The 144,179-nt window shown below is 40.3% G+C and overlaps 5 protein-coding genes across 12 annotated transcripts; 3 read left to right on the top strand and 2 right to left on the bottom strand.

The window, feature by feature from the left end:
- Positions 1–31,344: 31,344 nt before the first annotated feature.
- Positions 31,345–49,367, bottom strand: copz2 (COPI coat complex subunit zeta 2). 4 transcript variants are annotated; one of them, XM_037089788.1, is made up of 11 exons: positions 49,228–49,305; positions 43,829–43,897; positions 43,122–43,159; positions 42,681–42,765; positions 41,792–41,883; positions 40,421–40,476; positions 38,427–38,504; positions 38,078–38,129; positions 37,117–37,155; positions 34,695–34,727; positions 31,345–31,893 (listed from the first exon to the last, which is right to left on the bottom strand). In XM_037089788.1, exons 3-11 carry the CDS (start codon positions 43,146–43,148, stop codon positions 31,846–31,848), a joined length of 510 nt encoding a protein of 169 aa, XP_036945683.1. In that variant the 5' UTR covers positions 43,149–43,159; positions 43,829–43,897; positions 49,228–49,305; the 3' UTR covers positions 31,345–31,845. The 4 variants fall into 4 exon arrangements, 3 of the variants coding, with proteins under 3 accessions (XP_036945683.1, XP_036945681.1, XP_036945682.1); XR_005072990.1 differs by lacking the exons at positions 34,695–34,727; positions 43,122–43,159 and adding an exon at positions 37,704–37,817 and having other exon boundaries at positions 49,228–49,367; XM_037089786.1 differs by lacking the exon at positions 43,122–43,159 and having other exon boundaries at positions 49,228–49,366.
- Positions 49,368–53,556: 4,189 nt separating this feature from the next.
- praf2 (PRA1 domain family, member 2) lies at positions 53,557–58,835 on the top strand. Its single transcript, XM_037090244.1, has 3 exons — positions 53,557–53,858; positions 55,104–55,321; positions 56,768–58,835. The coding sequence occupies exons 1-3, from the start codon at positions 53,680–53,682 to the stop codon at positions 56,905–56,907; spliced, it is 537 nt and encodes a 178-aa protein (XP_036946139.1). The 5' UTR covers positions 53,557–53,679; the 3' UTR covers positions 56,908–58,835.
- A 6,787-nt stretch (positions 58,836–65,622) lies between these two features.
- nfe2l1a (nuclear factor, erythroid 2-like 1a) lies at positions 65,623–83,059 on the top strand. The gene is made up of 9 exons (XM_037089425.1): positions 65,623–65,706; positions 68,364–68,828; positions 69,141–69,341; positions 75,541–75,732; positions 78,440–78,508; positions 78,911–79,060; positions 79,150–79,300; positions 79,551–80,207; positions 80,325–83,059. The coding sequence occupies exons 2-9, from the start codon at positions 68,547–68,549 to the stop codon at positions 81,305–81,307; spliced, it is 2,685 nt and encodes an 894-aa protein (XP_036945320.1). The 5' UTR covers positions 65,623–65,706; positions 68,364–68,546; the 3' UTR covers positions 81,308–83,059.
- A 3,519-nt stretch (positions 83,060–86,578) lies between these two features.
- cbx1a (chromobox homolog 1a (HP1 beta homolog Drosophila)) lies at positions 86,579–99,001 on the bottom strand. Its single transcript, XM_037088610.1, has 6 exons — positions 98,943–99,001; positions 97,087–97,226; positions 92,736–93,009; positions 91,264–91,435; positions 90,994–91,088; positions 86,579–90,340 (listed from the first exon to the last, which is right to left on the bottom strand). Exons 1-6 carry the CDS (start codon positions 98,999–99,001, stop codon positions 90,190–90,192), a joined length of 891 nt encoding a protein of 296 aa, XP_036944505.1. The 3' UTR covers positions 86,579–90,189.
- Positions 99,002–99,096: 95 nt separating this feature from the next.
- Positions 99,097–124,007, top strand: LOC119013661 (NACHT, LRR and PYD domains-containing protein 12-like). Of its 5 annotated transcripts, XM_037088398.1 has the most exons (12): positions 99,205–99,257; positions 99,375–99,514; positions 112,231–112,512; positions 112,722–112,829; positions 113,230–115,081; positions 115,511–115,684; positions 116,220–116,330; positions 116,601–116,759; positions 116,874–117,041; positions 117,145–117,318; positions 118,884–118,930; positions 120,154–124,007. In XM_037088398.1, coding segments are annotated over exons 2-12 (3,609 nt in total). In that variant the 5' UTR covers positions 99,205–99,257; positions 99,375–99,513; the 3' UTR covers positions 120,687–124,007. The 5 variants fall into 5 exon arrangements, with proteins under 5 accessions (XP_036944292.1, XP_036944293.1, XP_036944294.1 ...); XM_037088397.1 differs by having other exon boundaries at positions 99,097–99,514; XM_037088399.1 differs by lacking the exons at positions 99,205–99,257; positions 99,375–99,514 and adding an exon at positions 108,911–109,102.
- The last annotated feature ends 20,172 nt before the right edge of the window (positions 124,008–144,179 follow it).

Here is a 144,179-nt window from a genome sequence, read left to right as displayed (position 1 = left end):
AAGAAAAGGAAAAAAAAAGAAGTTTATAATTTTGGTATTACTTGTATCACAGGTGCCCATCTTTCAGTAAACCTGGGTTAAACCATGTGTGAAATCCATTATCAATCCCCATCCTCTCCAGCACAGTTGAGATGTGTTACTTTATTTTGAGGTAAAGAATGGAATGTTGAAGTACCGCATCTTCGCCTTCCAGTCAAATTCCCTCCACAATGGGCTGTTTGTTAGTTTATGTGGAGCTTTAAAGGTTTCCTCCTAGTATTCATCTGATATTTTTATATTTGTTTGCAATTCCCATTTTTCTGCTGGGGGGCCACTGACAACAGGCAGTGTTGTTGTGATGAGGGGGTGTACTTTGTCCACAACAGTGTTTGGGTGGGTGGTGCGTGTCAAGTGGCATTCACATGAATTCCAGCACCCAAGGTTTCCCAGCAGAACATTGCATTGTGATGCGGTGATCAATGTTATTCACGTCACCTGTCAGTGGTTGTAATGTTGTGGCTGAGCAGTGTAAATTTAGATTTACAGTGAACCCTTTTTTTGAGACTTTTTACCAGTCTGGTTATTGGTCAGTGATTCCAGGGGCAGTGCTCCATATTATTAATTTATATCAATAATTTGTATAATACATTGTGTTAATTGCTCTTAGTAATTATTATTTACTAGTAACCAAACCTGTCCTACATTAGTGCCTTGACACTATTGGCTACCTTTTATCTTTCCATGGAGAAGGTCACCAGTCTCGGGACAGACAAAAAGAAACACTGTGGAATGCTTTATACAACACATTCTTAACTATTTGGGCCTACTTCATTTGGCGAATGTTATACATGAAGATATTTTTTTTCTTAAAAACAGACCTGTATCAGCTTGTTCCAGTGGCATAGGTGTATATTTGCATATAGAACAGGAAAGTGAGATCCGATCAACAGAGGTTAGTTCTTCTCTTGTTCTGGCTTCGCTGTCCCTCTTAAAATATAATGGACATCAAGATGTAGCCTAACTGCTGAAGACTCATATTTCTCATCCTATTCTGACATTGCACTGAAATATTAAGTTCTTCAAAGCAAAGTCTTACCTGATTGAAATGTAGATGCTACAAATACTACCATGCAACTGCTGCTAAGACCACAACTGCGACTTTTATTACTCATTCACAGCATTTTTTGTCTATAAACCTATAGGTTAAATAGGACTTCCACAGCTACACTACAGCTTCCTCCTTTTACTACTGCGATTGCTGCTTCAACCCCAACTACGACAGGGCAACTGACACTACTTCCCACCACTGCCCATATCTCGTGAAAAGGAAAGTTGGTTTAGCTCTGGGTTCAGTTTCTCAGACATTCTTCAGCCTGGTTTCCATCCAGGCCTCACTGCTTACAGGTCGTGTGGTAATGTGATATTTCTCATTAACCAGGCAAAATAAGTCAAACAGACAGCTCTACACAATGTAGGCTCTGTGTGAGTGTGTGTATGAGTGTGTGTGTTTGTGCTGTGCTGGATGAGTGGGTGTGTTCCAACAAGACAGGATATTTATTAATTTAGGAATAATTGATTATTGGCTTGTAACTTTTATTACTTGGTTTAAGGAGGTGTGTGTGTGTGTGTGTGTGTGTGTGTGCCTGTGTGTGTGTGTGTGTGTGATTTCTACAAAGCCTTGCAATGTAAGAAAGTTCCTTTATTTATTGATTGTACCTGTGAGACCCCTGATGATTGTAGCGCACACAATTTCTTCCATTTGCTTTCATGCTTCAGTGACCTATGACCTCCTATGATTGTTTTCTTGGAATATTGGTGATTGATCCATTTCTCATGTTGACCTCAGTGGCAGTCTCTGTGGGTGAGTGAGAAATTATGAGAATGTAAAGTGTGAAATTTCCATCAAGAGGCCCTGCAGTGTCTTAAGGAAAAGAAAACACAGCAATGCAATAAAGAATGTGGGAAAGAAATACTTCAGCACTCAGTTGGACACCCCTAAAGCATGAAAAAACAGTGCTTGGAGTTTGAAAATATCTTTTATGCGTCATTGAGAGGATGGATGCTGTTTTCAAATGACCCCACCTTTAAACAGTCTCACACATTTACAGCTAGCAGTTTCCCAGCAAAACTAGCCACTGCCACACATACCGTGTTCATACCTGAGAACACAAGGAAGATTCAATCAAAGTGCTTCACAACACATTTTCTTTTAAACACATATATGCATCTTTACTGGGCAGATCACACATTCTGGTTGGAATGTGTCTTGGTTTTCCCAGATGACACACAAATCAGTGTAAGCATAGCTCCAGTCCAGTCCAGATGGTGCTGGTAATGCACCTCAAGTTGTTTGGTGACTGCCCAAAACACCTGGAAAATAAGACGTGCATTTTAGCAGTTCAGTTACGACAATTAGCACTCAGTGATAACAGTCTGTTGTCAATAAACAAACACAACCACAACCACATCTTTGGACTACGAGCAAAACAGAAGTTTAATGGTGTTAATGAGCTCACACACTGCTCCCTCCCTCCTCCCTCACACACACACACACACACACACACACACACACACACACACACACACACACACACACACACACACACACACACACACACACACACAATTAATGGTCAATCAGATCAGGGATCTCACAGACTGGTGTGCCAGCTGTATAATTGCCTTTATTTTTTTAAATACAACTTATATCTGTGCAATTCAGTGCATTGCAGCTGCGTCTATCCTCAGACTACTAACTGCCAAAGTGGCAACTAATCTTGTGGGAATACCATTTCACCTTTTAAATCTGGCTTGGATGCATCTTAAACATCCTTCTGATCTGGTTTGAGAAATCAAATTTCAAATGATTTTTAATGTTTGTTAGATAGGTGGGATAGTGGTGTTTGCTGAGCATTTTCTTTTTTAACAGCTTAACGTTTGTCTGAATGTGAACATGTGCAGGGTTTGAATTCTTTCTCTCAAGCTCTTCTTTTTCAGCCACTTCTGTTACTTTCCATGTGTCTATGCCAGGCACAACCCCACCCCACACTGCATACATTTCAAATTTGGACGAAATCTTATTTCGTATTTTAAGCAGAATGATGAATGAATTGGTGTGGGGCAATTTGTTAATCCTAATATATAATGGGACCATACCATTACAGTCACAGTCAGTGCTGCCTGCTTATTCAGCTCCACAGTGGTGGATAGTCCAACAACTGATGAAGAGGGTGGTGGCCTGTCATAAACTTAAACTGTTGCTTCAGATAGATTTAAGTGACGTCACATATGTTATACACCTTATCTTATTTCTTGTATATAGTTAAAACACTGATGACACGGCTAACAACGTGTGCATTAATGACATGAGTGGTTAGCACATTCATTATATTTTTACATAAATATATCATTACAGTTTTAGATGTGGAGCACAGGGTGTGTATCTGATGCAATTTCTTTTCTTACTTTTCTTCTTCATTTATTGTCTTTGTCATTGTTAAGTTGATGGAAATGTATGCAATTTGACTTTTAGCTCTTTGAACACCGGATGAGTGTGCACACAGGTTTCTTGCTGGTAGGATTCAAGTAGCTGCTGATTTTCAACATGTTTGTTGGACCAGGACACTTAGTCACCCCCTTGTCGCCCCCCTGCTCAACCCCTGCTCTCCAGACAGACCTAGTGCTCCAAAAAACATTTCCTCCACAACACCAACTAAATCCTGGCATTTGGAGTGTGTAACTGTTTGTATGTTACTGTATCTGCTCAGATTTGTATGTTTGTGTATGTTTAAAAAATTTAAAAAGAGAGAGAGAGAGAGAGAGAGAGAGAGAGAGAGAGAGAGAGAGAGAGAGCAGAGTAAGAGAGTAAGGGAGACAGGCAGCATGGCGCCACCACTACGAGATCCCCGTGATCAGTGAGGCCCCGCTGCTGCATGTGTTCCTGCTCTAACTTAATAAGGACAGCCCATTGGGAGCTGTGTGTGTGTGTGTGTGTGTGTGTGTGTGTGTGTGTGTGTGTGTGTGTGTGTGTGTGCAGTGTCTGCTCCAAAACAAGTCAAGTACAGAACACAAATGGTTATTCAATAGATAAAAACTCTCAAGAGATATTTCAACAGGTTAAATTTGGAATATTTACAAAATTATTGCAATTCTGATTCTTCATTCATACAAAATGCTTGTAATCCTTTAAAATGATCATCATTAGAAAATGGGATATGTATATTTAGGCCAAATCAAACATCAGTTAATAGTTAATTCACTGGTAAGAAATAATAAAATGCTCTATAAAGCATTTATAAAACAATTGTAAAGGATTATAAACATCCCTTGATGTCCAGATAATGTTTATGAACTATATTTTAATAATTACACAGTATTTCTTAACCACCCGTTGTAATTTTATTCATATTAATAAGACAATTTATTCAGAAATTGTTTCCAAAACTTTTCATTGTTAACAGTCATTACCGTAAGTTAAGTTCTGTTAACCATACATTTGCCATTTATTAATAACAATCATTAGAACATTTTGCGAAAAAGCTCATCATTTAACAAGCCAGTACTGCAGGTCCTCTCCACTCACTTTACAGAGGTCAAAATCAATCAAACACAGAAGCAGGAGTATGGAATAGTTTAAAAGCAAAAGTCAATAAAAAAAAAAAAATAAAGTCACTTCTCTGAAATCTCTGACTAGCTTAACCTATATACAACCATTTATGTTTATAGAGACTGACACAAATTGTGTTAACTAATAACAATCACATACATATAAATTCAAAATAATTACCACTATTTTATTATGCAATCTTGAATTTACATCTTATTAGTTTTGAGAGCTAGAACATATCCCATCTTTTACTGTCAGATGTGGTTGTTAGCCTCTAGTCAACCATCATTTACCTTCTGGTTGTGCGACAGTGACGTCTTTAATCAACCAGGGGCCTTTTTTTCCCCCTTTTTTTCCTTGTGATGACTGTGATCCTAGTTCCCTATAATGCTGGTAATATTGGAAGTGAAGCAGTTTTATTCATTGTAATTCACATTAAACAAAGGCAGATCACTTAAGTGGTTATCTGTTATAATTTTTACTATTTGTTTGATTTGGATTTTTGTCTCAAGTAAACAATGAAACACTAAAGTATGGGTTAAATTACCAATGACTATTTATTTTGCACATGACTTCATAATTTTAAGAGTTAAATGCTTCTGACATAATCTTTTTAATATCCATCCGTAGTTTGACAAACAAAATGTACTAATGGTCCACCTACATGGTTTTCACAGAAGTGTTCCTCATTTTACAGCAATTCAACTACTCTGGGAAACATTTGGTATGCACCAACAGTCGCATTTTCCAGACAACAGTATTTTTTTTTCTAAAATGCGGAATGAACTTTCATACTCATGTAATTAAGTGGCACAATTAATTTGAAATGAATTGTTAATTTGAAAAAATATTGTGTTAGTTAGTTTACTAGTCAATTTTACATAGGGTCTGTGACATAACTGCCTAATTACTTTGATGAGAGAAAATATGTATCATATATTCATGCCATAATATGGGAACTTCTTAATTTGTTAAATGATGAAATGGTAAATCACCATCTGTTTTCTGTAATTAATGAACTGCTGTGTGTATACTGTTAAATCAGTCTATATTTATTAAAGCACCGTTAATTTAAATCCAATTCCAGTAATTAACTCCCTGTTCACTATATGCCTTTTAGAACTGATGTATATATTGACTCATTTCACAAGTCATTTATTTTTTGTTATGATGATTGGTAATTCAGTTTACATGAGTCAAACGTGTACTTTAAATTTTGATGGAATTCATTTTCAGGTTTCGCAGGTTGGCTTCAGTAGGGATCAAACGTGTGTCAGAGTCAAGACAGCTTTATAACCACAACAGCAGTGTTGTTACTTAATCATCATGTGTGTGTGTGTGTGTGTGTGTGTGTGTGTGTGTGTGTGTGTGTGTGTGTGTGTGTGTGTGTGTGTGTGTGTGTGTGTGTGTGTGCGTGAAACATATGATGCACTCCCACTATTCAAATATCTATTCTCTTGTTCTTACATGTATACACACACACACACACACACACACACACACACACACACACACACACACACACACACACACACAATGAAACAGAGAGAGTTACTGATGTTGGATTGACATATGCGACTGAAAAACCTGACAAGCTCAATAACAAAAGAATCCCCCCCCAAACCTCCCTCGGTCTCTTTGTGCCTCAGAGGTCGATCAAACTCCACCCACCCTCTTGCTCGATCATTCGTCTTCACTGCCATTGGTTAATCAACCCCTTTTCTGCAACTTTATTGGTTAGCTCTCTCTCTCTCTCTCTCTCTCTCTCTCTCTCTCTCTCTCTCTCTCTCTCTCTCTCTCCACCCCTTTCTCTCTTGCTCTCTCTCTATGTTTCTGTCCAATCATTGTCTTGGCTATCAATCAGCTCTGACAGAATGTGGGGCCCACATGAAAAGAAGAGAGAGAGAGGGAGAGAGCATCAAAAGCTGTTAACCTCTCTCTCTCTCTCTCTGTCTCTCTCTCTCTCTCTGTCTCTCTCTCTCTCACCCCCCCCCCCCCACTTTCCCTCTCTTTGTGTTTTTTTTTCCTCTTCAGAGAGAAGCTGGAGTGATGGCGGGGTGGGCATTAATCAAACTCTCCCTCTGGAACAGCCTCACCCCCGACACACACACGCACACACGCACAGATACACATATACACACTTGCATAATCACATGCACATTGGACTGTAGGACGGTCCTATATATAAAGGTGACCACAAGCACAATAACACACACATACAGACAGAAACAGACAGTTTGCCATTCACAGGCAGATGCTCTCTCTCTCTCTCTCTCTCTCTCTCTCTCTCTCTCTCTCTCTCTCTCTCTCTCTCTCCCTCCCTCGCTCTGAGCTCAGCTGGTGGTCGAGGTGTATTCAATTCCCTGTAGAGAGGAGGGCAGCTGGCAGAGCTCTGTTCGTGTGATGTGTGTGTGTTTCTGTGTGTGCGTGTCTGTGTCAGGGGACATGGACCCATTGGGGTCTGGTCTGGCTAGGTACCACCTGACACACACACATGCACAGATAGATAAACGTGACACTAAAATGACGCGTGAAGCCGTGAAAGTGATGCACTGCAGGGGCCATGTTTTCCCGCTGCGCATGGCATTGTGGGATGGGGAAAAAAAAGAGACAGAGAAAGAAACTGGAGACAAGTGAAATTAAACATCTGAATCGACACAGTGAAGGATATTATAAATATGTCTTCTTCTTACTGTCACAGGTTGGCTGGCGTTTGACATCTGGCACCCGCTTGTGGAGGCCTTCTGATTAACAATAGCTGCAAGTAGTTGATTGTTGGCCTCAAATGCAACTCATTACTGTGTTTTCATACAAATTTCAGTGTGCAGTATGTTTCATCGTGTTCAAACTAATGAAGACATTGTTGCTAATCAACTGATAATAAAAAAAAAATGACTCTGTAAAGATGTGTTCAGTCTAAATATCAAGAAATGTTTGACCACTGGACCATTAAAAACCAATGTGCCAAGTATGCAGGCATTGGCAAACATAAATACTGACTGTGTGTGTGTTTGCGTGTGTGTATGCGGTGTCTGCAGTGTGTTTACATCAAATACTCTGTCTGACTCTGACGCTCCCTTTTCCTCTTGTTTTGTCATTTATAAAGTACAAAGCCTCCTCAACTGCTCACAGACTCATCGGAGCCGCCCCGATAATATCAAACATGTTTGATGTTTACGATGTAGGAGCTGGGTGATAACGTCAGTATTTACTCCAAGCTGGTGCACAGCAAGCAATGAGAGAGGCATCCCGGAGCAGCTGCTGTTGCTGCCAACCTTAAGGCTAAGGTTAGCTGCTTTTCACAGGAACTTAATATCTCACCTCCAGGTCTTGCTGAAGAATAGAAATACTGTTTTGACAGTGTAGCCCCACTCACCCACACTCATTTCACCTTCTGCTTCTGCTTCTGTTTTTTTTTTTTCCCTGCCGCAGTAAGTAGTTCCACCACGCTAATCTCCATTTTGTTTACCTCTGTTTCCCTCTCACATGATCTCTTGGGGATCCCAGCTTCAATCTGCACAACCATGGTGCCAGAGTGCTCAAGCCACACCACCGCTGCTGCTGCACAGAGTGGTGTTTCACTGTTAATTCAAATGCATTAATATTGAACATGTCACATAATCAAATTGGGACAAATTGGACACTATACTTGCTTGGTTCCTCAGGAACAAACCTGCCATATGAGAAGTAGATCGGATGAACGGTTCTAGAGATATGCAAACAACAGACATGTGTTGACAGACATGCGTCAGTGTTTCTTGCACAATAGTTGATGCTGAAATATGTAACCAGTGTTGTATTTGTGCATTTTGGATGTTAGAATTGTGTGACGCTGGAAAAGGAACTCAGTATAGAGACCTGTGATTAAAAACACTGTAATGCCGACGTCCTGAATTTTCATGGCAGCAGCAATCTGCTAGTGGTCACTGCAGAAAAACAGGAAACGTACATAAACACACAAGGGCCATATCAGTTCGCAGGATGTGAGGAGATAATTATTGCCAACCTGGTGGTCTCTAACACACACACACACACACACACATACAGATATATCAGCCCTGATAGTGACATGTTAATGGATTAGCTTCATGTAACGCTGACAATGATTGGGTGGCGTGGGTGTGTATTTGACAGACTGTGTGTGTGTGTGTGTGTGTGTGTGTGTGTGTGTGTGTGTGTGTGAGAGAGAGATAAGCAGATTCAAAGGACATATTGATTCTTTACTACCACACAATTGCCCTAGTATCCATTTGAGCCTTGTGTTCATCTGTGTGTCCCTCAAAATGAGGAATCGATGTATTTTGTAAAGGAGCATGAAACATCTGCCTTTTACTTTCTCTGGTGGCTTGGAAGATAGTCGTTGCTGCAGCACGCAAAGACGGAGGAACAGTTTTGGTTCCTAAAACTAACCAGCCCGCAACTGTTTCACAACATTAACAGTCCAAAACTCTAAATATTTGAAATAGTTTTCAGCAAGCTTTACTTTGAAAGGGTAACTGGACTATTTGAAGAGTTGGTTGTGAGATTACAATGGCACCCAATCTGTAGGCCTACTTTACAACACAGTAACATATAGACCTTAAGGCCCAGACTAACCAAACCGACATGACAGAACAAGACGGAGGACAAGCGTTGGGTCACCTCACATCAAATGTGTCTCAGCTTAAAACCTGCACATGAATTACCACAAAAAACAAAGCTGACATCCAACTCGCTCAAGTGTTCTGCACCTCCTTGGTGTAGTGATGACATACAGTGCATATAAAAACAATTCATCCCCTAGGATGTTTTCCCCTTTTATTGCTTTTATAAATGGAATTATGGTCAAGTTGTGTTTTTTGACAAAAGATTTACAAAAACACAAGTTTTTTTTTTTTTACAAAAAATGAAAAACTTACAAGTGACTGCAGTAGTATGCAGAAGTATTCACACCCTTCAAGTCTGTATTTAGTAGATGCACCTTTGGCCTCAATCAGTCTTGCACATCTGGACACTGCAACTTTACTCCATTCTTCTTTGCTCAAGCCCTGTCAGGTGGCACAGTGATCAGGTGAGAACAGCCCTTTTCAAGTCCAGCCACAAATTCTCTCCTGGATTGAAGTCTAGGCTTTGATTCAGCTCTCCAGAACATTCACCTTGCTGGCTTTAAACCATTTCTGCAAAGCTTTCACTGTATGCTTTGGCTCATTGTCTTACTGGAAAATAAATCTTCTCCCAACTTGTTGTTCTCTTGCTGACTGAATCAGGTCGTCCTCCAGGATTTCCCTATATCTTGCTGCATGGATTTTACCCTCTACCTTTACATGCCTTCCAGGGCCTGCTGTTGAGAAGAATCCCCACAGCTATTTCTATGTGCTCAGTTGTCCCAAAAGCTGCTGACAAGGGCCAACATATCTACATTCTCTCTCTTTTACATGTTTGTTGTGCTACACTGCACAGAGATCACCTGACCATCAAACATTATGGGTGGTACTTTTTCCGTCTCACTCGTAGCTCTGTAAATGTTTATGTCTCTGTAAGTGGCACTCCTTCCTGTTTCTGTTTTGCCATGAAGGCCATCACTGCTCATTATCATTTTTGTTGATGAACTGGCATTTTTTTTCTCATGAAAACGAAATACCGCAGAACTTCAATCTAGAAGACTGACAATCTTAATGGGCATCAATTATTTAGAATCTCTCCCTCTTTTCTTGTTTTCAACTCAATCAGTGTGTGATATAACTATTTGAGTTAAACTTCAGATTTTGCCATAACATCCATGAGCCAGTCACCTTGTTGATGTGGAAGTTTAAAACTGTTCCTCTTGTCTGCTGCTGCTATGTGTCATTTCAGTCAGATTAACAGCCACCAAGTCACGTTCAGTCATCACACCATTCAGTACCCAGTGGTCCTCGCCCTGAGCTCATCACAAGTCCTGCTGCACATCACATCCATTTACCCAGCTAGCAGGAACTGTTCCCACAGCACTGGCTACAACTTCTGACAATGCTTTAAAGAAACTTTTTTATCTAAGAACATTTTAAGGATGTTTATCATTTCAAAGATTGTTCAAAAATGTTGAATGTTAACAACGGAAGAATGGTTTAGGTGCAACATTCTGAAGATGTTTTGGTGATGATGTTGAGGTAACAGATTATAAAATGTTCTTCTATAAAACATTCCCACAATGCTGCATAATAACAAAGGAAGAACATTCTCACAGCAACTTCACGGTACTGTTTTAGAGTATCAGGAAATCCACTGACCAATTGCATGCATGTTAACCCATCCCATGTGATGCTACTCAGCCAATCAAATCTGTGTATTCCAGGCAATAAACATCACGGTGTAAAGCGAGTAATAGACGGAAAGACGAGTGAGTAATACAGGGAGAGAAGACAGAGAGACGGTGAGCCGGACTAACTACACATGTTGTCTATAAAAGCAAATAAATGTTCCATAGAGTCGCTTGGATTTTTGGTCAGTACAAAAGGCCATTTACTGATGGAGGGGTTGTCTAAGAGTGCACAAGTGCAGTATCTGAAACCTCATATGAGGGGAAACAGAAACAGAAATGTTATTTTTCAAAAACAGTACTTTATTAAAAAAGAACATTTTTAAAAAAAGCTTTAATTGTATTTATTTTCACTATTTTATTTCAGATGCAACCCTTGTTGTCCTTCAAAAGAGAAGAAAAAATGACATATCTACAGTATTATATATCTTTATAATTACATTTTAAGTGACTATAAATATTGTCAAAATGTTTTTGAAATGTTTTTTTTAATTTGATTTGACAGTCAGTTGTTGATTCATGTAGCTGTTACAACTAGGCTACTTCAACATATATCAGACTGATTGAAATGTGGAGACTACTTGGTATCGGCAAGTACACAAATGAAAATACCCGTACTCGTAAATGGTATCAGTGCACCCCTACTTACTAGGTGATACTATTACTAGATATTACATCTATTACTTGGTTAAATCCAGTGATTAATGTGTAATTAATGGCCTGTAATTTAAAGGCTTACCAAAAATACTTCTGATGAATCAGAAACGATTCTGATTTTAAATATGATCTTTGTTATAAATCTTTTTTTTTTTTTTTTTTTTTACATATTAGATAAATTAAACAAGTGACATAAATGAATGAATGAATGAATGATTCAATTCATTTGTGTCAATAATTGTCAAGCACAGATGACTCTGCGGTGGTGGGAGGGGGGCCCCAAATTAAATTCTTCCCCAAAAGGCTTGGGTCGGCACTGACAAACACTGTACAGATAAAGCCTGACTTTAACTCTAAATTGGTTGGCCCTGGCTGATTTTAGAATTTGGCAAAATTTCCGTATGCGTTGTCACTTGACATACAGTTTGAGGAGGGTCATGCTTGGCAGCTCAGAAATGGCTGACTGGCTGTCTTGCTGTTGGAACAGTCCTGTGTGACCTGCTGTGAGCTTGTTTTAGTATCATTGCAGAAGTAATGTGCATATTGTGATACAAACCTGAACTGCAGAATAGAAACCACATTATCTGCATCTTTCTGACATCCAGCCTTTCTCTCTTTGTCATCATTGTTGAGGATGCAGCCATCTTGTCTGAATAGACTTTGCTGGAATTGTCAGTGGACAATGTTACAATCTGTCCAAGCTTCAAGTGGAGAAGTGATCCACATAGTGTGAGCAAAACAGTTACAGGTTCTTGGGGGGGCTGAAAATCAAATTAAAATGTGTAGTCTGAATATGCACAGTGTCTGTCCAACTTAGCCTTAGCCTGGCAACACAAAAGCATCAGTGAGGCCAACACACAATCTCACTCCCACCTCATCAAACAAGGCAGCTTGATCATTGGCCTGAAGTCTCAAACTATGATGCTCTACTTAGCATCTGGTTTGCTTGTGCAGGCTCTTTGTGAGGTTTAGGAAAAGACCATACTTTGGGTGAAATGAGCTACGTTAAGTTCAGTCACATCCAATACATAACTTACCTTGTGTTATTTACATAAGTCATTTGACTTACAAAAAGTACCTGTAAAATAATGTCCTAAACACTTGGCCACACACCAACCTGTGGGTTAACAAAAAGGAGCTTGTTTATGTCGTCACATGTTTATGTTTGTTGTTAAGCGACGACCTCTAGTAGTAATAAATACATCTGGAGAAGCGGGGGAAAAAGTCTCTACAGGGAGGAGGTAAGGGGATTGAAGTTCAGGTTCAACAACATTCAGGGGACTGCTGTTTGTGTCCAGTGTGGAACCAGAAATCATCGTCAAGTTCAGAATTAGAATGGTTTTATTGTCAAGTTAGTTGTCAAGTCACAAAAGAGGAATTTGCTTTTGCATGTAGGTGCAAAACAACAAACAATACTAAAAATGATTTACATTTATAATATGAAAATATAGATATGAATGTAAATATAGATGAAAAATAGAAAAATATAGAATAGACAATAACTTGAAACAAAATATAAACATATAAAAAACGTGTGTAAGGTAAGTTAAATAGGTAACATTTTCCTAAACCTAACCAAACGCTGAATATCTCTCTATAGAAAGAAGTTTCTTGATAGGGTGCCTTTACCATCCTTATCTGAGGAACAAATAAATAAATATTAAATACAGTATTTTCTGAGGAAAATGCAGCCCTGGGTGGCTGCTCAAATTGCCCATATGAGGAACCACCCCTGCCTGGCCCTATGTTCAGTCGGTAGGAGAAAATACCCGAGGTACAGTTAATCTGCTGTTCAGGCCTCCCCACAACCTCAGACCTTGGCAAGACTAGATCTTCACTAGTGTTTCCTGCGTGCATGAAGTCAAAGTGCTGATGTCTCACTCAAAGTGAGATTTGGAAGCTTAACTGAACTGACTGAGCCGTGGCCACCCCTGGAAAATCGCTGGCTGCCACACTGGCCCCCCCCAGTGCTCCCACCAATTTCCCTGACTGACTGAGGCGCTGGCTCAATAGGGAACTGAAATTTAAATCTCCACCTGTGGGGGTGCTGATGTGCTGAAAGGCGTGCAGTCTGACGGGAACTGATGTGTTGGATGCATATTGTCTTTTTGATGAAAAAGAGTCAAGGGGAATGCAATACACAGCCACAGACTGGAGCTGAATCTGAGTTGCCACAAGAAGGACCATTTTGGTGTGCCACCCTTAGATTTTCACTGGCCCCATCTGGCCCCTCCTATGAAAATGTTCTGGGGGCGCCACTGGGCAAAAGGGCGAGACAGAAAATGACAATACACGCAGTTGCCGGCTGAAATGGGAGGTGTGGCCCTTTCAAATATATTTTATTACTGGTCATGTCATGCTCACTAGTATTTCTATTGGAATGGTTATGTGCTCGTGTTCAATCAAGACCCTGTATAGATTCCTGGTCCTCTCTTTATTATGGAGCTTGGTCATTAGTGATGGAGAAAAGTTACCTTGTGAAAACAAGAATAATCCAACTGTATACGGCAAAATAAGAGAGTGGCAAGAAATCTGTAAATATCTGGTTAGAGGAAGTTGTATGTCTCTCCTGACCTCCCTCATGAGGAATCAGGATTTTCCCCCAGGTCTCCCTCTGAATACTTCTGACCTTTAGCACAATAATGAAAAGCAATGACAGGTTTTTTACTGAAATGTGTCTCCTCTGCTTGACAATTTGCCAGGGGAACTGACTCTGTTAGCGCCGAGGGGCCAATGCTTCTTACAATGGCCACATTCAATCAGAATTTGTCTCTCTCTCTTTCATCAGTTTGCTTTTTATTGCAATTATTGCATGTTTAAGAGTCTTAACTCAACTTCATGTAGCACTAAGTTGACGTGACCATTATATGCAGCCATACTCATGAATTCTCTGCTGGGAATGGATGGATGGTGCTCTTATTTTTTACTGTTCTATTTTGTTTATATTTCAAAATGTTAAATGTTATGTTGAAATGTGAAACATTTTCTCTTATAAAAAAATCAATAAAAATCTGTATATAAAAAAAGAATTTAATCAACTCTGAGGCGATTTGCTCACAAATGACAAATACTGTAAGTACTCATCAGTTACACCAATTTAAGTCTGAACTTGTCTGAAATGGTGAAAAAATGCAGTGAAAGTCTTTGCTGAAAACTAGGACTGTTTTGGAAACTTTTACGGTTTCCAACAAGATAGAACTTTTTAGAGACAGGTAGACAGAACACCCCTGTCCTTTTTTTTTTTTTTTTTTTTTTTTTTTGAACACACATTCATGTTCATACCAGAATTAAGACACACACACACACACACACACACACACACACACACACACACACACACACACACACACACACACACACCGTTTTCACATGACTTTTAATAATGGTGTCAACAGAAGCCATGGTGACAGTGATGGATGGGGGTGGGACCTATGGAGGCCAATGGAATGACCTCTCCACCAATGGGAAGCCAGCCAAGTGACCTTTGGACCAATCACAGCACTTCCAGGTCAAATGTGACCAGAGGGCGAGGACCAGGACAATCAGTCCATCTGGGAATGAATGGATGGAGAAGAAAATAGACAGACAGACAGCCAGCCAGCCAGACAGACAGAGACAGAGAGAGCTCCTCCTCCTTCGCAGGAATTAATGATGTAATCGTGAAAATAAAGCTGTGTAACATGTGTTGATACTGATCATTATTTATGTATTTGTCTACAAAACATAGTGGTGCCATTGCTGAGGCTATAGACTGACTTTACTGGTAACACAAATTTAACTGAATCTGTTCTGAATGTCTTAATGTGAACATAAACTGTATCTACTTTTTCAGTACATGATCAAAACTAAAATATTTAAGCTTTTGGATGTTAACTAGCTGGCTGGCTCTAAAGACTGGCCAGCTGTCCTTGCAAAGAAGTACAAAATTATGATTAATTCAGCCCTTTTTTCTCAATAAATCTTTATATAATCTTGAGATGCTGTTCAAAGACCAATTTAACCTGAATGTCTCAATAATAGCTTTTTAAACACATATTGAAGCTCTGATTCTGTCAAAAGATCAAGTTAAGCTTCCCTGCTCAACAAACACAAACTTTTACAAACTGTGTGGCTGCTATGGCTTTACAGACTAATATCTTCTCTACTTACTTTGTCAAGAAATAAGACATGCACCACAGACATTTGGAAACACCTCTCCTCATAAATTAACTTTAGTAACCAAATAGTCATAGGAACAAAGCACCCAGAGGACCTACAATCAGTATCTGAACAACTTCGGCATTGTGATTTGTGCTTCACCTCTCTAGCCACACTGATCAGGAAAAACAAGACCCATAAACAGAAGAGTTTGTTTGAGACACAAGTAAAATAGTAGCTAATCTGTCTAATCTGTTACATCTTGTGTTTCTTTTCCCACTTCACTTTTGGACTAACAGATCTTCTTATGCTGTCGCTTCTTGTGAGGAAGTCTAACTACAGGAGCAGGACATTTTATATGGGCTGACTGAAATGTTTGCAGTTTTTCACAATTCAAGTTGAATTCTCTATGCATATGCATGGGAGGGTATTTACATTTAATGTTATAGAGACTCACGCATTTAAATGGGAAACCGCAGGTTTGAAGACTGCTTGTAACTGATGACTCATTGAGTCATGCTAACTGTTAAGGCTTAATACCCCCGAGCAAGGCACTTCAACTCTAAACTGCTCACCAGCGACGAGTTGCGGATGGCTACTTAAAACGAACATATCTGCATGTCTGTGTTGGTGAGAAAATGAGCTTCAGCACACAGCCATGTGTTAAACATTACAACCAATCAGAGGGGGTAATACGCACACACATACAGATTAAGTAGGCAAATCACGGCACGTGAACTGCAGCACAGTCAAAGTGATGGATAGATGCTGGCCAGGACTACTTTCCTGCTTTCCATTCCACATCGGGCATATGGAAACCACACAAACGCACACACGCACACACACGCATGCGTGCAAACACACACACACACACGTCTGTTTATTTATGGCTAGTGTCAAGTGTCTGAGATTGATTATAAATGAACACTGGCTCATGATTAGCTTGAACATGATGGTTTGTGTGGTGTGTGTGGTGTGTGTGTGTGTGTGTGTGTGTGTGTGATATATGCCCCTCAAAGAGTTGTAGGTTCATGATTGACTCTAGCACTATGTTTATGTCAGGAATAACGTTCCCGACTGTATATGTGTGTGTGTGTGTGTGTGTGTGTGTGTGTGTGTGTGTGTGTGCAAGTGAGTGTAATATGACATAAGAAGAGATGCAGACCTCAGCCTTTAACAGTGGTTGCAATTAGCTGCATTTTGGTCATAAATTTCACAAACAAACGCACACACACAAGTGCACACATGGCAGAAGTCAATCATCTTGTCCTATCACATATGTGAACATATGCACAGATTTTTCACTTACACCATCAAGAGCCACCATCATCGCTATCATCATCATCATTATCATCATCATCATCATCATTTGAACCTGCTCAGGTTACTGTTTGTGTTTCTCTGTAGTTAGTTTATAATATTCTTATGTATCAAAAGAAGTTATTAATTTAAACTCTGTAACTTTGTTGGTCTGATGTGAATATAATTATTATTGTTCATTGGACATCATCATCATCATCATCGTGCTTTAATTCTATTAAGATTAAATGTTGCATATGTGAATACAGATGAGTGAGGTGTGTAGCTCTGCACAGCAGAATCCACAGTGTGAGGTCAGACATCATAGCATGTAGCTAAGACAACAAATAACAACAAATTAGCAGCTATTGTCATTAAAGAAATAATTTAAGATTTGGGGAGAAACACTCACAATTGTTATCAGTCTGTGTGCTAAAGAGCTGTAATATTCTAGATTTTTTGTCTTATCAACTTGGTCTCTGTAATCTATTTGGTTTAGGTCCTATGTACACCTTCTTGAAGTTGTGAGCTCACTCAAGCGCCAAACAAATGCACAATTTCCCCTCTGTTTGACAAATTTACAGTGGCAAGCTGTTTTTGGAAGAATTTGGGAGTTAACCCTAAACCTGATTGTCTTTTAAAAAAATCATAAATCATAAACCATGATCCGCTTTTAAGGCAATGCATCTGCATACATAAATGACTGAATAGGCTGATTCATTGGTAGTAATTCTTGAAATTACATATATCACTGTTCTCAGTAAAACTGCTGCAGCATAACAATGGGTATGTTCACTTGACCACAATAATCCAGTAACTGGGAATTACATGATTCAGTCTATTAGCTGGATTTATTTCCAAGTACATGCATAAAACTGTTTTTTTCTTTTTTAATTAAACATCCTGTCAACATGACGTTGCTTATCATGGCATCTCTGTTAGTCAGGGCTGTCCTTATATGGCATTTGTTAGGTTTGCAAAACATGCAAAATAATGTTTTCCTCCTCCACCTGCTCACATTGTAACAACATCCAGCTGCTTCTACATTTCTACACATGCACAGATGTAAAAGAACAAAAGAAACTGGATTGACGGAATACATGCCCTGAATAAAATGGAACACTGGGCAAAAACCTTGGTGTGTTCATCGGATTTCTCATAATCCATACAGCATATCATATTATGGTGAATAAACTTTTGTAAGTTTATAAGTTAGTGTGCATGATAACATGCTCATTGACAGGCGCCATGTTATTTCTGTAACCCCAGTTATGTACATGATGTTACCATAAATAGCTCAAAATGTACTAATGGATTCACACTGGACATGAACAGCAGTCACTTGATGAAAATCTTGCACTTGATTGGCCCAGCCATCCATCCTTGACATCCCCCCTCAACAGCCTTTTTTAATGCTTATACTACTTCACCTGACTTCCTCACACAGGAGATTTACTCAGCCACTGGAGGTTACCACCTAACAAGAAATGTCAGTATGGATTGTAATAAGCTGCTTTCACAGTTGACCTGTATGGCTGTTTTTGAGAGGGACCCAATGAGCTTCGGGCTGATAGTCACAGACAGACTAACACATTTTTGATTAGGTGACTTAAGTGGGATTTGTTGACAGTAAGAAAAGAAAATATGTCTTATCCTTCAAGTCCAGATCCTTATGGATCCCACTGCTTTTCTTGCTAAGACCCACCCTTCTTTGCTTGTGGTGGCTTACCCTGATAGTCTTACCCTAACCCTAGCCAATCTTACCCCATGTGCCTAAACGTGATCAACCCAGCCAACAAAGGCAACCAATCAGTGGCTAAGTAGGGTGGATCTTACGGCAAGTGAAGCAGTGGGGTCCATAATGTCCCTTCGGTAACACAGATGGAGTCAGGAATGATCAGCTTATTTTAGGATTAAGGACAGTTATATGTTGTATCTAAATTCGTTTCACTTACTTCACTTACGTCTCCATATTTTTTTCCCCTCACACTGAGACAAATGTTATTTCTGTTGCTAATTGTGATGGCATGTTTTAGTTGCAAAACTGTGTGTCATTCAAAAGCGTCTATATGTGGTTTCAGAGCATTCATTTTCAACAGTTTTGTCCCTGATACTGACGATCGTTCACCAAGAAATAATGCCGGCTAGTAACTTTCCGAAAACCCTTTTTTAAAATTATTATTTCTTTTATGTGTATGTATAAAGCAAATAAGAATATATTACAAAGAAAAGGCTCAAATTTTAATGGCAGTTTAATTTTAGAGGTTGTAGTTAAAGAGGTGGTGAAAATACTGAAAATTGAAAGAAAAAAATGAAAATCAGTGTAAGTGTAAGAGCTGTAGGGGAAATGTATGCAAAGCTGTAAATAACTGAATGAGTTGAACAGCACTGAATTATCAGCTAAACTGTCACTTGAAGTGGGAATTTTGAAAAAAGCAGAATCCATTTAGGTATGTACACTGATGGACACCAACAGTTTAAGTGTCGGTTGAAGTGTTGGCAGTTAAAGTAATGTGTGTATGAAAGTTTGGAAGAGCTGAGTATCTTTTGCTGACCAGGGGTTATGCCCCTGAGAAAAGTGTGACATTCATTTCACAATAACTAGATGAATGCGGTTGAAATGTCTTTTGGTGAGAAAGTCAGGTAAACAGAAGTACTTCAAAAGACTGAACCGCACACTGTGGGCAGCTGAAGTATAAAATTCAAGTGTCAATTTACATCAGCTTGAAGCAGCTGGAAGTCTTAATTTTTGTTACCTTGTCCAGTCTGTGCTGCTCGGCAACAACAGTGCATACACACATGGAGACACACACCAGACTCAACTGTGAGGTGGTGGAGGCGACTCCCACACACTCCACCCAGCTGCCATCACATTGTCAGTCAAAGTCTGCCATGACCAATCAGAGAGGCCTGTCACTCCCTCTTTGTCCTGGACAGCCTTTGGTCATTTTAGACAGACAGCCATTCACATTTGTGTGTGTATGTGTGTGTATGTGTGTGTGTGCATGTGTGTGTGTGTGTCTGAATGTGTGTGAAAAAAATTTATGTGTGTGAATGCCACTGTGAACTACTGTGTGTTTGTCTCTGTGTGTGTGTGTGTGTGTGTGTGTGTCTGACAGAGATTGGTCAACATTTGATCAAAGCTGGCGCCACCGTTGTCTCAACAACACATAGCAACATCATAGTAACAACATTGCAATGATGAATTTGTCCAATTTTCCATAAACCACTCCCCCTCTGTTAACACACACACACACACACACACACACACACACACACACACACACACACACACACACACACACACACACACACACTTATTATATATTATACTGGTCTGGTCAGTTTTACTTCTGTACTTGCATCCGGACAGTTTCATGTGAGCTGCCATTACATTGCTGGGCAGAATGAGGAAGAGCTTCAAAACTGTAACAGTCTTCTGCAACTGCACTGAGAATTCTCTTTTTTTTTGTTTAGGTGAACAATTCCAGTAAAAGATTATCCACATAGTAGGAGGGTTATTTTGTTAAACTTTAGAAGAGTCACTGACAGCAATGTTATGACATTATGCAGCATTTTAGTACTGGGTAGTGCTCTGTGTATGTCCCATGTAGTCAAATGAAGTTCTTTAATATTACAGTTGATTTGTCAGGTCCAATGCAGGTTGTCCAACAGTAAAAAAAAAAAAAAAAGAAAAAAAGAAAGAGCATCCTTTACATGGGCCAGAGTAAGCCCATGAATATTATATGGCAATATCTGATATTACTTCCTGGCCAGCTTTTAAAAAGGCATATTTTTTCTGTATACTGTACAACAAAATAAAGCTGTAAAGAGTCACATTTAGCTGATTTGATCTGACCATTCGTTGACAGTCTCTTCAATATTTCAAAATACATTATTCATTTAATTTACATTATACAACATAAGATTGTATGATCAAACTCCATTTTAGTTCCAAATGCCACTCACAAAAAACAAAAATTATCCAAACAAATTAATAAATAATCAAATCACACAAAATGAAACTTTCCCGGTGACCTGTTAAGGAATAATGAGTAAGTCTCACAGCCTGAGGAATGAATGTGCTCTGTAGTGTGGTGGTATGGCAGCAGATACTTCTCTATCTGTTATCTGTATCTGTCCCTGGTCCAGACACTAGTGGATGAAAACGTTTTAGGAAGCAAATTCTAAATGAATTGATTACTGAGCCCAGGGCAGTTGGGCCTGTGCAATGCCATTTTTTTAGCTGTGTGTACCGGACACACAGTCACACAAAATGCTATAAACTATTCTGGACTCTATTGTTAAGACACACACTGAAGCGACATTGTTGTCCCTAGATGTAGACTGGCTTTTTGCATCACCTAGTGGTTAACAGCAGAAAGTGCATGAATTAAAAAAAAACAAACAAACTGTTATTTCCACAAGCAAATGTGTAAATCAGTAGTAAAAATATTGGAATTTGTATATTGACTACATACATTAATTACATTATGTTAATTTTGTTTACTTTAACTGTGCAAATTACAAAATGTGGCATTAAAAAACTGCGATTTCATTTGCAAGGAAACACAAATCTTATTTTCAGTTTTGATGCTTTGAATATGAATGAGCTATAAGCAACAGAGAAAAGAGAAATGACCTCAGAATCCATTTCCACACAGAAAATAGAATCTGAAAAATCCGAAATTTGGACTCAGACAATGGGCTTCATGACTGTAGTTTTCTGCTTATGTTAGTGCTAAAAGTTCATTTTGAAAAACATGGAAAAACAGGAAAAACATCAGTATAAATTGAAGAGATTTGGTTTGTACGACATAAGAAGTCAGAGTTCATCTCAAGCACTGCTGTGCTTTCAGGCTTTAACACCAGCCTCCCCTCTCTCTCCTCTATTTTCACTAACTTGTCTATATATGTTTACCCGCACACTGAAATAAATGGTTTTTCTGTTGCTAATTGCGGTGGCGTGTTTTTCTGTTGGCTGGTTTTGGGTTTCTCCAATCAGAGCTCTGAGATCCTGTAAGGAACCCGTTTGTTTTTTCAAGTACAGGGGCATCATTTATAGTGTGTGTGTGTGTGTGTGTGTGTGTGTGTGTGTGTGTGTGTGTGTGTGTGTGACCCATTTTTGCTGTCCCATGGGTCTAAAATGTCCCACCAAGTACAACACATTCTATTCATAATTATGACAATTTTCTAGACCCTGTAATTAAGTTAGAACTACACTTAAATTTTGACTTAAAGGGGCACTATGTAGTTTTAGAAAATACATTCAAAAACGCCCCTATTTGATTATTACAATGTTAACGAGGTAGTAATACAAACTCAAAGCTTTGTATTTCTTCAGTCAGTGAATAAACAAGCTGTTCTCAGAGGAAAATAATGTCCCAGAACACTAGAAAGGTGGCAGGGTCTGTAAAACAGTATTAAATTGCATTGTCCTTTAAGGCCAGTTTGTTTATTTAGTCATGAAAACAAAGAGAGTTTGATTATTTCATTTGTTTAGGCAGAAAAATAAAGTTTAAGTTTCACAGTGTAGAATTATGCGCAGTATTAGGTTTTCGTAGTATGGTGCATAAGCTGACTGAAGCCAAGGAGTGTCATGTGTATGCACATGGGAAGGTGTTGTAATACGGAGTGATTCAACACAGAGGATTTTCCACAAGATGGTGGCATGAGAGGCCCATTGGGTGACCCCAGCGAGGACCAGATTATATGTTATAGCTTATTTCAAAAATAGGGGTGCAGCCCAGCAGGATAAAGGCCATGTGTTGTTCTACTGAAGGACGAATGATGGGAGTGTGGTGGTGAGGCCCAACTGTGGGCCGCTTGGGCCCACCGGCAGGGTTGGATCACTAATATCTACACTGCTTTAGAAAATGAAGGGAACACTTTAAACACACATCAGATGAACAAATTGTTCAAGTTGGAAATCTTTATTGCTGTTCACATAGTTTGGATCCCAGCACATTGAGAATACTTCAGCCCCAAATGTAGAACTATTCATGGTCTGTCAGATGCTACCTAAAACAAATTCAAGCAAGAAATTCTGTTTGGCCCAAGCATTTCACAAATTATGGACTATTTCTCATCTTCCTTTAACTACTGATGTCACTTAGCTTCTGAAGCCAGCACTGGTTTCTAGGGGACACTGGAGTTTAAGGTTAGCATCAAAATAGATTGCCAGATTTGCTTAAGTTTCTGATGTTTGAAGAGGTTTGGAGATTCTTTTAGAGAGAAAAGTTGGAAAACTCTGGATATGCACTTGTTTGCTTTATTGCTAATCAGGAGTTTCTCGATTAAAAGAAAAGGTCAGTTTGACCTTTTCACCCAAAAAGGTTACTTAAAGGAGGTGTTCAGTGGGTACTTCTGGGAATCCGTAGGGGTTTACTGGGATTCTTTGGGGATCACTGGAGTTTTCTGAAGGCCATGGCTGTCGGCTGTTGTAGTGACTCTACTGCTGTCTACTGCTGTCACTTGACTCCTTATGGTGTTGGAGGCTTGGCATTTTAAAGGGGCTAATTAATTTTTACAGCCAGGCCTCCAGCTGGAGCTTGCTATAGAAAAATAACTTAATTACATTTCCACGTCAAATTAAAGGTGACGGCTTGCAGGCAGAACATTTGGCCATACAGAGACAAGCCTAATGGAAAGCTGAAACATCTCAGCAATGACACTGTAATGTTACACCTTGCTTTAGGAATAAAGCTTATGTCATGCTACACGACATAACAGTATTACACCAACAGAGACAGAACAATCACTCACAAGAGTTCATAAAGCACTTAGTCAGCCCCGACACCAAACTGTTGTCTAATGTTACCTTGACTCACTGCCTCTTAATGGCCAGAACATGTAGTCATGCAGAAAAAGGCCAAATGAAAAACTGAAAAGGTGATCTAAATACATTGTGACAGTGGATGAAGGAATATTTTCACTGTAACACTGAGATATATGTAAACTACAATGTATAACTATAAGCTAAACTAGTGGCAACACTGCCCCCTAGGTTTTCCATTGGTACTGCTACATTTCTAGCCACAAATCTAAAATTGAGCATAAGTGTGCCTTTACAATAGTACCAGGATAGTACAATAATAAACGTGTCAGAGGCATGATTTCAGTGTCTGGCCTACAGGGAGTATTTGAGTTATTTTTCACCATTTTTCACCTAAAATCATACAAACAGCAAGCGGCCAGTATTGTAATCCAACCACTTTATTTATGCTCCACCAAATAAATGACTGTCTTTCTTCAAAAGCTGTAGATTGTCAGTAACACACACACACACACACACACACACACACACACACACACACACACACACACACACATTGCCTCTCTCTCTCTCTCTCTCTCTCTCTCTCTCTCTCTCTGTCTGCTTAGTGTCTCTTTATCATTTTTCATCCCTCCCACTTTCTCTCTCTCTTTCACATTCTCTATGCCACTCTCTCCTCCATGTTCCTGTTTTTTCTCTCTCTCTCTCTCTCCTCTCATCCAACCCACACTCAGTGACATCACAACTCAATTACCCAATCACCAGTTGTCCAATCTGTCACTGTCAAAGTCCTGGCCAATCTGCCGCTGTATTATAATTCTTCCCAGCCAATGGCAGTGAGTGTGGCTCTGCTTGCACAGTATATAAACCAGGCAAACACTATAAACCAGGCGTTTTAACACACATGATGACAGAGGGAATATATGCTGATAACTTTATGCCATGCATACATAAAAGGAAAGCACTGGCTCTATCCTGCTGCAGTGAAAACAAACTCAAAGCTTATCAACGGTAAGTGCAAGTACATGTGAAAGAGCAAGAGACACACCTGAGACCCACCCATGACATTTGATTAACAGGTGGTCTCTGGGAAAGAAAGAGGAAGAGAAGGATGAAGTGAAGGCACAAAAAGAGTGAATAGCATCCTTTTCTCCTCTGTGATAATGACCCCTCACACACACACACACACACACACACACACACACACACACACACACACACACACCCCGCGCACACCTCCCTCTCTCTCTCTCTCTCTCTCTCTCTCTCTCTCTCTCTCTCTCTCTCTCTTCAGCACTTGATGCCAAATCAAACAGGGTGAGTCATTTTCAACATGACATGCCAGCTGACCTATGAAAAGCAAAGTTCACCATCTGTATACCTTCACCTGCTCTGATGGAAACCAGAGCAACTGAGACAGATGCTGGTGATTATGATGATGATGAGCTATTTCTTTCTGTTGAGTCAGCACCGAGGCAAGAGCCAATCATTACACCACAGTCCACACAACCCTTCCAATTTTCTCTCTGAGTGTGTATTTTCCATTTCACCGTATTCCTGCAGGACTCTGTCTGTCATCATAGTGTTGGTAGTTACAAGATGTGCTCTGCAGAGCCAGGGTACAATGAGAGGATCCCCAGTGATCACATTTAGACATTTATATATCATCTATACATGTTTTTAATTATTCTTGTTTGATTGTTTTAGAAAGCAGACTCTAAAATGAATGTAATGTTGTTTTTATGACACCAATCGAGAGAGCAGTCGTTTATATGTCAAAGTGGGAAAAGGTCTCTACAAAGTGATGCAAACTGCTTTTATATATGAAATACAAAATGAATATTTGCAAGAGTAATTAGACACAACCATCAGCCCTAACTGTTAAGCCATATGATCAGTTCAGTAAGGATCACCTGAGTGTAGTTCAAAGGTTCATGATAATTCTAGTGTAACTGTAGTTGTATCTGTACAACAAATACAGCTGTGTCTGTAGTGTGAATACAGCTGTCTCTGTAGTATAAAAACAACTGTATCTTTGGTATAAATACAACTGTATCTGTGGTATAAACTCAACTGTATCCATGGTATAAGCACAACTGTATCTGTAGTATAAGTGCACTGAAGGAGTTCCAAGCTTCACAATCCAACAGCTGCATGGGTGCTTCATCAGTGCTTGCTATGACAGCTTTTCAACACCAGAGGGAGACATGAAAACCTCCTTCCTCATTTTTTTTTAGATTTAGATAGATGGTATTTATCTCACAATAAGGAAATTAACTTGTTACAACAGCTCAAGATGCAAGTACAGGAAAAAGAATCAGACAATTATGCATAATGTTGAATAGAAAAAAAAAACTAAAAACAAACAAGTGAGTGGAAAAGTGATTGATCGTGCATGGCTTGAGTTATCTATCTATCTTATTACTCGTAGCATTACCTTCCCAGTGCTTTGATTCTGGACTCACTGTCCTAAAGTCAATAGGACAGTGTTGTCTGGTGGTCAACTACATCTCCCACAATGCTTTCTGTGGTATTTATTTAATATTGCACTTTGGAGAATACGACATGTACAATATCAAGCAAACAAAAACTCACAAGTTTGCTTGTTTCAAAAAAATGGAGAAAATAAAACGTGTTCAGTACAAGAGCTTGTTTCCCTGCAGCCTACACACTAATATCAAGCTGCCCTGCAGCTTATGTTTATGAATAATACTTCTATAAAATATGTAGTCTCTTTTAAAAGCGGTTCTTGGTTGTTGAATGCAGAATTATTCAGTTATTGGAGAGAGATTTATATTTTGAAAGGTTTTGAAACAAGAGGCTACCGGAGGGGTGGACCGTTATACTTTTTGGGATACCCCGTCCAAATGGGTAGGTATAAATTGGCCACCCTCCGAGCTCCACCTTCCAGCCAACTCCTTTGAACTACAGGAGAAGAGTGAAGCAGCTGCCAGGAGAATGGAATACACAATAGGTAGGTAAGTGTGAATAATAAATAGGCAACATGAAAAATATGTATTTATGTGGACAATTTGAGAACTGCAAGTGTCCATCGTGTAAAAAAACTGTCATCAAAAATGAATGGAGACACAACTACTACTACTACACTACACTGAAAGGTTAAGGGTTTAAAGTGGACATAATTTTCTGCCTGACGACAACACCCTAGATAACCTGGACTATCAAGGCTGCTTCTCAAATTGTCAGGAATTGCCTTCATCCAATGAACATATGAAGCATATGTTGCCTGACAAATGTTTATTCAATGTTGGGAATTATTTTTAAGATGCAATATATCAAATATTACTAGTTACCTTAACTTTAAAGTAATGTGTTATGTTACAATAGTACTGTCTGCGTAGGGTAATGTATCACTTATCATACTACTTTTTAGTTACTTATATAGAGGTTATTTGGGCAATTTATCATAACAGTGAAATAGCAGAGATATTTTTAAATAAAGGAATGCCCTTGGACACAGTGATGAGCTGGCAGACAGAGGATCACAGTCTGATATTTTGTGTGACGGGAATGAATATAAATATTTAATTGTAGGCTCAGTCATATGAAACACAACAGATATATTATACCTTCTATAATGTAGGGAGGATAAACTGGCATCACGTATCGAGGGCGTGTCGGTCTGATAACTACACAGATCCTCCAATCAGCTAAATAAAGAGAAATGTCCCACAAAGCAACATTACATAACCAAACAAAAGTATAGTAGTAATTGTAACTGTCTCTGGCAATTTACTGTCCCCTCAAAATAACACAAACATTGGCCATGGAATTCACCAGAGCTTCACAGGTTACCACTGGAATCCTCTTCCACTCCTCCATGACGACATCACGGAGCTGATGGATGTTAGAGACCTTGCGCTCCTCCACCTTCCAGTTGATGTTCAATAGGGTTTGGGTCTCTAGACATGCTTGGTCAGTCCATCACATTTACTCTCAGCTTCTTTAGCAAGACAGTGGTCATCTTGGAGGTGTGTTTGGAGTCGTCATCATGTTGGAATACTGCCCTGCAGCCCAGTTTTCGAAGGGAGGGGATTGTGCTCTGTTCAGTATGTCGCAGTACATGTTGGCATTCATAGTTCCTTCAGTGAAATGTAGCCCCCCAGTGCTGGCAGCAATCATGCGGCCCCAGATCATGACACTCCCACCACCATGCTTGATTGTAGGCAAGACACACTTATTTTTGTGCTCCTCACCTGGTTGCTGACACACACGCTTGACACCACCCAAACCTAATAAGTTTATCTTGGCCTCATCAGACCACAGGTCATGGCTCCAGTGATCCATGTCCTTAGTCTGCTTGTCTTCAGCAAACTGTTTGCAGGCTTTCTTGTGCATCATCTTTAGAAGAGGCTTCCTTCTGGGACGACAGCCATGCAGACCAATTTGTTGCAGGCTGATCCCCCATCCCTTCAACCTCCACAGCAATGCTGGCAGCACTCATACTCTATTTTACACAGACCACCTCTGGATCAGAGCAGAGAGTTCTTTGCCATGAGGTGCCATGTCGAACTTCCAGTGACCAGCATGAGAGACTGTGAGAGTGACACCTGCTTCCCATTCACACCTGAGACCTTGTAACACTAATGAGTCACATGACATGGCTGATTGGGCCCAATTTGGACATTTTCACTTAGGGATGTACTTACTTTTGTTGCCAGCAGTTCAGACATTAATGGCTGTGTGTTGAGTTTTTGAGCAGACAGTAAATTTACACTGTTATACAAGCTGTACACTGACGTTACATTGTAGCAAAGTGTCATTTCTTCAATGTTGAAAAAGATATTTGATATGATATGAAAAAGATATCCAATGAAAAGATATGATAAAATATTTACAAAAACGTGAGGGATGTACTTGCTTTTGTGAGATGCTGCAGGTGGAGAGGCGTCTGTCCTCCTGCCCGTCCTACCGACTCTTCGTCACATTACAGCCTAAAAACAGCATCTGTCACCGGCAAACAACTTTAACTCACCAAGTGTTTGTGTGGAAAAAAATCACCACGAAGGTCAGCCCTCCTGACTGAGACTTCAGTGAAGTTTCCCCCAGCAACAGTCCTGCCAGGGAGTCAGCATCTAGTTTACTGATGGTGATTTTGTAATTATGTAATTTAGAGCAAAAAACATAAGTTTGTCACTTTCCAGGATGTTTGGTGGATCAGGATCTCAATAACCACACATTATAACACCATCCAAATGACTATAAACCACTGTCAACAGGTATTCTGAATTACACAGGGTTCTTCTTTAAGGTGGAGATGCTTCACTCTGTGTGAACGACCAGCTTCAGGTGTTGAAGGTGTGTCAGTCATATAGTCTGATAACTGCACAGGTCCTTCACTCACCTAGATACAGTGAAATGTCCCCCAAAGCAACGTTACATGACCAAACAAAAGTAAGGTAGTGACTATAACTGTCTTTGGCAACTTACATGAGGAAATAGGAAACGCAGCTGTGCGTGGAGAAGCGTCTGTCCTCCTGTCTGTCATCCCGCCCATCCTACTGACTCTTTGTCACATTTCTGCCCAAAAAATGTCTGTCACTGGCAAAACATGTAAACTCACCCAGTGTTTTTGATGAAAATAAATCACTGTGACGGCCAGCCCTCCAAACCGAGACTACAGTGAACTTTCCCCTGAAAACAGCCTCCGTCCTTGTCAGTGAGGGACAGTGGCAGTTCTAGACCCATTTTAATAGAGGCGCCAGGTTGGGGCCGGCTTTTTTGTGGGGGGGCAAATACAACCTGGGAAAAAAGACGAATCCCTCATTCAGACAAGGGATAAAAGAGACTTAAAACAGTATTTACAATTTTAACAACTTTGATTCATTTCCACCTTTCCCTTCAGAACAAAATCAAGTTATGGGGCATTGGCCCCTGTTGCCCCCCCCAGAACCGCCCCTGGGGGAGTCAGACAGCGTCCAGGATGTTTGGTGGGTCAGGATCTCAGTCACTACAAATCATAAGATTACAAACAGTCAGCGGGTTTAGACAGGAGAACAAACACCTTGCAAACACGCCGACGTCATCATCATGACGTGTACCATCACCACCATCACATTCTGTGTGAATTACACAATGGTTCGTCTTTAAGGCGGAGATGCTTCGCTCTCTGTGAATATATTAATATGTTCATGTTGGTGTGGATGGGTTCTTATAGCAACAACAATAAACGCTTCACTTTACGTGACATAACTGTAATAATATGTAACTGATATATTACTAGTAACGCCTCACATTTCCCCCTCAACGCTGACGCACGTGTGTGCCTGCATATGTTTATATGTAGACGTCAGCAATAGATACTTATAGATACTGTGTATATATTAACTTAACTTAAATATGTACTTTTTCTTTCTGATCATAATTATATAAAGGTTGATTTAAAAGTTGTAATGATAAGGAAGCTGAAGCCTCTGCTGTTTAAAATCGCTTCTCTCTCATCTGATTTCATGACTTGTGAGAGCATGAGGAAGCTAACCAATCACATTACTCGGAAATAGAACCAGAACGAATCATTGGCTGGGCCCTACAGGCACATGGGTCATGACGTCGCTTGTTTTCTACCAATAGCATCCCTCACCACACCCATGGCTCCAGGTTTCATTTATGGCGCTCATTAATATTCATTGGGGTCGTCGATTTGAATCCTGATTGGATGGTAGACGCACGGAAGGCAAGTGAATTCCACTGCTGACAGCATTTCTCTGTTTTATCCAGTTTGACCAAAAACTAAATCCACTTGTTTTGTCTGAGAATAGAATGAAAAAATGAACAGAAAACTGATGAATAAATCCAGGAATAAGACATTTTGTTTCCAGGACAAATAGACAGTTTTATTATCAGTCTCACACATGGACAAAGAAAATGCCCAATATCAGACAAAATGGCAGTTTGTTTCAACCTCCAAATGTTAACAAAATAAGTAGTTTGTCTTTGGCTTGTTTCATCGATTCAACTAAGAAAATATTTCATTTCTATTAACATATGTAACTCTCAGAAAATAGGCTTTATTCTTTTTAACTATGGCCTCAAAATCACGAGCTGTGTTTCATATCGTCTAAGGTCCATTTGATTCTAAAGAGAAAGTTTATGTGCAGATATTAATTTTCCTTCATCTGGAAATTCCATTTTAAGGTTACATGTGATTTGCTGACAGTGAAACAGTAACAAATGTCCTCTGACACACAGTGCTAACATTTGCTGAGAGTCACACAGCTTCATTGCATTCTTTTACAGGTTTTTCACAAGCTTTACAAAACAAATGCATGTCGTCTAAGGAGCACAAAACAACAAACTTGATCAAACTGAACTGTTCAGTGCACAAATGATGCCAGAGCCTTGTTAAGTGACATTGTTAAACACATTTATCTAAGTGATACTCTTTTCTATGCTTTTGACTGTGAGTTTGCAGGTATCTGCTAGAGTAGTGTTAATGCGTGTGTCTGTTCTTATTTTCCAGATCATCCTATGATAGACGTGACTGTTAAGGTGAAATACCATCCCTGCTCACTCACACACATTTAACAGGACACACCATCGAAAAAGATGTTTCTAGAATTATTAGCCTGTGTAACATTTTGGGAGAAAAGGTCTTCATGTATAAAACATTATCTTTTTAATATTGTCCACACCAACAATTAGCAAAAAAGAACAACAGTAAATCCTACTCCGCTTTGAGTGAGTGAGTAGAAGATCCTGCTCCACCAAAATAAAACCAACAGATCAGTGATTGCTAATCAGGTTTCCAGTATTTTCATTGATCCGTTCAGTACCTTTCCAGTCTCATACAAAAGAGACTGGAGTCTCACTTTTCCTTTCATTTTCTGTTGTCACTTAGCCTCTTGAATGATATATCTATATGAAAATGGACAACCTTCACTCTCAAAGCAAATAAATTAATTACATGTCAAATATAATGTAACAAAATGCCATCACACATAGAAACTAAATCCTATTACTGGCAAATTAATTGCTGTATAAAGCAGCCCATTTCTCAATAGGCATGTGCCGCCCTTCCCTTTAGTGTGTTACTATAAAAAATAGCTTTGGGACTAGAAACAACTCTCTCTTGAGAATTCTAAATTCATCTGGTCTGAGTCATTTCAGTATGGACCATTTGATCTGCTCCTTGGCCGACTGCAGAACCTGCAAAACATAAAGGAAGAGCACAAAAACATATATAGATTATCATGTGGAATATGATGCAGTTTGATGTAATGAAATAGAGACAAGAAATCACAAATAAGTCACAACATTGAAAATTACACAAACCCAACAAATATGAAAAATAAGTTGACCATAATCTAAAGATGCGTTTCTTGAAGACATTGCATGTGATTGCTGTGCATGTTAATGCTGATTTTCATCACTGACATTAATCTGACTGCTGAGTAGTGGATGTAAAGGCAGTAAATGAAACATTTTGTATGGTGTGTATTAACAGCATACAGCTAAATAAGGTCTATAGTGCATGATTAACTGTAAAATAGTCTGAACCTTATGGGACTGAACAGGCCTACTCCATAGGTTTTAATGCCTCACATAGCTCATAATAACTCAGGAACAGTGCATGTCGGTCATCATAATGACCTTATGTACTGTACAATCAGTAGGTGTGTAATGGAGTTTCTGCTGTATCCAGGTACTGTGTTATATACAAGGTCTTGATGGATTTAAACAGAAAATAACTTCAATGACTCCAAACATTTAGTTGTACAGTCAAAATTAATATTACAGAAACAAAACACATATTTCAGTTTTTCCATCAACTGAACTGAGCATGAAATTATACATATTTATATAAGTTAACTGTATAACGTACATAGTCTAATAGTGATGACATGTGATTCTGAGTACTAATATGTACACACACACACACACACACACACACACACACACACACACACACACACACACACACACACACACACACACTCCATAGGTTACATAGGTTACATGTACATGTATACACATACATGTTCTGTCAAATATATACACAATTTCATGTTTTGTTTTTTATGTTACATTAAATTAGACGACAATCAGACGACACTAGTCAACTAAATGTGTGGAGTCACTAAAGTCATTTTCTGTTTAAATCCATCAAGAACTTGTACATGGATGCAATACCAATTTTCAACCACTAGAGTTCAGACTGAGCACATGAACAGGAAACAGGGCCACTGTGTGGCGCTTTATGCCACCATGTTGAATGAATTTACCAAAAGAAGTCACCAGAATAAATGTTTGCAGTGTGCATTTCTTGATTTTATGTTGTGACAAGGCTGTGCTTATCCTCTGGTTAGGGTTTAAGCACAAAAACCACTTGGTTAGAGTTTAGACAACACCATGTTTTGCATTAAAAACACCTGGTTTTGTCATCACTAACAGCTGAAAAATGCCCCAAGGTCTCCTTACAAAATCAGTGGTTACACTGGCTTGGCAGCCTTCTTCTCTGCCTCAAATTCCACCACCACCCCCTTTATCTCCCAACATAAAAACCAGGTCATAATCATGTAATGTGAGCATGATCTGAACGTTCTGTATAGGCATGTGTAGGCATGGCATACAAATGTGAACCTCTCAGTGGTTTGCAGATACGTTAACTGCCAACATTTAGTGCTGGTGACTAGGCTGAGCTCCGCAGTGATAAGAACCATCATATCCATCACTGGTTGTTCCATTATCCAACAAAGAAAATATTTCACTTCTGTAAAATAGCATAAAACACAGGTCTGCATCTACTGTAAGTAATTACTATTGAGATACAACATATTTTCTTGGGGTAGGACCTCTCTCTTGCTCCTCTTCCTGGTCTTTCTGTGATCAATACTAAGTATACACACTTTGTCTATCCCTCAGTCCCTCAAACTCAATCGAGACTTCGTGCCAGCACCAAGGGTGTGGTTCCCCATTTAATCAGCAGGGGGCACATGGAGCTCAAGTAATATTCACTGAAGCAGAGGGATCCTAGGAAATGCAGTCATATCAGGCCTATACAGAGCTTGACTGATGCTTTTATGTTTGAATTTATTAAGTATTGGGCAGAGTAATGTCATACTACTGTAAAGTGTAATTTACACTGCAGAATCAGACCTGTAAACGCTGCGAGCCATTTAGTTTGAAAGTAAATGTTTGCTCTTTCTCAAAATAAGAGACCTTGGGCTTGAACTCTTAATTCATGCTAAGGTACGAGTGGCTATGTACGATTGATCAACATCAGGGCACCAGTGGTGTGTTGTAGATTTACTTGTACTTTCTTTGAGTATGATTTATTTTATCCTACCTTCTACGTCTCCCCCGCTACAATAAAGGAAAAAGTGTACTTGTAGTTGTTTTATACATTAAAGGGGGCACTATGTCGTTTTGGAGATGAAATTCAAACTCAGAATTTTTATTGAAAAACAAAATGCATGGAGTGCTGCTTGGGTGTGGAAAAAAAAAATGTGTCCTTCTGGTGCTCTTCAGTTTAGGGATCCAAGTAGAACTTATAGGAGAAGATCTGAGACACTAGAGAGGGTAATGATTTAAAAAAAACCAACCCTTTATTAGTACATGGCTAGTCTAATAAAAACATGCCAACGCGTTTGCCCTTGCCCTGACGAAGGCCTTTTAGGCTGAAACGCGTTGGTTATTACATGTAATAATAAAGGCTTTTTAAATCATTACCCTCTCGAGTGCCTCAGATCTTCTCCCATACGTGCAGAATTTTAATATTTACAATTTTAATGCGGTATTATTACCTCATTAATATTACAAATATAACAAAGTCAGAAACATTTATTTTTTTCCATAAGTGAATAAACAAGCTGTTCTAAGAGGAAAAAAAAACAACAATATGATTCACTTCAAACATATCATGTAGCGTCGAAACACTGTGTGTGGTGCCACAGTGTAGTGGGCTTTGTAGTGCAGTGTAGGGCTGTTAGAAGTTAGTAGAGACTTACGTTAGTGGTGAGAGCCAGTTTCTCTGTTATGTGCTGTCAGGGTTAAAGCAACAGAAAGGAACAGCTTAGAGAGAGAGAGATGAGTACACACACACACACACACACACACACACACACACACACACACACACACACACACACACACACACAGACATGTCCATGCACATGTTCATTCCTGCACACCATCAGGAAGACATAAGAGCAGCTAAAGACAGAAGAAAGCATATCAGGAAAAAAAACTCAATAAAGGAAATGACTGCTGTAAAAAAACTCCAAAATAATAAACCATAAACGCTGTTTTTAGAGACGGAATGCTCCTACATAGACCTGATCAGCTAATCCAACTATCCATTTATATATCCATCAATCCCTTCATTCACAGTTGAACTTATTAGTGCTGTGTGGTGCTTTCGAAATAAAGTCAAGCTAGCCGCTACCCTAGCATGCACTGTGAGCTAATTCGTTAGCATGCAGGTTTGTGAATTTGCAGATAGATGTCAAACTGTTACTGTTATCATTCTCTCAGAGAACAATCAGCTTTTCATGAGGTCGTTGTGTTTGATTAAAGATAGCATGCAGGAGTTCAACTCGGCTACACTTGAAGCTAATGGTATCAGAGAGAAACAGCTGAAAGACACACATTTTAATAACAGTGTAGAACTAAGGTAAAAATGCAGCGCAAGCAGCCAGCATTGTGTCTAAATATGTCTTTGTGTAATTTGTACACATAACTGTGAATTGCATTTTCTAATGCAGTACTTCCACTTAGTTTGTTTCATTTCTGCTTTCTTTTGAACTTCTAGGGGTACAACACTTTTTTTTTTTTTTTGCTGAGAGAAAGATGAGAAGATTGTTACCACTCTCAGGTTCGCATACAGTAACAATAAAGCTGTAGCTAATAGCTAGTTAGCTTAGCTCAGCACAAAAACTGGAAACAGGGGGAAACTATTAGCCTGGCTTTGTCCAAAAGTTTGAGCTCACTAAATTGGACAAAACCCCCTTCTGCTTGTGAAGCAATGGATTGTTGTTTTATCATTAACTGTTTAAAATATAGACACCACTTCCAGGTCTAAAAAGTAAAGCCAGGACGGCCATGAACCTTAATTTCTTTCTAAGAGCCAGCAAGTGGCGACACCACTGGTTTTATAAATAAGTCCAAGTGAGCTTAATCCTCACTTGATTTATTACCTCCATAACCATGTTGCTATTGAGTTTATGGTCTCAGCTGCTAGTTTCTTTGGTACAGCATGATTCTCATTTAGAAACTTATGATTGCATTTGCAGTAAAATAGATGATGAAGCACAGTATGCTTCAGGGAGGGGCAATGTTGTGACCAAACTCTTGTCCAAATATGATAATAATCAATAATATCAGAAAACAAAGATGGCCCGACTGTAATGCTACGAAAACAGCAGTCCGCAATCTGATGCGTGATGTCACCGCAGGTTTTCATTTGTGTTTCACACCTCTGCTCTTGTACAACTTAAAGAAACGAGGTACAATGTAAGCTATAAAAGGCAAGTGGGTGGAATTTGTTACCCTGGAAAGAATAAATCTTGGCAAGAGTGAGCTGTTTCACCCCGATGTATCCAGTCTTAGTGCTAAGCTAAGCTAACCAGGTGCTGGCTGCAGCACACAGCAGAGTGGTGGTACCTTTTTATTCAAGAAGATCTGAACTGGTGTTGTACAGGAGCACTGATCTAGTTATTGATTAAGGTTGGAGATTGCAGTGTGTTTACAGGCGTTGGGGAGTTCTGCTGCATGTGTGAAAACAGTAGTATACTGCCAGAAGTACATGTCATGATGTCTCTCTGTGGCCATGTTGCATTGTGGGTAGTGTAGGCTCCAGGTTTTGAACAGGAAGTATGTTAAAACTGTCAGTAGTGAGTCCAGCGGTGTTAGAGGACCATCATGTTAGACCATTTGCAGAACCTGGAGCCTACAATACCTATAATGCAACTTAGCCACTGACATCATTAGCGGGATGTTCATTAGATTACATGCAGCTGTTTCTACCTCTTTCACACATGCAGTTGTACTCCCCTCAACTTATAAATACACTTTGTTTGGTACAGTTACCCTTTCAAGAATGTCTCTTCTACTCTCAGCTCTATGAGTTTTGAACACTGTGTGTTATTTTGTTACATCTTTTTGGACCCAATTCTGCTGACATGCCTGTGCAAGGTGATTACAAATTGTCTAACAATGTAACACATTCCCCACTTTTGGCACAGGCAAGTTAAACGACAAAACACTGCAGCTCAAGTTGTTTCTGGGAAACATATTGCGCATTAGTCACTCTTCTATGATATGTGTGGCCCAAATTGTGTGCGTGCATTTTTGTATCTTCATGCATGTAGACTGAGAATTTTGATGCATATATGTACACCTTTATCAGTATTGTGTGTATGGGTGTGTTACCTGGGCCACGCTCTGCTCAGATAATGGGTTTTCATCCACCTGTAAAGTAAAAATGACATTATTGTGGGTACGAGACGTAAAATGCATCACCCGTGCAACACACTTCATACACACTCACACACATTACAAAAGCAGTACACTGCAAACACCATTAGATCTGTAGGAATATCATAAGATATTGTGGACCAGTGGCATTCAAAGCGTGTTGGTTAACAGCTCAGCCAATTACACCCCATATTAGACTTTATAGCCATGCTTGTGGTGGGTTCTATGGTCACTGGTCTGTCAGTCACTCCACCACTTTTATCCAGACTGCGACATCTCAGCAGCTATCTGAGGAATATTCAAGATATTTCACATTTTGACTGCGGTGATCCTCTGACCTTTCCCCAAGTGACACTAGCAGATTGAAGCTTTAAAATGTAAAAAGAAAATTGCAAGCCTTATTCTCACTCACTCTGTTAGTCAGCATGCTCTCTCACCATGGATTACCTCATCCCTCCTTCATCCCCTCACTGTCCTTAGCTCTCTCTCGCTCATTCGTTCATTCTGTCCCTCAGTTATCTTTCTCCTCCTCTCTGCCTCACCCTCTTGTCTGTCTGTCTTGTTGTCTACAGCGGCTGGCTCCTGTCTGTTTGTCCCTCTAGGTTACCAGTGATGTAATCAAACAGGACGAAGCCATAGGCTGGCTCTGACATTAGCTGACGCCAATCAGAAGAAGAGAGACAGGAAGAGGGGGAGAAAGAAAGGTAAAGCAGGTAAGACTAGGCAAGAAGCTGATGAGGAAAGCTGTGGGAGACGACAGTCTGAGTATCAATGTTGTCTCTATTAACAGGCCAAACAGCTGATCTGATATATTCAGATTGTAACATATTTTTTTAACTTTGGATTTTCCAATGATTCAAATCAAGTAAATAAATTGATAGGATTGGCATTTGGGTATGGTAGACAGTCATCTTACCTTGTAGTTGACCTTCTGTAGCACCTGCTGGGGGTCACTCTCCAGAATCACCCTGGCAACAGGATAAAGCAACCAGTCAGGGCTCCAGCACAGACACCGCTGGGAGTATGTATGACATTATTCTCAGACCTATCATAGACTGAACATTTATTTTAAGAATGTAATAAATATATAAATCAACATTAAGATGAATGGTCAGCTAGCTCATCTGTCAGCTAGTTTGAATCTACAGTACGTTAATGCAAGGTTTTGTTATGTTATGTCATGTTTCTTGTTTTGATTTACGATCCTTTGAATAGAAAAATGTATCTCAACCTCCAAGTAGCTGCAAACTCTATTTCTCTCTTACCCTCCATCGATGATTTCATCCACAATCAGGAACACTCCCTCCATGTTGTCCAGTAAACATCTACGCTCCACATTTTTCCTGCAGAAAGAACACGAAAATTAGCCTCATCAATCCAAAACAGCATAAACTGTATGCTTTCAAAATGTTTGATTATTCTCCCCAAAAGCACAATTTCCAGCCTGTCCTCGAAAAAATACACAGGTTTACTGTTAAAGCAGCTTATTACAACCTATAGTTACATTTGTTGCTGTTTGGGCTGCAGTAATTATTAGGAGGAAGTCAGGTGAAGCAGAGTGAAGAGCGACAGGTCTGTATAGGGAGGAGCAAGGGGTGGATGGCTGGGTGAAATAAGCACTGAACCTGTATCCAGGGGACAGCTGTTAGTGTCCAGTGTCAGACCAAATGTTAACTCAGAGTTATTGTCACATACTAACTGTCACTTAAACCTGCAATAGACAACTCTTTTGTTTTAACTTCATTCTAAAGTAAATACCGGTGTCACAGTTTGATATCTGTCTGTAGGGAAATGACATTATCTGCTTGTAGATTAGTTTCTTATAAACCTCACTCTCACCTTGCTATTCGGTCTGCCACCAGGCTAATTTTTCCTCAGAAAAAGTGAGGCCAAATAACGGCGCAAATAAGTGCATCTGCCATTGCTCAACCAAAACAGGAAGAGCTGTTCAGCTTTATGTTAGGTACATAATGTACAGACATTTGTAACTTAAGTTATTTACTTTAAACCGAACCAAATTACAACCATGCAATGAATGTCCGTTATGCCAATCACTGGTACGCTGCAGCTGTCATGTTGTTTTGGGAACAGTGATGTATGTTGTTCTGAGAGTCATTGGCAATTATTTAGTGGAACACTGGTACATTTTGAGCATTAGTTAGTTAGTTAGTTATTAGCTTTCTTGTCCTGAAGCAGATGACAGGAGCCAGGAGATGGTTAGCTCAGCCTGACATAAAGACTTGAAGGAGAGGCAAAAAGCCCGGCCAGCCATACGCAACAGAGAGACATGATAGTGCTTTAAATCTATTCTGTCACACTCTCAGACAGAAAAGGGCGAATTTCTAAAATGTCGAACTGTCTCTTTAATATCACAGTCCATTCATCATGTCCTCCATGGATTATCAGGTTTAGATCTGCTCAATTTAGAATTTAGAATGTGCTACGATATGACTTTTGTTGTAAATTGGCCCTATACAAATCCAGACTGATTGATTTATTGATACATGTCGAACATTTATTATCAAAGTCAACTGGAGATTATATAGGAGATTATTCAACAGCTGCAACTTCACACTGTAAAACTGAAATCTGGACATTTACATACTGCACTGTGCAAACCTAATATCTTCCATAATGTCTAATAATATAATCTCTCTATGTCTCTGTCACTCACACTCTGCATTACTACTGCATCGGTTCCCATAGCAACCACATCAGCTGCTGTTTGGCTCCTGGTGTGCGACACACACATACACTCAGATGGCGATGCAAACTAAGCTTGGTGCTTTTCTAAAATGTCAAAAAATATCTAAAAATGAGGACGAGGTGTCACCGTGTCGAGATTCAGCCGCCTTGTTTGTCCAACATAATTTCTCTAATTATATCATGATTGCGTTCCAGGTAGAACGTACACACTGCTGTTGAAATGTGCATCACATTCAGCACAGGAACTCATTATCTCCCTAAGAGGTTCTGGTGGAAGGACGGCAGTGTGAGTGTGGAGACTAACACTGATGGTGCTGAGGCTACATTCATGAGAATGCTTTAATATCATGATAGTCTGTGCATGGTGAACTTTCCATTGTTACTCCAGCACAATACTGAAGCTGTCAGACACCAGAGAGCATTTCTCATCTAGAAGCACTATCCTATTTTTTTGTCCTTTGTTGTATTTTTTTGGTGCAAAATATCAGGAATGTGTCAGTCAATTAGTGTAATCACTCATCACTCATTGTTAGAACTCGATGAAAGCACATACCTGAGGATCTGACTGAGGGACTCAAACAGGCAGTTCAGCACTGACATCAGCATCAGCTAGAGAGAAACAGAAACAATTTTGAGTGAACAGCACCTGATTTTAAAGGTGTAACAGTCAGTTTATTTATGGCCATGTGGTTCCTATCAACACATCCAGACCCACCCAGCAAAACATCTGCATTTATTAGGAGCCATATTAGTCTCCCCTTTCAGCTCTACTTTGGTCTCCATCAACTCCAGCTACATTCAAAAGTTTGCTGATGGTGAAGCCGCTAAGTAATGTTTTTGCATCAAGTGTAGAGAAGATCAAGCACTTTTTTCTACTTAAAGTCACATTTTCAATCCCCTTAATCTCAGGCAGGAAGAACTCGATCTCTTAAGGCTTACACTGGGGAAATCTGGAATAATGACCCCTTTAAGATTCTCAGGCAGCTTGTTAATTGCCTTTGGGTGTATTAATGCTACCTGTACAGGTAGAAACAAGCTCTCTTAATTAATCTTTAATTTACCCTGAAAACACACAAAGCACCTTTATCTAAATCAAAGAGTCTTCCATGCTAAACCAGATTTGAAAAAGATGACATCCAAACAACAGGAAAACTGAATTAAAAAGGGGTTCATTACTTTGCGCCTAATTTAGACATTAATCTAAAATGCTTATACATTTGTGTTATTAAGGTTGTAACTTTACAGTAGGTTATTCCAAGGCATTCTTATTCTGTGTTCAGGTTTTCTGCCTGGATCATGGATTTTCTTTTTCAAATATTAAAACATTTGATTTGAGGTACACCTTCTTTTGGACCTTAGTTCACCCAGTCCACCCAAAACTGATAACCCAGTCATTATCTCCTCCCCCCCCTGTGGTGATGGAAAGTTGCTTCACAGACAAACAGTGTTGCAGCATTCTCCTAAACAACTGCAGTAGCTGGAGACTTATTTTAAAATCTTAAACGATGAAAAAACAAAACAAAAAGAAAACATTTATTGGCTCCATACAGCTCGCTGCAGTATCACTGTGTCCAGAAGCCAAGAGATCCAAAATGGAATAATTCAGCATTTAAAAGGGTGTATATAAGGTTTTTTTTCACAAATCAATTTGGGATCTTACAGGTTCCGGAAACTCAGTGGTTTTAACCATGTGGATTTCTGCCCACTGTGACATCACATCTGTAGTCTCTATTGAGCGATTCAAGTTATCAGGTGAACGTTTCTCTATCACAATATAATTGCAGAAAACCATCTGTTTTAGGAAATTACTGAGCCTTCTGTAAATATTCTCCAGATGGACATGATGTACAACCTCCCTCCAACACTTGTGAAAGTCATTTTAATTTTATTTTTTCAATTTAAAAAATATTTAAATCCAGCCAACCTCGTTCTCCTGAGCACTTCCCACCACGTAGAAGAAGAGGTCTATACTGCTCTTATAGACAATGGTCATGCCCTCCAGAAAAGCTATCTCATCTGCAGAGAAAGGAAGGGGAGAGAGGGGTGAGCTGCAGGTATTGAGCTTTTCTACAACAGAATCCAAAAGCATATTTTTACAACGGCCGATAAAATAATGTTGATGGAGAGAAGAAAAACAAACAGGAAGATGGAAACTTGACAGAGAGAATGAAGGAGATGAGAGAAGAGCAGAACAAAGAAACCGGGGAGAAGTTGTAAAATGAGTGAGAGAAAATGAGGGAGCGAGGGGATTCTTTAAGGAAGAGAATAACGTTACAAAGGGAGGATGAGGTGAGCGGCACGGAGGGAGGGAGAGGGGATATAGCATGACATAGAAGAAGAAAGAGAAGAAAGACAGGGAGAAAAGGAGGAATGAAGGAGGAGTTTTGAACAAAAGGAGGAATACACTGGGTGGGTGGTACACAGAACGGGGGCAGAGACTCAGGTGTCAGCTGCCTGCAACTTCTGCCTCTACTTAACACTACATTCATTCCGCAGCGCCACAAAAAGTGTTCAGAATGTTCCTCTGACCCGAGAAGAAAGAAGAAGAAGAAGAGAATGGAAGGAACTGCTGGTTTAAAAGTTATCTGCAAATCCAAAAGTCACACTAACACATGATTTGGCTCCATCAAAGAAACCAGGCGGGTGTAAAAAAAAAAACAAAAAACAAAAAAAACGCATTAGGCTGGTATCACATACCAGTAGACAGTGAATGTGTACCAGATGACATTGGAGAAGTGATGGGTACAATACACAGGGAGGGTCACATCCAGCAGACACAAGAATAGAAGAAAAAAAAACACAGAGGAACTTACTGTCTGCTTTGTGTGTCTTGTTGAAGACATTCTTCTCAAAGTTCTTCTGCTCCTTCATGGAGGGGTAAAGCTCAGGGTCATAGTACTAGAACAGACACAGACAGTGCATCTGCTGATTATTTTTCCTTGATTCTTTGACAAGTTGTTTGGTCTATTAAAAGCCAGAAAAATTTAGAAAAATGTCACTCATTGTTTCCCTAAACCCAAGACGACGTACTCAAATGTCTTGTTTTGTCCATGACTCAAAGATATCCGTCATAGAGGAGGAATGAAACCAGGAGATATTCAGATTTAACAAGCTGAATGTGAGAGAATTTTGAGGTTTCCTTAAAAAGGTTACTCAAACAGATTAATTGATAGTTGGTGATTAATTTAATAGGTGAATAATTGAATAGATTGATTAATTATTGCAGGAATCGGTGAAAGACATTTTGCACAAACCTCGCTTGGTACATGGTTTCTCTTCATTTCTGTCTATTCTGTTAACATAAAACACCAATGTCAGTGTCACTAGCCCTGTTCAGACACAGCGACATCAAAGGCTCGCCTCTACACCTCCTTAGTTTGATTACACTGGACCAAGCAGCCGCAGCATTAAGCTGCTCCAGTGTGTCATTTCATACAGTATACCAGATCTACAGAACCAAAAGAGTCGTGCCGGTACACATCATAATGTTGAGGTCTGTAGGTTTTTTTAAAAAAAATGTGTTTCCACCCACTGTTTATAATCATTTGGATGCTGTTATATTGTGTCGTGATTTATATCCTGACCCACCATGCATCGTGGAAGGTAAACGTTTTTTACTCTGAAAGCTCGAAAAGCAGTAGACTTACCATTAGTTACATAAAGCACCTGCATTGCCAACCAAACTGTCACCTGCTGCGTTGCATCGTGGGTAATGTATGCGGCAGGTTTTAAAAAGGAAACAGGAGCCATGGAATAAACAAAATATTATATCTCTGGTTCTGCTGTATCAGTGTTGATCCTTTTTTTTAAAACACTGTCCATAATGACTGCAACAACTTTTTCAAAGTACAATAATGTGTGTTGTATACTTTGGATGGTCCACAGCATGAGCATTAAGACAAAGGTTAGTTGAAGCTAATGGGCTATATGGAACATCACTGGTATGGTCCTTTCACCTTACCTTGGACAGCAGTCTGTTGCCATCGTTGTCAAGTATGAAAACAGCTTTCACTGTGTAGAGGGAAGGTTCCTGCAACAATTGACAGAAAGACTTGCTTAAATCTTTTAGCTTTGCTGAATCACTTTTAGGGAAACTATATAATACCACAGCTAGAATAAAAGACATCCATCCCTCGTCTGTCCAGTGTGTTGTATCAACCTTTCTTGTCCAAATAATCCGTGCGTTTCCATTAACCCCCTGCTTTACATACGCTCTGTTGCACACATTCACACACATCCAGTCTAAACAGTGTATACACTTGACCCCAGGGTGCATTCAACCCTGCAGATATTTATTCTGTTTTATTCAGGCTGGTGGAGAATGACCAAAAACACTGTCCATCCTCCTGCACAGACATCACTTATTCTTCCATCCATCAATTCTTTTGTCCCAGCGAAGAGTTTTCAGACCCGGGACAAAGTTCTGTTATGCACTGACTAGCATAGATTCACAGTCAGAGTGTATCACAGAACTTAGACCAGGAACTCAGAACATCCAGTGTCCAATACCAGGAGGAAGAAGGAAGTGTACTTGGATCAACCATTGATTGCTCTCTGGCAAGATACTGGTCTGGTATCGGCTAAACCACCATGTATGAAAAAAAAAGTCAAAAAACATTTTGAAATTTTGAAAAAAATATTTTTTCATCACTAGAAAGCTGGGTATGTACTGATATATTTTATGAATTGCCTCAAACTTTTGTTAACCACAGACTTTACTCTCCAGGTTACAGGACTCATTTCTGCAACATTCTATACATGCTGAGCCAATGTTTCTATTAATAATATTCTTTTATTTATACTACTACTACTACTACTACTACTACTACTACTACTACTACTACTACTACTAATAATAATAATAATAATAATAATAATAATAATACTAATGACCTATACTGCCAGTGAAGTATATGATTTCAGTGCACTGATTTTTTCCTGCACATTCTGACCTGCACTTTTTACGTGGGCCCCTTGTTTGTTTGCTCTCCAGCACACACAAGGACACACATGCTCGCAAGTGAGCATTTTATAAATGTTGTGTGATGAAAGAAATGCACTCCACAAGTTTGTCAGAGCTTTAAACAATGCGTTTTTGCGAACAACACTGAATGTAAATTTAACTTATTCATTTATAGCTGTTTGTGAATGAAAAAACTCCACAGAGCCCCTTTAAGTAAGACACTTAGTGACGTACCTCAGAGAGAGGCCTGCATCCTACACACTCTTCAAATATTACATTTACATGATCATGCATTTCAATCAAGTCTCAGGTCCAATATGTTGACCATATTCCATATATCCAGTTTTACCTTGCTCTCTAAATAGTGTGTAGAATAGCATGTTGTTTTTCTTAGTTGGGACAGTTGTGCAACAGTTAGTGGTTTTTAAACTGCGTGACTTTGTAAACACTCCCTGGATGCTAACAGCTGGTGCAAGCGGCTGCTGATCCCTGGCTCTGCCCTGTCTTTAGGGAAGCAGCTCTTTACATAACATGACTGATGACGACGGACACACCTAGCCATGGAAGTCACTCAGTTGAGATCGACAGCTTAATGGCTTTTATATAAATTCAAAACCATATTCTAAACATCAGATAATTGAGAGGGCAGTGTCTACTGGTAGAAGGTGTGTGCCCTCTACAGAGTGAAATGGCTGAGAATCATTTAGTCAAACAGAATGTAGTGCACATGTCCAACAACAGCCTCAGTTTCAATTAAAGTCCCTCTGGATCAGCATGAAAGCTAGATGCATAAAATGAAAAAAAAATGGCTGTTAGGCTGAAACATAATGATTTTTTTCTGGCGTGCTTGTTTAGAAGTAGGTCATGGAGTCAGACAAAACCAGAAGACCAATTTAGAAGTCTGTAGACGGTTTGCTAAAAACATCATCAAAGCCTCTTACAGTCTGAATGACTTTACGATTTTTACCACATTGTGAGACAATACACCAAGTGTACATTTAGTTGATGCTGTGATAGTGACAAACAGAAGCTTGGACCTGTTTCAGTTTTTCTAACAGGGACAGTTGAAAATATCACACATTGCAAAAAAACATAAATTTCTACTAAAGTAGTCTATTTGGATGTAAAATACAAGGACTAAATAAATGTGATTCGGTCTATGACTCAATAGTTTGAGTGATTGGTCCTCCTGGATGGATAATGAAAAACATGCAAATAAAAACAGTGTTTTGTACCAGATGACTGGGAAGACACAGATTGCTGGTTTTCCCACCAGCACATGAATGCAGCATTATTGGTACTACTCAACATGAAAAACAAGAGAATCCTCACATCTGGATCAAATCCAAATCTAGTCGGTGGATAAATATGTTGCTCATTACGCTGCACACCACATGTGACAAGAGTTATACATTTTGAATAACCGCTGTTATTTGAATCTCACTTTCAATTATCTTGCTTCTGGATTGTTTGCAGATGACCAGCTGCAGGTCTGGTGGGACATCACTTTCTTTGTAATATATTTTTCATCTCATTTTTGTGTGATCTTTTTTTGTTGGAGGGAAGGGTTGTTTTTCATTGTTTATTACTTTGTAACTTGATTGTTGTCACTTACAGATAATGATTACTTTATTGATCAAACAGCTGCCTTTAGCCAGTGGCCTTTAAGAGTGGACATCTGTTGCTTGATGTCATCACTTTGAGAGCTGCATATAGTGAGATGCTTATGGAAATGTTCTGTCCCTGAATACAAACCATTTTATTTATAATCCACCGACAACGGCATTGATCTGAAGTGTGCGAAAAATAACCCCTTATGATGTCAAGAGGATTATCTTGGCTTGAACTGGAAAATAAAAATTACAAAAGAAATCCTGCATAATGAAATCAAATCCATGTTTTCCACTTCAAGAAACAAATAAAGCATCTGAGTTGTCATTATTGAAAATGTAGTATTCTGCACTTCACGCAGATGATTTTATACTTGTAATGGTATATACTCTATGCGATCCAGAAACCATCACGGATTATTTTCTCTTCTGATGTAAATGACACCTGTAGAGAAAAGGAAGAGTGGGAGGGAGAGAGGAGAAAGACGATAGGCAGATAGAAGTGAGGTGAGAGGTGAGAGTAGCAAAGCAGAAAGAGAGAATTTGAGACACATCCGGCTGAACGTGAAAGGAGAAGCAAGAGACGGAGAGAGAGCAGGGGTGGAAGAAGAACGCAAATGTTTTACTTTATCAAAAGTGCCATTTCAAGGATGTCAAAATACCCTGCAACAAATAAAAGTGCAGTAGTGTTGGCTAGTTGTATCACGTATCAAAAGTAGTAGCACTTGCTAGTGTGCAGCTAACAGGCCTGTAGTGTTTCATCTGATTTGACTGTCATTAACACATACACTGTATGTCTGAGGAGAGTTTGACTGCTGTAGGCAGATGTGGAGTTTCAACTCATGTTGCGAGCGTTGGGAATTTCAATCTATAATCATGTATCATATTTATAAGATGGTCATAAGGTTTGTATGCAGAAAAAAATAATGTTTGTTAAGTAAGAAGTTACAACAGTTTTCAGATGAACCAGGCAGCAATTCTCCCAGGACTGAGTGGGTGCTATCTTTGGATTCATGATCTGGTTCTTCTATTCAAATCTATGACTTAAACATCCTACAAGGAACTTTTAACTGGTTGTGAAACAGTCTTAGTTAAGTGCTGATGCCTCTGTATGACCAACAAGCAAACAAGATAATCAATGAGATGACTGTCTGTTTCTCTATAATTAGTATAGTTCTTCTTAATGCCTGTCCGTGAGTAGGGAAGAGACTTATCTGGGTTAGATAAGTCATGAAATCGAAAAGTCTCACAGCCTGAGGAGAGATGCTGCTCTTTAGTCCGGCGGTACGGCACTAAAACAAAGTTTGCACAGTTTTTACAGTCTGCGCATTGTGCACTGAAGTTAGCATGCAAACCACCAATGCTCATCCACCTCCAAAGGTGCTGCGCTAGCCGTGTAAATACCAACACTGCTCTGGCTCCCAAGTCTGCTAGTTAGCTGCACAGCTAACACAACTAACTAGCTAACACTGCCCCCTGTTTGTCTTGAGTAGGAATTTGACAGGTGGCCAAACTGTACTGTACTTGAGTAAAATCACATACTAATGTTACTTTCCATCATTAATGCTGGGTAGTTTCATTATCTATGACAAAGTGACACATGGTATGGGCTGACCATGTGTCATCATGTCAAGTAATAATAATAATAATAATAATAATAATAATAATAATAATAATAATATGCTGTACACAGTAAATTCATGTAGTGTACAGAGCGCAATATATCCCACCTGTGGAGGTACTCAAGTAAAGTACTTAAAGTACATGCATTTAGTTACTTTCTAGCACTGAGAAAGTGTGTGATGGAAAGAGTGTGTGTGTGTGTGTGTGTGAGAGAGAGAGAGAGAGAGAGAGAGAGAGAGAGCGAGAGAGAGAGAGAGAGAGAGAGAGAGAGATGTGAGGAAATAAAGAAGAGATTAAAGAGTGAAGGAGAAGGAGAGACTGAATGAACGGTGAGCAAGGCGAGAGAAAGAGACAGAGAGCGAGAGAGCGTGTGTGTGTTAGTGAGTGAGTGAGAGAGGGGGAGAGAGAGACCGAGAGAGAGAGAGAGAGAGAGAGAGAGAGAGAGTGAGAGAGAGTGAGAGAGAGAGAGAGTGAGAGAGAGAGAGAGAGAGAACGGTGGACGTGGCACTACTCTGCTCCACACGTCAACCGATCCGCGCACATATGCTCAACACAAGCAGACATTTAAACACACGGACGCAGTTTTGGTTTCAGCACACACTCACACACTAACGTGTGATCCAGACAGGATTGTGTCTCTACAAGTGATCCGTGCAGGACCTGAAGCTTTACCACACACACAAACTACTGTCCTGTTGCGCTCTGCGCCGGACTCACTGTGGATAAGTGGATAACAGCTGTGGCTCAGCCGGTCTATTGTAATGGAGTTAACTTAACACCCTGATAAGTTGTCGCTCTGAAACCTGCACACACAGTGTGCACTATTTTTACACGCTTAGAAGGAAAAAAAACCCACAAAACTGTGGCTTTTAAACGCGCAATCGATGAGACCCTGAGCTCAGATCGGGCCTGCGCGTCCACACTCGTGATGGCCACAGTCAGGATCACACTCACACTCACGAATTGAAGAAGAAATACAGCCCGTTTCACATTTATGAACGATCCGCAGCCAGGCCCCCCTCCCTCCCTGCCCCCTCCACCACCGAAACTGCCATAATGCAACAAATGTCCCGCACTGATAACAAACACTACATAAACTGTCGCGCACACAACACCACACGGACCGTGTCGTTCCACGAGCCGCTGAGCGGCAGAGAGGCTTACCAGAGACGTGGAGTCCATCGCTGCTGCTGCCGCCGCCGCCGCCGTGCTCGCTCGGTGTGTTGACGTGGACAGCTCTGAGCTGTCACACCGAGATCACTGCTGCTTTTTTTTTTTTTTTTTTTTACGGAGCCGCCCGGGCGCGCTCCCGCTCCGCAGCATTCAAGTGGAGAGCCATAGGAGTCTACAGCAGAGCGCGCTCCCGACACCCCTCCTCCTCAGCTTCTCTGCCCTTTCACAATAAAAGTCTTTGTGCTCTTCAGAGGCCAGGATTTACAGTTTACCAAGGGGCTGGTGCTGTATACAGTGCAGTCTCAGACAGCTAGTCCAAATATTTCATTTCTTTCCCAATCTAAGCCGAATATTTTTTTATTACAGATAATAATGTCATCTTAAGGAAACATAATGTAACTTTGTGACCTCATAATATGAGCTTTGGAGTCATTTTGATGGTACAGTGTGGTGTAACAGGCTGAATTGTGTCTCTGTCTCTTGGGTGGAGGATCACAGCGTCACATACATGTTCACTTCAACATACATAAGTTTTCAACACATCACATCGTTCTGATGTCATGAGTTTATTTTTTAGTCAGCACCTACATTACATCTGATACTCTTTTTCCGCTGGTCAAAAATTCACTTAAATTCATTCCCACAAAACATTAAGATCTGGCTTTTGTGTACAGTGGGAATGTGTAAACTCTGTATTTACACCCGGGTCAACTGACTCTAGAGCAGCCACAGGTTTTTATCACCTTGGCCCGCTGATCTAGACACAAGACCCAGGTGAACACACTAAATTCCACATCATCAACATCCAGTGGTGGCACATGAATAAGGAAGGAATTTGGGACGCGGACGATTCAAAGATGTTTTATTACTGCACACAGTGTTGGAAGTGGAGCTCCGCTCATTCCTGTGAAAGCTGCTCAGTGGTGTTTTTGAAGCCAAAAAAGCTCAACTTCCTGGTTATGAAAATACCTGGACTTCTGACCAAGCCGGCAAAAGTGCAGTTTAGTGTCCGGCTAACCCCAATGGGGGTAAAACAATTCAATCATACTGCTCTTCTAGACTTTCCAAAGGTTACTGGACCAAATGGATCTAATTTTGATTTGTTTCACAGTGGTGAAACTGAAGCAGTTGGTGGCGCAACATCACACAAAATTTGAATTTCTATCTTATGTTGCTTTAACAGTTTTATTAGTTTTTAAAGTTGAATCTTGCTGAAAAGTTGAAAATGTCCATGAATTCATAACATTTTAGTATTTACGTATGTCCCACTTTTGTTTTAATGAGAGCAATGACTGAGCTGGCATAACTCCACACGTTTGAACAAAATCAGATGACTCATGTTAAGTAGACATGGTCCAATATGCCTTAACACATGGCCTCTGTGGGCTTTAAAATGTACACATCTATTCTATAACATGAAGTGCTGATGATGAGTTCAGGAGTCTCACAGCCTGGGGAGAGAAGCTGCTCTGGAGTCTGGTGGTATGACAGCAGACACTCCTGTATCCTGTGTCAGACGGCAGCAGGCTGAGCAGACTGTGTCTGGGTGGGTGTTGCCTTGCCTTAGAGCTCTGTGCTGCTGGAAAACTGGTTCTTGGCATTCATGTGGAAACCACTTGACACAAACCACTCACCAAAACACAGATCATGTAGACCTACAGTGTCTCAGAGGATGAGGAGAAGTTTCTAAACCACTCTAAACCCCTGCACAGAACTGACTCCACCCTCCACCAGTAGCTGAGAAGCGCCACTCCAATCTTCAGAGACATGCTCCACCCTCTGGTTTGATCTTTGTGGAGAGGGATTCTCTGTTCTGTGAGACTACATAGCAGGCGGTTGAATATGTAATACCATGTCTACACATGTGCTCCATCAAATAAGCCTCATGATGGCTAAAGAGGCATCCACGTTTTACTTGTTGTACAGACGCAATAAGGAGATTGCGCACCTCAGCTCTACATGGCCGCTTCAGAACCCCTCAGAAAAACTTGTTGAGCTTAACACCATGGTGCACCCTTGGAGCAGAACTAAAAAAAGCGGTGCAGCTCCGTGTTTTGTACTGAAAAAAACCCCCACATACACCTGCCTTAAATTCTTTCTTTTACATATTAATCCGCCACTGAAAATAGTCCACAACAAATGGCAGTATTTGCTATAAACTACAGTGACCACCCGTTTAAGGAAATCCTAGAGTCATTTTTATGAAACAAACTGTACATCCGTGAGGCGTTTTTAAAGGCTCATGCCACCGACATTGCAGGGCAGTCAGGGGTACTGAGAGACGGAGAAACACTTGTTGGGGATGGTCGTGTCCTGGAATTTGTTGAAACCAAGAAGATTATAGACTAACGTAACATAGCAATAACATCAGCCATATCCTTTCAATAAAATATGAGGCTAGTAGCATGTGCTCTGGTGTACTGGGGGACACCTCTACCATGGGTTCAGATTGTGTTTAGATTTATGACAGTGCTTGTACTGCAATTAAGAAAGTTCAAGGTCACAACAGAGTGGCATTTAAGCAGACTAGAGGCAATTTTTTGCCAACTGAGCAACCTTTTGCGAAATGGGCAAAAGGCTTGTTTGAGGACACTATAGAGCAACTAAGAAACATTCAATCCTGCTTACAGGGATTTTTCTGCAATTCATTGCTCTCCCATAACTTTGGAGGACTTGCACGACATGAATGATCAGCTGATTCGGATGTCCTGACATCAACAGGCACTGTCAATGCTCTCACACCTCTCGTTTTGGTTCGTTTGGTTGCAACCAAGGATAGAAAAGATACAGATGCAGTGTTTGCTTGCTGTTCGGCCCGGCTTGTGGCGTTGACACTGACATTTAACAATCGAACTAAGAGGAGTAAACATGAGGTTATCCAGACTGACGTGTAACTCATTGACTGGACAGCTTTCACACCAGCCTCAATGCACTGAACCTGACACAAAGATCTACGGTCTGTTGGTTAGGAGTCACTTGGTTAGGGGTTAGGAAAAGATTGTGTTTTTGCTTAAAAACCACAAACACAACTTGAGGTCATAAACTTGTAATGTCAATGTTATATAATACATTTTTGAAATGCTTCTATGGCACGGAGCCGATGATAAACACGTACAGCGTATGAGTGGTTTGTAGAAACGTTATGTGCCAGCATTTTATCCTGACCACAGAGCTGTCCTGCACACACATCTGTCAGACCTCACACCACCTGACTTTGATAGATGCTTTCTGTTGAAATATTTAAACCAAATCCGAGATAACTCTGATGACAGATAACCCCAGTCTAACGGTGGCTACAGGCGTGGTTCCTGTGTGTGCTGCAACTTGTCATGGTTGTTCGACATTGTATTGAGCTGTACTCCTGCCCTCCTATGATTAACTCGTGATCATGAGTAAACAAGGCTCAAGGCTGTAGATTTTGGAAATACTGAGGTCCTGGATTTAAGTCAACCATCTCTCAGAAAAATGTAACCAGAAACCATATGTTAAAGGACAACTTTGGTCGATTTAAACATGCAGCTTCATCGCTCAAGCTACCCTTGACTTGCCAATACCGAACACGCGAACACATTTGGTCCAAACATTGCAGGGCTCCGTGAATGGAGTGTTAGCATTGACAGCTAACAGCAGTCTGGTCTAGCTACCGGAAGACACGAATGTCAACAAACCGGTATTCAGCTCCTTGCACAAACACACTTTTTTAACTACTTTTTAATTCATACTGAGTCATACACGCTACAGTGCTGTGTTGTAAGCTGTCTGCTGATGTTGCATAACTTTTGGGGTGAGATGTGGAGCATGTTAAGATGCTTAAAACACAGTGTAAAATTCTGACCCCATGCTGTTAGCTGTCAATGCTAACTCTCCATTCACGGAGCCCTGTATTCTCTGTACATTTTATTTGTCACCATGTCTCCTGCAAAACAAAAAAACTATTTCCCTGACAATAACCATACATAATCTGAGAAAAAACTGTTTACTGTCTACATGGATTAATTTAGACAAAGACATATGAGAATTTCCCCAACTGTAAACACTGATCAGTCCTTTATTAATTGAGCTAAAACTGGTCGAACTGTGTCTTCAAGAAATCAGACTACAAAGCCCACTGTTGCCTTTATAATAGCATTCCAAATGAAACCGCATGGAAAAACACAAGAATGGACTTGATGACGTTCCCTTCAGCAGCGTTACCGTCAGGAAAGGAACATCTAATTGAATTCAAACGAATGAAAGCCTCCACAGTACCCAGCTGAGTAGCATCCAGACTGAATGCTACACACTGCTCGGTGATATTTCTCCACCGAGAGCGCGTTCTCGGTGCCAGGGCACGCGCCTCGACACGACTTGAACGAGCGACGGACACACCTCCCCGGCGCCTCCTCCCCTCCGTCATCCCGCGTTGCATGCTGGGACGCCAAGTTTATCATCGTTCGGGAAAAGATGGCAGACGTGCAGCCGCCACCCCTCCGGAGCCTGGACGATTTTCTCCTGAGCTCGGCCCGCTTCGCCGTGCCCGACGTGCGCGACCTGGACCGCTGGAACAACCGCATCATCAACAACCTGCTGTACTACCAGAGCAATTATTTCCTGTCCGCGCTGGGCCTCCTGCTCATAGTGGGGTAAGTTTCATTATTCTGACGTGGCCCCCCCCCCAAGAAAAATCCTCCCTCCCACAGCGGACATACTGAACTTGTGTTTGGCTTCAGGACTTCAGCTCGGTGTCTTTGCAGCAGACACAGAGTCTCCATCCTGACACACACACACACACACACACACACGGTCACACACTGGTTTGGATGAACTGGTGGAGGTGACGTCTCCACACCTGTCTGCCTGCCTCCCCCTTCTGCTTTCTCTCAGATGAGAAGAAACTGCTGCTCTTCATCGTCTGCCACCCTGACGGGAGGCTGTCAGTTACAGAGAGTGCCCAGAAATCATTTCACAGCCTCTACTTCAGATCAGAGGATGTAAAGTTCTACCTCTAGTGTATTCTTTTAAAAAACATGTTATTTCTTTACAGACACATACACATACAGTCCCTACACAGATGCAGTGCTCAGACACCTCTCTGTATAGATTGGTCCCAGCAGGTCTTGAACCGGCAACCCTCCGGTCCCTATTGAGCTACTACAATCTACAGTCACCTGAAGGTCCAGTGTGAAGGATTTAGGAGGTTCTATTGGCAGAAATGGAAGCTCATTGTTGTAATTATGTGTTTAGAATTGGGCCCTTTATATCTACAGAGGGAGCAGGTCCTCATCTACAGTCCACCATGTTGCACCGCCATGTTTCTACAGTAGCCCAGAACAGCGCTAGATGACGCTAAAATCTACACACTGGACAGTGAGGGTTTGCTCTACATAGTCAACCTGACAATTAAAGATGTTTCACCGAGTGTGAGGAATGTTACATCCTAATTCAGTTTGGTGGCAGAAGCAATAGCCAGCCTTTGTTGCGGTTTCACAGGAATCAAGCAGCCACACTTTGGGATGAAACTAGCTTTATTCTGTATTTCTTTCTTTGCCAGTGTCCAAAATCACTTCCTGTTTCCAAAACACTCACACTGAAAAAAGTGATGGTGGAGCAGGTGGGGGCAGGGTTTCATGGAGAACCGGTGCAATTTAACAACACTTTTCCCCCTCGAGCTAAGGTGTGCTCTGGAAATGTAAATACACACGTAATGCAATTATTTGAATTCTTACTCAGTAAAAATCAACCAATGGAAACTTTGTTTGAAATTCATGAGAACAAGCAACTATATGTAGTGTGAAGTTTGAGCTTGCAGATTGTCATTGAAGTGTCTGCCGCTGTAGTTTTACGTCACCAAGTGTTCCCAACACTTCCTGTTGTCTGTTTTCTCTCAGGTATTTCCAGCCCTTCCAGCTGTTTGTCGGGGCGACTGTGGTCACCTTGTTGTTCGTGGGCTTTGTCTGGGCTGCCGAGAATCAAGCTCCCATTCGACGTTTCCGCAGAAACCACCCAGCAATCGCCTTGTTGGCCATTCTTTTGGCCAGTTACCTCTTCATATCTGTGCTGGGAGGCGTGGCTGTGTTCCTGTTTGGGATAGCTTTCCCTATACTGAGTGAGACACACACACACACACACACACACACACACACACACACACACACACACACACACACACACACACAATCAATCAAGCATAAAATTAAGCCTACATACTTGCCTTTAAGACACTAGTTTTGGGCATTAGTCCAGGGAGGCTCAACATTTTGTGCATGAAATACAAACCAGAGACGGTGGAAGTACGTAAAAATTCTGCGAAGATTCTTGCATTTATCGGCACGAAATGCAATTTTCCCATGGTTAGGGTCGGGGTTAGGGATTTTGTTACAATTTGTACATGACAAGCAATTTTATTTTGAAAAAAGAACGTAATATTGTGAATCCTTGACAGAATTTGACATGCTGCAAGCTGCTTTTGCATTCTCTGACAAAAAAAATGCATAAGTTTTTGTGTAGACTTGAAATGCAGTATTAGCCAGAGTTTTGCTTCTGCTCTGCTGTGTTCACAGACATGTATTTGCATGCACAATGTTTGCATTAATGTCAAATTAAAACTGGAGCAGGTCAAATAACAGGGGGCGTCTTACTAAAATATAATGTAAAACAGTGCTTAAAAAGATTAAGGGAACACTTCATCATCAAAGCATAGCACCAAGTCAGTTAAACTTCTTGGATATCAGTCTGTCCATTTAGGACACAAGTGATTGTAATTCATTTTCACCTGCTTAGGTGCAAAAGAAAGTGACAGCATGTGCAATGGAGGTCCCTATTGAGCTACAGCTGCACGCACCATTGCCAGTGACTCTCCCTCTCGTTTCCCTGACCTAAATCCAATTAAGCTCCAATGGGACGTCAAGTATTGGTGCATCCGATGCCACCAGGTATGGCCACAGACTGTCCAGGAGCTCACTGATGCCCTGATGCAGGTCAGGGCATGGTTGTTCGGGAGATCCCCCAGGGCACCATTTGCCAACTCATCAGAAGCATGCACAGACGTTGTCTGGAGTGCATACAGGCATGCAAGTGCCATACACACTACTGAGTCACAATATGAGTTGCTCTGATAAAATTCACTCAAGCTGGAATCAGCCTGTGATATCAGTTTTGTTACTTTGATTTTGGGTGTGATTTTGAATGCAGTCGTCAGTGGGTTCATGATTTTGGTTTTCATTGAATGTTGTTACATGATTTTGTTCTAAACAAATTATACAGTGTACATCAATGAAGATTTTCGATTGAATAATTTGTTCATCAAGATCCATTGTGTGATAAAGTGGTTCGTTAATATTTTTGAGCTGTGTATATTAAATAAAGGCCTCCCTTTAATGTAAACTTTTTTTTTTTTAAGATGGCTTCTCTGCAGTTGTAATGAATCACAGCCTGGACAGTATTTGAGTATTAATAATTTAACTTGGTAATTTGAGACTGAATGTGTGCAGTAAACCTGAATGAATTGTTAGGACTCAGCATTTTATTCCTTCCTCCTCCTGTGTCTTCACAGTGGTTCTGGTCCATGCATCGGTGAGGCTGCGCAGCCTGAAGAACAAACTAGAGAACAAACTGGAGAGTATTGGTCTGAAGAGGACACCCATGGGGCTGTTTTTAGAGGCCTTGGGACAGGAACAGGAGGCTGGATCCTAGAAAGAAAAAGGAAGATGAGGTGTGCAGGGTGGGGAAGGTTTGGGTACCATCTGATGAAATTGCAATAAAAAATGAATGTAAGGTAGGTGTGAAAATTGGTGGAGAGAAGAAACACAGGAGAAGCAGAGAATTACTGCAGGGCAAGAGGAAGGAGAAAAACAAATCTGAAGAACAAAATGAAGGGTTTAGTTTGTTGTAGAAAGAGCTAATTGGAAGTCTACAGGGAAGGAAGGGTCTCATTCTGTGTTCCACTAGAAACAGAACAGATGCCATATTTAGGGATTCATCATAATCCACAAAGGATCAGAGCATTCCTGGTCTGTTTGCCAAACTTTGCACTTTAAGCTCACTGTTTTGTTTGATTGATTTTGACATGATGCAATTCTGTCTTTGCACTACATTCTATATGTATGCAGTGTCATAGCTAAATGGGCATATTCACATTGACCCATGAGGTGATAAATAATGAAAGGTTCTGCACCTTAAGCCATTGTCTATGTACACACTGACTAGGTTTTTGTGTGTACTCTGCCTACATCCATTATATTAACATTGATCTGTGTTGCGTCTTAACGTCACAAATATGAAATTGAAAGTCATAACATTAAAAAAAAGGTTTAATATTTTGAGAATAAAGTTGTAATTTTACAAGAAAAAGTGACGTGTTCTGTGCTACAGATGATCGTTCAAAACGGTCCAGGTATGGACTCGCACTTCCTGTAACTGGTTTCTATCAGTATTCTTTCCATCAGCACTTTGACGATGAAGCTGTTATTCAGAGAAGAACCTACATTCAGGATATCCTTATCTCTTGACATGTTAAAACTGACTGTCTTTATTGTAAAGATATTTACTTTTTGATAAAATTACAACTTCATACAACCTTAATTTGACAGCTTTTTCTTGTAAAATTACAACTGTGTTTTTGAAATGATCAACTTTTTTGCAGTTAAGACGCTACTCTCAAAACTTTTTCTCACCTTAGAGTGGTTCTTATTCTTCATCATCCAGAGCCATGTGATTTATTTTCTTCCTGCTAAATGACAACTTCAGGGTCTCGGTCTACAATAATGGATGACCAAAGTTTTGATGCTGTGCTCTAGAGTTGGTTAAAATGAAGCAAAATCCTGTTCCACTGACTAGCTCGGATGGATGTATTTAGCTGAGCAGACGGTTGTTACCTTACAGGCAGGACCAAAATCATAACACTCCTGTAATGTTGAAGTCGGGTGACCCGCATTAACTGACTTCAGATGAATTCCCTTTTATTTTAATGTTTATAATGTGTCATGTCGTGTTGAAAAGTGACTTAAATGCTTAAATTAGATGATGATAGAAGGTAAGAGGAGGGTTTATATGAAGTTTATAACAAATCTGATTAGCCGCTTCAATCTAAGACTCTGTGTTGAGCGTGTTCTAGATGAAGGAACAGCGAGAGCGGAAGTGGCATGTGAAGGAAACAAATCCTCTGCTTTAAACAAATCATTTTAGAAACCACATTTCTAAGCCTGTATTTACCCAGAATAGAAGGCTTCACTCACAGAGCTGCCCATTACAGTGCTCCACTGCTGGTCAGTGGGAGTTGCCCAGTTTCCCAGTGCTGGCAAGTGGGAGAAGCCCAACTGGAGCAAATGAATTACTTTGAATTTACCCATAATTCTTTTATAACTTTGTTACCACGAATAACCACTAGCCAATAAAGTGTTTGTCTCTCTGCCAACACTTGTGGTAACTGTAGTTTCCAAGTCTCTCCTTGTAAATTGCTCGTTCTAGCCATGCTAGGTTCAGGGACACGAGAGTCGGCTGGTCATTCAGTCTCCTTGGTCCAGACTAAAATACACTTTTTGGATGGACTGCAAGTTCTATAGAGGCCTATGAGAACATGTCTATATTGACTGTAGTGATCCTGGAGAGACTCTGAGTATTTTACCACTATACCTAACATGTCCTGTAGCGCCACCATCAGGTCAAAGTTGTCAATCATCCGAACCAGATCTCTCAACATCCAATAGAGGAAGTGGGACAACATTTCTAGCATGATCATTTCCACACAAATCTCTTTCTGTCCAATATTTTGGTTTATTTTGGAGTAGAAGTCTAGGTTTTCTACTACAGCTTCTCTAACTCAGCAATTCTCAGCTCAGCAACACAAGTCGGGTGAAGTTTTGTGGTCCACTAAACATTTCTGGGGCTTCACAACAAAACACCATTACAACAAGTTAAGTTTTGTCAAGATGATCACATTCAACCCAACAGTGTATGATTTATGGGAAATGTTGTTCTCTAAAGGCCTCTTAAAGGGATATTCCGGTGTAAATTTAATCCACTGTCTAACACACCGTGACACCGCGTAAGACCCCCCCTCGAGAGAACAAGTTTGCAGACCACTAGTTTACATAGTTTTAGCAACCTCAGAAATGGCCGCACGATAACAATGCATTGCAGTATACGTCTCCACCAAGAAACCGCCATCAAAAAGCCACAAATAATGCTCAGAACAGCACCAAACTTCAGCAACAGTACAAATAGGGTCTCAGCACGTAGTTCGAGGTATCAAACCTCCGCAGCTTAGCTGGATCACTATTATAAAGTGAACACAGCTCACGACTCTCCTGCGGCAGCTTGCTGTTGTGGGGAAGCCCTGCAAGTCAGTTACCGAGTGCAGTAGAGTTCCGTAGCTCAAGGATGAAAATGTATGATTACTACTTGATGGAAATGCATTCAAAGTTCATATGTGTCTTGCCTACCAGTTTATAACAGTTATTATCGAGAGCAGACAGGGAAAAGAACGGAATTGAGCATTTCTAACCTCACTCAGTCATCGATTCGCAGGGCTTCCCCACAACAGGAAGCTGCTGCAGGAGAGTGGTGAGTCATGTTCACTTTACAGTAGCAATCTGGCTAAGCTAGCAGACATGTGATGCGTTGAACTATGTGCTGAGACCCTATTTGTACTGTTGGTGAAGATTGGTGCTGTTCTCAGCATCATTTGTGGCTTTTGATGGCGGTTTCTTGTTGGAGGCGTATACTGCAATGTATTGTTATCATGCGGTCATTTCTGAGGTTGCTAAAACTACGTGAGCTAGCCGTCTGCAAACTTGTTCTCTTGAGGGGGGGTCTTACTCAGTGTCACAGTGTGTTAGACCATGGATTAAATTTATGCCGGAATATCCCTTTAAACTGGAGTATTAATGAGATTAAAAGATTTACTTAAATAACTGCCTGACATATTAAGTGACTCATATGACATATTTTGAAGGATGTTTTTTAACTTCTGGGTCAGAATCCAGAAGTTCCAGTCTCACTTTGGCTTAACAGGGTTTCCTTCAAAACTAATAACTTTTTCATCAAGTGTCATCTGTTCTTTGTGTAGCAAATGTTTGCCTCCTAACATGCTTAACCAAGATGACGAACATGCTGATTACAAGTTGCTAAAGATCAGTATGTCAGCATCCTGACATTAGCATTCAGCTTATGGTGTTGCTGTTGCTGGAGAATGACACGCCCTGATCACACAGAGACTCGTCACTTTGAAAAACGCCCTGCTGAAGCTCTGGGCAAAGCTGTGTGATGTGCCTGTGGAGCCGGGGGGGGATGCAACTCTGCGCCTTGCATATATATTTCAACTTTTAAAAACCGCTAGAAAAATGCTAATGTGCGGCGCAAGAGAGGACCACCCACCATACCACAGGAAAACAATGGTTTCACAGGCAGCCAGCTCTAGCTACATGTCTCGGTATGATCTGCCTATTTGGCAGTTACTATTCACTAAAAGAGTGACTGAAAAGTCTACATTTGCCGCCAATTAAACCAGTATTGTTAATAGGATTTTAAACCCTCAAATCCGTTCCATAAACCTGAACACGTTAGGCCACTTTAATGTTCACAGAAGACAGGTTGTCCAGTATTATATTTTATGGCCTATTGTTAATTTCCTTATTCAAGCTTTTGTAGGACAGCTGTTCTTTGAAGAATGATAAAAAGACAGTCCTGCATGGTTCTTGATGGGTAAGGACATCTTGAAAACAGTACTATGAAGGAAGAGGTTTTCAGCTGTTTTAAAGCAAATCGTTTTGTACAAGGAAATCTGTGTAAAAGTATTTGACAAACTGAAAGCTATTTTATTGTCTACTAGCTGCCTATTGTGGTTACTGCATTGTATTTCTTCATTGAAGCTGTTTATAAAAACATGAGGAACCTGTTCTAAACATCTGTAGGTGATAACCAACATCTACATCCTGTATTTAAGAAACTGAGTTTCCTGTTGAATGAGATTAAGTTCTTTGATTGTTTTATGTACTCCTTTTTTTTATTTATTTATTTTTTTTACCTTAGACTAAAACATGCCTATCTGTCTGAAGTGTTTGTTAAGATGCAGAGGATGCTTTTGTTTTCATATGTGAATTTCTTTTATTAATCATATTGTTGTGCCATTTCATGTGGCTGTGCTGTTATAGGTCCAGCTGCAAGTGCAGTATGCTGCATGAGTGGTTTGTGTCAGCAGTGTGTGTTGGCAAACACATGTCAGGAAAAAACTCTTAAATCTGAGCAGGAAGAATGGACTTTTGGTCTCCTTTATAACTCTTGGCATTTGCTGAATTATAAAAATGATGATGAAATGATCCCTCTGTATGTTGCCTTTCATTCAGCTAAATGTTTGCATTTTGATTCACCACCAACATGTCTTGATTGTTTTGCCAAAAGCTTTTAATTACATTTATTTAAAACATTTTTTTTTCTAAATAAAAAGAATGCTATACTTCAGTGTGTATGGACGATTCCATCTAGATAGGCTATTAGCCTTGCAGCTGACTCAACATATATACTCCAAATCCTCCTTTTTGTCTCTCCTACTTTCCAGTATGTTGTATACTCATTATTTAATATCATGAAAAATAACATGTGAGTATTTTGCCTTTTTTTTTTTTTTTAGAGATCTGATGCAGTGTGCCATGTAATTGTGAGCCCAATACATGGCTGGCAAGGCAAGTTTATCTATGACACCATTCAGACAAGGCAATTTAGTGCTCTATAGGAGCATGGAAATACATGGCAAATATAACATAAGACATTTTTTTAATTATTTGATTTATTACACAATAAACCCCAAAGCAAAAATGACTACAAAAAATTGTGATCAGGTACTATTTGTAAGAATAGCCAATCGGTCAAAAACTGATACTTCAACCCATCCTACAATCCCAGAGCATCACTTTTTGATGAGTTGGGAATAAGACTCAAAAATCTACTTTTCTGACAAATAGCACCTTTAAGGGACAATGAAGAAAACATGTAACAGTTTTAGCAGACCTCAGGGTCAGACCTCTTCACATTAGACATTTTGACTTGTCTAAGCAGGAAAAGCACAGGTTGAATTGATAATGTTAATAATGGCTACAATCCATTTGGCGCTTGTATTGTGCGTGGTCATTCATTGACATGGCTCACTAGAAGACTTAATAGAATGGAGCTCTTGTTTACATTTTTGTTCGTACCTATGCTTTTCCCTCTTTGACAAGTTAAAATGTCTGCTGTGAACAGGGTCTTCAGGAAGCTTGTTCCACAGCTGGGGAGCAGACAAACTAAAAGCTGCACACCTTGCCTGGTTTTGATCCTGAGAACTCTGAGAAATCTTTCACAGATGACCTGCACGGTCTGAATTATTTGTATTGTATGAGTAAACCTTGGGTCTTGCCATCCATGTGGATGTTATTTGACATGTACCACCTACCTCAGCATTGTTGCAGACCATGTACACCCTTTTGTGGCCTCGTTCGGCAGGATAATGCGCTGTGCCACAGAGCAAAAATGGTTCACGAATGGTTTGAGGGGCGCAACAACCAGTTTGAGGTGTTGACTTGGCCTCCAGATTTACCAGATCTCAGTCCAGTCGAACATCTGTGAGATGTGCTGGACAAACAAGTCCGATCCATGGAGTCCATGCCTCGACAGGTCAGGGCTGTTTTGGCAGCACAACGGGGACCAACACAATATTCGGCAGGTGGTCATAATGTTATGCCTGATTAGTGTAAGTGGTGGTTGGAGTTCAGGTTGAGGTCACACAGGTCCCATGATGACACCTGAGCCAGTTCTTCTCATTGCTTGCTGAGAGCACACTGAGAGTTTACTGCCTCAACAGCAGGTGGTGCTCTCTCTCAGGCTGTTACTGCATTTGTGTTATTTCTTCTTTTACAGCAGCAACTCCTAATGGGATCATAAGCTGATTAGACTCTGACTTTTGACTTTTGTCACAATTAAGTGCCATGCATTCAAAATATTATTACTACAGTACTAAGTCAAAATTAAGAGATGCAGTATGTCAAAACTATGAAACAGTAAGTCTCAACTCAAAAATTCAGCCTTCCAGATCTCTGAAAATGTTGTTCAGCTGAGTCAGGTACTCTGTTGTGATACTCTGCTAGGAAGGAAATGTTGATACCCTTTAACATATGTCAGGAGTGGCTGAGATTGATAATCGAATGCACAGGAGATATGTATGCAATGTGGACTGTGTGGATGCTGAGTAAGGACTCAAGGCATAGAATGTCTGCAGTCAAGCACTGGAATACACATACTTTCTGATTACTGTAGTAATGTGTCTGTAAACCCTCACTCTCAAATAAATAAATAAATAAATAAATAAACTGAAATCCTGCTTTTATTGTAATCACCAAACTTCTATCCTTAATTATTCCCACTGTTGCTCCCATGAGTGATGAAATAGGAACTCATATAATAAAGACAGAAACACGTTAATTTACAATAACAAGTCACCAGGTTAACTTTTTTAAAGATGAAAGTGGTTAATTCAAGTCTGTATAACTCAACCAAACCATGACCCTTGGGTACATGAGTTGTGCGAGCTGTGCCTCGGCCAATAAGCTGCCCTTAATCACGCAGCGAGGCCCACAGCTGATGACCAGCTAGCTCATATGTCCCTGTGTGAGGGGTAATAACTCTCCATGCAATCACATTGTTTGTATTTGTTATTCAAAAAGGGGAACTAATCAGTGTTCTTGACAGCACTCTTACTAGCATGGCCACCTCTTATCTAGAATATGTTTGATAAAAAGGAGCATATGGCTCTGAAGAGACAAAGAGGAAAAACAAGGAAACACTGCACTAAATGGGTGGAATCCCGGAAACTACAGCGGCAGGCTCACGGGGCTTTCCTTTTCTTTTTACACTTTACAGTTATTACACTTGTACACTCGTGATTCCCTTAGCGGAAGAGCCAGTCAGGGTGATTACTGTCACCAAAAGTCAGCCAGACAAACCCTGACAAGGACCCATTAGTGTCAGTGGTACAGGACACGCCACAACAGCTATAGGCAGCAGTTTCTCACTGACGGCGTTGACACTGATGTACTGTGTGTCAGGGCCTTCAGATGTAAAGCACACTCTACTGCTGCAGTACTGTTCATTGGAACGTCCTGTTGTATGTTGTTGATCAACAGGATCTTCAGGTCACAAACTTTTTGTTTATTTGATTGAGAGAGAGGGAAAGGTATTCTGTTGCTGAATATTGGAGTTGCTAGTATAAATTATACACAATTTCATAAAAAGTCCCTGAAACCATCTCTTAAATAACGTGCTAAATGGTGTTGATGTTTGCTCTCTATGGACAAATCCTGGCACTGGCAGCCCTCTTGAATGCAGGTTTATTTTAAAGTACAAAGAAATGATACAGGCAAAGTTGAATTGTTATAAGACTTCACATTTAGTATATTTCATTGTTCGTTTTTGTGTATGTAGGGGAGAGAGGTAGACCTTATACCATGTTTAGATTTTTACTTCTCATGTTAATATAGAGTTATAGTTGGTACTATTAATAGATATACCACAAATGATAGTTTTAGTACAGGGCTTTGCATCAGGTATCAAAATGCACCATTTCTGGGGCACCCATTAGCTCAGCTGGTAGAGCGGGTGTCCCATGTACAGAGGCTTTGTCCTCCTGCAGCGACCCCTTTGCTGCATGTCAAAGGTTCTGTTGCATTTCACTTTATAAGTTCATTTTTTGTTTTGGTTGTTTGTTTGTTTTTTTTTACCTAAAAAATACACACAAAACAAATAAAATATAATGCACTTTTAAATATCAAACCATTTTAACCTGTGCCCCTTACAAAAACCTGTGCTAACATGCTGATGTATCCATATACACAACATGATTATGTCCCATTTTTCACAGCAGACATTTTCCTAGAGAGCCACTTCATTCACTTCTGATATTTAAACTATATAAGGTTGATAACAGTTATTCACTTTTACTTTGAGGAATCCATCTCCTCCCCCCATGCTGATGATGGGAAGTCTGATGCAACTCCAGGAATGTGTAGTGGACTAAAAAAAACCTCTCCTGACTGTTCCTTTAGGTCATATTGCGAGCAAATTGATTTTCCGTGTAATGAAGTATCTGTTGTATTGGTACTTTATGTCAGCAACACTTCCACAACACCTGCTTTTCAAACATAATGTTGTAGTTCAAGGAAGCGCCTTCTCACAACAGTTTATTCACATGCAGACTTCTCCCAACACACACACACTCACACACACACACACACACACACACACACACACACACACACACACACACACACACACACACACACACACACACACACACACAGTGGGCGTTCGCAGGGAGGGGTTTTCAAACGTCATCATGTGGTGTGGCTTTATAAGGTCCCACCCTCACACCGTGCTGCCAGAAGAGAAAGAGAAGCCGGGACAGGGTGTGACTGTCAGACAGAACTGAAACACTGTGACACACTGCTGGACACCCAACACCCGCCTCTGGTAAGAGACTCTCCTCTCATCTTCTTACATTATTCTTAAAGACACCCGTCAAATCAGAAGTGATCTTAGTCTGAATCACTCTGACATTCCCGTTACGTTCCTGTTAAGTTGCTGTAATGTTCCTGTAATGTTCGTGTCTGTGTTCTCCCGCGAGTTGTCAGTAAGAGTAACTGTCAGCGGAGGTGTCGCGGTGTTTTCTGTGCGTGTTGGAAGGATTTTTTAAACGTGGCGCTGTACTGGCGGTCCTGTGTGTCTGAGCCGTGAGCTCAGTGTCACAGTGATGAAAACATTGTGCAACCTGTTGCTCCGGCGGATCTGCTGAGAGATGATCATATGAGAAAACAACAGGAGACATGCAGTAAAGACAGAGCAGACACTTCCTTTAGTGTTGACATTAGTGTAACGGAGGTGCGAGGCATGGTGGAATGTAACTGATTATATTTAAAGTGTACTTCAGTAGCCTACTGCAATTCAGCACCCAAAAGAGATACTTTTACGTTAGTTGAGTACTTTCACTTCATCCTGATCCCTTACAATTCAGAGGGAAATATTGTACTCTTACTCTGACAGCATTCACCTGACAGCTTTAGTTAACGGTTACCCTACAAACTAAAACTTTGGATATAAAACACATGAAGATCTCTGTCATAGAAGACATTACTCGCAGTATGTAATGTAGTTCAGATTTACTTCACCTACACCAACCACAACAATAAAAAAAAAAAGAAGACAAACAACAACAAACAAAGAAACATCAGAATAAAATCTTTAAAGGTGTAATATGTGAGAATTGGCCACCTGATATTCATACTCAAAACAAACAGGGGGCATCATGTATCGCTCAGTATGCTGACATGCACAGTTTGGTCGGATTACAGCCATAGTTCGACTATGCTACTCAGCCGGACAACTGCAACTGAGATCATTTTTGTTGATATTTAGACCTTTTAAACTAAGATTATTGCACATAGACCCTCTAAGAGTTGTACAAGCCATTTGGCAACGTTTCTTTTCATTGGTGCTTTGCTGCTATAAAGGCATCAGAGCCCAAGCAATGTATTTATTGTGCATGTTATCCGAAATGTGCTGATTTAATAATGACATAATGCAGTATCAGTGTTTAGACATCACACTCAAAAATCAGTCAGCTTATAAAAGGCATCCTACAGTATAACACTTGTTAATGTTACACCACACAGTGTTACCATAAGCCAATACTAAGCATTTTCTCTAGACCACATAGTACAAGACCATACTTGACAACACCATGTCTTCGATGATACATTGAACTACAGAACTGTGAGTGTAACTGTGTTATATATAGCCCCGGGTCCTGAGGTGGTGCTGAGAGTTTTAGTCGGTTCAAGTCAACTGTTCCACTGCAGCTTCTGTGAACAGGTTACCATAACATGAAAGGTAAACCCAGTGTCTTTTAGGAGTCGGGAGACAGGGAGAGGGGGTTTTCCAGGCAAACACATGCAGTTACATCATGTGGTGGCAGTGAGGCAGTGCGTGGCAGGCAGGTGGTTACCAAACCCTTTCTAGAAGTAGGTCGAAGTTTCTGGGAGTGGTAATTCAGGCCGGCTCTGCCCTGCCTGTGTGTTTGTGTTCTTATCGCCTCATACAAACTGTCAAAGCTCTCAACTGCTGCCCCTCAGCAGGTCAGGCTGCACTGACAATGGAAGATTAGTGTTGATATTATTGCCGTTATTATTATCAATAGTATACTGCTGTCAGAATGATTGTGCTGTAGAAATAGGTGGGTGGGGGTCAAGTGTAACAAAGAGCGATTTAAAAATAATCTTTTTTGTCATTTTTGTAGTTTTGACTGCCATTCATTATATCTTTGTCTACACTTAAAGGTGCAATATGTCAGAACTTGAGTTTTAAACATTCAAAGATCATATAAAATCATCAACAAAATGTGAAGACATATCAGTTTTGACATCATGTCTAAGACATCCAAGTATTGTCTACTGAATGTATCACGCTAACTAGCTCTCCCCCCAGCCAAGAAGTGACAGCTCAGTAGTAAACCACACTGACACTCCGAGCTCCCAGTCCCACAGACTCCAATAGGAGCACTAGCTGCACAGCTAGCAAGCTAACTAGCCAAAGGCAACTGCAGTTAGCAGCAGTTAGTGCTTACTCAGGTGATTACTTGACATGTTGGAGCATGAATTCAACCTTTAAAGATACTTATTTTTTTATTTACATAGTCATGCATTTATGATTAATTATGTATTTTTTTTAATAAAACTTAAGTAAAACAAACTCAAAGGATATGAAATATTAGAGTAAATTGTCTTAACTATATATAGAATCTTGTGGCTGCAGTGTGGCATTTGTGAGTGCTAAGCTAACCTTACCCACTGCCGGCTCCATATTTACCGTACAGATATGACAATAAGTGTAAGTGGAACAAACAAGACACTTGAATACATCAACTTGTGGGATATTGAAATCTGTTTGTCCACTATTTCTTGATTTTAGTAGAGAAAAATTAATGGATTAATTGAGCAAACACTTGTCAGATTAGAATGAAAATAATATTACTATACTTACATCACAAATTCTATTTTCCAGGAAGGAAATATAATATGTGTCCTGTGTAGTCGTTCTTCTGCTTTGAAGTAATCTGCACTCTCAATTCACAGGAAGAAACGTCTGTGAAGTTTTCACAATCAGCTCAGAGGAAAGAAGACTAACAGAGCAACGGGGCACAGTGCCTTGTCTTGAAGTTCTAGGGACTTTTCACTTTTCCCAAGGACACTTCAACAGACGAGACACTTGTGGTGTTGACTTAGCTGAGCCTGGTCCCTTTGCATGTACCAAAGACCATGCTGTACCTAAAGAAATACTTCACAGAGGGCCTTATCCAGATGGCCATCCTGCTCAGCCTGTGCGGAATGAGGATAGATGTGGGACTGGAGCCCTACCTGCCTCCCTCCTGGCACAACATGATCCTGGGTCCCACCTCAGCATTGACCCAGACGCAGTTCCACAACCTCCGCAACCGCCTGGAGGACGGTCATGGCCTGCATCCCAAGAATGTGGACTTGGATGGGTTCTTCACAGCACGGAGGCTGCTGGGCTGGGTCCACTCTCTGGACAGACTACAGGTAGGAAAACATGTCTATTTCCTTATCAGTCTATGTGGTATGAGGGAATGGAGTTATAATTTAATAATATTAGACACAGCTCATCTTGATGCCTGAACTCTTGAATCTATTACCGGATGTTTTTTTAAGAACTCTTTGCTTAAAGTTGTTATAGGTTCCAAATTTCCAAATGTCTTACATCTCATATTTGACTCCTTCCCCAACCACCCAAACCACGATGTAGAAACTGCTGAAGATCATGAGGAAAAATGTGTTAAATGTTGAAATGTCTCCTTTTTTACAGCACCTAGAATCTCGTACCTCTTTCCATAGGTTCCTCATGCAGAGCTGGAGGCATGGCTGGTCCAGCGTGAGCCAGATCCTCTCCCTGTGGGATTTCCAGACCAGACCTCCCCATTGGTGAGAGCAGTTGATGGGGCAGAGAGAGACCGAATTGCCTCGTCTGAGGAATCCAGAGCTGTATTTAGTACCATGCAGCAAGACGAGGAGGAGGAGGAGGAGGAGGACAAAGAGGTATGGATGTTTAATTTGCACTGCAATTAAAATCATGTAGGATTTCTTGAGATGTGGGGACCTTGATGAAGAACATCCACCTTTTAGCCAAGATTGAAACTATCTGATACTACCTGCCATATCTCCAGAATTGGAACCTTTCGTTTTTAGAATGAAATTTTGGTGACGTAGCATATATTTTTGTGAAACAAAGCTGAAGTGTACCTGCCAAATGTCACAAACACCCGTGTTCGTATTAAAGGGTTGTCACAGATCCAGCAGCCCACTATGGGTTTTATAGTACAATGCCAGTATAGTTTTTGCTTCCATGAGGAAAAAATATATCTGTATGCGGAAATGATTGTGTTATTATATCAGTAGGTCAGATATCTCTGCAAAGTTCCGTTTCAGGTTCAAGGGTTGTGTTTCGTTTAGATCAGCAGTCTCTATTGACCTTTGTCCGTACTATAACCCTGTGAGACCAACAGCAAAACCCCTCATCTGTGTGAGTTGATGACAGTATTTCTAGCCAGTGGGCCTCAAGGCTTGAAACAAACTAGTTTGTACTTAGTGTTGTCTGACCATGTTTGAAGTCAGAAGTGTTTATAGATGTTAAGAATGGTCAGGTTCAAAGGTGGGGCATAAAGCCTGCCATCATAGAGAACGCGTTGATGCTTACTGAAATGTGGGTAATGGTGCACATTTTTGGACAGTCTACCCTCTGAGGCACTTAATGTGCTGCACTCATTTGTAAAACTTTCAGTTTAAATGCTAATCATTTCTCACATGTGGATATCTGGCCAATCACTTTGTAAAGTGGACATACCTGTCAGGTTGTTTATGATCTGACACACACACACACACGCACGCACGCACACACGCACACACGCACACACTGACACACACATTTATATCAACCCTTGAACCTGAACTGAACTCTAAAATCATTCTGGACCAAATAACATAACATTCTGGTTAAACATATATTTATTATAGAATTATTTCTCCCTTAAGTACAGAAGTAACAGTATCAGTAGAACTGATACCAATACTAAAATGTACATTAGTTTCTTCTGGAACAAAATTGTTTGGTTTCCAGGCCTAAACAGCAGTAAAATTAATCCCAAAAACACCTGAGCAGTAGACCTATAAAGATTTATAAAGGAACTGAAGACTCAACTAGGCTGATTATTTATACATAAATGATATATATTATACAGTACTAAAGAGGACAAGAGTGCTGTTTTTGTTTTCGACTGTCACTAAAACTGAGTGCCATGTGAGATGATGAGTCAGAGTCAGATGAGTCATCAGGAAACATCACCTCACCATAGATGACCTCATAAGGAAAATGAAGCAATATGGTTCATACAGTTGAAATACAGTAGAAACCACCAGCTGGAGAGAATACGCCTTTTTAAATCTACACACACACGGAAGCCCTGGAGACATAAGTAACCTGTCATCAGTAACCTGATTAAAGTTTACAGAAAAGAAGAGGACACATGGCATGAAGTATTCCACAGGAGAACAATAGAGTAGCTGTAAAATCTAAGCTCGTTCAAACAGTGATAAGAAAGTTTGTGTACCAGGAGACCCCAGTGAAGGATAATGTCTCTGTGTAATGTCAAAGTGGCCAATCATACTGTTGTGAAGTCGCCGATAATTATCAACCAGCTCATCACTCTGTGCAGCGTTTTAACATCGTTCAGCTCCATGTTATGTTTGAACAGCCTGCAGGTTTAGTGTCTCTTAGTATTGTTTTTTAGTCGCAGCAGGAAGTTGTGTGAGAGCTGGGAATAACCTCATACCCCGGTGTTCCAGTACACCAAGTCGGAAAAACCAGTTCTAGCCAGGTTAGACACTGTTAGCCATTGTTAACATACCAGTTGATAACAATGCATCCAAAACTATTTTGCACCTACAAACACCAAATCAGCATATCCACAGATAAAGTTGGACAGTAATGTGATGAATGATTTAAGGAGAAACAAAGAAGAGAAATGCCAATAATCACAGTAGAGATCTGAAGTCCCCCCCTGGCTTGCCTCACATATGATGTTCGTTGACATGGGTAATTTATAATTTAGATTGATACAAGTCTATCCAGCTTGAAATTCAATTAGGCTGGATTAAAGGGACTGCTTGGCCTTGACGGAGGTATGCACTCTACAGAGTGCAATTCTAGTTTCTTATCTATTTGTCTACAATTTTAAAGAAGAAACATGTTAATCAGTGAGCTTTAGAGGGACTTGGATCTTGTTTCACCCTGATATTTTTAAGCTTGGCTGTCTGTCACAGACATTAGATGGCATATGTCAGCTCATCTCCCTCCTGTAAAATAAAAGCAAATAAGTGTATTTTCTAAAATATTAAACTGTTTTCTTTCAGTCAGATAACATAGGTAAGAGACATCCACTGAACTGCTGATCTGGGTGGCATCACTCGCTTCATATTCTTGCCTGCATGACAGGCAACACCTTAGACACGCCCGGTCAAGCTTTGGCCCATAAAACAAACTTAATCAATGTAAATAATCACTCCGACTGATCTCCGACTCAGCCTCCAGAACACACAATCAGACACAACACAGACTGTACAATATATAAATAGCCTGCACATTGGCCTACATGACCAGTCTGGACATGTGCGCGGACACACACACACACACACACACACACACACACACACACACACACACACACACACACACACACACACACCATAGACCAAAGCTAATGTTAACCTTAATCAAGTCTTCACCTGTAAATGTAACGATTTACACTGTGGTGTAAATACATTTAAGTCCCCACAACGTAAGGAATGCACATCCACACATACACAGGCACAGCAGTGTATTAGGGATTCAGTGTCAGAGTAACAGCGACTCTTCTATGATAGTTACTCTGCGGAACATTGTCATGAATTAAACACCAATTACAACCATGTAATAGTGAGTGAAGATTTGCATTTTGTATTTATTATCATTCTATGTTGTATTATTGACAGGACATTGTGTGTACGATAGTGGCTACCACTCATTGAACCATAGCTGCATTTGTCATAATAAAGGGGTACTATATCTGAGAAGTGATCTTATTAACTTAAGGAACATTTAATAATGTTTGTTGTTTGGTCAATATCACCCAATTACATCTAAGTAAATTAACATATTTTTGTCATGTGTTGCTAATTTTTTACCTTTCTCGTTGCTGCTATGTTTTTATTGACAGTATTTACAGATAAATACCATGATTCATTCTGCCAGGTGTCTAAAGTTCTCTCATTCCCAAATACTTCCAAACAGTGTAGAAAACAACTAGCCACCTCTGATTCTTCACTGTGAATGCAAAGCAGCTATCATTACAAAATATTCTACTTTTTCTTATCAAAAGATAAAATATAGATTCTGGTTTGTGTGTGAATCCCTGCTTTCCCCACCAAAATAATACTGTGAATGCTCCCCACGTGGTCACATCAAAACAAAGGCACAATTGCTTATTTGCATCACAATAATGATTTTGAAAAACCACTCAGACGTAGAAGTAAAATGAGGAGAAAAATGTTTTGAAGGCAGGAAAACTTGATTAATTGATGGAGAGCAGAGAGAGGGCAGGAAATGAGAAACTATACCTTGAGAGTTACAGTTAAAGCTCATAACCATTTTCCACTGGTCAGAAATCCCACTTAAAGTCACTAAGATCAGGCTTCATTCCTGTGAAAGCTGATTAGTGGTGTTCTGAAGCCAAAAAAAGCTTGACTTCCCGGTTATGAAAATACCCTGATTGGTTACAGAACCAGCTGACATGAATGGGTATGAATGGGGATAAGAGAATTTAATTGTGCTTTTCTAGACCTTCCAAATGTCATTTGACCGAATGGCTCAAATTATGGCAGTGAAACTAGTCAAATTTGTGGGATTGCGACACTCAAAATAATATATCCACCGTTTTACAGATGGATTCAATAGGCCATTTTTAGCAAGTTTACCCATGTTTTAAAAAACCTGTATGGACTTGTTAATTTTGGTGGAAAGGCATCATCAGTGTCATTTTACAAGGTGGATGCACACACACACACACACACACACACACACACACACACACACACACAGAGAGGTCATTACAACCTTGATATAGCACATTGAGACCCAGAGAAATACGCGTGGGCTGTTACATTCCCTTCGTCAAACTGCACAGTGTTTTTAAATTCACTTCATGTATCAAATGGCAGACACACGCACACACACACGCGCACACACGCACACGAGCGCGCACACACACAAAACACATTAGTAGCTTTCTCCTGGCCTTGTGACCAACAGGCTTGTTTTGAAACCGGATCACTGGCCTGTTGCATCCTGACACACATTCACGTCCCCCAGTTTTGCAATCCCCCTGTTTACTGCACCGACCCACACTGAATTAGAGGCATGCATGTAAACAGATGTACACAAATACTTGAGGTGCTTCTTATTCAGCAGTGTTGTGGGAAGGAAAGACAAGATCCCACTTGTGACAAATGACACATACCGTGAAAGTGGAAATGTACAGTGGGTAATGAACATGTTGATTTATTATGTAAGTTATGTAGATAGTATTTTGAAAAGATTTTCAATGGCTTAATTCAGTTCATTTCAGAGATTTAAGTAAAAAAAAAGTAGCTGTAGCATCTATTTAGTAGCAGGACTGTAAATACAAGAAACACTAATACCAAACCCTTTTTTTTTGTTATTGTGATCAGACTTCACTTCCATGCTCTATATGCAAATAAACACATTGCCTTAATCACAGGACGAACGTACTGCATTTTTAAAATTAGACATGTTTACTGCCATTTACAAAACAATACAAACAACAGCAATATTATTACTGGCTAGGTGTATAAATCCATAATGTCAGAATCAGAATAAGAATTCCTTTATTTGTCCCGCAAACTGGGAAATGTCTTCATCATCTGTTACCACATCTGCTAGTACATTTTACCTGCTGTCTGCAGAGCCCATCTCACACCCTTTAAATCACGATGTTGCGGGTGTGCAGCTCTGTCTTTAGCTGCGTGCCTGCTGCCGTGTCAGTTGCTGTTGTTTATGTAGCATTGAAAAAGCCCCACATCCAACCCACCATCCACCTGTAGGTCCTGGAACTATTTAGTTAAAAAGGTGTTTTAACATGGCTGCCTATTGTACTATAGTGAGGCCTGTGTGCATAGGCTTGACTCATATATGTTCAAAGCCATATACGTATTCTTGCTGGCCAGCTGTTGAGGGTCTTTGGGTTTGTCTGTAATCCCCTCAGCCAGGTCAGAAGAAGGTTGCAGTTATTCTGAGCCTGACTGTCTGTCTCTGGGTTAAACATGAGCCTTTACATTCTGTACATACAAGGCTGGTAGTATAGAGGACAGCACAACAGCATTTTACAATGCCTTTGGTTAGCATGGGGACATGTTACTGTTATACTATTTGTTGCTTTTAAATCACCCGATGTAGTAAAAGTGTGTGTCTGGGCATTTATTTCTGTTAATGGTATAATGCAAATACATGTCCAGAAAATGAATTTGACATGTCTTTATATGAAAAGCCACATTTTCTCATTACTGTAAAGATCAGGGGGTTTGTGCCAACCACTAAAATGCGATCACAGACGCTAAGTCGACCCAGCCTGACCAGTGCCAATCAATTCCAACACAACACATCACATGAGACCTACCCACTGGCACAGTGTCAAAGCCTCATGGGAGCTGTGGCTGCTTTATACAAACACAATAAGTGTTCTTTATATTATTGTATGTTATGTCTGAGTGATCACTACTTATCATAAACACTATTTTTTATTTTACTTTATTTTAAGCTGCACCATTAATAACAGTGGCAAAGGTTTTCCTGGAGTCTGTTTTCCATGCAACAGGTTCTGGATTTAAAATCCAGTGGGGTCAGTGTTGTATCTGCTGGGTTCAGAAAAATGTACTAGTTCAACAATTTGGAAAATATGCATATCGGCCTCCTTGATGAGACTAGATGAGAAAAGTTATACCACTCTCAAGTCGTGCAAGTTACTGTAAATAAGATGTGAGTTTTGTGTTAATTTTGAATTAATTCCAGTTTAAAGTATCATGAAACTGATCAGAATGAATGTTAAGCTGCTGTAAAGTTACTGCCAAGAGCAGTAACCTGTGGCGTAATGGCTTCACTGACTGACTTCATTTTTGTCTTCGCACCCAGGAAGAAATGTATCATGTGCTTCATCCCAATGGTGCCCTGGATGAGAGAAGGGAGGAGGAGGAGGAGGAGGAGGAGGAGGAAGACTTTGCCCAGATGTACAGACATTACAGCAGGGCAGAAGGAGGAGGGAGACCAGGAGATTCCTATGGTTGTGCTAACAACAGAGAGCTAACTCATAATGATGAAAACCAGGTAAGACATAGTAAGAATGATATATCAGCATAAAGGGACTACAACTTGCATTTTGTTGTGAAACCCTGTGTTGTAGAAAAATAAATTAACCTCCCACCTAGACTTATCATCATCTCAATGTGATAACTATAAGTGTTTCCTCCTCTGAGGAAAACAAAACTCTGGGAGGATTTGAGTCACTCTAACAACATCAGTGATGTTGGTTTGTTGAGCGAATGCTGTCTGATTCAGCATTATGAATAAATGAATGTTAAAAAAAAACATTTCAATATCTAACTGAACTCAGTAGGGTGCATACCTCCGCCGTGGCTCACCAGTGCCCATTGGTACTCATTCACCAGCCACCCAAATACGATTGATTTTTTTTCATTATAAATTATTTTTGCATTATTTGCTTACTTGCAGTTGGTTGGTGAACTTCAAATTCCACATCACTAAAGGAATACTTTGCTATTTCTGAAAATATAGATGAAGATGGAACTAATATAATATAATATAATATAATATAATATAATATAACAGCAATTTGCCATTATATTGGGGATAATGCACGCAGTTTCATGGCAGGGGCCAGTTGCGCCAGCTGATAGTCCAGGAAGTGACTGGAATAGTTCAACAATCCCCAAAATGCTGAACTGTTGGAAGGATGACACATTTTGATGATTACAAGTTTCACAGTAGGCCTCTGCTTGAATGGACCAGGTTGACAGAAGTCTCATCTGGCCTCATCACACTTATCCCTCAATCTCTCACCAAGAACTCTCTTTTGGAACGTCACCACGATAGAGTGTATAAAAGCAGATACGGCCATGTGCTATTGAGGCATTGATGAGAGAGAGATTGACAGAGCTGTGCAAACTTTACCTGCTGTCACATCTCCTGATCAATAACGACATTGGAGGGGGTTTCATACGCTTTCTGATTTGACAAGAACTTTGCTTTAGGCATACAGAAGTCTCTGAGACAGAAATGTGGCACTTGCTTTTGTAAATGTGGCCACTATGAGTAATGTACAGAATTTTCATCAGTTTTTTGCGTGAAAATGTTTGCTCATGGTTCAGTTCAGACATATTTACATTGTGGAATTGATGACAGTGGGACTCCCGATGAAAACAGCAACAGGAAGATGTGAGTGAACATAGTCTGTATATCTGGATTCATCTGAGCAGTAAATACTGACTGAAGCTTTAGCTCAAATTTCTCAGCCCCCTTATCAGCCTAATAAATCCTGCGTCAGCAGAACTTGCCTGACATATATACTGAGTGCTAGCTGAGGTGATCAGAGCGTCTGACATGCTTGCAATCAGATCTCCACGCTTCATCTTCAAATGCTGGACAGCTGTCCGCTCAGCAGAATAGAAAAGCATGAGTGACCCACATTAACAGCTGCATCTCAGGTGCCTGTTACACCCAGGGTACATGTACAGTAACACGCACGGATATGTTGACGATGAAGAATATGTGTGTATTTGGGAAGCGTCACACTCATCGTGCTACTTGTGAGTCAGACAGAAACTGTCTTGTGAAAATAAGGGACCGGACCGTCCATGAAGTTGTGATTCTCAACAACCAGACTGTGGTATCTGACTAGAACCTCTGATCCAACCACCTGCTTCTTGCTGATATTAATCATTCCTGCTCTGGCTGACATGTGAATGTGTCCAAATTTCCCATAAAGTGCAGGAAATTAATTTGGCATGATATTTGACACTTCTCTCCTTCTGTCTTAACTTAGTTTTAACCCACTTAAGCAATTAATTTTTAAGTTTGAGAATTTATCTGGACTGAATGCAAGTAGATGCAGTCTGGTTACAGCCATGCATTGCATGTGGCAAAAACCAAAATGTTAGACAAACACATTTTGACCTTATTATGCTTAACTAAAAGAGACCACCCGAGTTATTACACCACTACTGAGAGAGCTATTCATTTATGCACCAAATTAAATTGCAATCTGTGTATTAGCCGTTGAGATGTTTCACTTAATGTATAAAATGTCACAACCTTTTTGTTGTGCCAAAGGAAAGGCCAGGGGATTACCAAGATCAGTAGGATTCATCATCTGTTAACTGTAAATGTCTGCCCAAAATGTCATGGCAATCCATAAGACTGTAGTTAAGATATTTGACTCTGGACCAAAGTGATGGATCCACCAACATGGCCATCCCCAGAGCCGTACTACCAGCATGGCTAAGGATCCACTCAGCCAAACCGACATCATAGAACCAGTGGCAACAGAGCTTGACTGTTGTGTTGCATCATGTCTTCTGTGTCTTGACCATTACGCTGCACCTGGCTACAGCTGACAAACAGCTAGCTCGTACGTTCTGCACCTGCATGAAAGGAAACAACTCTCCACACCACCGGGTGGTGGTCATCTGAATTCATCATTCAAAAAAGAGAAACTGGAAGACTCATGACTTTCAATACTCAAACTGGTGTTATCATGACGCAGCATTTTTTGGAAACCGCTCTCGCTAATATTGTCACCTCTAAAAAGAAAAGTGTTGACAGTGTGGAACACAGCACAACAGCTAGAGCCACAGACACTCACTGATGGCCCTGAGTTTGGCCTATGGCCTGGTGTGACAGGGCCCTCACAAAAACAAACACGCGTTGCTGGGTAGCTCAACAAGATGGTGTAAAGGCTGACTTTCACTTGTCTTGTTCTCTCTCTAAACCTCTTTATCTCTCACTCTGTTTGCAGACTTCTCTCTCTTTCCAGGAGTGTCTGAGGCTGTTTGAGGAAAACTTTCCCTTCACAGAAGGAGAACAGGTACAGCCTGTTCCTCCCCCTGCTTTTTTGTTCGTTGTATTTTCGTTTTGGTGTCTTCCTCTGTATTTGTTTTGTCTTGTCATCCCTTAATCTTCCCTGCATTCGTTCATTTCTTTTACTGTAGATGCACGCACATGTTAATGTACTCACATAAATGTATACACACACACACACTTGCACCACTGAGACTGATGTTTTTAGTTTGTGCTACTATCAGTCCCTATTTTGTTGTAGTTTTGTCTGTTCGTCTTTAGTTTCGGTGATGTCTGGTTTCATGTCATACGTTCACACTTGGATGTCCCTGTGCTGCGTTTATGCACAAAATAAATATGTCCGGCCTCTTCCTTTTCTCTTCTGTTGTTGAGGAGAACTCAGCATTTTTCCCGCTTTCTTGTCCCTCAGTTGCATGATGTTGGCGGTAGAGATGGAGGCCTGGAGCGTCCCTCCCCAGACAGAGAGACCATGCTGCCCCCCTTCACCCCCCCCACTGGAAACCCCTCCTTGGACATGGAGCTCCACTGGCAGGACCTGTTGGCTATCATGGAGCCTGAGGTGACTTGGAGAATAGAATAAAAAGAAATCACGAGATGTGTGACCCAAGACGCAATAAATTGAGATACGTTGTCATCCTTCCTCCCCAGAGCACAGATGTCGACATGATGACTTCATTTGACCACACAGGGAATTCAGGAGCAACTGGGACCCTTCCACAGCAAAACTGTGACAACCATGACAAAGACGCAACAGATGCTCATCCGGAGGTCCTTCTGATGGAGGCTCCCCTGCATCACGGTAAATAAATTCTGACGGTGACATTTATAGGAGTAGAAGAACAGTATCTACCCCTGCCTCCCCCTTACTGTACTGTACTTAACATGCTGACTTGTTTGTATCTGTGTACAACTGTTCCATGTGCCTTAAATTGCCCTCCAGGGACAAATTAAGTATTTTGATTTGAAGTGAATTAAAGATAAGAATAAGGTCCTGTTGCATGTCACACAATTATTAACATATTGCAAAATTTCCCATCCTTTGTCTGTAGGTTTGTTGGGGGCTCCAAGTCAGTCAGAGCTAGAACCAAACCAGTTAACACTCACTCCCAGCGCAGAGTTGGATGACCAGCGTTCAGCCTTTGACACACGGGACACTTTGAAAAACTGTAATATGAACCACTTGCACAGTCCTCCAGATCTGCTTGCAGAAGATCCTTCAGAAGACTTCTGCCTGAGTCTTAATGCAGAAGATAACATGAGTACCTTCAACCTAAATCTGCTAACACAAGATCATGTGGAAACCATGGAAAGCAGTCCGAGTACTCAGTACAATCCCTGTCCTGAAAACCTTCCTAGTTTCGATGTCAACTTTCATTCACGTGACTTGACACCTTCCAGTGTCACCCCACCTCTGGAGGGGAATGGTGTGACCCAAGACTTTCTGACATCTCCGTCTAGTGTCTTTCTGGTTGACGAGGAGGATGATGAGGATGGTCTCCCAAGCCCACTCATTGACCTCTTAGAGGATGCTGCCATCTTGAATGAGATCAGATTGTTGGACCTGGCTCTAGAGGAAGGATTCAGTCCTGAGATGGCAGCCAGGCTGGAGGAGGAGGGCTACCTTGACCGTGATGTAGCCCAACCGGAAACTGGCAGAGATGATCACCACTCAGGCTCTAGTAGAATCACAGAAAATTGGGGTCAAGGTAATTTTGACAAAATTTTAAACTATGTACCTTTCGATAAAGAGTGTACTAAAGCAAAATCAAAATGTTTACTATAAAACTGTCTTACATTGACCTGTCCTCGTTCTTTCCTCCTAGATGGTGGGAATGAGGCAGACTCAGACTCCGGTCTCTCTGTGGACTTCAGCTATAGCCCTGCTTCTCCAAGCGCTTCTGAGGCCTCCTCCTATTCCTCTTCCTCCTCTTCCTCATCCTGTGTGTCAGCTGAGGGAAGTCCCTTCTCTGAAGATGAGGGTGAGGATGCAGAGTACGGGTTAGTTGGTTCAGATATGGAGGTGGAGATGACCATAAAGCAGGAGCGGCTAGAAGAGGAGGAGATGGGTGCAGCAGGAGGCAGGCACCCTGAAGATGTTATGAAACCCTTCTTTCCTGACTATGGGGATGACAAGCTGTTTAATGGTTTTCCTTGGCTGGAGCATATTGGCCATGATCACACATACAACCAGCCCTGGTCACCCCCCTCCTCTCCACTCCTGGGCAAGATGCCCACGAAACAAACCAAATCCTCCCCACAACATGACAATGTAAAGCCTTACCGCCGCTCCTCCTCCAGACACTCCCTATCTGAGACCAAAATGCAGAGTCGGGATGAGCGCCGTGCGCGAGCCTTGAAAGTTCCGTTCTCCAATGAGCTGATTGTTAATCTGCCAGTGGAAGAGTTTAATGACCTGCTGGCCAGCTGCCACCTCAGTGAGGATCAGCTTTCCCTTGTTAGGGACATACGGCGCCGTGGTAAAAACAAGATAGCTGCCCAGAACTGCAGGAAGAGGAAAATGAATGTGCTGGTGAGTCTGAGTGACGATGTGTCAGGTTTAAGGCGCTACCGCTCACGGTTGCTACGAGAGAAACAGGAAGCTCTAAGGAAGCTGCAGGAAATGAAGCGCCAAGTGGGCATGTTGTACCAAGAAGTCTTTTCCAGGCTGAGGGACGAGGAGGGAAGGCCACTCGATGCGATGGAATACCTTCTTGATTTTGAGCCCAATGGCAGTGTCACGGTGGCCTCACGCCAACAAGGTCCACTGACAAAAAACAACAAGAAACAGAGGGACAAGAAGAAGTGAGGAGGTGAATTTACCATTAAAAAAGAGAAGAGAGATCCTTAACAGGCCTGTGATCAAAACCACCAAAAACAAAAAAAAAAAGAAATGGAAAACACTGATGCGCTGGTGGATGAAGGAGCCCAGGAATTCTTTATCTTGTGTAATGGAACCATGAATTCCTCACCCATACCCTGAGAAGAGTGGAGTACCAAGATGATGTCAAACATTTTCTACACTGGAAAAGGATTTGAGTCGTACTTGAACAACCCAGAGGTAAACTGAGGCTAATATAGTGGAATCAACGACAGACCTTGGAAATGCTGGTTCGATGACTATGGAAAGTCCTATTTTCTCTCTTGTCAGCTCCATCAGAGACTCAAACATATTGAGATAAATGAGCAAACAGACTGTTAGTTAGGCTGGATGCTGGCAATCAGCTAAACAGTCAAAGACATTACAGTGACTCTGAGCGACCAACTGGTGGAAGTTGTGGTTTTCCCTCTTGACCTGACAGAGGTGCAGCACCTCAAATACACGTCAGCAGGCTAAAGACTTGGAGTCATGGACATCAAACCAGGATATGTTCAGCTCCCAGATGATACAGCAACCAGAGAGCACCCCGCTGCCAAACTGAATCATGTTATGTACTATCTTCTTTGAAATTCTAGCTTGAGATGGAATTGCAATCTTGGTGTCTTTGCTGAACTGAACTGAAACAGACTTGGAGTCTGGTAGGTTTTCCTGGAAATGTAACTTTATGGGTGCTACTACTACCACTTCACTGACATAGAAGGTATGAAAGGCAGTTTACAAAAAGCTAAAATTTTCTTTGTCTATATAAGATATTAAAGAATGTGGCAACTGAGAGATAGATTAACACCAACTGTACACCTGAAGATGGATATGCAGTGTTTGAGTACATGGTGGTATAATGTGTCATCATGCATTGGGGCCATCCATGTGATTCTGAGAAACAGAAAGAGATGGAAATAGGAGCACGGAGAATGTGGTCGAGTGCTCGGAGCTGCAAACATTTTGACACCTGTGCACAACTGGTCACTCATTGCAGAAAAGTGATATGGCTGCCATATTGTAGCCTTCAGAATATCCTCCTCTACACACATACTGGCCTTCAGTATGGGAGGAGTAGAGAGCAGAATGCACCAAGGTTTAGCTTCACTGTCTGTGACACAGTCTGTGACTGTGAAATGACTCATTTTAAATTAAGTGGTGCCTGTATTATTATTTTTTCTTGTAACTAAAAGCATGATTGCTATGCGCCTTTAACAGATAGGTGTTTGATTTTTATTTATTTTCAACAGACCTATTAGTCCAACTAGGAATCTTGTTGTCTCTTTCAAACAAGAAGCCCCACACATGGCCTACCTTCAAAACAGGATTGCAACCTGTTATCAGTCTTGGCAGATCTTGATTACAACTGCGCTAAGTTGTTAAACTAAACGGTTAAAATGTTGGTCAAATGCACAAAATACAGTATGTGAATGTATTTTTAATTGATAGCAATTAAAGTTTGAATTGTTCAAAACAGGTAATACTGATGCCTTCACCTCTCCAAACTCAAGGCTGATTAGTGAAGTTTAAGTTAGCATGTCACCCTCTGGTGGTTGTGGACAAAGTCGCCAGAATTACAGTGGAGTTTTTTCCTCACTCTGCTTCACTTAAAGAATTAAACATGGCAGCTTTACAAATTAAATCGATAACATTATAGATTGTATTTGAGGAAGTCTTCTTTTCAAAAGTGATTCATTTTTTTTTTAAAATCTTATGGCTTATAATAAACAATATGTGTGTTATTGGTAAAATGTAGAATTTCTCAGGAAGGAGCACAGCCAGAAGAAAATGCTTGCAGGTACTTTTCTCTATTTGTGAAGTCTAGTCCCAATTTTTTTCTTTTTGTCAACTCTAGTTGTTCTTGTTGTCGTTGATGAGAAACTCAGCGTTACACAGCTCAATTAAGAATCAAACAACTATATACAGATGTGTTTCTTTCATATTCCTGTACAGCAAAGCAATGCAGTGGAATGAAGTGAATCACCAAAATCCTGTCTGTCTTTCAAATGTCAAAAGACCAAACTGAAGTTTTCACCAAGTTATAACCTGCATGTCATTCACTACCACTGATGGAACAAGCTCTTGTTTGTGTTGTACATTTTGTGAATTCCCAGTGTGATTGCTGGTAACTTTGACTTTGTCTTCTGTAATAAAACAATCAGAAAATAAGCGGGTAATAATTCGGCTCCCTCTTTGGTGTCATTAATATCAGACATAGTCGTTTGCTCTTGTTCAGTTGTATTCAGTGTCATACAATGTACTTGAAAGTCTGACTTGAGTCTGGTGTAAACATGTTACTTTAATAAAGTCGCCCAACCCAATAGTACTTGAGTTCCAGTCTTAAGGTACCTGAAATCAAATGTGATTAAGTACAAAAAGTAATTTTCCGGTGTTAAATAAAGCACAAGTCTAAGGAAATTATACATACATTAAATTCATGTGTATATGTTACACTCTGGGTTGAGTTATTGTCTGACCAGATATTAAGCATTTTTTCTGATTATTTGAATATTTTTTTTTTCATCCAAATGCTGCTAGAATGATACAGCTTGTAATCTGCAAAGTTACAAGTAACTAAAGTTATCAAATTTTAAAAAATGGAGTAAAAAGTTCTTTATTCTACTCCAAACTGTAGCAGAGTGGAAGTATAAAGTGGCAGAAATGGAAATACTCAAGAACCTAGTACCTCATAATTGCACAGTTATTGCATAACTGCAATACCTGAGTAAATATAGTTAAATTCAATCACTGTTTGAGGTCAGTACTAACAGTCCTTTACAGTCAAAATGAAGACATAAACTGAATCCCACTTGCTGTGGCCATTTTTTAATGATCAGCTGCAGGAATGACATATGATGTAAAATAAATGAAAAAATAAATGGGAAGAGACAGAAAATCAGAAAGTCCTAAATTGTAAGGACCAGTTGACATGAGGGCAATTTCAGGCAAAATAAAAACAAAGTCAATGTATTTTTGCTGGGAGTATATGGCTCTCCAATAGGCAGTTCAGCATTAAAGCTAGATCGAGTACAAAGTAAAATAAAGAAATGTCCAATGGAAATTACACTGGCTAGTACACTGAAAACTAAAACGTAGTGGAGAGAAAGACAGGAAACTGTGGCCAATGTGATTTTGATGCTTATTTAAGTAACATTGTGCTTACAAAGTTTGATCAGACATGGCTATGAATACACGGTGATACTACGAGCAAAGTCTCATGTTGTGTCGAGCCTTCTTAGTGTTTTCAAAATAGCGATTTTGATGCTAGTGTAAAAGTGCCCCTAGCACTCCCATTGAAAACGAGTTTGAGCCGAGAACAAAAATACAAAAATACAAACAAACAAAAAAAAAGCCTATGTTGATTTTTTTGCCGAGAGTTTCGCTTTAAATAATAGTTAAACAATTACAGGAGGTCATATAATGCTTTTTGTGTTTTGACTTTCCTTTATCATGTGGCATTTCTGTGCATGTCAAAAGGTCTGCAAAGTGAAAAAGTCCAAAGTCCACAGCAAGTGAGTTAGTCTCTCCTGTAGAAGGCACTGCTCCTGCACCGCCTGAAACAACTGGTTTAGAGTCGAGCCTTTACCTCTGTAACTTATGCCAGTCACTATGTAACATTTTATATACTTATATATTTATCATAAATATACACTTCAGTCAGTCAGCAGACACACAGTTGCCACTACTGTAGCTGCCTTACTTTAGATCACACTACCTTGTTCGGCATGACCTGCCCTACTCTGTCTCTGATTGGCTACATGTTGCCCATAAATAAAGTAATGCAAAGGCTAAACAGAGGCGAGATGTCTCACTCTGTAGCTAAAACTTTCATTCAAGACACAGTGTGAAAAGGGAGGCTGCAGGCTTACATTTTTTCCCCTGATAAATTCATGATTTAATAGGTCAGAATTAGGTCTCATGTAGACTGTTGGGGGAGCTCCCCTGCACTGAACTATGCTGCAGGGGAGGTTTGGCTCAGTGACCGACCGATTATCGGCCACCGATAGAACGGCCCAATTTCTATCGGGGGTTCTGTCATATAGGTAAAATGTTGCACCGATAGAAAAAAAAAAAGTGTGACAATGACAAAAGCACACGCTGTTGTACTGATTTATTTTGTCCAGTGGGGCGCGCTGAGCTCCTCCAGAGACTTTGGCCGAGCTCACATTTCAGTGAAGTCCCTCAGACACTGACTGACAGCATGTTGTTTATTTAGATTTCTTTATTTTTATTTGTTTATTGAAAGTTCTGCTACTGTATTTATTTTATTTCTGCACTTTTTTTCTCAGCTTGACTGAACAGGTTCAAATGTTAAATGTCATTTAAAAAAAAAAGTCTGTTAAATGTGGAAAAAGTCTTGAATAAAGGCATTGGTTTAAGAAAGCATCTGTCTGTACTACTGTCACTGTGACTGTACTATTGCATAATCATATCAGATCAATGAAATATAATGTGAAGTGATTGTATATTAAGGTCAGCAAGGCAGAAAGCGGGAGTGAATGCTAGATGCCAGCTGTTTGTGGGTGCGCTGAGCACATCTGCAGCTGGCCAGGCAACATGTTGGCGGAACTAACTTCATGTTCATGGATGACAATGCACCCCCACATCGTGCTCTTGTGGCCACCAGCAGGTTGGTGTCCCTCACGTCACCTGACCTGTACCCCATCGAGCATCTCTGGGAGGACTAGTAGCATTGTGTCCAGAGTTGGATACTGGATATGTGATAAAAGTAAAATGAAATGTGTCATATTACTAACAGAATAAACAATCAGTTGAAACACCAAAATATCCAAGTATCTAGGAGCCAAAGATGATTTGTGTCACAGCTGAAAACTGCCATTATTCCTCTCCATTGAGGTTGGTCAATTAAAAAAAACAAACCAAACCTGATCATGGGAACTGATTAAGCAGTGCAGTGACAGAGACCCATTTTATTTTGTACTGTTTTTACAAATAATGATGATTCAACTGACAGGTTAAATACAGTAATCATCAAGTACAGCACCCATCCAATGATGTGCTGGTGCTATGAAGGTTTGTACTAGTCTGTGTTTGAGCAAGTGGTTCGTGTCAAGTTGAAGGTTTCCCATCAGAACAATGCATTGTAATGAGATGACCAATGTTATTTACATCACCAGTCAGTGGTTTTAATGTCGTGGCTGATCGGTGAATGTCCTGTTAACCATTAAAGTAAAGAATTGAGAGGAAAGTGCAAAAATGTACGAAAACAAAAACCTTTATTGTCTAAAACAGACAATTAAAAGTATATCAGCCATGAGAGTAACATTGCAAGAGGAACCAATAAACATGCAACACAACAACACAAGTTAATCCACTAAATACAGAGAAAAGTCTTCAAAGACAAGATAGAAAAGCTTACTAGCAGACCCAAGTGCAGCTAACTCAATCATTCTCCATCAGTGTTGAGGTACAACAGAGGGCAGTAATAAAGCAGGACATTTAACTCACAGTACTGATGTAATACGGTGAACAAATGAGAATGCTTACACAAACTGTAGCTACTTATTTCAAAATTGGATTATGTTTGTACATAGGTTGCTGCTTTGAGTTTGTACTTTTCCTCTTTATCATGTAACTGAGGGTTAGGTCTCAAGGTGATCATTCTGCAGAAAAATGTAAAACATTTAATTAAAAAAAAAAATGTAGAGGCATGAGGTGAAGCAGAAGTGTACACTGGAAAATGGAGTTGCAGTATATGAAGTATACGTTCAGAATTCAGTTAACAGTTCAGAGAAAAAGGATCTAGCTCACCTGGGTCTGTAAACAGAGGAGGCTATCTAGTTAGCTTTAATACAGTGTACACAGAAATAAGCACAGCCGGGCTACATTCAACACATTAGCATTAGGCAGGAGAGAGAAAGGCCTTTCATATAAGGCAACATGTTAACCATGCTGAATTTTAAAGTTCTAATCTGTTTTATTAGTGAATATCTAAACACAGGTCTGCAAGCAAGTGGAACCAAGAAATACTCCAAACATGCATCATGTCTTGAATGTCACCCGGCCAGTGCAAGCTAAAATTATACAATCTATAAAACACATGTGGTGTGTGTGTGTATATATATGTATATGTGTGTGTGTGAGAGAGAGAGAGAGAGAGAGAGAGAGAGAGAGAGAGAGAGAGAGAGAGAGAGAGAGAGAGAGAGAGAGAGAGAGAGAGAGAGAGAGAGAGAGAGAGAGAGAGAGAGAGAGAGAGAGAGAGAGAGAGAGGTGAAAAAACAAGAAGTGGAAATGATTTTAAACAGGAGTAAAACCCACTTGGGTTCGTTTATGGAGCACGTACCTAGCGAGCCAGTCTCATCAGGAAACCTCCACCTACCAGCCACAGCGGCACTTTAACCATCAGCCAAAACAGCTTGTTGGCTGAATTTCCTGTCAACGTGGCTGGCAGAGTAGATCAATGTACAAACTACAGCCAGCGATTGACTGACAAATGGCTGCTCAGTTCCCACACTGATATTCTCTTGTCCGACACCTTTTTGTGAACTTTTGGCTCAAGCTGGGGTCGCATTTACACAGAGGGCAACGTGTGAGCAGGGGTGCCGTGATCTCAACATAAAGCCAGCACGTGTGATGATCATCCACCAGAAAGGCTTGTTGCAACAGCTCAAAATGCATGAGCTTGCTTGTCTACTTACCAATACAATTTGATGTCATGACCAGTATGTTTTTAAACAAGACGACATTAACTCCAGCGTGCATCAGATTTCCAGAAGCATAAAAAAATAAACTTTAGCCTGACAGTGGTGCTGTAGTAAGTCAACATCAGAGAAACTAAACTCCCCAGAGAGGCTACCTGCAGACTGTCGGCCCAGCACAGTGTTCAGTCTAGTTATATAATGTGTTTCTGTCTAAATGATTATCAGCTGGTTCCTGGCACTTTGCCGGTCTACACTCCAGGTTAATGGGTGTCTCAGCCTCCTCAGGGAAGTTCTTGGATTGCCAATCCTAACACTGATTCTGACCCAGTATAAACACTAAATGCTTTATGACAATCATAACTCTTCACCTGAAGTCATCCAATTTGCCCATCACTATTGCAGTGTGGAAACGTATAGCCTGCTTTTTTGCCAAGTTTGGCTGCTATTTGTACACTCTGCCAGCCATTCTGGCAGGTAACCAGCCAGCCTGTTTCAATAAAAAGTCACTTGAAGCTGCTATAAGAATTGTCGTCTGTTGAGCTGACTTTCTGTCCATTTTGCAGCATGCTATCCCCTCCCTCCTCTCTACGTCACCAAACTAATGAGCAGTGATAATCTCCAGGAGGATCCTGCTCTCTGGATGTTCACAAGCAGAAAAGGCCACTGTTTCTGGAGTTCTCTGTCCTGATTGGATAAAGGGGGCAGGGATACCAGAAAATGTCTTTGCATTTTTACTACATCAGCAGAGGGAGGAGAAACATGGGTTACTAACCACATTCGATAACAATGATTACTGTTGTAATATAGAGCTATTTAACACTTTTTTAATAAGGATATGTCACTTAGAGCAGCTTTAACAAAATTGATGAGCTTACATGGTAAGTTTGGGAAACAAAACAGCCACAACTGCCAGTGAATAAACTAAAGTCTGTCCACTTAAATATAGGTCACTTGTCATGCTGGCAGGCTATTATTTGGCTTCATACTAAACTAATATTGTGTCCTAGTGAAAATGGATGGTAGATTTTCGGTACTTAATCTTAACTGTGTTCAAGCAAATACTGAAACTAAATCAAGTGTATTAGAAATTTAATGTCCTAATGTATACCTTAATATCTAGAACACATATGATTGAGTCACATGAAACACAACAGATGATCAGTTTTACATTCACAGAAAAGCTACCAGTTTGACTCTGAACCTTCACCAAACAAGTACAAAACCCTCAACTCACAGTTTTAACAAATACAGTCTTGCTCATTAAAAATCAAACAGAAAGCAAAATACAAACTTTGGGAAGAAACACACATGGCTGGAATGGCTAAAAACTGTCAGCTTTTTTAAAAAAAAAAAAAAGGAAAAAAAAAATCTGCTTTAGCAGACAACTGCGGGACATTTGAGCTCTGGCTGGTTGGCTGCCACAGTGGCTGGTAGGAAACAAGGCCAACGGCTGCTGATCTTTTTTCATATAGACTTTAACCCCTCTTTGTCATTCCGTCCATGTCAGAGTGAAATGTACAGTCATCATTTGGCATTTAATAGTTTCAATTAAGGAACAGCTTTTCTTCAAATATTATGAGAACTCCGGTGGCACAAAGAGAACAGATACTGAAAAGAGACACTCCTCCATAATACCTCACCACATTCCATTTCAAAAGAGGTTCCCTCCAATGTATCCTGACAAAGCAGGAAGGAAGTTTGTGCTCTCTGACCAACCACAATTCCCTGGCTACTTTCAGTATCTTATGAGCCGAAACATTCTTAAAACAGGACCTCTGACTGGGGCAAGTGATTGGGAGCAGAGACAAACTTACCAGCAACAGCCAAACATTCAGCTCACTTCTCGCATGAAGGTGAAAATTGAAGAGGTAGCTTGACATAAGAGAGACTATGTGTCAACATACCTCTTTAAGAAAATTTACATTGTCAGTAGAGATACAGGTGGGAGCATCTTTTGAGGAAACGACGCCTGTCTCCTTTCAGGGCAGGAAAACATACTTCTTTCCTCTGTCAGCTATGTTGGCAGTTCAATCCCAACGGTTTTCTTCATTTTTCTGCCAAAGTAGCTGCTAGAATCAATTATGTGGACAACAGTTCACCAGCATGTAGTTGATTTCCCGCCCTGCACTCTGACACCTCCTTTATTTCCTCTTCGCATCCTCCACTCATTTACTCTTTTTTCTCCTCCTCTTTTTTTTCCTCCTCCTCTGTGGGGTAGGAGTGCCAGGTGAGGCGCTCCTCGTAGAAAGAGATGACTACCTGGGGACACTTGACATTGGCCTCCTTGGCTGGAACGAGGTCTGCCTCATCTGAGTTTTTCCTGTTAGTTTTGATTGAAGAAGCAATGTTGCAGAGAGACAGATGACAATGACCAGAATAAGGGGGGAAAGGATAAGCAAAAAGAAAAAAAAATGTCATAAATAGAGTCAACAGATGGGAGAAACAAGCCATACAGGAGAGGGAGGAAGAACAAAATAGAGAACTATGTTACTCCAACAATAATCAGACTAAACTTTTTAGCCAAGCCATTAACAGCACCACAATAAACTAGTGGTTCCCAACTGGTGGCTTAATTTTGAGTCGGTTATCAGCATGTGGTTCATTTTTCAGAAACTTCTATTTGATATGTAATGAATCTCAGTGAAACTGAACTGTCTCTGAAACACTCTTTCCCGACTTCCTAGTAAGTACTGGTGAAACAACCTGCAACTTGTTAAAGCATCAGACCTTCACCTTCAACGGTGGGCTCTATAAAGCCTGGACCACATTACCTGTGTAAGCAGCATGTGTCCACACAGTGTTGCTGCTGTAGCAATGCTACTACAAGCCCCATCTTTCTACTTGGAGTTTGCCTTTTATAATGGTCACTAAAGAAGATGACACAATTTTACTTTGACCTTGCTAAGAGAGAAATACTGTGCTCCACCTGTTCATCATTTTTCTTAACAATATAAAGTGACAGTGAAGACCCACCACTTCATGAGGAACATCAGCTCTCCACTGGAGTCCGTTGCTCCAATAATCCTCTCTGGCTGCAGACCTCTGCCAAAACCTCTGGCCTTCTCACCCTACAGACAGGACAAGAGAACACATGACCAAAGAAGAAAGATCAAACAGTCAGGACATAAGCTCTAAGCACCTGTGTTTAGCTGTTGACTATGATTTGTGAAAAGACTGTTACATGTTTTGTGCTCTGGCTGACAGCTGAGTTTTAGTGTGGAGCAACCCCTCTCCTTTGCTCACCTCCTCCTTCTTCCTCTTGCTCCCTCGTTCCTCGGAATCTCCTGTGGCCTCACTGGTGACTTTCCTTTTGCCTTCCTTTTTTTTCTCCTCCTTCTCTTTATGTTTCTGCATGTACTCCGCAATAAGGTCTGGGCAGTCCAGGTTCTCTTCTGGCTCCCATGTGTTATCCTCACTGGAAAGGCGGGTGCAGACAGCCCACATGAACAGAAAATTAAATTTTGTTAAGATTATCTGCAGGACTGCAACTCAGAGTGAATGTCTTGATTTTCAACTTTTAATTATCAACTTTGTATTTTGAGGTCTAATTCAACGCTCACATGTTATTGCCATCTGCAGGTTCTAACAAAAAAAAAGGAAAAAGTGTGAAGACAGACTCATACATGGATTAAAGCAAAAAAAATAAATAATCTTTTGACTGAAATGCTTTTTCGAGCTATAGCCAAGTCATATTCCCAATTTGTCATTTGTGAAACATGTTACAGGGCAAGATTTACAGCCTCACCCCACACCATGTTCTCTAATGCAGACATCAAGTTTAAATATTTGATTAACAGTGTTTTACAGGAGCATGATCTGAACTGCTGTTCTATTCACACTTAAAATGTTTTTTGTCTTTTCAATGTAATTTTCAATCTATGAAATCAAACTGTGCCTTTTTTTTGCCAAGCCAGAACTTTTCAGTATGCTATTTTTCTACTTCTTCTCATCAGCATTAATTATTATTATTATTATTATTATTAATAATATTGTTTAAAGTGAGCCTCTTATCATTTAACAGAAAAATACACCATACAAACTGCAACTTTTGCAGCCTTGTCAGTCTGATGGCGAGTTATCACCTTTCTGTCATCACTAACATACTGTTAATAATCAAAGAAGCTCTGAGGCTTTACATTTGTTCTGTATGTTATAATAAAAGATTTCAGCATTGAGCTACAATCAGGCTACATTCATGATTTCGTATAGTCAAACTAACCAAAAACTTCTTATTGATCATCATTATAAAGTTTCAGGGTGTTCCTGTATCCATGGTAACTCACGGTGCCAGAGGGGAGGAAGAGAAGCTGAATGAAGCCGTTTACACAGATACACTGCAGACACAGTCAAGACTATAGTTGTTATTTCACACATGTAGCACACAACAGGAGACTCTCCGTGTCAGGAGTTCTCAGGTGTTGACTAAACTCAAAAACTAATTGAGAATGTAGCAGTGCGACGAGTCCTTGCTAGCTAAGCAGCTAAACTTTAGTGCCGCTCTGTGTTTAGATTCCTCCCTGTGTGGGTCACTACACTGTCATTGGTCAGGCGCACACACACTGTTATGATACAATTGGGTGTAGAGTGTGACAGTCTGTCATTAAAAATCAGACAACACTTGTTCTCCTCTGATCTACACTGATCTCATAAGTAGCCTCTGAGACGTCTGAATGACGGAAATCTGATGCAGAACTTTAATGCAGGCTCATACTCACTCTGAGAACCCCTTCCATTTCAGCAGAAACTCCACTTTTCCCTTCACCACCCGGCGGTCCAAAACCTTCTCCACAACATACTCCTCCTCCTCTTCCTCCTCCTCTGCTGCTGCTGCTGCTGCTGCTGCTGCTGCTGGAGGTGGTGCTGCTGCTGCTGCTGCTGCTGCATCTGGTGCTGGTGCTGGTGCAGGTCCCGCAGGCTGCTCCTCCTCCTCAGCCTTCTTGCTCTTCTTTGCTGCTACAGTCGCCAGCTTGACGTTTCCAGAGGACACCTCTAGAGATCCCAAGGGGAAAAATGTGGAGAGATAAATGAAAGGGTTAGAATAACTGTAATGAGAAGTATAGTTTCCTATGGAAAATACTGAAATGCTCTGTTTGAATGGAGACTGGTGAGGTGATCAATACTGTGGACAATCAAACTTAAATGACAATGATTCCATCATTTATGGCTGACAGTCATTTGCCGTTACTCCATTACATCTGCTGGCCTGGCTCTACTTGGTTAGACTTGGTTCTGCAGCCCGGCAAGGGCGTTTGGCTTTTCCATCCCAATTGGGCTACCTGCTTGAAGATGTGCCTTAAACCAATGATGCGCTTGTCCCAATCCCTGCAATGCCACCAAAGAACCACCGCTAACAAAGTGTCTCTGCTAATTCAGCTACAATCACCTTTCATTTACATCTTCTTCACAATAAAAGCCTATCATTTAGTCATTTAAAAGCTCTTATTATGAAACAGGATTAGAGGACATGCTGTGTTTTCACCATTAGTAATTAATTTGCAGTTTGGCCTTGCTTTGGGCCAGGTCCATCGCCAGCGTGGCTCAACTCAGTGCAGTAGAACTGGTAAAGGAAAAGCAAATCAGTGTGGCTCAGTTTGACTCAACAAGGCCCAAGTGCTAGTGGAAAAACGTCAACTGAGTACTCAGCCCTGACCATTTCATAATTGTAGCTTTAAAAAGCCCGCTAGGGAAAAAAGTAGCGTGTCCCACCAGAGTTGCTACAAAGCACAGCAGTTTGCAGTTGCTGCTGTTAGTGTACTTGTTTCAATTATTCCGTTGTTCTTCACAGTTTTCTGAGCTTAGCCTCCCCAGTACAGGTAGCTGGATGACTTTGTTTCAATCTTTGGAATGATTTTTTATTCTCATTCTCAGGCTGTTGTCAGATAACAAGGTTATTTAAATCTCCAGCCATATGACTTGTAAGTTAAAATTCCCTCTAGGAGAACAATTGAAATTGTATTAAAAAGGTGGTCTAAGTGAATAATTTGTAAGCTCAACAAAACACAAATAATATTTGACCTGAATGTATCCAGTTTGTCCTGGATATTGATGGCTTATCAGGAGATGCTGAAACACAAAACTCCTTCAAAATCAGTGACCTTCGATTTTTGATCCAAGTAAACTTAATACACCTCCGACTTGCTCAACCCCCCTCAAACCCAGTTTAAAAGCCATGACAGACCCAGTGAAGAGGAAAAAAGCTGAAACCTGTGAATGCAGGGAAAGGAAGATGAAGAGTTGCACTGTTCAAAAGACTGGCTCTAGTAAACACTGTGAGAGCCTTTAACTCTTACAGCTGGAGTCCGTCTGTTGAGTGGTTATACTCTAGAAGCCATTTTGACAAAAACCCACAGAAACCAACAACTGAGCACTATTATCAAATACACAATTTGAGCTAAGCACCTGCATTCAAAACCATTATTGTGACCATTTGAAATCCAAAGACAGGAGGAAAGGAAACACAATACTAGCCTCACAATTCGATGATGATTCAGCAATCAAAAAATAAAATGCAAAATGATTCTTGATGCATTTCAGTGTATGGCATCCTCAATGATCTCCATTACTGCACATGGCTACTTTTTCTTAATCAAATTCCCCTTCAACATCCTTCCAACAATCAGACTAGAGCTATCTACAAAATAAAGGCTGCATCTTTTCAATACGTGTACCACAGTACATAAACATTACAAAAACAAGACATTTATCATCTGCAGTGCCTGTTTGTCACCTATTTGTTGTAATCTTAAATGACATTGTTTTCTCATAGCAGTTTTAAGACAGGTGTTTATTGACTTTGGCGCACAAACTTCTCTCAGAAGCCGCTTTTAATTAGAAAATGTGCCACATTCGCAGCCAGGTAAAGGCTTCAAACTGCCTTCTTGTCTATGTGAAAGGGAGGTGTAATATTCCTTCTTTTCAAAAAAGCCACTACTGGGGTAGACGTAAACATGTGACATGATGTACAAAGTTGGGCGCAACATTCACCTCTGCTTTAACAGCAAGTGTGCAGAGGCATGGCTGTAGCTGCATCCAGCTAGAGGACCATTGAGCAAGCGATATCAAATTTTCCACCCAGCTCGGAAAGAGCGAAGCGAATTACAAACTTTATCACAATTTTGATTACCAAGGACTTCTGTCAGTGTTCAGACACGCTTTGTTGCGCACCGCTTGGATTTCAACACGTTATGCATAAAGTTGTTGCACAATGCGTTGAAATGCAAGTGGCATAAAGTAGCATTATAGCACTGGGATATGCTGCCTATCACCCATATCAGGAGGCTTTTGTGATAGAAGTCTTATCCTCAACTTTGACTGACGACAGCTTTTTCTTTAATGACACAAAGAAAAATTAATCTGTTTATTTTTTTTATTATCAATGACCAAATCTAGCCATGTGTTTAGGATGAGAGCTGATACATAGATCCATAATGCGTTGAAATGCAAGCTGCATTGATTATTGCATTGAAATGCATTTTTTATTTTTATGTAGGCTACAAGTTTACTGATTTACTCACAGGGATATGCTCATTGCCTGTAACAGGAGGATTATGTGTTCAAGTCAAATCTATTTGTGACAAAGAAAAGCCTTTTCTTTAATAAAATATTAAAATAATTACATATTAATGAAATACTGAGTTGGTTTTCTGTTGATTTTCTTTAATGATCACCACAAAAGTAGGAAGTGATTAGCAAACTCAGATTTGATTATTATGATTATCATTATTATCATCATTATAAATCATGCATGGATATGTACACAAAAAACCTGCTGCATTAAGATGCATCGATAATCGATTTAGAATTGAATCGCTGACCTCAGAATTGTAATCGAATCATGAGGTGCCAAAAGAATCCCACCCCTAGGATGCACAATCAACAACTGACATTTCAGCTATGCTTGGTCTCTGCATATGTGCTTGTTACAACATGGAAAACAATGCAGTGAACTAAGCATTTTATTTTCCATGTCAATGAAGGAAGGGTCCTATGCTAACTTCAAAATAAATACCTTAATTGAACTATTATATATTGGCATTTAGAGTAACTCTGGGATTAGTGCATATAAATGAGGCTACAGCATACTAATACAACGTCAGGTAAACTTGTGGTCTCCAACAGTGACATTCAGTTGGTGTGCTAGCTTGTAATCAGTCTCTCCTCACTCCTTCTCGTTAACCTAGCCTCTATCTCCGTTTTATTTACTATCCACTTTCAGGGCTGTTCTCTGACTCTGTGCCTGAAAGCTGTAAGACTAAAATACAACATGCATTATTTATTACCTTGATAAATGCCAACAGGCAGCAGTGTTGGTTAACTGTAGCTTCGGAACATAAACCATAACCATGATCATGATTGTTTGCGACCCTCAGTTAATGTTTAGTTACAAGTCAGGACTTGTAGGCTACAAGAATAAAAGCAATAGATTTTCTCATTCATGGTCATGGTTTTCATGATGGATGGAAAGATGGATGCATTTAACTTTAAAATGTGCAAGATTTTCTTCATGGGAAACACCGCACATGTAGTAACTACAAGATAACTTAAGTCCAGAGTTCATCTTTTGGGCTAACTTACAAATCAAGATGCATACACTTGAACAGTAAAACCCCCAAAAGGTTTAACACCGGGAAGGAAAAACGCCCACCTCCATGCCTGCCGAATAACAGTGACTGTGATTTGCAAGCTGCACCCACAGAAAAACACAATGCGGTCGCTACAACTTTATACTCACTTTGACAAATTAATTCTAGATAAGAGATTTAAAGGGTCGTTGTGTCTCTAGCAGAAGAGTAGAAGCTGTCCTGTCCACTGTTTGATGAGAAGCGTCAGCTGCTCACCGTCTCAGCATCATGCATGCACACGCTGTATCCTCGCGCGCTGCACTGGACAGTCAACGAACGCTAAAATAAGTTGGGGCAATTTCCTTTAACTTGATTTGGCCACTCAATAATCCAATTCACCACAACCCGAGCACGTACACGAGCCAGGCAGCCGCCCCCTTCAACAGGAGGGCAACATGGCTGGTGTGTTTTCCTCAGCAGCTAACGTTAGCTTCATGAGCCTTACCTTTATAGAGAATTGTTCGGTGCGCTTGTAAGGGCTTGCGACAGGCCCGAGGGAAAACACTGTTGTCACCGGCTGTTGTAGACGAGTTACAGGCCGCAGATGCGCCGGTGGCGACACACAGGGAACCCGGGTTGACTCGACTTTATCACAACGTGCTCTGCTACTGAATAACACAATAGCATCAGCGTCGCTAACAACCACTATCGATCCCGTTCTGCCCGCCAACAGCACCACCGGAGGTGACATCAGTGGATAGCCAAGGCATTCTGGGAAGTGAAGTTTTCGCCGTCAGATGAGCAACTGCTATTATAGTACAGTACAGTACAGTGAATAATTTTGAGTCAAGGTAGAGAAGCTCAAGGTGCTGAATAAACTAAAGTGTAAAATCATACAAAATGTAACCTATTAAAATAGCTGTAAACATGTTCAGTTGTCTGCCATTCAACTACAACTGCTGGTGTTATAACTATAACATCTTGTAAAATGGATATATGAGAATTACTCTGGTATGTGCACATAATATTGAGGCTTCCACTTAGTACTACAACAAATACTACTGAGGTGCTTTACAGGAAAGATGTGCAGGCTACTGTAGGTGCCATTAGGCAGCTGCCACATATGAGAAGACCATAACCATGTTCGTTTAATTTTGCTGTCACGCAGGGGTGCACCATCAGAAGAGGCAAACCAGGGGCTGCAAATGCCTGCTCTGTATTGGGAGCAACTGTAAAAAGCTTGGAAAAAAACATTATGCGGACACAGGCGCCAAGGCACTTTTTAGTGCATCTGCTCTATGTCAAATTAGTGCTGTGCAATATAGACAAAATGTTATATCCTGATATAGCTTATTTTATATCCCGATAACGATATATATCCTGGCATGTCTTTAAGTGGTAGAAAAGATTAGACGTGTTCGAGTTGCTAGTAACAACTTGTTGGCGGCTTGTTTTGCAGATTACCGTTGTCTGGTCGGTGTCTACATTTTTAAACCAACGCCAAATGATGGAATTCCGGTTCCCCATTTTCGGCACAAATGTTCTTGGAGCTCTGCTTCTGTATCCGCGTCTGATGTGACGTTACTAGTAATGTTATTTTTGTGTTCCATTGTGCTTTCCTCCATCTCCGCCATGCTGCTTTGCCTGTTTACTCCCGAGCGACCAGTGCCATAAACGAGCCATACATAAATGGTGACATAAAAATGCCACCACAAAGCAGTAACGTTGCTGCAGTCACATTCGCCTTCATACAATAAACTTGTTTTGAACTCAAAATTTTGATATCCAACAGTCATTCCAATGTCGAGTTGTGCTTTACACGGTGTATTAAATCACAACCGTAGTGTATGTTAACGTTAGTGTAACGACAGTGCTAAACTAGTAGCCTGCACGTTAAAAATACGATATTAACAACATACGGTTATACCCTACGGTAGACATTTTTTATTGCACTACAATATATGTAAGGGATAATATAAAGAACGGCGATCATTATCGGGAAAATAAGTCTCGACAGGACGAACTGGCAACTGTCTGCTCTGTCCTGAAGGGACTTATTTTCCTGATAATGGCCACTGTTTTATACATTATCCCGCTTTTTACACAGCTACTTGCCAACATGAAAAAAAAAACACTTCACATAGTGTGTCTTTTTACAATTTATTTGTTACAGTTCATAGTGTTTTTCAGGAGAGAAATACAGTTTGCCAGTTATACAAAAATAATTGACCGCTGAATGTTGGGAAGCCCCATTCAAGTGAATGGAGCATTCTACAGCATTAAGAAGAGCCGTGTGATAAATTGTAATATCGCACAGCTCTACCTCAAACCTTACTATGTGGGCCCCTTTTAAGGAGTGACGTGTGGATCGAGAGAATGCAGGGCTCCTCCTTGTGAACAGGCAATGCCTTGTAGGCCATTATGGGGCCCCACCAAGGGCTGACAAACTTTACTCCAAAGCAATGACTCAAAATGTGCCATCTGTAGTGGCTGCAAGCCCTTAACCCTTAAACCACTAATGGGGCGATTTGCCATGACATCCAAGTAGGGAATCTCCCTAAAGGAGCCCCATTCCATTGCTGTGGAACTTGTACTTCCCCTAACATTCTCACAAGCTTTTACTAAGTCAATGGATGAGATCAGCAGGAGTTATCCCTTTGGAATGAAAAAGAAGAAGTAAGAGGATAGTGACAGAGAGAAGCAATACAGTGTTGGAGCACTAATGATGATTAAAGCTGTAGTCTGTAATTATTATTTGGTTATATTTGCTCAAATTCTCATTATGATCTGAAGCAGTATCAAAAGAAAGAATCGGACCGAGCCAGAAAAAAAACAAGGATGAATATCAAAGCGTCATTTCAGAGGTGAAGGGAGCTGTGGGATCTCTAAGGACTCAAGAGTGAAGCAGAGTTAGCGGCTTTTCTGCTGGACAAGTAAGGACCCCTCCTTGATATACGTTTCATTTATGTTTTAACCACGAGGCTATGGTGGCGGCAGTTACAATAATACTCATAATAGCTCAGCTCTTTAACGTTGCAGTTGAGCTATGTAGCTTATTGGTAAATCTAGCTTGTTAGCTTGTATGCCAAATCCGGTGTTTAGCTCTGTGTTTATGGCTACTGGTTAGCAAAAGTGTCTTTCAAGTGACCAGGCAGTTACAGGAAAAATGGTTGAATTTGTTCAGAGAATTAAAGTTACATGATGATGATTACCTGGTAATTCTGTCTACCCTGATGTGAGAAGTGCAAGGCAGGCTCCTCTGTGGGAAGGGGCTTTGAAGGCAGGGCTGCTGTGCAGCAGAGATCAAGAAGGGAGCTGTGCTCATTCAAACTTTTTTCTCAAAACTCCAGACTGCAGCTTTAAGTAAAACGGTAAACAACCGAATACTGTTATTCAGTCGAGCTTCAGCTAGGGATGGCATGGTATGAAAATTTCACACCACGGTGATAGTGACCAAAATTATCACGGTTATCAGTATACCGTGGTATTATAAAATGTCTTCAAAATGTTGAAAAACACTGATACACTGATAAATCGAAATAATTTCACCAAGATTTATATTCAAATAGATTCTATATTAAAATAGGTCAAATTCAAAACCTTAACAAAACACTGCAAAATCAACATTAAAATAGTTTAAAAGAATGTATCACAACTGTGCAAAATAGGTCACTGGCTTTTTGAGATGAGGCAGCCTGTTTTTGAAACGTGTCCTTTAATGTCTGTGTTACACAGATAGAATGAGATGTAGTGGCAGCAGCACTCAATTGGCTAGCAGACCCTCTCTGAAGAAAATTAATAGAAAATGTCATTAACTGTCACTGTTACTTAATACTAAGGGTGCAACCAACAGATCACAAAACTCACAATTTAGATCATTTCACTTTTGTGAGAAACAGGTTGGATACTTTTTTAGATTAAAACAAAAAGGATTATTGTTAAATGAATTATGAATACTCCATTTTGGCTCTTATCTTATCTAGACACTTATGTTCACCATTTTATATTATTCTTTATGTATAGTCTATTCTACTAATAATCCACAAGTACTATATATTTCTGATATTACTTATATATATATATATATATATATATATATATATATATATATAGGCTGTCTGTCTCTCTGTCTGCTTGCTCGTCTGTTGTCAATGGACTCGGTCAATCTGGCTGTTGAGCCACAGGTAGACGCTGCTCTGGTGAACGGAGCTGAGATGAAAGTCAGTCATCTCAGTCAGTTTGCGTTCACTAACTCAGTCCAACCAGTACGTGTTTGTCTCAAATCCTCCTCAATGCAGCTCTGCATCAATATTTGGGGAATTATTAGGTTGACTTTAAAAAGTGAAATCTACAATTAATAAGCGGTTCAGATAACATGCCGAATCACGGGTCAGCTTCATTCAGTTATACCACTATTTGGTCAGTTTACATTAGTGACACCAGCAAATTAAAAAAGATTTAAACTCGACATACATCATGCACCAGCCAATATATATTAGTAATATCAGAAATTATTTGTAGAATAGACTATATATAAAGAATGATATAAAACAGTGAATATAACAAGTGTCTAGATAGAGATAAGAGCCAAAATAGAGTATTCACACTTCATTTAATAATAATCTTTTTTGTTTTGATCTAAAAAAGTATCCAACCTGTTTCTCACAAAAGTGATATGATCTAAATTGTGAGTTTTGTGATCTGGTGGTTGCACCCTAAGTATTTAGTAACAATGACAGTAATAATTAATAATGACATTTTCTCTTCATTTTTTCCACAGAGAGGGTCTGCTGGCCAGTCAAGTGCTGCTGCCAGTACATCTCATTCTACCTCTGCAACGCAGACATTAAAGGACACGTTTCAAAAACAGGCTGCCTCATCACAAAACGCCAATGACCTATTTTGCACAGTTTTGATACATTATTTTATTCTTGTTTAATGTTGATTTTGCAGTGTTTTGTTAAAGTTTTGGATCTGGACTATTTTAATATATAATAAATCTATTTAAATATAAATCTTGGTGAAATTATATCAGGTAATCAGTGTATCAGTGTTCCAATAACCGTGATAATTTTGGTTACTATTACCGCAGTGTAAAATGTTCATACCGTTACATCCCTTGCTTCAACTAATAAAGAAAACACATGTATAACTGCAGCTGGCGACCCTGCTTTGTGTGACATTCAGGGCTGTTAGAGTAATAAGCCCCATTCACATTGCTGTTTGGATGCCGGGGTCCTGAGCCAATTCTTCGCCTCCTCCTCTGTGTTAATGTCTCGGATGCGGCGAGGGGTGAAATTTCGCTCTGGCGTCGACACGCCTCTGGAGGTAGTATCAGAAGGGCAGTACTCGCAAACCGAACGAGTGTTAAAGGATTAGCCAACATTGTTTATCGAGGGCGTGTTGGTCTGGTGACTACACAGGCCCTTTACTAAACTAAATAAAGAGAAATGCCTCACAAAGGTTACATGACTAAACATACGTAACGTAGCAACTGTAACTGACTTTGGCAACTTATATAATGAAAAACATACTGCCTGTATACGTGAAAAAGCATCTGTCCACCTGCCTGAAAAACATCGTATGTCACCAGCAAAAAACTTTAACTCGCCAAGTGTTCGTATAGAAAAAAAAAATCACCACAAAGGTCAGGCCTAATGACTGAGACTTCAGTGAAAACAGCCTCCCTCCCTGCCGGTGACAGAGTCAGACAGCATCCAGTTTACTGATGGTGATCTGATGGGGATCTCAATCACTACACATTATAACAGCATCCATATGATTATAAACCATCAGTGGGATAAGATTAACAGGGGGGACACTGTGGGAAACACCTTGAAAAACACAGACGTCATCATCATGATGTGTACCATCACACCTCTTTAGCCAACACAGGACAGGGGTGGCACGGAAGCCAGTCTGACAAATAAGCAGACCCTTTATTCATCAGATAAAAGAGAGCTGTCCCACAGGTCAAACCACAAAGCAACACCCAAACAACATTAATGTGATACCAAGTGGTGCCTTTGGAAACTTACAAGGTGAAAAAAATGTACTGGTGCTGATTATGTGATGCCATTTCAAGCAAAAAAACTTTTAAATCACCATGATATAATACACTGAATCTGCTTTATGCTGGCATTGCTTGGATGAGTGTGAAAGAACTAATGTTTTGTAGAGGTAAGCCTATTTTTTTGGAATCTTTGTGGGAAATGCGCCTCAGTCATGCCCATGATAACATCACTTTTTTGCTCAGTTTTTTTTCCACCTCTCAGGAGCACACTGTCAGATTCAGACATGCAGCTTGTATATGTTTGATGTCAGCGTATGTGCACAGTGGCTGCATTTGCACTAGTCAAGGTCTGCCAGCAGCATTTGTAAAATCAATTATTTTTGTGTTAATGAGCACTGGCTTTATAATGTGGGTTATAAATTGTTGGACAATTTGAACATTGTTCGTTGGTGTCATTATTTATGCCCCATGCCAGCTGACGACCATGGGACCTCATTTCAGTAAAATATTATGGTAGTGTGCCATCAATTGCATATATAATGTTTATTAATTTAAAAGATAATTTTTCAAGTCTAGAAAGTTGCAGGGGTTTAACCTTTCTTTCAGTCAAGTGTCATTTCCTAACACTCCAAGTGGCGGACCCTAATGGTCAAATTTGTATTTGTATTAACTGTATTTCCTGTTCCATCAGAGGAGTGAGATCTGTGCATCACGTTACACACACACAAAGACGCACTATAGCACTCCACAGCATTTTGCTCATATACAGTCCAAGAGAGTTGTTGTCATCATATTTATTGATCACTGTCAAAGGCAAACTCCACGTAGAAAGATAGGACTGTTAGAAAGTACGTTTACATGCACAGCTTAGTCGGATTATAGCCATAGTTCGACTATGCTACTCAATCAGAAAACTTCAGCTGTCCGAGTATACGTGCTGGTGAGAAAATCGAATTATTGGCCGAAGCATGTTATACCCCGGTACGATAAGTGACGCTGTACCCATTTCAACTAGTGGTAACAGAGCCGCCTCTGGCTGACCTCTTTACGTCACCGGCTGCCTTGGCATTCAAGAGAGGCGTAGGAAGAGTGAGACGAAGCTACATCTTTGCACACTTCGTATATGGTGTACATGATAATTACACAAATTAGATGCACAATGGCGCTCTTGCTTGCAGTGATTTCAGAGAAAAGACGCCACCGCCGTCGCCCTTCTACTTCCGGCTCACGGCCCCTGGGAAGAATATCTCGCACCTGCGCAGAATGCAAAACCAGATCCGATCTGATGGAATGTATACATTGCGATTATCAAATAATCTAGGTGTTTTAATCCGACTATGAGAAATCCACTCTGGTCCGATTTTAGTCAGACTAAGATTGAACATGCATCATAGTTGGACAAACCCAGTAATTAGGTTTTCTTGAGTCTCATGTAAGCGCACTGAGTGGCTGTTCTGGGGAGCTTGTATCTATGGTGCCTCCAGCTGATCAATGAGAAGAGGGCACAGATTGTGAAGCCAAGAGCACAGATTTACAAAATCTTGCTCCCAGATTTACATAATTGGATTTCCATATCCATTTTTTCTACCATGTAGCCCCCTAGGGGGCCTACCATACCAAGTTGTTTCTGAAATAAGGTCCCATTCGGACCACTGGAAGGGGCGTGACTTTGGCTCCCTGTAGACTCGCAAGTGGTCATGGAAAGAGCATGGACATGGATCCATCAATAACTATTCCCTGCGAGTAAAGCATAACTCTGACAGTCAACATTAACTCAGTTGTGTTTTAAGTCGGTCTTGCCGTTTCGTGGTTTGGTAGCAAAAATGAAAAACGCCCTCCTCCATGCCTGCCGAATAACAGTGGCTGTGATTTGCAAGCTGCACCCACAGAAAAACACAATGCGGTCGCTGCAACTTTATTCTCACTTTGACAAATTAATTCTAGATAAAAGATTTAAAGGGTCGTTGTGTCTCTAATAGAAGAGTAGAAGCTGTCCTGTCCACTGTTTGATGAGAAGCGTCAGCTGCTCACCGTCTCAGCATCATGCATGCACACGCTGTATCCTCGCGCGCTGCACTGGACAGTCAACGAACGCTAAAATAAGTTGGGGCAATTTCCTTTAACTTGATTTGGCCACTCAATAATGCAATTCACCACAACCCGAGCACGTACACGAGCCAGGCAGCCGCCCCCTTCAACAGGAGGGCAACATGGCTGGTGTGTTTTCCTCAGCAGCTAACGTTAGCTTCATGAGCCTTACCTTTATAGAGAATTGTTCGGTGCGCTTGTAAGGGCTTGCGACAGGCCCGAGGGAAAACACTGTTGTCACCAGCTGTTGTAGACGAGTTACAGGCCGCAGATGCGCCGGTGGCGACACACAGGGAACCCGGGTTGACTCGACTTTATCACAACGTGCTCTGCTACTGAATAACACAATAGCATCAGCGTCGCTAACAACCACTATCGATCCCGTTCTGCCCGCCAACAGCACCACCGGAGGTGACGTCAGTGGATAGCCAAGGCATTCTGGGAGGTGAAGTTTTCTGTGTGTGACATTTTCTGTTTGTCGTCGTCTTCTTCTGCTTCTTCTGATGTGGATGGTGGGTCCCAAGCCTGCTTAAGGCGCATTACTGCCACCTACCGGCCAGGAGTGTGAAGCAGCAGAGGGGAAGGAAATAATAATTGAAAAAGCAAAACAACAAAATCCTTCAGTTAGACCTGTTTACTTCATAAATTGCATCAAGCGTTTGTGGGACCGATTTAGCCCAATGTGTCCCATCCTAAGGTGGGTGACTATTACCCATTTTCAAGTTCCTGTCCAGCCTCCTTCCCAAACCTGCATGCTTTCTACCTGTATTTTAATGTCCCAAAGTTCTTTCCATATTTCCCCATTTGTCAAAGATTGATTTGCCGTCAGTTCTACTTAAAGGAATTTGAATGTCTATCATTTGTGATTTAAGTGACTGTTTTGCCAGTATGTGGAAAGCCTTATTCCCCTCTACTCCACTGTGGACAGGAACCCAAACAGAGTCAACCATTATATCCTTACCGTGGAATGCATATATTAATTGGTAGCTTTTAATAAGCAGATCTTGTTTGCATAGTCTCCCCCTGCTTTAATGCTAAAAAGAGCTGCCCAACCATCAGAGGCAATTATTACATTGCTTTTAGTGTTCTCTTTAATCCACTGTAAAGCAGTCAGGTAGCTACAAGACCTGCTGCAAATATTGATAAGTGATTTGAGGTTCCTATATATATATATATATATATATATATATATATATATATATATATATATATATATATATATATATATATATATATATATATATGTACTTTAGAAAACACAGCTCTTACCCAACTCCTAATTTATCTAATTTAATCTATCTTTAATCAATGGACAATGGTGTCCACTTCATTTCTTTCTTTTCCAAATCTACTCTGAAAAGGAGAGAAAAGCTATTTGTTCTCAAGATTATTTTTTCAGTTATCATTCATTCCATAGTTTTTCGTAATCGTGAGGTAAGTGCTATTGGTCTATAATTTGAAGAATCTGATGGGTCTCTATTGGGTCTTAAGGCACAGTAATTGATTGTTTCCAATCTGCTGGGATTTTTCATTTGTATTCAATTAGAGTTTCTAATGAATGGTGCTTTTTAACTGTCGCTTCTTATAATAGTGGCTCTACAATTCCCATCCCACCTGGGTACACTATTTTCCCTTCTGCATCCTACACCTTTTGGTATTGTTTCGTGACCTTGTTATCCTTATATCCTCCTCTTGGTGCACTACCACTCCCAACTTAGTTCTAATTGGATAATGATCACTACCCACTGGTGACTTATTAAACACCTCCCATGTTGTGATGCATGCAATTCCATTTGATACCAGAGTCAGGTGTGTGTTCAGTATCATTATACCTGGTGCCTCTATCATCATTCACACACACTAGACCCTTATCCTCTATGAATTCTTCTCTTATTAAGCCATTTGAATCTGCTCTATCACACCACCATAATGTGCTGTGCCCATTGTAGTTACCACACCACTTTCCTCTGCTATCTCCGGTCTCTCCACAGCCTGGTCCTGCCACTGCCCCTGTCACAATTGCTCAGCTCGAGCTTCTAGCCCAAATGTGATTCAGCTTGTTTAGACATTTATTAGCAAACTATCTGATAACCACAAGCGCCAAATACATGTAGTAGTACATGCAGTAATTTGTGTCTTAAATGCAGACCTGGTGGAGTATGTGTCATACTAAAATAAACCTAAAATACCAACATCCTACTTTAAGACTCTGTCAGACCATTCAGTTACTTATCACACCTTAACTGCTACTACAAATACTGGAAAATGGACTTAGCGCTTCTCCTGTCTACTGACTGGTCAAAGGTGCTTTACAACTAGTGGCGGCTGGTGAAAAATATTCTAGGTGGGGCTGTATGTGCCAGAAGCTTACGTTAGCTATCCCAATAAAAAAACCCAAGCCAAAAGATACCATTGTTTTAGGGATAAACAGAACAGAATAAGACAAACGGTAACAGCCTCTCCTTGGCATGCCTCAGAATGGTATCACATACCTATGAAAAACAAGGGAAAAACAAGGACAGCTTATTATTAAATATCATAAATATGAAAAAACTACATCTAAACATTTTGGCATGTTTACGTTCTTCAGTAACAGTGTGGTGAATAGTTCAGAATATCAAAATACACACCTAATGACCTGTATATAGAACACTAGCTGTTTTTAGACAGGGCGGCAAGCCGCCAATTTGCCCGTCCTTTTGGCAACTTGGTCTGGGGATTTAGACAGAGGCCGGCAAATTAGGGGTCTGTTTTGATCCGCCAATTTTCCACCCCGGAGGGTACACTTTCTGCCTCACCTGCTATCTAAAAACAAGGCGTAAATGTGCTCTGCGTGAGATGGGCGGAGGTGTCGACGACCTGCACTGTTGTGCGACCCACCGCTGGGAGTTTTAAAACCAAGAAACAGCTGATCACAGCAGTCAGTCCATCACCTCATCTGTGGACATTAAGATGAGCAACTGGACAGCAGCTGAGTTCCAGGAGATGGTAGTGTCTCCTCAGTCTCTGTAGCTGTTTGCCTGTGTTAGCTTGTTGTTGTGTCTGCAAGCTAAGAACTCCAATGGGGTGCAATGTAAAGCTCTTATTCTGAAGACAAATTCATTGTCACTGTTCACAGCCCAACTTCGAGCCTCACATCACGTCACATGTTTACGCCTACCCCAGAGGCAGCTTTTGGAAAAGGAGGAATATTACGCCTCAATTCTAGAAAGACAGGCCTGCACATTGCCGCCCTTAGGAGCAAATGTGTCGCCTTTTCTATCTAAAAAGGGCTTATCTCTGATGTGGAATGTTGCCTGCTGCATTATCACGTTCAGCTAATAAGCATAACCCTAACCTGTAAACGTCTTGATCCTTGCGCTGCACGCCACCTTAGGGGAAACACAGCTCGATACAACACCGTCATAGACCTGGGCGATTAGTTTTTCCCATTGTCCCTCAGGAAGAATAGTCTTCAGCCTTTCCAACACCGTAGTGGCAAATGTGTCAGTGGTCACGTTTAGAAGCTGGATGAACCTGTAAAAACGCTCTTGGACTTTATTCAGGCTGTCAGTGTAACATAGCACAAGCACCAGCTAACAATGAGTGGCAGTGTCTGTTGTTTCATCTGCCTGATTAGCTAGATAATCTGCCGTTTTCACATCCTCCAGACTCAGAGAGAAGCTCCTCTGGTACACTGTACCTTTCTCATGTGTCTGCTGTGTTAATTTCAGACTGGGCTTCTCAGGTCCAAGGTCTTTAACACAAGTTTTTCCGTTAAAGTTCTCCCTTTGAAGGGGTTTAGCCAGAGAGATTTTACAGAATGTATGGGTGGATGAAGCCCTCTGTGTTCTTGTTCTTGTCAACTTGACGCCGCCATCTCAATTTCCCACACTTGTCTCTGGTTGCCAGGGTACTTGAACATAGGCTTGGGGCGCCCCAAGCTTATCAAAGTTGACGACGCTAATTGGCTAAATTATCCGTTGCTATGTGTTTATTTGTCTCAGCTACAGTCTGCTATTGGCTGAGCTGCTGCAGTGCTGGGGCGACTTTTCTATCACTGCTTCTTGACTGTGGGCGCAAATGACATATTTGGCTTGTTGTTGATCATTAAAACACATTTATTTGTAGAATGAGCAGTGATTGTTTATTCTAAACAATTATTTTGGGGAAAAAAAAAATATAATTTTAAATCACTTTCCATCCATCAGTATCTGGTTGTGAATGCTTTCTTCATTGTTCAGTGAATAGTAAGTCATGCAATCATCAGTGTGCCATAAAAAGGCTCGACTTTGAGTCCAAAATTAGCTGTGCTGAGGAAACTATTTATCGGTGTTCTAGCACTAGGACCAAGGAAAGGAGGATCGCCTCTGCTTTCTTCCTGTATTGAAACATGCCCGAGACCGGTGGTGAGGTTGGTCATTGTTGCCTTTGGTGTTCAGTAAGGTTCTTTTAAATTTATTCAAGATTATAATTATATAGACCTATTGTGTCGACTATTTGCATTGTTAGATTCTTTGTGTGACATGAAAGGCTAATTTGATCAGTTTGGTACACACATAAATGTTGCCTAAAGCAGTGATTGATTGTGTGCTATGATTGTATTTGCCTATGGGCATTATCTATGTACTGTTTAGTCACTTTTTATTTAACCACTTCCTCTTTAGTACTTCCTCTTGTGGGTGCCACTCAGTCTTACTTCCAATCATGCCCCCTTGGCTGGTGTTAACTGTTATATTATTTTCAAACGAATGTCAGTTCACTAAAGTCTCAGTTGGACATGATTTTTTTCTAAGTTGCCAGAGACATTACTACAACAACAACAACAACACAAAAATTGAAGGCGACAAAGACATGTGAGTTAAAGATTTTTGCTATACATCACGTCATATAATCACCGCCATTCAACTGCAGGAGCCGCCTGGCTCTGCTGCCGCAGACAAACGCTGTTTTTCGGGTAGAATTGTGAGAGTCAGTAGAAAAAACAGGATGTCAGACACTATTTCTTTTCCAATACAAGTTGCAGAAGACACTACCAGTTACTACATTACTGTTGTTTGGTCCTGTAACATCGCTTTGTGGGTTACACCACAAGTCCTGCCATAAATGTATACATTTAATAAGTCTTTATTGACCAATGCCAACTTAACACAGCACAGTAAATAATGGAATGTATGAATGTCTGGTATGTATGTATATACAGTGGCTTGCAAAAGTGCTCACCCCTCTTGAACTTTTCCACATTTTGTCACGTTACAACCATGAATGTGAATGTATTTTAACAGGATTTTATGTGATAGACCAACACGAGGTGGTGCATAATTGGGAAGTGGAGGGAATATCTTCAATATTCGATACTTTGTAGAACCACCTTTTGCTGCAATGACAGCTGCAAATCTTTTGGGGTAAGTCTCTACCAGTGATACACATATAGAGACTGATATATTTGCCCATTCTTCATTGCAAAATAGCTCAAGCTTAGTCTGATGGGATGGAGAGTGTCTGTGAACAGCAATTTTCAAGTCTTGCCAGAGATTCTCAAGTAGATTTAGGTCTGGACTTTGACAGGGTCGTTCTAACACATGAATGCTTCGATCTGAACCATTCCACTGTAGCTTTGGCTGTACGTTTAGGCTCGTTGTCCTGCCGGAAGGTGAAACTTCACCCCAGTCTCAAGTCTTTTGCAGACTCTTGCAGGTTTTCTTCCAAGATTGTCCTGTATTTGGCTCCATCCATCTTCCCATCAACTCTGACTGACTTCCTTGTCCCTGCTGAAGAAAAGCATCCCCACAGCATGATGCTGTCACCACCATGTTTCCTGGTGGGGATGGTGAGTTCAGGGTGAGGTGCAGTGCTAGTTTTCTGCCACACATAGCGTTTTACGTGTAGGCCAAAAAAGTCAACTTTGGTCTCATCTGACCAGAGCACCTTCCTCCACATGTTTGTCGTACCCCCCACATAGCTTGTGGCAACTGCATGATTTTGTTTCACCAATGGCTCTTTTCTTGCCACTCTTCCATAAAGACCTGATTTGTGGAGTGCATGACTGATAGTTGTCCTGAGGACAGATTCTCCCACCTGAGCTGTGGATCTCTGCAGCACCTCCAGAGTTACCATGGGCCTCTTGGCTGCTTCTCTGATCAATGCTCTCCTTGCCCAGCCAGTCAGTTTAGGTGGACGGCCATGTCTTGGTAGGTTTGCAGTTGTGCCATACTCTTTCCATTTTCGGATGATGGGTTGAACAGTGCTCCATGAGATGTTCAAAGCTTGGGATATTTTTTCACATCCTAATCATGCTTTAAACTTCTCCACAACTGTATCCCTGACCTGTCTGCTGTGTTCATTGGGCTTCATGATGCTGTTTGTTCACTAATGTTCTCTAGCAAACCTCCAAGGCCTTCACAGAACAGTTGTATTTATACTTAGATTAGATCACACACAGGTGGACCCCATTTACTAATTAGGTGACTTCTAAGGGCAACTGGTTGCACTGGATTTTAAGCTTATCAGAGTAAAGGGAGACAAATATTTTTGCGCACCACACTTTTCAGTTTTTTATTTTTAAAAATGTTTGAAAACCATGTATCATTTTCCTTCCACTTCCCAATTATGCACCACTTTGTGTTGGTCTATCACTTAAAATACCATTAAAATACATCTACATTTGTGGTTGTAACGTGACAACATGTGGAAAAGTTCAAGGGGGTGAATACTTTTGCAAGCCACTGTAGACAGTAAGGACCTGTGGGATGCTTGTGATATGATAGTCATACTCCTGTTACGATGCCTGGGAAAGGTCTTGTTGATTGCACATGGCCACTTATCAATATAATGTATTAGCCTAAACAAATTCAAAAAATGACTAACCAAATGTAATTGTGTTTCGTGACACATCAATGTTGTAACCACATCTTCAATCAATGTTAAAATCAATGTTGGTCTTCACTGGCAAAAAAACCCCAAAACACTTATACTGTATACCACTGTGAGCGGGCAGGCGATCGCTGGAGTCAAGAAACACAAAAACCCTAATACTACTCTAGAAGTTATTATCGCCTGAGCCATATATCACGTCTGACTGACGAAATCATCTGGCAGCAGGTATCGTGGAGATCAGGTCTGAACAGCAGGCGCTGATTGCCAACCTGCCAACCAATGCATCTTATCAAGCATGACAGAAAAGCAAAATCAAGCACCAAAACACAAAGAAATCCACCACAGAATGAGATTGTGACATGTAACCCTGTAACAGTAGTGGTATGTCGATGCAGCAGTGATGTGTATGAATGAAAACATGCCAGTCGTAGTTTATAGGCAGAAATATAGCCATATTACGTGACTATCATATCACAAGCATCCCTCGTGTCCTTACGATCTGTAAGGATACATCCCAACAACATAACATTCAACAGAAATTCATAATTTAATTTGGCATTGGTCAATAAAGACTTATTAAATGTATACATTTACAGCAGAGCTTAAAACCAGCCCAGTGGCATGACATTTGCATATTCATCAGGGGGTGGTACTCAGGTGACAAATGACCAAACTGTCCTCTGATGTAAGCAGTGATGGCGTCCCAAATGGAGCTCCTCTTTGGAGTTCTGCAGGACCTGGGGAATGAGGAACTCAAGCATTTCCAGTGGTTCCTGAAGCAAGCTGGCATTGTTGAAGGCTTCCCAGCTATCCTAAAGAGCCAACTGGAAGAGGCCGACAGGCAGGACACAGTGGATCTCATGGTGCAGACATATAGTCCTGCTGGAGCTCTGCAGATCACAGTGGAAGTTCTGAAGAAGATCAGTAGGAATGACTTAGTGGAATGTCTTTCCAAATATGGATCTGAACCGAAAGGTAAGTCCAAAAAAGATCTGAGAAATCTTGTCTCTCATTAGGCTTCTCATAATGTGGAAATAGCTATACAGAATTTTTAACACCTACAGTTTAGAAAAGGAAAAATAGATAGGCACTAAGCCAAATCAGCCACATCAATGATCTTATTTCTTGGATTTCCAGCACCTCCTTTATCTGCACCCTGCTTTTTATATCTTCATCTCTCCCAGACAATGCCACCGATGTTGGAAAGACCTCTGGGAACTCACAAGGTTTTTGCATTCAACAGTCACAGGCTGTTCCTCCTCACCCTCCGATCCCTGGTGCTCAGGCTGAAGGTGAAGCTATTTCAATTTTGACATTTAACAGCTGCGTTTATGATTTCAGCCACTGTTACATCAGATTGACAACCTTTTCTTTTGGTGTTATTACCAAGTTGATCAGTGGAGTGCGACTTTTGTAGGAATGGTATGATGAATGTGCATGTTTACAAACACACACACACACACACGCACACACACACACACACACACACACACACACACACACTTCTGAATAGTGTAAATGCACCATTTCAGTCTCTTTTACTTATTTCTTTTTTACTTGCATTCCTGTTTGATGTAATTTGATAATTATGTAATTTAAACATTTATATTTATATTGACCTACCAATCACAAAACAGATAAAGCTTCCATAATTCATTGCCATGCTGAAGATTGTGACTTCATTGCATACAGATTTGTTGGTGCGAAGACCAAACCCTCCAGTACCCATCACATCATACCAACGTATGCTCCAGTCAAACCTCCAGAACAAATTTATGTGTATTCCAGAGGGGTCATCAAAGCTGAAGGACAAGAAGCTTCTGTGTGATATCTACACAAAGCTCTACATCACTGGCAGGAATGGTGAGGATCTCAACAGGCAGCACGAGGTTAACCACATCGAGATGACATCAAGAAGACCAGAAGGAACTGAGAGATCAATTCAGCACAATGACATTTTCAAACACCCTTCTGGAGAGAACACACCTGTGAGAACGGTTCTGACCACTGGGATTGCAGGAATCGGCAAAACGTTCCTCGTTTACAAATTCATCCTGGACTGGGCTGAAGGACGAGCCAATCAAGACGTGCATCTCACATTCCCCTTCACCTTCCGCCAGCTGAATTTACTGAGGGGGAGAAGGTTTCGTTTTGCTGAGCTCGTTCACAAATGTATCAGGGAAAGTCGAGATATCAGAGAGGAGGCTCTTGATTACATCTTCACTAAACTACAGGCCTCCGGAAACACCAACTATGACAAAAGCAAATTTAAGCTTCTGTTTGTGCTTGATGGGCTGGATGAAAGCCGCCTTCAGCTCGACTTCAGTGACAAGGAAGAATGTTCTGTTGATGAGCCACTGTTGGTGAATGAGCTGCTGGCATTGCTCATCAAGGGGAAACTGCTCCCCTCTGCTCGCCTCTGGATAACCACACGGCCAGCAGCAGCCAATCAGATCCCTCTTGACTTTGTTGACATCGTGACCGAGGTGAGAGGGTTCACTGATCCACAGAAGGAGGAGTACTTCAGGAAAAGATTCAGAGATGAGGAGGTGGCCGAAAGAATCATCTGCCACATCAAGACGTCGCAGAGCCTCCACATCATGTGCCACATCCCAGTCTTCTGCTGGATCACTGCCACAGTTCTGAAGCAAATGTTAGGAGAAGGTGAAAGAAACGAAATTCCTCAAACTCTGACTGAGATGTATACAAAATTCCTTGTGTTTCAGCTCAAGCAGACAGCAGTGAAGTATGACACAGATAAGAACATCAAGATTATCCAGGCACTTGCAAAGCTTGCTTTTCACCAGTTAGAGGGAGGTAATCTGATTTTCTATGAGAAAGACCTGAAGAACAGCGGCATTCATCTTTGTGAGGCATCAGTGTACTCTGGGGTGTTCACCGAGATCTTTAAAGAAGAAGATGGACTGACTGAAGACAAAATGTTTTGCTTTGTGCATCTGAGCATTCATGAGTTTATGGCTGCTGTTTTTGTCATCCTGTCACTCTTTAATGATAAAGAGGATGTCATGGCAGGGCCGCAAACACCTCTCCAACATCTCAAGATGCTTTTTAGGAGAGCATCTGCAACAAAGGTCTATGAGAAGGCTGTGGACAAGGCCTTACAGAGTCGAAATGGACACCTGGACTTGTTTCTCCGCTTCCTCCTGGGCCTTTCGTTGAAATCCAATCAGGATCTCTTACAAGGTCTGCTGAACGAACCGAGGAGCAGCACAGAAACCAATAAGAAAGTAGTGCAGTACATCAAAGAGAAGATCAGGCTGAATCCGTCGCCAGAGAGATGCATCAACCTCTTCCACTGTCTCAGCGAAATGAAGGACCATTCCCTAGTGGAGGAGATCCAGCATTACCTGAGAGCAGGAAGCCTCTCCACAGCCAATCTGTCTCCTGCTCAGTGGTCAGCCCTGGTCTTTGTGCTACTGTCATCTCAACAAGAGCGAGATGTGTTCGACCTAAAGAAATACTCAAAGTCAGATGAGGTTCTTCTGAGGATGCTGCCACTGGTTAAAGCCTCAACAACTGCACTGTAAGAACTTGTTTTACGTTATTGAAACGGTTGCATATAAAATGTTCGTGTCCCTTTATGCATTATTATTATTATTATTCTTACTTTATTTTGAGGAATCTGGTGAATGAATACATTCACCTACTGCAACCACACAACTATGTCTAACAGCAAAGACGGGGTATTTCTGTTACAGCCCAATTAACTCCCTGTAAAATGGGTTTAAAATACAAATATCTCAACACCTGCCCACATCAGCACGCTGGGTCTGATGTTTTCCTAGGAGGGATAGGAAAAGGATTCCTAAGATTGTCACTCCTCACAGTGCTTAACACCCTCTCCTGTCTTGAATGACACTATCTTCTATGTGAAATGATATCTTCTGTGATACAATATATGATTCCAAAACAGGAAAACTTTCTTATCCCACTCCTTCTGATTGTGAAACAGACTGGACCAATGTGAGCTCTCATACCGGTCTTGTGAAGCTTTGGCTTCAGTCGTCAGCTCCCAGTCCTCCAGTCTGAGAGAACTGGACCTCAGTAACAACAACCTGCAGGATTCAGGAGTGAAGTTGCTCTCAGCTGGACTGGAGAATCCACAATGTTGTCTGGAAATTCTAAGGTCAGTTGTGAACCTATTCACACGATGTGTGCTCGGCTACTACAATATATCATCAGCTCTTCTCAACTGCTTTGACTGTGTTTTCACTATTTGCTCTCAGTAAAGTGAAGCTCCACCAACTTTACACATTCAGATGTGTTTACAGGACTGAGAGAATACTAGTGCATATGTTAGGAAAGTAGTATAGACCCTTTTGTGGCTCCAGAGGAAGCTAGATCTAATGTGATTAATATCCTCCAGTGATGTCACCCAATGCATTGTTGCATTGTGGGTAATGTAGGCACACACTTTAATGTGCAAAACTGGTGGAGTTACTTTTTAATGCCTGTTTTTTTTTTTTTTTTTTTTGAGAGGTACCAAAGTCACATTTCCACATCCTAATACCTCCTGTGCCACTGTCATTGTACACAGTAAACCATGGGTCTACATATGTAAGAGACCAGTAATAAAGGCTTTAACATTAGAATCAATGTGAGCAACCTACCTTTTGATCTAGAAAAAGATATGCAAATTAATGATTCACTGCCACATGCAGGTTGTCTGGCTGTCAGGTCACGGAGGACGGCTGCGCTTCTTTGGCCTCAGCCCTGAGATCCAACAGCTCCCACCTGAAAGAGCTGGAGCCATGCAAACAATTATATACCACGTACAGTATATTATTATTAATACCTGATATTGTTTACTGTCATTATAATTCTATTGATCTGTTGTTGTTCTTGAAACATTTTATTCCACAGGATGTACTTGTGTAGTATGATTGTGTAGAATTATCAGCCCCAATGCCATAATCATCCCATTTTCAGTTTCACATTAACCGTTGTACAATGATTATTAACAGTTAAGCTGCACAATAGATTAGCTGTATTTTTCCATAATACATGGCTACAGACTGTGTTTTATTCCCAAACTTTCATAGACAAAAATACTCTGAGCTGACAGAGGCCTGCTGTCACAATGTGGGACAATATTACCGTCTGAGAGAGCTGGACCTGAGTAGGAACAACCTGCAGGATTCAGGACTAGCGCTGCTCTCTTCTGGACTGGAGAGTCCACACTGTAGACTGGAATCTCTTGGGTCTGTTGACTTCATTCAACGCTGCAGTGTTTTCTTGTTTTTTTTGTTTGCTTCTATTTTATATTTGGGGATATGTAACAACATTTCTAGTTGTCCTCACTAAATCTTTTTCAGGCTCAGTTTCTGTAACCTTTCGATCAGAGGCTGTGCATGTCTGGCCGATGTGCTCAAGTTCTCCAGTCTAATCAAACTGGACCTGAGTGACAACGACCTGCAGAGCTCAGGAGTGCAGCTGCTGTCTGTTGGACTACAAAATCCATACTGTAGACTGGAAACGCTGAGGTCAGTATTCCTGAAGCTTCACTCTTACTTAGGGATAATCAAATCTTAGTTTCAGCATGAAAGTGGCAAAGTTTAAGGAGGACTTAGATTGTACCATCGGCAGGTTGTCAGGCTGTCAAGTCACAGAGGAAGGCTGTGCCTCTCTGGCCTCAGCTCTGAGCTCCAATCCCTCCCATCTGAGAGAGCTGGACCTGAGCTACAATCATCCAGGAGACTCAGGAGTGAAGCTGCTTTCTGCCAAACTTGAGGATCCACAGTGCAGACTGGACACTCTCAGGTATAAATGTAATAATAAAAAATGTATCATTTGCATTTAACCTCACATTATATTGATACTTTACACTACCTTGCACTGTTTTACTTCACATATTGACCTATGACATCGCATTTTACACCTTTTAGCACTGTGAATTGTAAGCTGACCTAAATGTGAACTGTTGGACTTACTTTTGAGTAAGTGACTTTGCAGATATATTGGAAAGCGTTCCTGCACATGGCACTCTGTGCACCCCGGCTGCTTATCAGTTATATGTGGATACAATCAAGGCTGCTTGGACATCGGATGTTTCGTGCTGAAACCTCCCATTTTGTCTTGTCCTCTTCTATTCTATAAACTGTGACTTTCACTGTATCTCGATGTCAGCCTCACCCCGAGCACCCTGGTGTTGAGCCTGGCCTTTCAGCTGAAATTGGTTGACTTACGTTTCGCTTTTGAATATACCACTTCATTGAAATTGCACAAAGACAGCCTTTAGTGATTAATATTCCATTTGTTCACTTCTAAATAAGAATTCCCACCACAGTAAACAGTTTATTAGCCAATTGCCTCTTATGCGGGACTTTCTTGTAACACGCTGCTCAATGATGACGTTGAAGGCTTTCAGCTGTTAATGAAACGTAGCTCATTTCTAGTAGAAGCTGTAATTCTGTTGGTCTCATTTCTTGCTAACATTCATTACTTTGCCCTTGTGTGTCAGAGTCGCTTCCAGTGTGCTTCAGAGACTGGGCAATACCCTAAATAAACTAGTCAATATGTATTGTCATCACATGCCAGAGAGCAATGTCATATTCCTAACATCCCTATTTGCTGGGGAAAAACGCCTATGGTCCGAGAGAGGGCTATTAGAGATTGCACTCTGTCTGGTAGAGAGGGTTGACTGGTTGTTAGGCTCATTGGGTGGGCCAGATGGGCAGGCTGCCTTGCTCCCTGCCTGAGATGGCGCACCACCTAGTGAGCCCAGAGACACTGCAGCTGCAACAGCCTGTCATAGTGATGTGTTTACCGGGGCAGCTACGGCTCACAGTCTGCAGGATCAGGTCGAAGAGGTCGGGTGTGATGTGACGTGAAAACCAACATTACCAGAGCTACTGTGAGTGATAAAAGTTTGGGATCTATAATGTCACAGTTACACTGCACCAGAACTGGAATGACCCAGATCAAGTGATGGCTAGATGATGGCTTTTTGCTTGCACATCACCAACCAGGATAATCAGCGTACACCAATTCAGATTGGGCGTTGGAGGAATTGGCAGCTGTCATGCTCCTCCACTCATGCTAGTAAACAAGAACAGTCTAAACATTTTGGAACAGATTTTATTTTATTTTACAACAACCTACGTCTGCCGATTTAGTTGAATCTTAGTTTTTGTTGTACTGTATTGTTAAGAACTCTTTTATTTGGCAAGTCTATGCCCTTTGGCTGATTTGGGTTCTGCAAGGGTCGGTATACAGTAGGATTATGAGCGGAGTGTATCCTGTCCATGAGGGTATCATAGAGGAAAGTTTTCTGTCAAACACAGGAGGAATTGATCTTGATCATGAGTCTTATTTTTCTAATTCAGTGTTGACCATTGTGGAGAGTTCAGGATCATTCCTGGGCCTCGGAAATGTAAGTATTCTTTTCTCACCTTACTCATTCAATTCAATTAGAAAAACCTTATTTGTCCTTGGGGGGAAATTAAAGGCATGTGGAGTAGTTGTACACAGACTCAGAATTAGTTTACAGTATTGACATAAGGTGCATAGTAGCATTGAGGTAGAAAAGAAATCACTGTCTGTGAAGAGGAAGTCATAAATATGACCAGAATTAAGATTTACAGCCATACAGCCTATAATCTTTACTGTTTTATGCCATCCTGTGTTAGTGCAAATCAGCTAATGTTAGACAGTATGTTAACGTTACTATTGTGAGCATAGAAAGCATGATGCTCATGTTAGCATTAAGGTCGAGAGTAGATTTACTCCCTTAGAATCAGGAAAGCCTGTCCTAAACAGAACAGAACTCTATTTTCACATGACTGCAGTTGACAAAATGACTAAATTTATTGTTATTTTCATCTTTTTTAATACCTTTTTTAGGCTGTGAATGCTGGTGTTGGGGACGTGTGTGGTGTGAGACATTTACCACAAAACTAGATGAAATTTCTGTCTATGACATACAAACAAAAATGATCTTTCTAATTTGCGAACGTCATATGTGTGATTTGAGTCACACTTCAAATGGGATCAACTATTTATTTGTCTCTCCTCATTGACCGCTGTACGATTTTTCGTTTTCCGAAATAAGGTCCCTTCAGCTCTCTTTTCAAGAAACCTTGCTCGCTTGGGTAAGAGTCCCTGAAGGAACCTTTAACACTTACATTTAAATGTATGCGCCTTTGAATACACAAATCAAGGGAATTAGTTTAAGCAGACAAGTCTCCATGACTTCAACCTCTTGCTACAATATCACCACAGTTTAATGCAAGCTGTCCTAAGCAGCAAACAATTTTCAACTTTTGCCTTTACCATTACCCTAGACCGTGATATCAAGGACATGGGGAATAACCTTGATGTGTATATGATCAGGCAGTGTACATTCATTTGTTTGCCTGAGAGGCTCTGGAGGAGGTGGGATTTTAGATAAACTGGGCTTGCTGTTGTCAGTTAATGCAATCTTGCCATCCCAAGTTATAAGTATATTTTTGAACTCTAGCAGGGAGACAAGAAATGACTCCCATCAGCCATCCAGCTCTGCCTCCTTTGTGAAAATACTCCTGCAAGTTAAGTAGCTGGTTAATGAGTAATCTAGAGTAAAGTTTCTCCTAAATTGTGTACTTTTCCTTCTTGCAGATGCCTGTGAACTCACTCTAGACCCAAACACAGCAAAGAAAACCTTCATCCTGTCTGAAGGTGACAGACAGGCCATAATGTTAAGATTTGAGCAGCCATATCCCGATCACCCAGACAGATTTGAATACAGACACCAGGTTCTGTGTAAAAATGGTCTGACTGGACGCTGTTACTGGGAGGTGGTTTTCAAAGGAATGGCTTCTGTGGGAGTGACATACAGAGGAATTGGCAGGAAAGGTCGGGAGGATGACTCTTTGCTTGGCTGGAATGATAAGTCCTGGTGCTACGACTGCAACAAGAGCATTGTCTGGCACAACGGAAAGGGCACAGCCACATCTGCAGAACGCTACCGCGGTTCCTACAGAGTAGGAGTGTATCTGGACTGGCCTGCTGGCACTCTCTCCTTCTACAGAGTCTCCTCTGACACACTGACCCACCTTCACACCTTCCACTGCACATTCACTGAACCTCTCTATCCTGCGTTCAGGGTTCTCGGCACTTATTCGTCTGCATTATTGTACACGTTTGTGTGACTGTCCAGGTTGTTTCATACAACGCAAACTACAAAAATATCGTGACGTGTATATTTTGAAATTTTTGGTGCCCCAAGTTGTGTCTAATTGAAGTGTTGTTTTGGTAGAACAGCTGAAGAAAGCACACAAAAACTACAGAGTTTTTGTTGTTGTTGTTGTTGTTGTTTTTAAAAAAATAAAGATAAAGAAATTAGTAATGACTAAATGGCACAAATGAGCAAAATTTACTGAAATTATTACATAGTTTTCATTCCATGTTTTCTCAGATGGAAAACAAATTAAGAACATATAAAGACTATTTTGGCAAAACATTTTACCCCCACCAGTCTTCATGTCCTACACACAGGAGAGAAAATAATGTAGATTAGACTTAGATGATTGATAATAGAAAAGCAACAAACTCTCAGATTTAAGAATCTGGAACTGTGAAACCATTTTTAATTTATTTATTATTATTATTATTTTTTTTTTTACCATTTTTGTATGAAGTTTGAATTATGTGATTAACCAGTTGTTAGAAGTAGTTGTTCATTAATATCCTATCCATATTGATCAATAGACTTATCTATAATTTCATATTGGGTTGGATAGTTTAATCTAAAAATGTGCTTCATGTTTTATAAGATCATCATATGTTCTCTCTGTAAAATCTTAATTTGCAAAGTAACTAGCTACTGCAGCTATGTGGTGCGGTAGAAAGCTACTCTGAAATGAATGGCCATCAAAGTAAAAGGTGATTGTCTCCTGTATTAAATTGTGGTCTGGAAAATAAATGAGCAGGCTGTGTGTATGTGCATAATACATGCATTCCTTATGCTCTTTTTAACGGTCATGTGGAGACATTTATGAAAGGCAGTTTTGATGCTTTAAAACTTGATTTCTTTATTTTTCTTTTTCTTTTTTTTTTAAATGAAATAAAAATTATCTATGAGGAGGAAACACAAATGTTAACGATGTATAATTTTTATTTATTTAATGCACTGGCATGAAGACCTGTGTCTGTAAACTTGTTATCAAATCTACGTTAAAGAGTGTTAAAGCTGGCATCGCATGCATGAGGAACTAATACAAAAAGTTCAGTTTAAGTGTTGAAGATGTTGTCAAAATTTATACAATCCTGCCATCTAGTGGTGAAACAAAACAGGTGCAGATTTTGGGTCAAGGCTTGCCTCTTAAAATCTGGCCTCAGTGGGCTGGGTGAGGTATAAAACTTCTAACAAATATTCTTTAAAACTGTTAACAAGATCAATTAGTTCAGGATTTGAGTTATGCTTTCTTTTCTTTTCTTTTTTTTCTTCTTCTTTTTTTTCTTTTTTTTAGGTCTGACTGTTACAATGCAAACTCTGTTTATGTCATTCAAACTGTTTGTTTTATTGTTCATGGATTTCTACATAAGAACACAGAAAACATAGAAGTCGACCTAAAATACATTTTTCATTAGAAAGTTATAAAATTGGAAGAATTATTGTCTGACATCACAACATAATATAATGATTCCGACATGTATTTGAATTATTGATACTGATGTATGTTATGTGAAAATAGGGAAGAATAACACATCTTTGGACTGTAATCATGCTGAATCCATCATGGATTCAGTTGCATTAATCCATCCTTGTGATGTTTATGAAATATTTAGCATTTGAGAATGCATCTCCTGCCTCTGTTTATGTATCACTGCCATCTGCTGGTGACTGACAACAGGCTCAGGAAACTCCCTCAACACTTGGAAATTCCAAATTTCATCTGGAAACCAAGACCAAGTTGTAACAAGCTTTTGGTGGGAAATGTGTCAGAATCACAATGATTTTGCATTACTCTGATATATTCAGATGTGCATGGCATTTGAAACATTAGCCATTAGTCATAAAGTTTGCTGCCTTGATCTGGTGCTGACTTCCTCCGAGCACCAGACAGACTGTCCACAGTATGTGAAGTGGTTTAACTTCTTCCCTCATCTCTTATTTTACCTCACTTCATTCAAGCTATTCAGTGATACTGAGGCGGTCTTTACCAGCATTAGGCAAAGTAGAGACCTGCCAGGGGCCCTCAGCTCAAAGTGCCCCCAAACAGCTTTAGATACGAAAAATTAAAATCTCATTATGATATTTTAAGCCACTGTACAAAGAAATAGCTTACATACATGCAACTTGGCTCTGCATATGTGCGCTTCTACTTAAGAATGAAGCAGCATATTATATTTCCCTGTCATATAAATATTACTGTTTATGCTGCAGATTAAGATTTTACCCACAAAATATAACAATTTGAATATGATGCGTTATTATTCATTAAAGTTGCAGCTTTATATTAGAATTGAAATCTTCAACTTGAAAAGAAGTTAATTTTAGTACAATGTGTTGATAATACATATCGTCTTCACTCTTAACTTTATGTAAATATGTGACTACATGAGTGTTACTGTGCAGTTTTAGTAGTTTTACTATTATCAGTTTATAGTTTTACCACAGAAAAATATGTGTTGAGTACTTCTTTTTAGGGAATGTTTGTCAGGAGCCACCCAAATCACTTTATCTGCTCCCGGTGATACTGACAGGTCACCTTGTGGCTGCAGTGCTGCTGTTGACCACCAGATGGGGCTTGGGAGCCAGTTTAACGTCTCCTCTACTGTGATTCTACCCTGCATCATAACAAGCACAATTCACATATAAAATGGACACTAAGACACCACCACTGTCACCAGTGGCAGTTACAGTACTCGTACCACTATTACCACTACTATAGTACTGTACTCTTACTCTCGCACTGGTAAATGACTCGTCCTGCCATGCCTTGACTGAGTCTTTTTGTTTGAATGCTGTGATAAGCACACAAACATAACATGCCTTGGAGGTGTACTGAGGTGTGTGAAGACTTACATAAGTGAATGTGTGTGGGAAGCTCTGCTCTGAGGTAATAAAGGCAGAGAAAACACTGAGCACTAAATAACTGCTGGAAGTGTTGAACATCACGGTCTGGTGGTATTTAACAGTATCACAGGATCAGCAGGGGATTGTGTTAAGGCTGTACTATAACTCCTCTTTAAATAGGTAAGAAATGCTTTTATTTTATTCCATACTCGAGACATACAATATGATACATTTGTAAAATGTTATGTATATTTGGATTTACTTCCACAGTGATTCTCAGTGGGAGAAGAAATGGCTGTAATGTGACATAAAATACAGTTAATGCACAGTCATCAGTTGACATGATGTTTTGTTGTGTATGGAACCTGCTGAACACTATTTTGTCATTGGCTGGATAATGTACTTTTCTGGGTACATGCTAACAATTGACAATAAAATGTCTTGTAACTATTTAGTTTGAAGAGATTACCCTTTGTTTCTTCAATAATATCACATGAATACATTCAGAGCAAAATAAAAAAAAAACAGTGTTATGTTGCTATTACAATTTACTGCATTTGAGCTGAGTTTAGATTTGTTCAGTTTGAATTAACAACAACAATAATAACAATAAAACTAATAGGATTTTCCATTTCATGTTGTAAATTCCTTGCATTAACATCTGAATGTTTTCGTTAGGTTTTACAATTTTCAGAATTCCCAGTTACAAAATATTTGCTTTTTGAAAATTTTTATCCAGTATTTCAAGGCAATAACAAAAAACTGAAAGGTACAAATTAAAACATTCATGTATATATATATATATATATATATATATATATATATATATATATATATATATATATATATATATATATATATATATATATATATAAATCAAAACAGATGATAACACTGTAAAATGTTTGTAGATTGATTTGAAATGTATTATTTGTAGTGTAACAGCAATATCACATAGTGATACAAAACATAGAAAGACATTGAAAGATATTTTACAGAGACTCTCTCTCTTTCTCTCTCTCTCTCTCTCACACACACGGATTTATAGACATACCATAATGTACTTTTAATGCTTTTAATGTAAGATATTTAGAAACACACACTGACACGTACTGTATACATAAACCCATACAAATAAATACTATACAAATGAGTGAAAATGTATTACACAAGTTTAAATCATCCAAAAATAATTCAGATTAAAACCAAAAAGATAAAACTTGGTTCTGATTGTATTTCTGTCCTCATGTTGCTATTTTCTCCAATGTTCCACGATGTGACAGCAGCTTGGTGTAGTGTCATTTTGTGACAGCAGAGGGTGCAGTGGTGCAGAACTCCAGCATGTCCTCTGCGATTACTCCCAACAAACAAGGAACTCAATGATTATGTCTCAGCAAAGGAACATTTCACATCAGAGGGCTGTCAAAGTAGGAGAACAACAATCCCAAATCAATCCTTTACAATTCCAGGTTCAAGGTTCATTTTTTTTGTCATTCTAAAACACATATGAAATGTAAATTGATATGATTAACCAGTTAATTCATATAAAGTGCCATTTGACAATTTTCTGAGGTAAATTTGAGACCCTTGTCTTAAAAGTTATATAAGTCAGACTAGTTGGAATCAGAGCTAGCGACAGACAATAGTAAGAATAACTATAGAATCCATACAGAAATAGCCAGTCTTGTGGCTGATGCTCTTGTTTACTTATATTGGTCATAAAGAGGCATCAGGATTAAACTGAGACTGTGTCATAACTGTTTCCAGGTGAACGTATCAGTGGGTAGAAAGAGCTTGAACATTTTTTACATTCATTTGGAATCGGAATAAATGCTAAAATGCTATTTCTTAAGACACTATCACAAGTTAATGTGAAGTTCTGACATCACACACACACACACACACACACACACACACACTCACACCCAACACACACAATCATTCTCACTCAGCTCTACATATTTGACCTCTAGAATGTGATCAATATTAAGGATCAGTTTTACCATCAAAATACCATATGCAACATCATCTCACATCACTCACACACACACACACACACACACACACACACACACACACACACACACACACACACGCCTTAGTGTGAGATAGGTGCAATGAATATTGACATGTGTAATGGTGTGTATTATTTGAAGTGAATCTCTGTGGTCAAAACACACACACACACACACACACACACACACACACACACACACACACACACACAGTAATTATGGAATTCTTGACTTGAACCTTGACCCTGCAGCTGTACAGAGAGAATTACAGGGTCATTCGAAGAGAGAGGGGAACTGAAGAAAGCATTTGTTTGGTCGCTCCTCTTCTTTCCAACTAACGATAAGGACTTTAAAGCAGTTTTCAGGGGTAGAAGTAACAAATTACATATTCTCCCTTTAACTGAAACAAGGTGAGTTATATCCAGTAAACTTTTCCCTTAATTAGATGAATATTTCATTATCACTTTCAGAGTCAGCTGAATGAATATCCATCCAATAGTTTCCTGAATGATTTAGAAATACTGTAAATTTGCCAGCAGACACTACTCAGCATGTGTTACAATAAAGGTCCAGTGTGTAGGATTCAGTTGTATCTAGTGGTGAGGCTGCATATCGCAACCCACTGAGTGTTGCTCGTCTCACCCTCCCCTGCTGTGGCTGTTAAAAGGTACAATCGGCCCTCTGTAGAGCCAGTGTTCAGTTTGTCTGCACCGGGCTACTGTAGAAACATGGCTGTGCAGCATCGCTCCTGCTCCCTCTGTCAATATAAAAGGCTCATTCTAAGGTAATGAAAACAGCGATTCTTAGGTTCACTGATATTATTCTCATGAAAACACTATTAAGAATATCAATTATCTTATAATATTATTGGTTAACCAGTTCATTCAAAGCCAAAAACAAATGGACTAACTCACTAACTCAAAATCTAAAACATTTGCTGCCTTGGAATTTAAAATGATCTCAAATTTGTTTTTAACAGTACGGTGGCTGGAAGGATGTGGTCCTATCTTGGTCCAGCAGTGTGTCTGCAGTACAAACACACATCAGTGTGGATTATGGCTCTATTATTTTAACTCCGCACAGGGGAAAATATATAATCACTGAAAAAAAAATACATTTCCTGAAGAATTGCAAGAATTCATCCTTTTATCTCTACTTAAATTAGTCAGGCACTAAACCATAAGTTAGCCAGCTTGGTTGGTGGACGTCTCTGGTTGGAACAACTGGAATAACTGTGGAAAATCTACACTGCAAAATGAAGATGAAAGTGACGATGAAAGGGTCTGAAACAGCGAGTTACGCACTATCATTAGTTACACTAGTTATATAATATCAGGACGTGGCTTTCGAACATGAAAGTGATTCCAATCATCTTGCTCAAAACAATCATGAGTAAAAAAATTGCGCCGCAGCCATTGTAGTTTGGCCTGATTCCACAGACAGTTGTTCTCTGTGCTGTCCTTCACTCTGCTGGTAGCAGCCTGGATTCTGATCAGCTGCTTGCACTTCTGTCGCTCTCCATACCATGCAGTGGTTTGTGGTTCAGACTTGAATACAATCTGGATGTACCAAAAACTGAAAAATTGCATAAGTGACATAAAGCAAGTACTCCCACAATGTTGCGTGACCAACAGGTGCATGCAGGTTCCAGCTAACAGGATCAAGGTGAAGACTTCAGACGTGACTTCTGAGAATAAAGGAGCTGAGGAGTCAAGAACAGGTTGGGATGGACATTCAGACAGGTGAGCACAACGGCAGACTCTCTGATGGGTATAACTTTTCAGAGATTTCTGAATCAACATAATCTAACTTTTCACATTATAGCATGAGCTTCAGAGTCATGCTGATGGTACAGTGTCGTGTAACAGGCTGAATTGTGTCTCTGTCTCTTGTTTCTGCTCTAAGTAACTTCAGTGAGAGGGGAGGATCACAGCGTTACATACATGTTCACTTCAACATACGAGATTTCAACACATCACATTGTTCTGATGTCATGAGTTGAGTTTGTAATCAGCACCTGCATTACATCTGACAAACTGTTTCACTACTGGGATTTTTATTTTTTCACAGTGGTGTTGCACTCAGAAACTGTACGGGGCACCAAATTTCACAAAATGCCAATTCCCACAAAATACTTTAACAACGTGCGTAAAACCTGTGCAGGCTCTGTGAGTCTCCATGGGCTTTATATGGTTCATACATCTTCACGATGACTGACATTAATGATGCCTTTTCTGGCTATTAATTATCTAGCAGTAGGATGAAGATGCACACTAATTTCAGTAAAAATCTATGACAGCCAGCTTTTTGAGCGTGGCCTTTCAGAACAGCTCAAAACATATTTGTTCTCTGATGTGGTTGGACAGTACCACCAGAATAAGTCATTCTCAAGCACACCTTGTCTGACTTCAACCGGACAGCAGCCCAACATGCTCTCACTCAGTCAGTGATGCTCTACCTAACCCTCTAATGTTAAGTTAGACTAAAAACAAAGCAAGTTGACACACAGTTCAGTCATATTATGACTTTTAGATAGTTATTAACATTGTAGCGGTTTAGGCAAAAAAACTGCTTGGTTAGGTATAAGAAAATATACTTTGTGTTAAAATAACTACATTCAGTCTTGTAACTTATGTAACATTTTATGTAAGTGATGTAAGAATGAAAAAAATTTTGCTCAGAATTTTAGCAACTCACATGTAAAACCTATTTTAGATTTTGAGTATAACTATTTCTATCAAATGCGTCACCAGTCAGTCTTGGCTATCCACACGAGAAAACACGCAATACACCTAAATTTGATGTAACTTTCATGTAGACAAAGAGAGCTGCAAGCACGACAGTTTCAGGAAGGAGAGATCAGGAGAAGGGAGAAGACAGGAAACGTGGGAGATGCTCAGCGAGGGGGAGAGATGGAGGGATGAGAGGGATAGAGATGGAGAGAGATTTTCATCAGTGGCAGAGAGGCGCCTCATTTTTCCTCCCGACCTCACAATGACCTGACAGTGGATGGAGCGAGAGAGAGAGGAGGAGGACAGACAGGTAGAAGAGAATTTGTAGAAGGGAAAGAGAGAGAGAGAGATCAAGAATGAACACACACACACACACACACACACACACACACACACACACACACACACACAAACACACACAGAATGGAGAATGTTGGAGACCTAGGGGGCATGTCAGTCTTTCGCAGTTGCCGTGACAACACATGTGACATCATGTGTTTAGCCTTGGGGAGTGGGTAACTGTGTGTTTGTGTGTGTCCATGTGTGCAAGTTCATACTGCGCATGCCTTAACTTTTATGGCATGCAAATGTGTGTCGGTGCGAGTGTGTGATTTTCTCAGTATTCTCAGTTAAATTGAAAGAAACTGTTTCTAAATCAAGATTTTGGGTTTACAGTTTGTTTCCACTTGTTCTGTTTTTCTCATCCTTCTTTTTCTAGTCACTTTTTAGCCAAACCAGTGCTTTATAAGCCAAAGACAGGGTTTCATTTCATTCAACAATATTTGCACTTGATGGTGGGATGTGATCCAGCGTTTTTATTCTGTATTGAAATGTATTTTTTAGAAATCTCTTCCATTATGTTCCAGCGTATACAATATATTCATCTTTTGTGTGCGCTGAATATGAACAATACATTGCTGTGAATGAGCTTGGTGCCCTTACCACGTACTGAGCTCCCATCTTTTTCTCTTGTGTGAATCTCTGCCTCCATGTTCTTTTTGAGCCAGGCGACCAGAAGGTGCTCATTTGGTGTATCTGCACACAAACACACACACACACACACACACACTCACATCCACACTCACACCTTAATGCATGGCGGCATGCTGTGTTGCATGCCTCCAGGGTGTATGTGTGTGTGCCTGTGTGTGCGTCTGTAAGTGTGTGATGGAGAATAGGAAGAGAGTCGTTGCCCTGCTGCTGAACCTCTTCCATCTCTATCTCATGCCTGATGTATGCTGCTCAGTGATCTCAGCCCTGAAACCTTTTCTGCACCTCTTCATTTCCCAAACATCCAAATAAACATAAGGAATTTATGGAATAAACATAAAGATAAGCCCTGTGGGTGTGTGCGTTCGGCTCTTGCTTTCTCTCAGTCTCTTGATAACAATGTGAGGCAGTCCTCATATAGTGCAAAATGTTAATATGTCCATCAGTGTGGTGGAGTATCATAAAGCACACAAACAAGCACATTTACTGTGGCTGGAGCTTCAGTCTGTGCACTCGGCTCCTGACAGATAGAGATCAGCTTTCTGTTTTGTACCTGTTCTGGCTGACACTGTAAAGTCTGTCTGAAGCAGTGACACAGCACACACTGTTCACAGAGTGTTTTTATTTTTAACCATCATCCCAGCATGTAAATAAATACAGTCAGTCTCCCAGGTGATAACTATTGTAATCAGTTACTGGGTAAGTACAGAGCGGGACATATTAATAGCGAGCAGCTCTGTGAGGCTCATAGATTTACATAGAAGAGCTAGATAGTAGGGATGTAACAATACCAAAAACTCATAGTACAATATCATCAGGATATATAATCTTCTATGATACAGAATTCAAAAAAAAGGAAAAGATAACTTGAACAATGTCCTTTGATAACAAATGTGATGTTTACAGCATGTATTATTCGTATACAATCTGTTTTTACTTTTTACTTCAGGTCCTTCTCTGCTTTCCTTCTATAGTCAAATAAAAGTAGGCGGCCATGACCTACGCATGTGTAAAACGTAGCCATGAATTGTCTTTGGCAATGAATGATTTGGACTGTGAACTGAGCTGTTACAGCAGATCGTGAGCCACAGTTCCCCAGCTGGTAAACCCACCGATGACTGGCTGTCGCAGCTGCAGTGTCTCTGGGCTCGTTAGGTGAAGCAGATATACCAGGTGGTGGAGCAGCGGCAGTCGACGGCGAGCCTGCCCGCTCCACCTAATGAGCCTCGAGACACCAGCCCTTTTCACACAGAGATCCCGCAATGTCGCTTCAACGAAGTCTCGCCTTTACACGCCTCAGTTTGTTCACACTGAACCAAGCAGCGGCGGCACAAAGCCGCTCCGGTGTGTCATTTCACCAAAAGAGGTGTGACGGTACACGTGTTGCTGAGATATGTGTTTTACCACTGACTGTTTATAATCGTATGGCTGATATTATGTGTTGGGGTTGAGATCCTGACCCACCATATATCCTGGAAAGTTTTTTGCTCTAAATGACATCACATAATCACTGTCAGTAAATATACCCTGTCTGTCTCTCACTCATGGAGTGGGATGCTGCTTTTTGGGAGGAAGTTTACTGAAGTGCCGGTCTGGAGGGCTGACTGTTGCGGTGACTTTTGCTTGTTAAATTTTGTGAATTTTTTCAATGCAAGTTGCCAGAGATAGTAACTACAACAACATGATAGTGAAACGTGACAAACACATGGTGAGTTAAAGTTTTTTGCTCTGAATCACGTCACGTAATCGCCTCCATTCAACTGTAGCAGCTGCATGGCTCTGCTGCCGGGGACATACGCTGTTTATTCAGCCAGAAATATGATGACGAGTCTGTAGGGCAGACAGGACGACAAGGCTTTTACATGTATAAGATGCGGAAGATACTACCTGCTACCACATTACTGTTGTTTGGTCCAGAGACGTTGCTTTGTGGGTTGAGGTTTCGGACATTTCCCTTTTATTTGATGAGTGATGATCTGTTTAATTTTTTTTTACTGAACATCATCGGACCGACACACTCTTGTCCTGTCTTTCTATGTTCAATGAATGTGCCATGAGCAGTTCAAAGGATATATGTGGTCAAGTTTTATATGGATACAGATTTCATATGTTATGGTGGATATTATATTTTCGGACCCAAGCAGGCCGGCAAACAGGCAGGCAGGGAGGCAGGCAGGGAGGAGGGTTGAAGAGAGCCAGCGTGCAGGCGCTCAGGTGTACAAAAGCAGAGCAGAGTGGAACGGTGCTGGAGATCCCTGTAGAAGGCAAAAAACATTAGATTAGTCAAGATAAGGGATTTGTGCTACTTAGGGAATTTGAGTGGAAGAAGCAAAAATAAATAAAAAGTCTGATGGATGTACTGAAAGCTTTGAACACTGTGTCAAGAGAATAGTTTCAGCCATGCTTTTGACTGTCCGTTATTAGTACCAACCAATGCTGAGAAAACATGTAGGAGCAAAACAATCTGCAAAAGCAAGTGAGTCATCATGGCCAACTATAAATTGCTGAGTGAAGTGGCGAAGCAGACTACCTGAGAGGAAACAACGATTGTGTAGAACCTGTTCAATTGAATTTTGGTTGAGGTGTCGACGCAAGACAAAATGAACTTTGGGTCTCTCTCTGGGCTCTGACCTGGATTTGAACCCACACTGAACCTTTGTTGACCCTCCAAACTGGACACAATGAAAGTCAGGTAGTCAGCATAGATTTTTGAGGAGAAACATGACCTCGATGCAGCTATTGTTCGTTGTTCTGAACCTTCATCTTGTTGAAGGACATATCTGTTCATGTGTTATTAGCATCTCATAATGCCATATTGTCCCACACACTTATTGTTAAGGCAGTAATCAAGAGTTTTATTTGTTGAATGATGTATTCCTAAGTCACTGACATCAGACAAAGACTCTCTCACTGCAAAACTGCATTCTTAATCCTACAACCTGCCGTTTTATGGTCAATTTTAAATAATTGTTCTTTAAGCTTAAAATCAATTGCTTTACAATATTGACACAGTTTTTGTCTACTACTGCTGCTGCTACAAAGCTCACACAACTGTAGTCAGGTTAAAGCTGCCGTAAGATTTTAAGTAAAGTTTTTAATATATTACCAAGACCCGCCTTCAAGAACTAGAGTGCAGTGCTTTGAGTTGCCTTCATGGAGCCGTAAAAGAGATAACTTTGATTAATTTTCCGTGAACTGATATTGTTGGAAAAGTGTATGAAAAACATTAACTGTGAATATTTTGCAAATAAATGAAGCATACATTTACAGCATTCCAGGGGGCTCATTCATATGGATATTCTTAGAGTTCTGCCTGAACTTATTCTTAAGATAATTTCCAACAGTGCGTTGAAGTTTGATTCATAAAAATGATGCTGAGCATTAAAAACCTTGTTGGAGCAGGTTCTAAGAATCTCATTTGTAACTTGCACACCTGTGATCTATAACTGTCAAAATAACTTAAACTGATGGTCACTGCCTTATATAATATATAATGGCAACACAAATGAGGGTTTAGTCATAAGCAGTACGGACTAAAAGACTGAACTTTTTGGAAGACAAGAGCGCGCTGATGGTCGAGGAGATCAGAGCCAGGCAACACGGATTATTTGGTGGTTGATGAGCAAAGCCAAACACCCAGCTTGGTTTAATGCTAATTTCTACTTAATTGTTTATAAAGCTCATGCAAAGTTGACCCGAGCCCCAGAATGCAATAGCCCTTCACAACCAGAAGATCACTCATATCAAGAAGGATTTATACGACAAGGTAAGCTTTTCTGAATAACTACTTAAGTGTGATTTTCAGTTTGAGTCTACTAAATTGATCATAAGTCTATTTTATAAAACAGGCCCCACATATGTTCATCAAAATTGCTTCCCTTGATTTATTGATACAAGTATATTTTTGCACATTTCTGAAAGTTATTCCTTTATAAAACATAATTCTTAACCACATCCCAATGTTACAGAGGCAACAGAGAAAATGCCCAAATGCCAAAGTCTGAAGGGATTGATATACAAACCACATATCTAAAACACATGTACAGAAATACTGCGTAGTGATTTTGGGCAGTGGAGTATACCATGAAGGTGAACTCTGTCTGACCCGCTGAACCTACCACGACCCCACGAGACAGGAAGTGTGTCCACGGTGTTCCTGTTGGACATTAAAGCATGATGATCTTTTAATTATTTATTTATTCTTTTGATATTTAAATGTTTCCAGCTGTCAAAAATATTACTACTAATACTACGAGACTTTTGTTATGACCGAGAGTAGTTTTTGTTACAGGGATTCAATACGTCATGTGAATGTGACTTATTTCTTTAAACAAGCCCGTTATAAGTCATATGAGCATTAACTTACAATGACTATAAATTAATATCAAAGACCATTTAACCAGTTCGGTACAACAGACGATGAGATGACCCTTGACATCGCGCTGCAGCGACCTGTGATCGACCCCAGACTGACCTCGCTGTGACCCTGCAGGGCAGGAAGTGATGACTGTATTTGCATAGGGTGAAATGGATTTCTTTGTAAGAAGCATTTTGAATGTGAGTTCATTAATAAGCAGCAGGACTGAGATCAGTGAAGAGGGTCTGGCTTGAGCCCGTGCTCCGACTAAGATGGCTGCCAGAGCTTTTGTTTCGCCAGCTCTAAGATGGCTCCCATGGAACTGAATGGATTTGTGTGTTGATGCTGACATAACATGCATTCTGCATATACACTGTTCCTAGCATTCATCTGGAGCTGTGTTTGTGACCACCTGATGAATGTAAGTTGAATACTCTTTTTCCTTTGAGCTCTGGTTTGGTCTCTACCAGCATTAAGGTTTATGGATGTTAACAAACTGAGAGAAATTCCCTCTGTGTAGTAATACATGTTTCTTGTGTTTAATCTAATCTAATCTAACCTAATCTAATCTAATCTAATCTAATCTAATTTGATCTAATCTAATTGAATCTAATCTATAAAGTAAATCACAAACCAATAAAAGCTAGCTGATGTCCCGATGCTGTTGACTTTAAGTTTTCTCATCAAAGTGTCAGGTTTACTACGTTTGATAAAGTCACAGCAGCCACTGACTCACTGTGGAGACACGCAGCAGTACCTGCTCACTGACCCCTCTATGAACCTGTGGGTGTGCCTGTGAGAGCCGACCCCAAGATGAACCCAGCTGAGGTCAAAGGTCAGGGTTGAAGGCCAGGTCTCTGTGCCTAAGCAGAGGTGTAGAGTTGAAGGCCAGGTCACTGCCCTGTGGAGGATGCACTCTTTGTCAGGGCAGCGTCTCCTGCTGGACCGACTCAGTAACTGCCAGCATGATGGTTCATCAGTCTTTGGAACAAAGTGACGTGCAATGCGTGCAAATCCGATTTCATTAATCTATTGATCAAGTGTAAGCAAAATATCTTTTGGGGATTTCTTGAAAAGGTGAATGTTGTTAAATGGGTACAGCAACATCTTTTTGAATCTGCAAAGTGACTTTAACTGCAGACCAACATCTCGTAAAGTAACAGTACATAAATCATACACATCACTATGATCAGATGTATCTGTGTGTTCAGGACTGATCTGGCATTCGGAAGAAGCAATAGATTTATTGAGCCAGTGCATGCATACTTTTTGTATTTTTGATGGAGGGAGCTTACCTATATATATATATATATATATATATATATATATATATATATATATATATATATATATATATAAAGGGAGCTTACCTATATATATATATAAATAAAAAATAACCACATGCTCAACAATTTATTAGCCGATTGCAGAATTCTAAATCTCATTGTGCAGCTCTTCTCTGCAACACCGTGCTTTATTCATAAAAAAAAAAATTCAGCTACGCCTCGATCAGGGTGGTGTCTGACATTAGGGAGATTTACACAAGCTGCTCTTTGGTGGAAGGTATTCTGGATTTCTATACTTGTCATGTTAAATGCGCAAGGTTGGAGCTAAGAGCCTTTTGCAGACTCTGCTCTACTCTACAGTGCTTATTAACACAGACAAACCACAACAATGACGGTCTCACTTCAGCCTGTAGTCATGGGTAGAACACCACCACGGCATTGTGGTTGTTTTCATCAGGTTATCCAACAATAATATAAAACACGCACACTGAGTCAAAACAACCTGTTAAATTTGATAATTTAATTTAATTTCTGCACTGACAGGACTACACATTGTGTTTGGTAAAGAAAGTGTGTGTGTGTGTGTGTGTGTGTGTGTGTGTGTGTGTGTGTGTGTGTGTGTCTCAAGGTTAGGAATTATATAAAAATACACTGACATTAAAAGTTGATGATCACTTTGAGGCCAACAAGTATTTTTTTCCAGAGCAGAACATTTATAAGGAAATAAAAACATACAGAACGTATAACTGAAGAGCTAACTGACTACATTCAATTTGAAAACATTTAAATGATTAATATACTTTTGCATTCGTAATTTTAGAAACATTATATGTTAAAATTTTCTTTTAAATCTTTGGCATAATTATCCAAAAGGTTTTAACAGTTCCGGAGACTAAACAGACACTGTCGTTTGGAGAGAAATTCATTCTGAGTTTTCCAACCCGAACCTCTCACTTTGACATATATACTGTACATTTACCATCGGTCCTACAGCTACAGCAGAATTTCTATTATTATATTATTTAAAGGTTAAAAAAAGGTAAAGTGTTACGATGAAGTGTATAATATGTGAGGTTAAGAATTATAGGTCTGTCATCGAATGGATATGTTGGTTGTGTCTTATTTAACAGGTCCTTCATTTCTTCATAATTTCCTGCCACAACGTTCTTCGTAAAAATGGCACAGTTTGGTCTGAGCTCACTTTAAAGAAACATTTCCACTCATTTAATTCAGACTGATGAGAGAGACTGTCTTTTATTCAGTGTGAAATTTGTCTTCAGACGTGCAGATTTAATCAAACGGATATATAAGAAATGTATGTATGTATTTCAATGTATGTTTGCTTGAACAGCTGTTTTTTTCAAGGGCATTTTCCAGGAAATCTCAACACGTCTATTACATATTACAGAATGTTATAAATGTACAATTTCTCTTTAAATCTGCATTGTGCAAATAAATATATAAATAAATACAGACAAAAATAAATACACAAATAAATGAATATGTAAACCGCTGTACCCAGTCTCCCCTAACTAGTACCACATTACAGCTTACTCCAGAAAATGTTTGAGGACATTTTGTGAATTTACAAACAGGAAATGAAGGAGCATTAAAATAAAATGCGGCAATGATGTGTCAGTTTTTCCTGTGGAATAATTTCCATATTATTTTGAGAAAGCAAGCTGGTTTCTTCCGGTATCAGCTGGGACTAGCTGAGAGAAGAGCGCCCCCGATAGAACAAAATCAAGAGAACAGAAAATAATGTCCTATAAATTTTACTCTGGATGGAAACTTGAAACAGGTGTCATAATTTTCAAACTGCATCTTAAACTGTGATTATATATAATTGCATAATTTGTTAGTATTTACACACTTCAGAATTCAAGTGCAGTGTAACACAGATTCCATGCATAGTATAAATGAAGAAACTTAATGGTCAGTGAGGAAGTGTGTTTGAGGGGGTGTGTGCACACATACTCCATTAATATGACATGCATTTACATCGACATACCAGAATGTGGATTGTGTGTGTAAGTTTGTTTGCATATACCGTGTATTGACCATCCAGTCTCTGCATTTGACCATTCGCTGACCTGGGCCGACATCTGGCCGCTGAGTGACTCTTGCCTCTGTTGCTGGGGCAACATAGCAACCTCAGACTGACCCTTCCACAGGTCGCTGTGGCCACCGGCTGACCCCTCCTCAGGGCTTATGGCTCAACGTGTGTTTGTGTGTGTGTTAGAAGTGTGAATGTGTGTGTGACTGTGATTGTGAGACAGGTAAACCCAGCAGCTTGTCAGGAACTCAAAAGGTAACTAAAAATCAGACTACAGTGGGAGACTGTGATGAAGGAGATAAAGAGCAAGATAAACACAGGAGGAGACAGAGACCTGAAAAGCTGCAATACATTGAGAGTACATATCAGTAATTCATTTCAGTGTATCTGCTGTAGCCTTGACGTCTGGTTGGTGGTTTAGTGGTTTAATGTGTAATGGCTGTATCAACCCAATCACCAGAATAAATGTTGGGAACCACACATATGTTCAAACTTGACACTTTTTTTGAGTTGCAACTTTACATATATGTTCAGGTACAATTTTAAGTTTTATTTTGTGACATCACTGTGCTTGTGCACAGGTTAGGTTTTAGGGTTAGGAAATGATCATGTTATTGATCAAAAGATTCCTTTTTTGTTGCCACGCAGACAGCTGGAAATTGTCCTGAGGTCTCCTTAAAAATATCCAGTGGTTTCACACTGACAAATGCTTTAACATAGTCTTGAACTGTGGTCACTGGCTCGGCAGCTTGTTTCAACAGACACATGTAATGTGAACACCATGTCACATGTTTTGTGAAAAAATGTAAAATAATGTGAAGGTGTCAATGATTTGCACGAACAGTAACTGCCACCATTTTACCCTGGCAGCCAGGCTGGGTTAAATGTTTCAGTGAATGGACTCATACGCTCCACTCTGAGAGTGACATGAGAAGACAACTTCCTCTATAATGTCTGTATAGCAAAAATGAAGCCTGTGCTATCAGACAGTTAGCTTAGCTTAGCGTGAAGACTGAAAAGAGGTGGAACAAGTAGTCTGGCTTTGACCAAAGGTATTACTTCTAGCACCTCTGAAGTTCACTTACTTAACATATTTCTTAGTCATTACTAATAAGTTATAGTTAATATTATACTTTATAGTGTAATACTTCTTCGGAAGATACTATTATTGATAATTTTGGGAGATTTATTAAAAAAACACAATAATCACCAAGCTTTACCTTTGTTGTAAACATCTGAGATAGATACGAATCCCATCTTACTCTGAGAAATGAAGTGAATAACCCTGTTTCACACCCTGTCGAAATGTTCCTTTATACAGATCAAAAGAGTGATTATCCATGTGAACGAGTGGTCTGACAGAAAAACAACAGAGAAAGGGAGAGAGAAGTGTGGATGGTAAAAAAGGAGAGAGGGTCAGACAGAGAAAGTGAGACAAATGAGGAGTGGGCAGGTCAGAGGTCAGAGGAGAGCCTCTTTGTGTGTGTGTGTGTGTGTGTGTGTGTGTGTGTGTGTGTGTGTGTGTGTGTGTGTGTGTGTGTGCGTGTGTGTGTGTGTGTGTGTGCCTTGAGTAGATATGTGCCCTCTGGCCTCTGAACTTCCCTCCCTAATAATGAGAGCAACTAAGTACATATTAAGACAATATGAAGCCTGACTGACTGGCTCTGGTGTGTGTGTGTGTGTGTGTGTGTGTGTGTGTGTGTGTGTGTGTGTGTGTGTGTGTGTTTACTTTACAGCAATGGTTCCTAAATGTAGTGACAGAGTTTTAAATGTACAACATCAGTACTTTGAACACATTTATTTCCCAATGTAGAAGCGAATTCTATCAAACTGAAGTAAATGAAATACGATGTGACACATCACATGCCACCTCACCTCACTTTTACTATTATAACCTGTTCAGTTTAAATGAATACTTTTCAAATTAATTCTTGAATCAGTTTGTTGATTCAAGAATTTCAGCGATATGCTGTAGTTGTTTGTCAAATTCTATTTGGCATTAGTAGATTAAAATAAACATGTCGAGAGGGAATCTCTGCCTTTCTGCATCAAATACACACAGATATGTCTTGAATTAAACATCATTTGCAGATGAAATTTGTAGAAAGAAACACAAAAGCCAAAGGTTACAATGCAATCACTGATTAATGCTTTTCTGCCACCAGATGGAATCAGGGAACAGCACAGAGGTGGATTTCTGCTCTCTATTTGATTGAGTACGATACTGTATTTTTTGCAGGGTTTGTATGAGACGAGGCCATTCTGAGACTTCTGTTTCATTAACAGCATTTCCAGACACCTGTATTCATGCACATTTCAAAAACATACACAAACAGAAAAGCACAGTGAAAAAAAATGTAGTGGATAAAAAAAAAAATGAAGTGAATTGAAAACTGACTTGGTGAATAAATAATACTTCTGCATATGACTGTTACTTGGCGAGTAGACTGCAACCTTCTTCACATTAATACAAACAGAAATCTTTCCATCATGTCTTCATTTGAGCTTTGATGTGATTCTAGTATTCACATAACAGTTGTGGATGAAAACTTGCAGATTTAATGAAGAAGAGGACATAACAAGATGTCATAATAAAATGTGCACCTATCAAATCTCAATTGGTGAAAATCCAAATAAAAAGCACATTGAAAAAATATGCCATTGTTTGTTGCATCTATTATCTGAGGAATGACGCAGTCTCTTGATGGCTGCGTGCAAATCTGATGCTTTTTGTCTGCTGCTATTTCTTGTTTCTTCAGTTAAGCAGAAGCTTCGGTGGATGCTGAAGTGGTAAACCTGTAAGCTTGGGGACACCCAGGGATCCTTCAGTAGGTTCCAGGTGGAATAGGGTATATCTTAATTACACTCACTGAGTAGAGGTTGGACAAATGTAAAAAATGTTGTTCATAGAGCTCATAGTCTTCACTGACCACCTGTCAAATCTTGCAGATTTGATGGAAAATTGGGGAAAAAAGTAAAACAATAATTTACATTGGATATGGATTAAAATATGAGTACAGATGTGGGGTACAGTAAACTGGCTTGTGAGACTGCAGCAGGGATTCGTCTGATTTGTCTAGAGTTTTGGGCTGCTTTTGTCAGCTCGGATCACATGAGAGCTACACAGAAAGAAGACGGAGGAAAAAGACAAACAGTAGCTCTGAGGAGAAGAGACTATGAGACACTGACAGCTGAGAGGTCATCTAGATACAGACTGAAGAGACAGGTGACAGGTATGAGCCAACCAGTGCCCAGACAGGTCTGATTTCACTGTTATGAGGACTACATTTAGAAAGGATTGAAATAACAAAATTATTCTGATGCTGTTGTTATCACTTATAAAGATGTATAAACAACTGATTAAACAGTTAGACTGCAACACTGTGCACAACCCAGATGATACTGTCAAACATATATATATTCTATTTTACATCATTTATGTAAATAAAGTTGAAAATATGAAAATCTTACAAAAGAATTGTGTGGCTGGACTATGTGTGTTTAAACAGCAATCATTAATTCATTTCTATATTAAAAATAATATTACATCACATTAGCCCTTTTATAATGAAATAAGAAAATAAGCTTATTATTCCAATAGGTTGGTTCATCTTAAATATAATTTTCTCATATTACTATTACTGTGCACAAAAGATTAAGTATCTTGATATGAAAACTATTAAAAAGTTCAGTGAGATATGTTAATGTCGGCACAGAAAGGCCCCTTTCCTTAATATATTGAATATTATTTCAGACGTATGGCTAAAATATGTTCCAATATGGAAGTGATGCTGACTCATTGCTGCAATGATGGAGAATTAGTTATATGCATTTCTATTTAAGGGACTCTTGAATAGATCATATTCAATGCTATGCTCGTTCCCTACTAGTAACGAGTCAAAATGTCTGCTGGATTATTGGATCATGTTATCGTCCTAGGCTAGGACGCCATACATAACTTGACCTGAAATGAGGCAAAGGCAGCACAGAGTAACACACCTTCAAGGGGGAAATGCGGATTAATCTATGTTTCCATCCACGTAAGTAATGTGATTATTAGGAGTTGGTTCTTCAAGATAAACAGCTGGTGGCGCTATCTCTTCAGTTATACAACATAGAAGTGTTGCAGAAGAAGAGGACACAACAAGATGTTATAGTAAAATGAGCACCAGTTAAATCTCAGTTGGTGAAAACCCAAATAGAAAGCACAGTGAAAAACATGCCATGGTTTGTTTCATCGATTATCTGAGGAATGACGCAGTCTCTTGATCACTGCATGCAAAGCTGATGTTTTTTTTGTCTGCTGCTATTTCTTGTTTCTTCAGTTAAGCAGAAGCTTCGGCGGATGTTGAAGTCGGTGGTATACCTGGAATTTGGGGACACCCAGGGATCCTTCAGCAGCTTCCAGGTGGTATAGGGTATACCTGTATTTCACTCGCTGAGTAGAAGTTAGCCAAATGTAGAAATGATGATTAGGTGGACCACCTGCCAATCTACAGTATAGAAAAATGGAATATCTAAATCTTATCCAGGGTTGGGCAAGTAACACACAAAGTGTTATATATTACTCCTCACTTATCATTCTCTTAATTATTTATTAATACTTATTACTCCTTACAGTGCTTTGTTACTTTTACATCTGCAACATCTCCTTCATGATTAACCTTCTCTTGTCTCTCTGAATTGTTACTATAATAACCAGTAGAGCTACACATGCTACATATGGGCTACATTGTTGAGCTAGTTAGTGAACTTGCAGCCTCATGCAAGTGTGTGATAAGAGTATCAAAACATTTCAATAGCGCATCAAATTTACACTAATTTTTCACTTTGATTTCATGAGCTTTCATGAGCGTTTGTTGTTGAGCAATTGTTTTGAGCTGTTGCTTACCTGTGATTGGCTCAGCTGTTTCAGAGTGACAACGCTGATCATATGATTGCTGAGAGTATCATTATAACTGTAATCACCTCGCCTGTGGATGTATTTTGCACTACACCCAGCACTTTTGTTCTACTGCACATGCAAAAACCCAATTATCAGGTGAGCCTGGAGACATCCACGGTGTGCCCAGCACCTTCCTTGTTGTTGTGTTTGCTTCATTAGAATTCTCTTTTAAAATAAGCCATCAGTTCAATTTGGGAGAGACAGAGTCTAGAGAGAAAGAGCAGCCTGTATTTGCCTTCTTTTAGTGTAATGCATGGAAATTATATTATACATTTTGATATTATTATCGAACCATTTACCTCATGAATAATATTTAAGTCAATTAATGTGTGTACATAGCTGTATTTTCCATTAAATCTGATTTCAAGCTTTTCAACCCCTTACATTGACATTTAAGTACTGTTTTTTAAAATAAAAGTGTTATTCATCGATACTGATCCTATTTTGTTTGTCTGAATTTATTGACTCTAGCTACAGTATTTTCTGTTTTTGCTGATGTTATTGGAAGTGCCTTAAAAAAAAAAGTTCTCTTCAACATTAATCTGTTTTCAATCAGCAACCAATCAATAAGTGTGCAGAAGCTGTTTTTTTGTGACTCTGACTCTCAGCTACAACAGAGCAACAGGTAAGGTGAAATGAGCATTCTGTTGTAAAACAAAATTCATGCTTTGTGTTTCAAAAACAAAAGGAAAAAAAAAGAAATTATAATAAGGATTTGGTGAACACAGTCTAACAGTCTCAGTCCATTCACCTCTATCTGTTTGTCACATTACAAGGACTGATAGACACGGTTTGATAAAGAGAAAATGTGATTTACTGTAAGTTTATATGTCCAGGAGGCAGAGTAGGAGAGAGATGAGGAGAAAGAAGAAGGAATCGTGTTGAAAAAAGAGGGAGGAGGACATGAAGGGGTAATGATGGAGAAGATGGAAGGGTGAAGAGAGAGAGAGAAGGCGGGAGAGGGAGGTGTAAGGAAAGCAGATGGATGGTGCTATTGGACAGTATTTCATGTCCGACTGTGCCGCCTGCCATTGGGCACGCAGCAGGGTGTGTGTGTGTGTGTGTGTGTGTGTGTGTGCATGTGCAAATTCACAGGGTTGTCTTTGTGTTTCAAATGGAAAAGGGCGTGTGTGTGGGGGTGTGTGTGCATACATGTTATCCTTGGATTACAAAATCAGAAACATGTGTGTTTGCGTGTGTGTGTATTTCTGTGTGTGTGTGTGTGTGTGTGTGTGTGTGTGTGTGTGTATGAGTGTGTGCCCACTGTGAGATTAATTCAGCCCAATTAATTAGGTTGAGATTGAAATTGAGAAGAGGACACAGCTGAGCTCATCCCTCCTTCTTTTCTTCCCCCTAACCCCGATTCCCTCCATTTTTTTCTCTATCCCTGCCTTCACGCCTCCTTTCTTTCAACTTTCCCTTCATTCCCTCCTTCCCTTCTTCCTACTTGTACTAATTTTCTCCTGATCATTTCAATCCATCTCTTTAAGGCTTCCTGTGGAATGTATTTTTTTTTCACAACACACACATCTGGCACCCTATTCCCCTCTGCCCAACACACACACACACACACACACACACACACACACACACACACACACACACACACACACACACACACACACACACAGATGGTGCTGGAATTACAAGCTTTTTGTACTAAAATGCCTTGAGAAGATGGCATGCAGAGAGATGTGACATGCAGAAATAATAATGTGTGTGTGTGTGCGAAAGAGATGAAGTGTTTAACAATGACCTTTTCTGAGAGAGGAGCTGGACCAGTTAACCCTGATGTATCAGCTGAGTGTGTGTGCATGTGTGTATATAACTGTATTGTGTGTGTGTGTGTGCGTGTGTGGAAGTGTGTTTGTCTTTCTCTCTCTCTCTGCAGGGTGACACAAAGAGCGCTGATTGGTCCTCGGTCTGCTGAGCAACTCAATTATTCCTGTTAATACCAGTAACACCATGACACCTCAAACAGCAAGCCTATTAACACACTCACACACACACACACACACACACACACACAGTCATTAAAACACATGCATAGACAGATGCATGCACACACATGCATAAACATGTGGGCACCCTACATACACCAGCATGTAGCACATGATCATGAACGAGAGCTCTCTCTTTGGTGGCAAAAACAAATGTGTATTTATAACGTACATAATCTAATGCTGTTATTTTTGTTTGTTAGTTGAATATAATCAGTAGTGTTGCACCGATACCATTTTTT

Source organism: Acanthopagrus latus, chromosome 23 (assembly GCF_904848185.1).
Source record: "Acanthopagrus latus isolate v.2019 chromosome 23, fAcaLat1.1, whole genome shotgun sequence".
In the NCBI taxonomy this organism is placed as follows: Eukaryota; Metazoa; Chordata; class Actinopteri; order Spariformes; family Sparidae; genus Acanthopagrus; species Acanthopagrus latus.
This window is presented reverse-complemented; position numbering and strand designations above follow the sequence as displayed.

Bases quoted from the DNA above. Each gene is read 5' to 3' on its own strand.
- LOC119013661 (XM_037088397.1), top strand. The intron at 115,082-115,510 runs GTAAGAACTTGT...ATTGTGAAACAG, and splicing joins AAAGCCTCAACAACTGCACT to ACTGGACCAATGTGAGCTCT. The intron at 117,319-118,883 runs GTATAAATGTAA...TTTCTAATTCAG, and splicing joins TGCAGACTGGACACTCTCAG to TGTTGACCATTGTGGAGAGT.
- praf2 (XM_037090244.1), top strand. From the start codon at position 53,680: ATGGCAGACGTGCAGCCGCCACCCCTCCGGAGCCTGGACGATTTTCTC. The intron at 53,859-55,103 runs GTAAGTTTCATT...GTTTTCTCTCAG, and splicing joins GGCCTCCTGCTCATAGTGGG to GTATTTCCAGCCCTTCCAGC. The intron at 55,322-56,767 runs GTGAGACACACA...GTGTCTTCACAG, and splicing joins GATAGCTTTCCCTATACTGA to TGGTTCTGGTCCATGCATCG.
- copz2 (XM_037089786.1), bottom strand. The intron at 40,477-41,791 runs GTTGGCTGGATT...GTTTCTCTCTAG, and splicing joins GAAGTGCTCAGGAGAACGAG to CTGATGCTGATGTCAGTGCT. The intron at 38,130-38,426 runs GTAAGAGAGAAA...TCCTGTTGCCAG, and splicing joins GATGAAATCATCGATGGAGG to GGTGATTCTGGAGAGTGACC.
- cbx1a (XM_037088610.1), bottom strand. From the start codon at position 99,001: ATGGCCTACAAGGCATTGCCTGTTCACAAGGAGGAGCCCTGCATTCTC. The intron at 93,010-97,086 runs GTAAGGCTCATG...TGGGATCTCTAG, and splicing joins CCGAACAATTCTCTATAAAG to AGGTGTCCTCTGGAAACGTC. The intron at 90,341-90,993 runs GTGGGTCTTCAC...CAAAACTAACAG, and splicing joins CTGATGTTCCTCATGAAGTG to GAAAAACTCAGATGAGGCAG.
- nfe2l1a (XM_037089425.1), top strand. From the start codon at position 68,547: ATGCTGTACCTAAAGAAATACTTCACAGAGGGCCTTATCCAGATGGCC. The intron at 68,829-69,140 runs GTAGGAAAACAT...CTCTTTCCATAG, and splicing joins ACTCTCTGGACAGACTACAG to GTTCCTCATGCAGAGCTGGA. The intron at 78,509-78,910 runs GTACAGCCTGTT...CTTGTCCCTCAG, and splicing joins CCTTCACAGAAGGAGAACAG to TTGCATGATGTTGGCGGTAG.